The sequence below is a fragment of the Haematobia irritans genome, chromosome 4 (assembly GCF_050003625.1).
Source record: "Haematobia irritans isolate KBUSLIRL chromosome 4, ASM5000362v1, whole genome shotgun sequence".
Lineage (NCBI taxonomy): Eukaryota > Metazoa > Arthropoda > Insecta > Diptera > Muscidae > Haematobia > Haematobia irritans.
The window spans coordinates 4,590,430-4,734,608 of record NC_134400.1 but is presented as its reverse complement, the minus strand read 5'-3'; the positions used below and the strand labels follow the sequence as shown (position 1 = coordinate 4,734,608).

The window sequence follows — 144,179 nt, the reverse complement described above, 5'->3', positions numbered from 1 at the left end:
AAAAAATGAAACGTGCTGATAAGAGCATTCAATGATGGAGAGTTCATTTTGTATGTATGTATGTATTAGTGAGTCATAGACGTACAAAGGCCTCGAGGGATAGATTTAGCCCTCCACGCAAAAACAAAATCAAAATATTAAACAAATGCTCGAGAAATGAAAATGGGAGTTCGGTAATGAACGAAAATTTTCTTCTAAATATTAATTTCTATATTTATGGGATATATTGTCCAAATTAGTGATGATGAAATGGGGGAACAATTTAGACACCGAGTCCTCACAATCGTAGAAAATTTGTCTAGCTGAGTAACGTTATAAATTAGCTCTTGGGCCTCTAAAATAAAATTCCTGTGTCCTGCGTTTTTAGTCCGAATGCTCCATTTGCATGCCGTGGAATAAACAGGACCAACGTTTTCTTTTGTAAGTCTTGATGATTCGTTGGGTTTCTTTTTTAAAAAAAATTAAAATTGTTATATTGTTATACTGAATCAATTTCGAGAAAATCCTCAAAAAAAAAAAACGCCCCAGCCCCAGGTTCAACCCCTGATAAAAATTAGATAATTAAAATATAAAAGTGTAATAAAAAATATTGATACAAATAAAAAGTTTATTTGGTGAAATGTGTTTTCTTTGTAAATTTCTTTAATAAAATGAACTTCCACACTGAAACAAATATTGTCGTGAGGTCAAAGATTGCATATCTTTAAAGTACGAATGCAAATTTAGCTTAGCATAGAAGACACATTTCTCCAATATAAAGTTTTTTTTCCTTGTCCAAAAGTCGATAAACTTTTCAATGAAATCGTATTGTCCTTATAATTAAGAGATTTCACTTAAAAATGGGTATCATAACATGAAAGAAAAAATATTTGGGCTAAGGTCAAATTGACTTTAATAATTTAGAAAAATTCTTTAAATTTAATGAAATTGTTTTAAATTTGTTGTCTTTTGCATCTTGATTACAAAGCAAAATATCGTTCAAATATATGACATGGTTTTCAACACTTAATTTTAAAGACATTTTTTACTTGAAACATAGCATAATTTCTACTGGAAGTCGAGTCTTAATTTGGAAAATAAAGAAAAATAAAGTCGCACATGAAGAAAAAAGCTGAAAAGCGAAAAATTAAAATTTGCTTCCTACACTCAAAAAAAGTGAACTCTCTATTTCACTAAAGCCAATTTAACTTTATTTTAGTTCATGGAGTTGTTATGTTTGGGGAAAGTTTCCTTTACTCTAATAATTTTTTGTGTACGTTAGTTAAATTAACTAAAACCGAGGAAAAAAATATACTCAAATGAAGCATAAAGATTAACTATATTCGTGCCTTCCACAAAATAGTTCAGAATTTCTTTAAATTTGTAAATTTTACCAAAAACGCATCCATCATGAACTTCGTATGTCACTAAAGACATTCTTGCAATTTTGAACTCCAAGTTTTTCCTTCAAACTACAAAATTTTCTTTAATAAGTGAAAAAACTTAGTTATGTCTAATAAATTTTCTTGAATTTGTCGAAAAATATTTACTTATTTTTATGACCTCGGCGCGATGCCAACGTTTGTAATACTGCTTAGGTAAATTTTTCTACAAATATTCAAAATTTTCTGAAATTAACCGAAAGTTTTCTTCCTGGTGGGTTCACTGTTTTTTCAGTGTAGAGAATTGTGTCTTAAAAGAATCCTTACTTTTATTTTCCGCTTCTTTGGCTCGGAATCAATACCAAAATTTTTAAAGTAAAGTCAAAATCTTTGGAACCGGGCATGCTTTTTTTTCAGTGCAAGGCACAACTTCTAAAGCAAGGCAATAAACCCAAAAAACGGAGTACTTTCGCCCTATGACAAGCCCATGTAAAATTCATTAGAGATGATCCAAGTTTGCATTACTTCCGGATCACAGATTGGGCATCCAAATTACTTTCTTGGAAGCTGTTTTTTTTTGCTGGGAATATAATGGTGTTATAGAAAGTGTTGATAAAAATAAAACATGAACTTGGTGATTTTTTGTTTGTTTTTTCTTCATTCAAATGAACTTCGAAGGCAAAACTTGCAAATAAAGGGTGATACGGTCAAAATTTGGTCAAGGGAAAACGCGTGTAAATCGGTGAAATCGTTTATTTAAAAAATCAAATTAAATTTCTTTTTCAAGTTCAATTAGTATAAAATTCAGGAAAAATATTCAGTTAGGCTTTCGCTTTTCCAAATCCGAATTGCCGGGCCTCACGCTTGACACCTGCCATCAGATTTTGTACAGCCACCTTGTCCACCTTCTTCGCCGCATAAAGCCAGTTTGCCTTGAACTGCTGCTCATCCTTAGCAGTTTTTTGGTCTTCTTTAGGTTCCGCTTGACAATAGCCCAGTATTTCTCAATTGGGCGGAGCTCTGGCGTGTTGAGAGGGTTCGTGTCCTTGGGAACCACCTGCACGTTGTTGGCGGCGTACCACTCCATGGCCTTTTTACCGTAATGGCAAGACGCCAAATCCGGCCAAAACAGTACGGAACAACCGTGTTTCTTCAGGAAAGGCAGCAGACGTTTATTCAAACACTCTTTCACGTAAATTTCTTGGTTGACAGTCCCGGAAGCTATGAAAATGCTGCTTTTCAAGCCACAGGTACAGATGGCTTGCCAAACCAGATATTTCTTTGCGAACTTTGACAGTTTTATGTGCTTGAAAATATCTGCTACTTTTCCCCTTCCTTTTGCCGTATAAAACTCCTGTCTCGGAAGCTGCTTGTAGTCGGCTTTGACGTAGGTTTCGTCGTCCATTACCACGCAGTCAAACTTCGTCAGCATCGTCGGGGATCGCGCTTTAGCCGTCGTATTTTGTTTATCATCGCGATTTGGAGTCACTACCTTCTTGTAAGTCGATGGTCCGGCTCGATGCATGGTTGTAGACGATACACCCAGCTTTTTTGCGGCATCTCGGAGAGAGAGAGATGTTAGGGTTTCGCTTGAAACTACCGGCAACTCTCTTTGTCGTCTCAGCGGCTTCCGGTTTTCGATTTCCCCCCGATCCAGACTTCCTGGCTGTCGACAAACGTTCCCCAAACACTTTACTTACATTTGTAACGGTTGATTTGGCAACTTTTAGCGATTTTGCCAGCTTTGCGTGTAAGTAGCTCGGATTTTCGCGATGCGCGAGCAAAATTTTGATACGCTGCTCTTCTTACTTGGACGGCATTTTGACAACTGAAGAGTGAATTCCAAAATCAAAATAGGAGCAACATTCTACACACACACACCTTCAAAATGAGAGGTGTTCAGGTTTTTTAAATGCAAAATTGAAAGAAATACGTCAAGTTTATATTGACCAAATTTTGACCGTATCACCCTTTATTCGAAAACGAAGTACTTCCGTTCTATGAGTGAGTCCATGTAAAATTCATTGGAGATGATTCACGTTTGCACTACTTGCGGATCACAAGCTCTTTTGGAAGCCCGTTTTTTAATGGGTACCTTCGATAGCTAGCTAGAGATTTCAACAGATGGACGGACATCGTAAACTACCCTGCTTTAAGTAATTTGGAATTAAGCACAACTTTAATAACGAAAATAATGTAAAAAATAAATCCTTAGAGTAAATTGATATTAAATATGAAAAACACAACAATTTGATTATTTCCTATTATGGATGAATAAAATAAACGTCCGTTTTATTCCTAACCCAAATTCAACTTCACTATACTTAAGACTTTACTTAAAGTTACATAAATCTTAAATTTTCATATTACAAAATTTCGATGTTTCTATTTCTATTTCTATAAGTCTCTAAGTATCGAGAATATCCCATCATCCATCTGTTACAATAGGCCTCCAACAGCGGACTATTACATCCATCAAAATATGATTTTATGGAAGAAATTTTTTGTTTTGCCACCCATCAAATAACATGGACCAACATGCAACATGTTGTAAACGAACTTAATCTGCATACAACCAATGTTAACTGGCACCAAAGAGAACTTATTTAACAGCTTAAGAGAATATTTTGCAGAAACAAATAATTTTAATTGTATTTTTTTTTGTTTGATGTTTGTTTTCATTTGTTTTTGCAGACAAGGTATATGGAGATAGCAATAGTTTTTATGTTTGAGTGATTCTGTTTTTTTTTGTTTGTTTTTGACTTTGTTTTCGTTTCCGTAATATTACCAAATATATTATAAAAGAATTTCCTTTTGATGTTCTATACAGCGCGTATGGTTTGTCTTTCTTCTCACACCTTGCCATTATGGGTATAGCGAAAATCTACATCCATGTATACGAGATATTAATGAGAGAGTTCGACAGCTGGATATAATGTTCTGCTTCATATTTTGTATTGAATTCATAAATCGTCAAATTAATTATGTGGCAAAATAACAAAACACCAAAAACAAAAACACTCACAATTTTTGCTATCGCACTAGCATTCGGTATGCTTTGATTTTGAAAGATTATATGAACATCAGTAATGTGATTTGTGATTATTATAAACAGATTTGTTTATCCAGAGGATGAAATGAATTTGTCTCTCTAGCACACCATAAAAATGTGTAATTGACGTAGTTAGTTTTAATGGTTCACAGGTTTGGTGGAAAATTTTCGATTCGATTTCAAATCACACCCAAATCGAAATTTCACCAAAATATTTCCAATTAAAAGTTTAAAATGTACTCAATAAAAAAATTTAACTGATACTATTACGTTTTTACAGTAATCCCTTGATATACGTCGTCTCGGTTTACGTTGTTTCGATTTACGTCGTAAAATTGTTTGTTCCATCAAACTTCTATTTACGTCGCCATTCGATTTACGTTGTCGATTTTTTGCCCACTTTATCAGAAAATCCTTCTATAAGTAAAATAAGTATCAAAGATGATGACATCGATTTTTTTCTGAAATTCTTACCGAAATTACTGAATTATCATTATTTGTTATGGTTTATATTATGTACATGCACATAAAACATAAAAGGACTACGGAGTAAAGGTAGAATTACATACAATGCGTTCAATGCGTCCGATGATTGAAGAGTAGAAATTTCTCTTTGAAATCAAAAGATCGAATATTCTGCCGCAAACAGAAAAAAATCAACCCTTCCATCAACGCACGGATTGACGCATGGTGTGTAATTCAACCTTAAGTATGAGTAATTTTTAATTCGGTTTACGTCGTTTCGATTAACGTCGTCAAATTCCGGAACCAATAACGACGTAAATCGAGGGATTACTGTATTCTAATTCAAAAAATAAAATAAGTTTAGAAAATGATATAAAATATTTATGTTTACAATTAGAATATTAATTATAAATATTTTTTCTAAATTTGACTCAAATCCATAGAAAAATCTAACTATACGATTATAGTTAAAGTTTTATTGGTAAAAATGACGACACACAATGGACTGAGCTTTAACCGATTACTGGCTACCAAGGTTATAAAGAAGACTCAGGAAATGTGGATCGTTATCACTGGTAGTTCTTTGTAACCATGTTTCACTGTATGGCATCAACACTAATTGAAATTTGGAAGATTTTAGGCTGATGTTCCCATAAATTGCCCTCACAAATTCTTATATTTCTTGACGCTTCTTCTATGGAAATTCAACTTAGTTTTACCCCAGCTATCTATGAACCCTTCTACGCGATTGTCCATCATAAGTATAAAGTTGATGTCATATTTATTTACTCACATTTTTGGTATTTACCTGGTACGTTTGCCATGTAAATATATTTTGCGACAAATGCAGAGAGTGACCATAGTTTATTTCCGGCATAGTTTTTGCTCCATTTTATTTTTCAGGTGCAGTATTTAAATAAACCTTTAATTGACGAGGACACAAAACAAATATAGCCTACATTGGTCGGCTAACATAACTAAAGAGTTGTGGTTTATTGATTCTTACTATGATGAGAAGTAGTAACGTAGGACTTGTCTATGGAGGCCTTTTATGATATGTGGAATTATTTTGCATGGGTCAAGCTATAGCAAAAATATTGTGGTTACACTGAAAGAAGAGTTTTATTTTCTAAGGAATGAAATTTTAGACAAGCAAAGGTTTCTTTTGGCGCTAAAAAAACCTTCTTTAACAGCAAACAGCAAAAAAGATAATCGTTGAATTGCTTATTATAAATTCGGTTTTATTTGCAATTAAAGAAAATAGAAAGGGGGAAATTCGTTTGTCTAAAATTTCGTTTTGGAGGAAAGTATTTTTTCTGTGGATGTATATCTCAAATTATAATCTCTCTAGGAATCATCAACTAGGAATCATCTTATGAGTCAATTAATCTCTGGTTGTCCATCCATCTATCTGATCATCAATTTGTTGTTTGAAAAATAGGGCCCAACTATTGCAAGTTTTCCAATAAATGGTGTTATTTTAGTATGCAAGGGAAATTTTTTTTGAGATAAATGATCGGAAATTTATTTTATAATAAAGAAGAAAGTATTGCCTTATTTATGATAGGCAATACCAGACAAAAGTCCACCAAACTCATATTTAAACGACCACATGTTGTTCCTGAAACTTTGATAGCTTTGTAAATCGCAACGTGGCTACACTATGGTCTCGATAGCATCAGGAATTCCTTTTTTAAGTCTTGAAAATGCGGTGGATTCTTTGAATGTGGCTCCAAAGGTAGTAGTCGCTAGATATTAAATTAAAAATATCGGTGGCTAATTGTTACATGACACGTTGTGGAAACTTTTCCCATAAAAAAAGAGTAGTAAACGTTATCCAGATCAATACCATCCAACTTCAATTATAAAAAAAAAATATTATTTAGATGGATAGTGTAGTCCATTCACTGCAATTGTTGATACAACCTTCTTTTTGGAAGACTATATCCCAATGACCACGTCGGGCCATAAACCGCACCAAACATGACAAGAACAGAGAAACTTCCCATCAATAATTCTAGGGGAAGTCCCAGATTCGTTAACCCTCTAATTTGCCAATTTTTTTGCCATAAACCGCACCAAACATGACAAGAACAGAGAAACTTCCCATCAATAATTCTAGGGGAATCCCAGATTCGTTAACCCTCTAATGTGCCAATTTTTTTGCCAGCTGATTAAAGTTTCAATGTTAACGACACAAAAGCAAGAGAACTAAGCAAGAAAAATTATACGGTAAAATTCAGCATATGCTGCAAAGCCTTTTGAATAGTTTCAAATAAGTTTTCTTTTTATTTTGTCCATTTTTGTCGTCTTAAGGTGTGTTCTACTAAAAGCTTCCTTATCAAATGAAATATTAAATGGGCATTAGAGGGTAAACTTTGCTCGTTAACACTGCCGCTTATTTCATCATCTTAACTGATGAGGCCATTTCCACCTTCATCCGTTAAGATGACAAAATTTCAGACCATTTGCATTAATTTCAAGAACCTAATCGGGAAAAACTAATGGTGTTGATGATCGATCGAGTTGAGTTCCTGTTTTAACCGAAATGTGGAAGCCTTAAGACCACGATTGCCACTCGTGCCAGAAAAAAATCTTATCTTGAAGTTTTTGAAATTTATTATTATGAAAAGAATGTTTTTTTCTTCCTATTCTATTTTAGAAGTTTATTTCAGAATTGAAATATTATATATTATAATATTATTTCTATACAACATTTTGTCAAAATTTTATTTCTATAGAAAATTTTATCAAAATTTTATTTTTATAGAAAATTATGATTTTATTTCTATTTCTATATATTGTCAAAATTTTATTTCTAAAGAAAATTTTATCAAAATTTTATTTCTAAAGAAATTTTTGTCAAAATTTTATTTCTATAGAAAATATTGTCCACATTTCCTTTTCCTATTTTCATAAAAAAATTTTGTCAAAATTTTATTTCTATAGAAAATGTTGTCAATATTTTATTTCTATAGAAAATTGAGTACCTCTTAGTTGGAGAGACATATTTTGAAAAATCTACCAAAATGAATTCTAACAATCTACCAACCGTACAAAATCTTCAATTTTTGCTAGAATTCTATCAACCGTGCTTAAGACCCAAGATTCCCACTGTTGTGCAATGGTTAGTATGCCCGACTTGTATGCAAACAGTTTTGAAGCTGTGGTTATTCTTGAGTTACGTGTATGGGATTAATTCGTAAATCTGTAACTTGTCCGGATAGTAAGGGATTGAACGAATCGAAGATTTCCACAAATTTTTCCTGCTTGAGAATGTTCAAATGTTTCACCATTTGCTAGTGAAATTTTAATTCGCATGTACATATGTTGTATTTATGAAAATCATAGAATGAAGACATAAAAGCGACAGCAACCAAAATTTATGGAGATGCAAAATAACAACTTTTGATGAGGAAATATTTTTATTGCTTCTTTATATCGTATATCAAACGATTTTCATTTGGTTGGTCTATATTGCTCAAGATTTGGATGAGATAATCCCCACACATACACTGAAAAAAATATTGTCGTGAGGCCAAAGATTTCGTGTCCTTAAAATACGAATGCAAATTTTGCTTAGCGTAGATGACGCATTTCTCCAATATAAAGTTTTTTTCCTTGTCCAAAAGTCGATAAACTTTACAATGAAGTCGTGTTGTCCTTATAATTAAGTGATTGGATTTAAAAATGGGTATCATAACATGAAAGAAAATTTTTTTGGGCTAAAGTCAACTTGAATTTAATTATTCTGAAAAATTCTTTAAAATTAATGAAATTGTCTTTAAATTTGTTGTCTTTTTGTATCTTGAGTACATAGCAAAAAATCGTTCAAAAATAGGACATGTTTTTCAACACTTTATTTTAAAGACGTTTTTTACTTGAAACATTGCATAATTTCTACTGGAAGTCGTGTCTGAATTTGGAAAATAAAGTTATCGTTAACTTGTTTTTAAAGGACTTTGAAAGCATACGAAGAAAAAAAACTGAAAAATCGAAAACCTAAATTTAAAAGCGAATTGTGTCTTAATAGTATCCTTACTTGAATTCTCCGCTTCTTTGGCTCGGAATCAATACCAAAATTGTTAAAGTAAAGACATAATCTTTGGTACCGGACATGCTTTTTTTTCAGTGTATGTGTTACCTCTTTAATATGGCTTTTTCATAGTTCAATATTGATTGAATTAATTTGTGATCGATTAAATAAATTTAAGTTTTATGTTCTATATAAAATAATAGAAAATAAAATTTTAAATTATTTGTTCAGCTCTTTCTATAAAGGCCTTTTTTTAACTCGTTCCTATTTCTACGCCTGGCTAAGTCGTTGAAAGCACCAAGTCGAACAACTGCATTGACAGAAAACATTGCATCTAAAATCGTATCAAAAATTTTATTGCGGCTGTGCTACAATGGCCAGGTTGTCGGCTAGTCGTCCATTATAGCTAACCATTGGCCAAATAACAAAGTTAGTTTTCTTGAATATCCACAAATAGTTGGCATATGGCAACGTTTATGCGGAGGTCCCATTTTCGACTTAGGTGTTTATGATATCATAAACCTAAGTAAATGACTATGCTAACAAAGGCGAGCACTTCTTCTAGTCCTTCTTGTCATGAATTCAAATGAAGATTTAAGGCACGCATAAACTGGAAATGTTTACGGGCGCTACCAGTGACAGTTAAGTCAACAAGGAGGGCAATTATTTGGGGTTGGTTGGGATTTTTCTTCCTGTTTTTTCTTAGAATCGTTACGTTGCCACTAAAAATGTTTCCTATGTAATAAAAAAACAATGTTGTGACCTAATAATAAAATAGTATGTCCATCCAGAGAATGAATTTGGACGACAAAAATGTTACATGTTTCCCGTGAAAAAGTATGATGGTGCTCCTGAAACATGTTTGGGGTAATCATATTCCTTCTCTGCGTGTGTGTTAAAATAAAACACCTGATCTTACCCATACACACTTAGGCCGATAGCCTCTAGTTGCTAGTGCCCGTATAAATAAGTTTGTTGTAATTATAATAAATTAAATAATAAATAAATAAATAAATACCCATCCACAAATTTTTTACTTTGTTTTCACCCCACTTTGCCTTAGTGATGTGGGATACAATACTCTCAGCTTCCGAAGAGCTTTTAAATACTTGTATTTATTCTCCTTTTTATTATGGGTCTCTTAGCAATGCATTTATATAATAATCGCAATTATTTCCTTACTAACAAATACCAAAATTTATAGGATATCAATTTCAAATATCTTCTCGTTTTGTTTTTGTTATTTAGCCTAGGCTTCTTGCTAGCCCAACAAATAAAATTTTAATCTATTCCTTTTACGAATTGAAGAAATTATTTTTTGGTCTCCCTTTTTAGGTTTCTTTTCATCCTCTACAAGGAAATGAGGAAGAAAGAAAGGATGTAGGTCGTCATAGAACTGATTGAAATCTATTTCATTTTAAATGAAACCATAAAACGTTTAACATTTGAATATAGCAGACAAATATTTCCCCATTGTTCTTGAAATCTAAGGCAGCAGATGCTATAAAACACATTCGTATAAATTACGCCATAACCAACTATGTTTAAAGGCATCCAAAAGGAGTTAAACATTGCCCCAAACACCCACATACAATATCTTGCCGCCACTATAGTGATAGATGATTGCGAACAATTGTTTGATTGAGCAATAAAATACAGGCATAAATGAAAAAGCCTCTCTAGAAAAAACACGAAAAATGAAATCAACCAATATGTTGCCATACTAACAGACATTTCACAGACCACCATATAGGCTGCTGCTTGTTGCTATGCCTTGTAGCAACTTTGTGATGGACGTTTATTAAAGTCTTACAAAAAATTTCTGGTTTCTAATATACATATAAAAAAATAGGGATCAGGCTAAACTCACGATTTTCTGTTCAAAGACCCAAGCGAAAAAAGGACAAATTCTAGGATCTCAATTATTTCCTTGTATTTTTACTTTTTTCGCTTTGGTCTTGAAACAGAGAGTAGGACGACAAGAATCACCAACGGACACCAAGAATTGAATGCTCAATAGGAGCAGCAGAAACTATGTATGTAGGCCGTGTTTTAAGGACGATCAAACCTGTGGGAAGTAACTATATCAGTGTCCTGTTTTTATGGAATCTAGAGCCCGCTATATGGGAAAAGAGGTAATTCAGTACCTGACCAGCTTGGGAACAGAGACTGCAAATAAAGTGGAGAATTCTTTCAAAACGACAGGAGTTCCTGGAATTCGGAAAAGAAATCTGGATATCTTTGTATCGGTTCATAATTTTGCCTTCTAAAGTCCCCTTGAAGAGCATCTCATGTCAGTATATGCTCTTTAGTACTCATGCAAAAATTGCTCCGATTCTACCAAAAATTTTAGATTTTTTACTGTTTGGTAAATTGGGAGAATTTATGATGGTTTGGTAGATTTTACAAAACATTTCTCTCCAACTACACACAAAAAAAATTTTTTCTGATTCAATCACCAAATTAATTGATCCAATTAATTGTTTAATTGAAATGTCTTCAATCACGAAAATGATAGTATCAATCACAGTTTTAATTGGGCATAGAAAAAATTCTTGATTAAAAAATTAATTGATATTTTCAGCAAATTTCAATTAATTTTTTAATTGATTCACGTAAAAATGTTGATTGCAAAACTCAATTAATTTATTAATTAAAAAAGATAACTATTTTTAATTACTTTCTGAATTGGCTTAGAGTTTTTATTTGGATTAACAAATGATTGTTTGAAATACATTTTTAATTAAAAATTTAAAAAAAATCAGTACTTTTTTAACTGAATTAGTCTTCCGAATTTGATTAAAAAGTTAATTGTATCAATTAATTTATTAATTGAAAAAAATTCCAACTTCAATTAACTTTTTAATTGGAAATATTTTGGTGATATTTTTTTCTGTGTAAGAGGTTATACTATATAAATAAGATTTTCTACAAAAATAAAATTTTTGATAAAATTTTCTATAAAAATAAAATGTTGACAAAATATTTTATAGGAATAAAATTTGAAAAAAAAAGAATTCTATGGATATAAAATTTTGAGAATATCTTCTATAGAAATAAATTTTTGAGAAAAATTTCTATAGAAATAAAATTTTGCTATAGAAATAAATTTCTGAGAAAAATTTGCTATAGAAATAAATTTCTGAGAAAAATTTGCTATAGAAATAAATTTTTGAGAAAAAATTCTATAGAAATAAAATTTTGAGAAAATTTAATATAGAAATAAAATTTTGAGAAAATTTAATATAAAAATAAAATTTTGAGAAAATATTCGACAGAAAAAAAATTTGCTATAGAAATAAATTTTTGAGAATATCTTCTGCAGAAATAAAAATTTGAGAAAATTTTCTATAGAAATAAAATTTTGAGAAAATTTTGCTATAGAAATAAATTTCTGAGAAAAATTTGCTATAGAAATAAATTTTTGAGAAAAAATTCAATAGAAATAAAATTTTGAGAAAAATTTGCTATAGAAATAAATTTTTGAGAAAAAATTCTATGGAAATAAAATTTTGAGAAAATTTAATATAGAAATAAAATTTTGAGAAAATGTTCGACAGAAGAAAAAATTTCGAGAAAATTTTATATAGAAATAAAAATTTGAAACAATTTTCTATAAAAAGTAAAATTTTGGCAACATTTTCTATAGAAATAACATTTTGACAAATTTTTTTATATTATTTTTCGTGTTTTTTCATACTATCAAAGTTCATTGTGAATAAGTTCTCCATTTTTGTAGAAGTGGTAAATTTCTCTTGTTGGTGCAAGCTAAAATAATTAAAATATTTGAAATTCGAGACATTTACAATTCAAGGGATATTTATACACCCAAAAAAATAATCGCTAATAGTAGGGCTCATTAATTCAATCGAAGCAAAAACATTTCTTCTATACTAACCACAAAAATTTGATCAAAAACTTTAAAATAATTATTTTTTAATTTGGTAGATTGTGGTAAAATTCATTTAAAATTTTGGTAGATTATTTTTGTCATGAGGGGCAATCGTGATAGCTCCACAATTATATATAGGTCCAATATAAAGCAGATTTGATTTATGAAGTCTGCTCAAGGATCTGATCCGCCTAGTCCTGGCCGAACTTGACGCTGTATATACTTGTTACTTATCTCCTTGTCTGCTGCAAAATTATCACAAAGAAACTGTTTCTTCAAAATCTTATACTGATTGAACTTATAGTTTTGTTTTCAACGCATGTGTAAGAGAAACATCAGTCGGTGATTCGATCCTGTTTTAAAAAGAATTTTGACTCCGTGAATGGAATGACGATGACTACATTCAATATGTCTACCAGAAGGATAAAATGAGAATAGTCCACTATATCGTAGTGCAGGACTGCCGACCACAGATAATGGAGATATCAAAGACAGTATGCATTTCATAAGATCGCGTCGATATTACGAAATTTCGGTCATAGAAAGGTTTAGTTTTAATACACTTTGCACAAAAACTAAACTTTGACTCTATTTCAGTGTTTTTCGTAAGTGCAATACAAGAGAGATTCTGTATCGTTGCGTGGAAATGCATCGATGAAGGCAAACACTGACTCATTGGCCAGAAACGTAATGACCATCGTTTTCTGATATTTAATAATATATTTAATAATACATCGACTACCTCTATAATGTATTGGGTCAATAAACAAAATGTATATATGGCGAAAAGTTCGGCCAGGCCGAGTCTTATTCACCTTCTACCGGATTGTTGTGGTATGAGACCAATATATCGGACCGTTTCCAACGAAATGACAAAGTTAATACCACCCATCTACGGTGGATGGAATAAAAACAATCCCACATTGATGAAATAAAACAATCCAAAATTCCGTTCAAAGAGGGAATTTTTCAGTCCTAGCATATGGACTTGGAGTGAAAAATATATCGCCAATTTGCCAAAATGTGTGTTCGTTTTGCTTGTACTTAAGTACTTATTGGACCAATGTAGTTTATTCAAATATATAAATTAAAGTTGGCATTGGAAGTCTACTATTTTACACTTAATTTTTTAATTTTGTATACATACACCTGAAACGAATTAATATGCTCTCTTAATATACTGGAAATTCCTAGACGAGCAAATTAAGTTAATTCAAAGAAATCATATCAACAATAACTGCTTAATTATATTCTTGAGTTGAGATATTTAATATGTTCTAGAAATTAGGTGTCTGTCGGTATACCACATTATTGGCCTCTGCAATAATTTTGCCAATAATATTGTCAAGCAACCCAATGAAGCTGTCATTATCAATGGAAGCAGTAATATGCCAAAGTATGAAACAGACAGATACTTGCAAGTGGCAACAATCAGCCAATTGTGGAAAATAAACCCCAATAAAAATGCTAATTTAGCAATGCAATTAGAAAGATTGAAGAAGAAGAGAAGGAGAGAGAGAGTGAGAACACTACAATCACATCTTCAAGTACAGCCAGTCTTTTGTTGCCTTCATGAATTTTCCAATTCGAAAATAATTACATTTTGTTTTGCAGTAATTTCAATTTTAATTCCATTTATATTTGTGTGAGTGTGTGTGCATGTGTTTCTGATTGTTGTTTTCTTTTTACAGGGATCTCCCAGAAAAACAGAAATAAACATTTCGAAATTATGATGTAGACAACTAGAGAAGATTTTATTTTATTATTTTCTTAAGGATATCATTTTTAAAGGGTCCAAATGAAGTCTATGTTAGACAAAAAGGCAGATTAAATACTTATAAAAGCCGCTTTAGTTCTTGGTCGATTTATATAGAGGGATCTATAAATAATTATGAGTCGATATTAACCAATTTTCGCCTGGATATTAGAGAGACAAATTTCAAATGGATCGTATGAAATTTGTTCTTCCATGAGGCTTCAGAAGTCAAATCTTGTGGAGTTGGTTAATATAGGGGCTATATATATTTACCGATATCGATTAATTTTTACAAGGTTGTAAGGAAGCATATGTTGATATCACGTAACAAATTATATCGGGATCGGATGTAAGTTGCTCATCCACGTAGGCTTGCCAGATTTCCGGGATTCGCCTGGATTGTCATGGAATTTCGTCTCCAGGAAGTGTCCCTGATTTTTTTTCCAAAATTTGCCAAAAATCCCGGAATTTCAATTATATGTTTTAATTTTTTCCATTTCTTAGAAAAGAAAACAATTTGAAATTAAATCGCTTTCAAAAATATTTTTGGATTTGCATAGTTTTTAGTTCGATTTTATCCCTATCACTACCATATACTCTTTAGTGACACTTTAACAATTCCCAACTCTGATGCGAAATATACCCAAACCATGTCCATGGCGGTATCTAAATTCCCAGTATCGAAAGGCACTACAAAAGAAGCAGCGATTGTCATTTCAGACCTTAAGTTTGTTTGCCAAAACCGAAAGTAATATGCAAGTAAATATAAGTTTAGGTTTCCGTTTTAAAAAAACCAATTTTCCCAAAAATATTTACGATTGATATAAAATCATCGCAGCCATATTTGGAGAAAGATTCAGAGGCATATTTGGACATTTCAATGGCGTTTATGCAAATTTACCAAGTGATAATATATGGGCACCTATTTTCGAAAAATGCGACTATTTTTTACTTGTCCCTCCCGACAAATCCCGGAATGTACGGTGCAATGTCCCGGATTTCGGCAACCATCATCTGGTAACCAAGAGGCCCCGGAAGTCATACTTGAGGGATTCGGTACCCAAAAGTGAAATACCGTCCGACGTAGTTTCCCAGAGCTATCATGGTGCAATGGTTAGCATGCCTTCCTTGCATACATAAGGTCATGGGTTCAACTGCAGTTTCGACCGAACACCAAAAAGTTTTTCAGCGGTGAATTATCCCATCTCAGTAATGCTGGTGAAATTTCTCAGAGTTTCAAAGCTTCTCAAAGTGGTTTCAGCGCAATATGGGACGCTGTTCGGACTCGGCTATAAAATGGTTGTCCCTTATCGTTGAGCTAAACATAGAGTGGGGAAGTACTCAGTGATAAGAGACTAGGGTATCACAATGGGCTGAAAAGTCTTAGTGAGCCTGAACTATCAGGCTGCAACTATACCTAACCTAACCTTCCTTGAATAGACGGACGGAAGGACGGACATGGCTAGATCGTCTCATAATTTGACCACGATCTAGAATATACAAACTTTATGGGGTCTGAAAGAAATATTTGTAAACGGAATGGGGAATCCTATTGTGGAGGGTATAGGAAAACTGTGTGAAATACCATGTGTTTAAACGAACGTTTAAAATAGAAGACAACAATGGAAATCTGAGCAATGGTTTTATGAAACGACAATGATAAATTTTGAATTCCACGAGATTTGGTTGATAAATTTGCACGTTTCTGGGTTATCACATATGGTTGATATTGAAAAGCATATCGGCCATCTTCTTATGCCAAACTATCAAGATTCAACAGGATGAAGGCTGTGTGTTATGTGATCCATACTAACTCAGAATAGCGCATTGTACAGTATTGCCCAAAATAACTGGCTGGCACTACATCAAACCCATCCAAAATGGAGACTTTTGTCAGAAATATGGGGGAAATTTCTGAAGTAAAAATAACAGGTTGGCTGATAAGTCCCCGGTCTAACAAGGAAAAACACATTTTTTTTGTCAAAATTCGTTTTTATTATTCAACATAGTTCCCTTCAAGAGCGATACAATGATTATAACGACCTTCTAATATTTTGGTACCATTTTTGTAGTACTTCTTCGGTTTTGCCTCAAAATAGGCCTCAGTTTCAGCGATCACCTCTTCATTGAAACCAATTTTTTTCCCTGCGAGCATCCTTTTGAGGTCTGAGAACAAGAAAACGTCACTGGGGGCCAGATCTGGAGAATATGGAGGGTGGGGAAGCAATTCGAAGCCCAATTCATGAATTTTTGCCATCGTTCTCAATGACTTGTGGCACGGTGCGTTGTTTTGGTGGAACAACACTTTTTCTTCTTCATATGGGGCCGTTTTGCCGCGATTTCGACCTTCAAACGCTCCAATAACGCCATATAATAGTCGCTGTTGATGGTTTTTCCCTTCTCAAGATAATCGATAAAAATTATTCCATGCGCATCCCAAAAAACAGAGGCCATTACTTTGCTGGCGGACTTTTGAGTCTTTCCACGCTTCGGAGACGGTTCATCGGTCGGTGTCCACTCAGCCGATAGTCGATTGGACTCAGGAGTGTAGTAATGGAGCCATGTTTCATCCATTGTCACATATCGACGGAAAAACTCGGGTGTATTATGAGTTAACAGCTGCAAACACCGCTCAGAACCATCAACACGTTGTTGTTTTTGGTCAAATGTGAGCTCGCGCACCCACCCATTTTGCACAGAGCTTCCGCATATCCAAATGTTGATGAATTATATGACCAATACGTTCCTTTGATATCTTTAAGGTCTCTGCTATCTCGATCAACTTCATTTTACGGCCATTCAAAATCATTTTGTGGATTTTTTTGATATTTTCGTCGTTAACCACCTCTTTCGGGCATCCACTGCGTTCACCGTCCTCATTTCACCACGCTTGAATTTTGCATACCAATCAATTATTGTTGATTTCCTTGGGGCAGCGTCCGGAAACTCATTATCAAGCCAAGTTTTTGCTTCTATCGTATTTTTTCCCTTTAGAAAACAGTATTTTATCAAAACACGAAATTCCTTTTTTTCCATTTTTTTTACTTACAGACGTCAAATTTTGACACGAATCATTTGAAGGTTGGTACGATATAAAAATAATATGCATTTAATGCTAGCGACGCCATCTGTGTGTCAGACCAACCTGTTATACGATATAGTTTTGAACAATTGAAATTGAAAATTATTTTGAAGAAATACCAATTTACATTTGCAAACTAGCCTTCTTTTAAATCGTAGCGAAGCTTCAACTTTGTTACCTATTGGAAAAATAAGTCTTCTCCGTATTCAATACGAAAAACTCTAAGTATTTATTTATCTTTCTACTATTTATTACCGACCCGATATTAATCATATTTTCAGCATTCTGTAGCCGAGCAATAGTCATCGTATTATCTATGGTAGATGCGTGCGCGTGATTGAAATTTCACTCACACTCTCGCACATTCACGAAGCAAAACGTTTATTCATGCACGCTCACGCACGATTCGTTTGGTAGCCAATCCCACTCACTCACATTCACGAAATGAAAACCAGTACTCACGCACGAACTACTTTTAAAGACTCACGCTCACGCATGATTCACGCATGATTCACGACAATTCACGTGATTCACGACAAATTCACGAGACTCACGACATTTTCCAAACGGAAATCAGCAAAAGTAACAAAATTCAGAAATAGAATATAGTTCGAGAGCTAAATTAATTTCAGTTAACATATGAGTATGAATTCAATCTTGATTTTGTTCGTGAGCGTGATTTAGCAGAAATTGTACTCGCGCACATTCACGACCCGATTTTATTTCTCACGCACGACATATTCACGAGAATTGCTTTGGATTTAGTTCACGCGTGTCACGAGAATTCCGTGTCACACGCACACCTCTAATCTATGTGCTATACATGATAATCCATTAGGAGTAGACGTTTTCATAGAAAATTCTTTTATATGTTCTATGGTGGAGACATTTCTATACTTTTTCAATTCTATATTTTTGATATAAAATTTTGCTGAATTTCATCAAAAACTATTTGATATAAACATGTCAAAGAAAAATAATTATAAGAGTTTTACTCTTACTGAGAGAATGTGATTTGCCCTAAAGGCGACTGATACCGATTGAAATTTGTACTGTTTTAGACATCATTCAAAAGTAATAAACTTGTTTCTTTTTCAGTTGGATTAAAAATTCAATTTAGTCACAGCATGTATTTCTTAAAAGAAAAAATGGAAAAAAAACAAAGAACAAAAAACTAATTTTCTATACATTGAAAGATACTAACATAACGTTGTTGAACATTGAAGAAATAGCCAAAAGGAAATGTATCAGGAAGTTTAAATTTCCCATGCATCTCAAAGAGAACTTAAAAAACAAAAACGAATGAAAAAGAATTGTGTGAGTGTAGTGGGTGCTACAATGTTCCCCAACCGTAAATATATTTAATCCATATCATTTTTTTTTTCTAAAGTGATGACTATACAATGAATCATTATATTCAATTTTACCCCACTTTTCCAATTTGTCCATTGTTTAATTTAATTTTCGTTATACAAAAACTAAAAAAACCGTACTATGACGTTCTAGAACTATAGTTTCATATCACAATGAGAAATATATGAGAGTAAATGTTTAATGCCATCCATGTGTCACAAGCAGTTATTTTTTTTTTGCGTATCCTTTCATGTGTTGACAATGTTTTGTGAAATATTAGTGAAACTAAACAGAAAATATTATTCAACTTAGTTGATACAGAAGAAGGGTCATTTTGTGGATTGTGTCTGCTTTTACATAAAGGCAAATTGCAGTCATATTCATTTTGGAATAAAATACAAATAAACAGGGTGGTTCTAATCATTTTTTTATATAAAAATTAAATAAAATATAAACCCATAAAAGAAAACAGCATTCAATGAGAGTTTTTTTTGTGTTATTTTATTACAATCCTACGATGTTTGTCCTTCTGTCTGAACATATATACATTTTTCGTTTTCGTAGTGAAATATTTGATAATCAATCCCCTTGCTTAGTATATTCACGCCACGTCTCTGTTGAAAAACATAAGTCCTTATATACATACATATGTAACAGTGTAAATGTATTGACCAAGTGCCTTTGAAGAGTTCATTGAAATAAATACAATATGTTGCCATAAGGGGTTAATTACAATTGCAAACCACTGATAGTTATTGAGAATTCTACATAAAATATCTATAAGGATATGGAAATTTCAGTGAATTATCTGTATACTACTCTAGAATATTGGTGTATGTCAACATAATCAAATAAAACAAGGACAGAGGGTAGTAAGATTTGTATACCCATTTATTGCTTAATTTAAAAAAATAGTAAATCAAATAAAGTAAAAAAAAATTATTAAAAAGAGAAGAATAAATACACTTTAGTTTCCTTGAACCAGAACAATATTATATCAATACAATGCGTGTAGTTCTTAAGTTTTATATCAATGGCAAGTAAGCCTATTCAATTAGGCCAGTTAAAAACAGGATGCCAGGAAGTGTGCTTCGCCATTTACACAAAAGATTTGTGCAAGGTTCAAATAATCTTCTGATTATTGTCATATTCTATGGACAACACCAACAAAGTAATAATTATAGGTCGAATATTGTCTTTTCGATTAATTGTTCTCGAAACTTGAAAAGTTCGAAGTCAACTTTTACTAATAACCGAAAACGACGAATCGATTTTTTTGTAGTCGAAGCAATTGAACTATCGACTTGTTAAAATCAATTTTTATAAAGACCAAAATCGACTAATTGATTGACCTGATTGACGTTGCGTCATACAATGTCGATATTTATACCCTTCACCATAGGAAGGGAGTATATTAACTTTGTCATTCCGTTTGTAACACATCGAAATATTGCTCTAAGACCCCATAAAGTAAATATATTCTGGGTCGCGTTGAAATTCTGAGTCGATCTAAGCATGTCGATATTTATACCCTTCACCATAGGAAGGGGGTATATTAACTTTGTTATTCCGTTTGTAACACATCGAAATATTGCTCTAAGTCCTCATAAAGTAAATATATTCTGGGTCGGACCCTAAAATTTGGCTTGCGGAGCCTCTAAGAGAAGCATATTTCATCCGATACGGCTGAAATTTGGTACATGATGTTGGTATATATGTTAGTCTCTAACAACCACGCAAAAATTGTTAAAATTTCAAGGGCCGATGTTGATTTTGAATAAAACACAAACTATTTAGGAAATTATTGTAATTTTATTTTATTATGATATATTGGTATTACTCAATTATGTATGGAACAAAATATCGGCCAAATGGACGACGCGACCTCGGTGGCACACCTCCATCCGATGGTCCAAATTTTCGATGACGCTGAGGCATAATGGAGTTTCTATGCCGTTAATGTGCCGAATTATCTCATCCTTTAGCTCTTGAATTGTTGCTGGCTTATCGACGTACACCTTTTCTTTCAAATAACCCCAAAGAAAAAAGTCCAACGGTGTCAAATCACATGATCTTGGCGGCCAATTGACATCGCCATTACGTGAGATAACACGGCCATTGAATTTGTTGCGCCAAAGAGCCATTGTTTCGTTAGCTGTGTAGCAAGTGGCACCGTCCTGCTGAAACCACATATCGTCCACATCCATATCTTCCAATTCGGGCCATAAAAAGTTCGTTATCATCTCACGATAGCGAACACCATTCACAGTAACTGCCTGACCGGCCTCATTTTGGAAAAAAATACGGCCCGATGATGCCGCCAGCCCATAAACCACACCAAACAGTCACTCTTTGTGGGTGCATTGGTTTTTCGACAATCACTCTTGGATTCTCATTCGCCCAAATGCGGCACTTCTGTTTATTGACGAATGAGGTGAAAATGTGCTTCATCATTGAAAATGATTTTCTTCAAAAATTGATCATCCACATCATAATAAGTCTGCATAACTTTAACACGTTGTTGGATTGTGTATCTCTCCATGGTTCAAATTGAGTAAGTCTGAAATAGAGAAATGTCAAATAAAATTCGGAAGAAAACTTGGCGTTTAGGTGTGGTTCACATTCAACATCGGCCCTTACAATTTAACCACCCTTTATATATCCCCCATATTAACCGATTGCCAGATTTGGCTTGCGGTGCCTCAAAGACAAGAGAATTTCATCCGATCCGGCTAAAATTTGGTACATCGTGTTGGTATATGGTCTCTAACAACCATGCTAAAATTGGTCCACATCGGTCCATAATTATATATAGCCACCATATAAACCGATCCCAAGATTTGGCTTGCGGAGGGTCAAAGAGAAACAAATTTCTTCCGATCCGGCTGAAATTTGGTGCATGATTTTGGTATATGTTCTCTAACAACCATGCAAAAATTGGTCCACATCGGTTCATAATTATATATAGCCCCATTTAAACCGATCCCCAGATTTGGTTTGCGGAGCCCCTAATAGAAGCAAATTTCATCCGATCCGGTTGAAATTTAGAACATGGTGTTAGTATATGGTCTCTAACAACCGTGCTAGAATTGGTCCATATCGGTCCATAATTATATATAGTCCCCCATATAAAACGTTCTCTCAGATTTGACCTCCGGAGCCTCTTGGAGGAGCAAACTTCATCCGATCCGGTTCAAATGTAGAACGTGGTGTTAGTATATGGTCTCTAACATCCATGCCAAAATTGGTCCACATAGGTTCGTAATTATATGTAGCCCCATATAAACCGTTCTCCAGATTTGACTTCCGCAGCCTCTTGGAGGAGCAAAATTCATCCGATCCGGTTCAAATTTGGAACGTGGTGTTAGTATGTGGCCGCTAACAACCATACCACAATTGGTCCATATCGGTCTATAGTTATATATAGCCGATCCCCAATCACACAAAAATTGGTCCATATCGGTTCATAATCATGGTTGCCACTTGAGCCATAAATAATATACCAACATTTTGTTTCTAACTATAGAACATTTGGTCAAAATGTTATTTCTATAGAAAATTTTGTCAAAATTTTATTTCTATAGAAAATTTTGTTAAAATTTTATTTCTATAGAAAATTTTGTCAAACTAAATTATATACGTATTTAATCGGTCTCTTTTAATTTAATATATACCACGTATGGACTTACTTACAATTTAGAAGACGGCGTTAGGAGGTTTAAAGATACCTTACCATCGGCAAGCGTTACCGCAACCCAAGTAATTCGATTGTGGATGGCAGTGTTTAGGAGTTTATACGCAATCCATGGTGGAGGGTACATAAGCTTCGGCCTGGCCGAACTTACGGCCATATATACTTGTTTTATTATATAATTTTGGCAATACGACCATAGATTTGAGCGTATACTTCGTTTTTCCATGGATAGAAAAATTTACCTTTTCCATATGCAACGATTATTACAGGAATTGCAATGGAAGTAACCCCTCAAACATGTGCGGTGACATTAACATAGTATACCAAAATGTGTTATGTTATTTCCCCGAAGCTTTTGTTGTTTGTTAAATATCTGATTATTATTTTGCACTGAAGAAGGTAACAATCATATCCCACATCTTTTATATTATGTGGCATTGTGACCTTATCATAAAATTTCCCCAAAAAATAAGGGATCTTAAATTGAAAATCTTTTTGCATACCTGCAGGCGCTAAGGCTTTTCCCACAGCTTCAACCAACTTATTCAACATGGACAATGTATAAGTTTCATGGTTTACCTTAGGAAAACAATTCGAAGAAAAAAGAAAATTTTCATCTCAGATTTCGGAACGAGTCAACAACAGAATGCAGTAGTTTTTCTATCGCACAGCAAGGATGTAGGCCGGATTAGCCTAAGGTTAGGTTGTGCATTACAACAGCATTTGTGCTATGCATTTTTCAGATTCAACTTAATTATAAAAAATCCTTGAAATTGTTATTATATGTATGATTTTTCTGGATTTTTTCCTAAGGAGAAGAAATTGTGCTATGGTTTGTGCTGTTTGTTTGTATCAACATAATCTTCAAAATTATATGGAACAGTGGAAATAAATTTTCATGAATTTAATTCTGCTACACGCAAAGAAAAAACCATTTGGAATACGTGTACCGAAAACGTTTTTCTTTTGTTAGAGTTTTTTGAATTGCTTCGAAAATTTTAAACTTTTATCACCAAAAAATTCTTTTGTTACAAAATTTTTATTTTTTCAATCAAAGAAACTATTTTTGAACCAACAACACAGTCCATTTTGTTTATATCAAGCACTGTTTATTTCTGACTTTAAGTCTTTAATAAGACACGTTTTACAGTTCATAGTAAAAATTTTATATAGTACTATGTAATGTTGGACATTTTATATAGTACTATGTAATTTTGGACATGGATCGAACCCACGACCCTTGGCATGCACGGCAGACGTAGCTACCACTGCTCCACGGTGCCCAACTAAATGTTTCTGTTAAATAAAGTTTGTTTAATCTGCACGTGGGCGCCGCAAGCTATGCTATATAAATATAACTTATATGGATAATTATCTATTGATGACAATAACAGCAACATAGCTCAGTGGATAATGTGTTGGCTTACAAATTGCATGGTCCGCGGTTCGCTTCTCCGTCCAGGCGAATGGTAAAATTTAAAAAATTTATAATATCCAATAATTTCTTCTACATTGTTTGTATTACAGAAAAAGGTGCTAAGAAAAAAAAAAACTCGTGGAAGTGAGAAAGATGTGAGGGAATATGCAATTAGCAAGAAAAGATTGTTTGATTTGATTTTTGAGTTAGTCTTTATGAAATTATTTTTACACGTGGAAAAGAATAAACGTTTATCACAAAAAGAATATAAAGGGTGGTTAAATTGTAAGGGCCGATGTTGAATGTGAACCACACCTAAACGCCAAGTTTTTTTTCCGAATTTTATTTGACATTTCTCTATTTCAGACTTACTCAATTTGAACCATGGAGAGATACACAATCCAACAACGTGTTAAAGTTATCCAGACTTATTATGAAAATGGGCGTTCATTTTCGAAGAAAATCATCTTCAGTGATGAGGTACATTTTCACCTCAGTGGTTTCGTCAATAAACAGAATTGCCGCATTTGGGCGAATGAGAATCCAAGAGTGATTGTCGAAAAATCAATGCACCCACAAAGAGTGACTGTTTGGTTTATGGGCTGGTGGCATCATCGGGCCGCATTTTTTCCAAAATGAGGCCGGTCAGGTAGTTACTGTGAATGGTGTTCGCTATCGTGAGATGATAACGAACTTTTTATGGCCCGAATTGGAAGATATGGATGTGAACGATATGTGGTTTCAGCAGGACGGTGCCACTTGCTACACAGCTAACGAAACAATGGCTCTTTTGCGTAACAAATTCAATGGCCGTGTTATCTCACGTAATGGCGATGTCAATTGGCCGCCAAGATCATGTGATTTGACACCGTTGGACTTTTTTCTTTGGGGTTATTTGAAAGAAAAGGTGTACGTCGATAAGCCAGCAACAATCCAAGAGTTAAAGGATGAGATAATTCGGCACATTAACGGCATAGAACCTCCATTATGCCTCAGCGTCATCGAAAATTTGGACCATCGGATGGAGGTGTGCCACCGAGGTCGCGGCGCCCATTTGGCCGATATTTTGTTCCACACATAATTGAGTATTACCAATATATCATAATAAAATAAAATTGCAATAATTTCCTAAATAGTTTGTGTTTTATTCAAAATCAACATCGGCCCTTGAAATTTTAACCACCCTTTACTTTTCTTCCAAATAAACTTCCTTACAGTGAAAAGCAAATGAGATACGAACTTTGTTTGTCTAAAATTTCGTTTCGGAGGAAAGAATTATTATTTTGCGTGTACTATATGTACTTCAAATTGCTTTGGGATATTTTGATGCATTTGCCATTTGAATTATAGACAGGCAGCTGTTTCATATAAATCCTGAAATATTATAAAAATGCTGAAAAATATCAAATCTGGGAAGGGATCATTTAGATGGCAGATATTCCAAGGGGCACATTAGCGGCTTCTACGGGGTTTCAACGAAATTGGATAAGATGTCAATTATTGATTTATATAAGCTAAAGAAGTGAAAAACTGCACTAAGAATATATTTAAGACGCAATTCACTTTAAATTTCACTTTTAGACTTAAGTTTGGCGTACTTTATCCTAGGACAAAAAAATTAGAAGTAAAAAGTCTCATCTCTCACGTTAAACTTTACAGTCAAGTTGAAAAAATATGGGATTTTAAGACTTTTTTATAATATTAAAGATTTCCAAATTTTAAGGCCAAATTTATCCCAGTTCTATAGAATTTTATTTTAAGTAAGGCTACCCATTTTTAAGTCCAATCTCTTAACTCTAACACAAAAAAATGGCCTCATTTTGGTGAAGGAAAAAACAAATTTCTATGGCAAATAAAACACGGACCAATTGATCTCAGTTTTATAGAAATTTATTTTAAGTAAGGATGTCAATTTTTAAGTCAAATTTCTTAACTCTAAGAACAAAATGGTCTCATTGAAAAATGTATCGATTTTTGGTAAAAAAAAAATCTGTACCAAATGAAACACGCATTCGTAGTTTCAGGAGAAGGACAATATTTTTTGCAGTGTACTTATATTAGATCATGGAACTACACACTCTTGGCCCCAAAAATTTTGTACCATAAATATAAGATTTTTCGACGTAAAAGTTATCTTTTGTTATTAAAAATATGACTATCGGGCTGAACAAAGTTCGTAGGTAACGGATACCAAAGATTTATTTGCCTTTAAAGGGTCAAGTTTACCAATAGCCTGGTCCAAAATTCTCCAAAATTCTCCCAAATTGTCCAAAATTGGTAACGGGAGACGGAGTTAGTTTTGTGTGTTTAGCTTGTGGCAAATGTTTATGTTTGCTTCTACTTTTGCCCTCCACTGTGCATATGGAATGCCGACATTTTTAGGCTTTTTTCATTTAGAAGCGAATGTGTATAAGTAGGTGAACTTAAAAAGGATATCAACATTGGTCCTCTCATTTAGTCATATTTCAGATCTATTTTACTTCAGTTTCGCCAACTTCGTCCTTGTTGTGGTCGACAAAACTATTCTTCTTCGTTTTCTTTTGTTGAGGATTTTTTTGTCATTGGTAATTCGGATGCAGCCTTAGGTGGTTGAGGTGTGTGATGGTGCTTGTTGATGGTAATGTAACAAAATCGTTTCCAAAGGACTTTATAAATGTCAAATGAATATGTAGGAGTTTTTGAGTTTGCAACGTGGAAGCAGTTGCTTAGAAAGTTTGAATTGCTAGTTGGTGAGTTTGTGTTGCCACAGCTTTTGTTGTCTTTCATCATGGCATAGGAGGCACATTCTCCAGAAATTTGAAATAAATTCTCAAACATTTTGCCATTTCTTATTTTTATGGATGTTTTTTCCACCTCCCAGCAAGAGTATGGTTTTAAGATTTCGAATAGAACTGAAAAAGACATTCACTCGTTAGTTCTTCACAAAAAGTTTTTTGGACACTAATTTCTAAGCAAAAAATGACAAACTGGAATTTTCTTTGAAGAATTTCAAGTTTTCCACATTCTTTTCATATTCACTTTGTCTATTCGAATAAATTAGAAAAGAAAATCTTTAGAAAATGGCTGGCATGGTTCTCTGAAAGCGATCAATAGCATACTTTCTTGGGTCTTTGTTTTGTGTTGGTGTTCTTAGGATTTAAATCCTCTTGCAGGGCCTTTCCAAATTACCAGATTTTATTTAGGTGCAAAAATGTGTTTTTAGTTTTGTTTTAAAAAGGATTTTCTCATAATAATTTGTGAAAATAAAAAGAATCCAATTAGGATAGGTGTTAACAAAAGGATTCTGCAGAGCGAAACAATATTTGGTCAAATTGATGTATTGTGGTGGGCAATGGAAGGAAGTTGAGGAATTTAAAGTGAAAATTGTTCACAAAAGGATACTTCGAGTTCAAGTCCAGGCCGTGAAAAAAAAACTATCAACGATATTGTTTCTGGCTCACAAGGTTCAAATATTAAAGCATTAATTTGCACACAGAAATGAAATAGAAAAATATAAAAAGTATAAAAATTATCTTGAATTATATTTGTGATATTCTTTTCTTTAGGTTCAACCTTAGACATGGATGTAACAGCAGAAGCATAGTGGCTGCTGGGGCTCATACACATTTTTCTGAGCCTTTAATCTTATATTGATTGGGCCAAGTTAAATGGATTAATTTCTCGATTTTGTGTCCAAATGGATTTGGGGCCAAAATAGAAAAGCCATTGGTATTTATTATTAAAAGCATCTAAATGGATGATTATTGCAATTTGATTTTTTGTATAATTTTATAAAAAAAAGATTTTCGCTTTTTTTGGTGTCCACAATTGGGACAGACTAACCAAAGGAACTAACCAAAATAATAAACAAAACAATTGCTATAAAGACATTTTAACTGAATTATCCAACTTTTTGTTTTGCTAGAATATGGCTAAGCATCCATGCAAAAAGTTTGTCTACATAGCAAACAACAAAATATTAGGGTCGCTTCTTGTTTGTTATGAAGTAGAAAAGCAAAAGTGATATTTTTTCTCCTTATTACCCAAATTACCTTAGAAAAGTTTCTCGTTTATTTGCTCCTTTTTGGTAAGGTCTTTTTGATATAGAAGAGTGATATACGTAAACAGAAAAGGGTTAATAATACGAAGAGTTAGAGCTTAGAATAGGCATTGGAAACCCCCTAAGGATTGCACAAAAATAAAAAACCTAAACTTTCAACGTTTTCTGATATCTTCCAAAATTTTGGTGGGGGGAAAAAATGTCGACTCTATTATTTAGAGACTACTGGCTTTTCTCATTGTTTGTTTATTACAGTAAATGAGAAAAAAGAACTAGAAGCCAATAGGATACTCTACACCAACGATAAATACATTAACTTGAATTGGCAAATAAACATAAATTTTATCCAAACTTAGGTAATAACATTGTAATCATTTAAGTAATGACTTACAATCATTTTCTCATTTAGAAAAAAAATAGTTGTTAGTTTGGAAGACCTCAAATAGATTTACTAAATTTGGGTAATGTCTCTTAGATATAAACAAGAAAATGGGAAGTGCTGCTGTCCAGCAAGAAAAAATGGTACCAAAAAAGCAATTTAAATTATTATTATACCCTGCGCCACACTGTGCAACAGGGTATTATAAGTTAGTGCATATGTTTGCAACACCCAGAAGGAGACGAGATAGACACATGGTGTCTTTTGCAAAAATGCTCAGGGTGGGCTCCTGAGTCGATATAGTCTGTCCGTGAACACATTTTTGTAATCAAAGTCTAGGTCGCAGTTTTAGTCCAATCGACTTCAAATTTGGCACAAGTATGTGTTTTGGCTCAGAATAGAACCCTATTGATTTTGGAAGAAATCGGTTCAGATTTAGATATAGCTTCCATATATATATATATATATATATATATATATATATATATATATATATATATATATATATATATATATATATATATATATATATATATATATATATATATATATATATATATATATATATATATATATATATATATATATATATATATATATATATATATATATATATATATATATATATATATATATATATATATATATATATATATATATATATATATATATATATATATATATATATATATATATATATATATATATATATATTTCGCCCGATATGGACTTATATGGCCCCAGAAGCCAGAGTTTTACCCTAGTTTGCTTCAAATTTTGCACAAGAAGAACAATTAATACTATAGTCAAGTGTGCCAAATTTTATTGAAATCGGTTCAGATTTAGATATAGCTCCCATATATATCGTTCGCCCGATTTATACTCATATGACCACAGTGGCCAATATTTTACTCCGATTTAATTGAAATTTTGCACAGGGAGTAGAATTAGCATTGTAGCTATGCGTGCCAAATTTGGTTGAAATCAGTTCAGATTTAGATATAGCTCCCATATATATGTTTTTCTGGTTTCGACAAAAATGGTCAAACCAACATTTTCCTTGTAAAATCGCCACTGCTTAGTCGAAAAGTTGTAAAAAAGACTCTAATTTTCCTAAACTTCTAATACATGTATATCGAGCGATAAATCAGAAATAAACTTTTGCGAAGTTTCCTTAAAATTGCTTCAGATTTAAAAATTTTCCATATTTTTTACTAACATTGTGTTCCACCCTAGTGCATTAGCCGACTTAAATTTTGAGTCTAAAGATTTTGTAGAAGTCTATGAAATTCTGTCCAGATCGAGTGATATTTAAATGTATGTATTTGGGACAAACCTTTATATATAGCCCCCAACACATTTGACGGATGTGATATGGTATCGAAAAATTAGGTATACAAAGTGGTGCAGGGTATAATATAGTCGGCCCCGCCCGACTTTAGACTTTCCTTACATGTTTTTTTTGTTAAGCCCAATACTAGATCGGATCATAAGGAATTAATTTTATGTATGTTATTTGAGGCGAAGTCACGGCCAACATACGTATGCGAGAAATATTCTTCAAACATTAAATTATTATTATTATTATTATTAATAAATTATCAATTTAAATAAAGACTTCATGAATTTTTCTGAATTTTATGTTTTTTTTTATTTTTGCAAAATGTTCCTATAGCTCTTAAAAAATCACTCTTTCCCGGCAAAAAGAATTGGAAGTTGTTCACAAACATCCCGGAATCCCCCATCAATTTTTTCACTTACGATGCAGTCCTCTTGGACAAATCTTAGAAAGTACGGAGTTAGGCAGTTTCAAGTGAATATTTAAGTTTCGAAAAAAAAGAATAGCAAATCAATAAAAACGCAAAAAATAATAAAAAAATCATCGCCGCTGGGATTTGAACCTATGCCGTTTGACTTTTTCACTTCCATGGTAGTTCTTTTGAGAACGCTTTGCAAACTGCTATAATTTTTACTTTTTTGTTGATTTTATATTTATACAAAAATATATGCCGAAAAAAAAATAAAAACGATGTAAAACATAAAAAAATTAGAAAAATATTTAATAATAAAATAGCCGCTGGTGAGATTTGAACTAGCGTTCTTGTTTTTTCATTCATAATAATAAAGAACATCTCAGGAAGTAGTTAGGATGTCATGACGTGGTGTCATATTAGGTTCATATCACACACATTTCAATTTTTGTTTTGATGCGTTTGTGGCCGAGTGTGCTGAGACGTTCTGATATGGTACCAACAGACCCATGTTCAACTCCCGGTGGAAGCGAAGAAGATTATCAATTTGTAAAAATTAGATAATACGAAAATAAAATTGAACCAAAAAATACTGATAAAAATCAAAAGTGAAATTGAAAAAAAAAAAATGTTTTTAGTTTTTAAAATTTCTTCATCCAAATTAACTTCCAAGACACAATTTCTAAAGCAACGCAAAGGACCCAAAAATGGAGTATTTCCGTCCTATGACAAGCCCATGTAAAATTCATTGGAGATGATCCAAGTTTGCACTACTTTCGAATCGCAAATTGGGGATCCAAACTACTTTTTTGGAAAGCTCTTTTTTTCTGGGTTATTACTGGGATCACACATTGACAACAGATGATGGCGTTGTTCGAGATAAAAAACACTGACACTATATTCATATCCTCATTCCATAACTTTCATGGTCAGTATATGTCATTTGCCCGGATTGTAAACATCGTAGTTTTTTTTGGCTCTCAATAGCTGAGGTTAGTTTAGGTATCACAGAAAAAAATATCACCAAAATATTTCCAATTAAAAAGTTAATTGAAGTTGAAAATTTTTTCAATTAATAAATTAATTGATACAATTAACTTTTTAATCATGATAGAAACATTAAGTTAATTAAGTCAATGATTGAAATTTTTAAAATGTTTAATTAAAAAATTAATTGATACAATTAACTTTTTAATCAAATTCGGAAGACTAATTCAGTTAAAAAAAGTGCTGATTTTTTTTTACTTTTTTAATTAAAAATGTATTTCAAACAATCATTTGTTAATCCAAATAAAAACTCTAAGCCAATCTAAGTAATTAAAAATAGTTACCTTTTTTAATCAATAAATTAATTGCGTTTTGCAATCAACATCAATTAAATTTTTAATTGAATCAATTAAAAATTTAATTGAATTTTGCTGAAAAAATCAATTAATTTTTTAATCAAGAATTTTTTCTATGCCCAATTAAAACTGTGATTGATACTATCATTTTCGTGATTGAAGACATTTCAATTAAAAAATTAATTGGATCAATTAATTTGGTGATTGAATCAGAGAAAAAATTTTTTGTGTGATAGTGGGCAGCCCGTTCACTTAGACTATTTAGTCCATTGTGATGCCACAGTTTTGAACTTCTCTCTTATCACTGAGTGCTGTCCGATTCCATGTTAAGCTCAATGACAAGGGACCTCCTTTTTATAGCCGAGTCCGAACGGCGTTCCACATTGCAGTGAAACCACTTAGAGAAGCTTTGAAACCCTCAGAAATGTCACCAGCATTACTGAGGTGGGATAATCCACCGCTGAAAAACTTTTTGGTGTTCGGTCGAAGCAGGAATCGAACCCACGACCTTGTGTATGCAAGGCGGGCATGCTAACCATTGCCCCACGGTGGCTCCCATCAGAAGTATTGGTTTTAGGTCCTTCCTGAGACAGTGTAGCCCTTGGTGTCCGCCAGTCTGTCCATGTATTTGTTGTTCGCATTATTCCGATCGCTATCATTAACTGATTTCGACGGAATTTGGTGCAAGATAGATGGAAGCATGGGGGAATGTAAGTACAGATAACATAAAACAAATAGTGAATTCAACGTCTAGATTGCTTGATGCTGTTATCAGACAAAAAGGAATGCCCACCAAGTACTAAATGTACCACAAAACTATTTTATAAGTACCTGTGCCAATTATTTTGTTCATCAAAAAATTTGCCTTTTTCAATTTTTTATAATTTTAAAAATTTAAAGAACAAAAAATTTTTGAAATTTATTATATAGACGCTTAATGCAGTTGTAATACGAGTTAAAATAGTTTTTATTTACAAAAGCTTCATATCACTTTTAACATGTGGTTATTATCAAAATTATTTGGTGTGCCAATACTTAACAGGTTGGCTGATAAGTCCCCGGTCTGACACATAGATGGCGTCGCTAGTATTAAATGCATATTATTTTTATATAGTACCAACCTTCAAATGATTCGTGTCAAAATTTGACGTCTGTAAGTCAATTAGTTTGTGAGATAGAGCGTCTTTTGTGAAGCAACTTTTGTTATTGTGAAAAAAATGGAAAAACGGGAATTTCGTGTTTTGATAAAATACTGTTTTCTGAAGAGAAAAAATACGGTGGAAGCAAAAACTTGGCGTGATAATGAGTTTCCGGACTCTGCCCCAGGGAAATCAACAATAATTGATTGGTATGCAAATTTCAAGCGTGGTGAAATGAGCACGGAGTACGGTGAACGCAGTGGACGCCCGAAAGTGGTGGTTACCGACGAAAACATCAAAAAAATCCACAAAATGATTTTTAAGGACCGTAAAATGAAGTTGATCGAGATAGCAGAGGCCTTAAAGATATCAAAGGAACGTGTTGGTCATATCATTCATCAATATTTGGATATGCGGAAGCTCTGTGCAAAATGGGTGCTGCGCGAGCTCACATTTGACCAAAAGCAACAACGTGTTGATGATTCTGAGCGGTGTTTGCAGCTGTTAACGAGTTTTTCCATCGATATGTGACAGTGGATGAAACATGGCTCCATTACTACACTCCTGAGTCCAATCGACAATCGGCTGAGTGGACACCGACCGATGAACCGTCTCCGAAGCGTGGAAAGACTCAAAAGTCCGCCAGCATGGAATAATTTTTATCGATTATCTTGAGAAGGGAAAAACCATCAACAGCGACTATTATATGGCGTTATTGGACGTTTGAAGGTCGAAATCGCGGCAAAACGGCCCCATATGAAGAAGAAAAAAGTGTTGTTCCACCAAACCAACGCACCGTGCCACAAGTCATTGAGAACGATGGCAAAAATTCATGAATTGGGCTTCGAATTGCTTCCCCACCCACCATATTCTCCAGATCTGGCCCCCAGCGACTTTTTCTAATTCTCAGACCTCAAAAGGATGCTCGCAGGGAAAAAAATTGGCTGCAATGAAGAGGTGATCGCTGAAACTGAGGCCTATTTTGAGGCAAAACCGAAGGAGTACTACCAAAATGGTATCAAAAGATTGGAAGGTCGTTATAATCGTTGTATCGCTCTTGAAGGGAACTATGTTGAATAATAAAAACGAATTTTGACAAAAAAAAATGTGTTTTTCTTTGTTAAACCGGGGACTTATCAGTCAACCTGTTATGTTTGTCTCTGTATGTGGTAGGTGGAGAATTTACTATTAACCCATTATGAAATGTACAGTCCATCGGCCAACCATTTAGACAATACAAGTTACAAGATTTACTGGCCTTACTAAAATTTCAAATAGCTTTCAAATTTTTAAAATCTCCTATAGAATTGAGCTATAGCTCCCATCTATACGTTTTACATGAATTTTCTAAATTTGGCCATATGACCCTCAATTCTTAACAAAGTGTATGTAAATTTGTCACAAGGTTATTCCTTACAGTGCATAGAGTTTACATTTTTTATAACGCTTCGTATGTATGCTTTCATTAGGGTATTATATATTCGTCTCCACCAGACTTTCCTATCTATCTGAGTTTTTTGTTTTTATTTTCTGGTAGCTTAGGATTTTAAACGTCCGTTATATTCACGCTTAAAAAAAAAAGCAAACAACCAAATTTTCCCATGTAAAGAGTTAATCAGTTGGGATTTCAAATATTTTGTAAAGCATCTCAAAGTAGCATGTAACCTTTATATTCTATGGGGTTATAAAATTTTGTTGTAACTTAATTCTTAACAAATTCACGTGTTGAATTTTAAATATTTAACAAATTCACATCTCCTTCTCTAACTTCAAACCTCATTAAAAACAATTTCGTAATTTCCATAATGATTTCCATGTCAAAAAAAAAAAACAAAATTTTTGAATAAACGAATAAACAAGACTTTGAAAATGGGTCCTTTGTTTCCCTGTTGGCATGGTATTGGCCATTGTGTGGTGGATGGGGGGCAATAAATACTCACTTCCTCTGTATAAGAGCAGACGAAGCGAAACGTGGCGCTTTTGTATATTTAATAAAGTTATCATGGAAATGATAAAAAGGCATAATTTTAATTATGTTCAGTAAACAATTCATATCCATACGAAGGCTTATGTACTATGTATGTGTACATGAGGAGGCGTATGTCGATGTAGATGTGTCATAATGGCGCCTTTATGGTGCGTTTTCATCGCCGTTAGGTAGCAGGTTTTGACTACCACAATTTATCACCTACCCATGAATTGGTTTGTGTATTCCACCTGTGTACACAGTCCTTGATTCTATTTATTTATTAAACTCGTAAAAAAAAAATAAAAATGATACAAAAGTTGATATAATTTAAATATGTCGTTGTATGATCCTTGAAATTGAATTTTGTTTTACCAGCGATATGGTATCCATATGGAAAATTTATAGCGAAATGTTTTGTGTTAATACCTTTGTATAGCCTATGGCATTGGGGGGTTTTAAGCAAATACTAATATGTACATTCCGAAATTCATATTCAGTTGCCTTTAGTATTGGCTTTAATGGAGAGTTCCTAGAAAACAAACAAGCTTAGATATCAATAAAACTTTCCTATAATTAAAAAAAAACCTCAAATGCATATCTTACGACATATGAGTGTCAGTGAGTAAATTTTTTATTGATTTTCTATTTTTTCTTTTGCCACATTTAATTGTCCAAAATTTAAAATTTCACTTAAAACGGTTAAAAAAGGGCATTTTTTGAAAACCTGTCCAGAACAACTTTATCGGAATGAAACATCGCAAAAAAGGGCATTTTTTAAAACCTGTTCAAAACAACAGCTTAAAAAGAAATGTTTGTGAAAGAATTTCCACCTTTTTGCTGGGCGATTTAGCTGTGAATGTATATGAAAGAAAGGCGTAAGAGGCTTATTTGCTATTTTTCTTCTATATTTTGTTTCACTAGATAATTAAACTTTAGACAAATCTGTTAGATTCCACCCCCACACTTTCAAAGATGAATTACAAAAGTTTTAAAAGGAATTGAACGAAACAAAATGAAGGCATCAACTAAGATACTTACAAGGATCTAAATTTGAAGGTTAATAGGATATGTAAGTGTCACATGTCATACTAACATAGTTGGTTAAATAAAGCCAATGAATTTCAATACACACATTTGCCATTAATCAATTTTTCTTTTGGAACATATTCATGTTCAACAAACTTGTGCACCTAATTCATGGCATTTGTGGTGTCGTTACAAATACAAAGGCAAAGTGAAATGGTGACACGAGCAGAATTACAGTGACAGTGTGGTGCGTCTGTGGCAAAGCCACAATTTGTCTTAAAAAAGCGAACTTAAGTCAAGTAATTCCCTGGGGGTTATAAAAAGTTAATGGGTTTACGGAGATAATAGTAGGTAACATATAAGGATTTTAACTTTATTGAAATGGATTTTTTAAGCCTAGCACAGAGTTTTCCCAACATAAATTCCTTTGCCATTTAAGTAGAATTACGAATGGCTTTATCTCTGAATTGGAGCAATTTTCAGACAAATTGAGGCAAATGCCTACATTGTGATTTGATTAAATGTAACCATAGTTATTAAGTGGGACATATGGGATTTGGTAATGGAAAAATATTAGAAATAAAACAAGTATATACGGCCGTAAGTTCGGCCAGGCCGAAGCTTATGTACCCTCCATCATGGACTGCGTAGAAACTTCTTCTAAACACTGCCATCCACAATCGAATTACTTAAGTTGCGGTAACGCTTGCCGATGGCAAGGTATCTTAAAACCTCCTAACACCATCTTCTAAATTGTATGTAAGTCCATACGTGGTATATATTAAATCAAAAAAGAGCGATCCAATACGTATATAATTCAGTTTGACAAAGTAGACATACAATTTTGACAAAATTTTCTACAGAAATAAAATTTTAACAAAATTTTCTATAGAAATAAAATTTTCACAAAATTTTCTATAGAAATAAAAATTTTGACAAAATATTCTGTAGAAAGAAAATTTTGACAAAAATTTCTACAGAAATAAAATTTTAACAAAATTTTCTATATAAATAAACTTTTGACAAAATTTTCTATAGAAATAAAGTTTTGAAAATGATGAAAATTTGATTATGAACCGAATAAAATGTTAACAAAATTTTCTCTACAAATAAAATTTTGACAAAATTGTCTATAGAAATAAAATTTTGACAAAATTTTCTATAGAAATAAAATTTAGGTAGATTATTTTTGGCTCTAGTGGCAACCATGATTATGAACCGATTGTGTGATTGGACCAATTTTGGTATGGTTGTTAGCGACCATATACCACGTTCCTAATTTGAACAGGATCGGATGAATTTTGCTCCTCCAAGAGGCTCCGGAGGTCAAATCTGGATAACGTTTTATATGGGGGCTATATATAATTATGGACCGATATTGACCAATTCTGGCACGCTTGTTAAAGATCATATACTAACACCACGTTCCAAATTACAACCGGATTGGATGAAATTTGCTTCTCTTGGAGACTTCGCAAGCCAAATCTGGGGATCGGTTTATATGGGGGCTATATATAATTATGAACCGATGTGGACCAATTTTTGCATGGTTGTTAGAGACCATATACCAACGCCATGTACCAAATTTCAGGCGGATCGGATGAAATTTGCTTCTCTTTGAGGCTCCGGAACCCAAATCTGTGGATCGGTTTATATGGGGTCTATATATAATTATGGACTGATGTGGACCAATTTTTGCATGGTTGTTACAGACCATATACCAACATCATGTACTGAATTTCAGCCGGATCGGATGAAATTTGCTTCTCTTTGAGGCTCCGCAAGCCAAATCTGGGGATCGGTTTATATGGGGGCTATATATAATTATGGACCGATGTGGTCCAATTTTTGCATGATTGTTAGAGATTATATACCAACACCATGTACCAAATTTCAGCCGGATCGGATGAAATATGCTTCTCTTAGAGGCTCCACAAGCCAAATATGGGGATCGGTTTATATGGGGGCTATATATAATAATGGACCGATGTGGTCCAATTTTTGCATGATTGTTAGAGGTTATATACCAACACCATGTACCAAATTTCAGCCGGATCGGATGAAATATGCTTCTTTTAGAGGCTCCACAAGCCAAATCTGGGGATCGGTTTATATGGGGGCTATATATAATTAAGGACCGATATGGACCAATTTTTGCATGGTTGTTAGAGATTATATACCAACACCATGTACCAAATTTCAGCCGGATCGGATGAAATATGCTTCTCTTAGAGGCTCCACAAGCCAAATCTGGGGATCGGTTTATATGGGGGCTATATATAATTAAGGACCGATATGGACCAATTTTTGCATTGTTGTTAGAGACCATATACCGACATCATGTACCAAATTTCAGCCGGATCGGATGAAATTTGTTTCTCTTTTAGGCTCCGCAAGCCAAATCTGGGGATCGGTTTATATGGGGGCTATATATAATTATGGACCGATGTGGACCAATTTTTGCATGGTTGTTAGAGACCATATACCAAATTTCAGCAGGATCGGATGAAATATGCTTCTGTTAGAGGCTCCACAAGCCAAATCTGAGGGTCCCTTTATATGGGGGCTATACGTAAAAGTGGGCCGATATGGCCCATTTTCAATATCATCCGACCTACATCGATAACAACTACTTGTGCCAAGTTTCAAGACGATAGCTTGTTTCGTTCGGAAGTTAGCGTGATTTCAACAGACGGACGGACGGACGGACGGACGGACATGCTTAGATCGACTCAGAATTTCACCACGACCCAGAATATATATACTTTATGGGGTCTTAGAGCAATATTTCGATGTGTTACAAACGGAATGACAAAGTTAATATACCCCCATCCTATGATGGAGGGTATAAAAACAAACGTGTAAAAATAGAAGGGGCCATCTCCAAAGGGTTACTTAAAATAATGAATAAATTTAATCACAGTTATTAAGTAACATAGTGACATATTTAGGATCCAGTAATGAATAATTTGAAACAGATTAAAAAAAAAATAAAAACTTCTAAAAAACCAAAGTCTAATAAAGCTATCTTTTACATGTCATTTAAGAAAATCTCTGTTTCATTCATAGATTGTTTCACCAAAATGAAATCTATCTATCTAACTTGAGTAAGGAACGTTTTTTTTATCACCAATATTTTATCAATAAACACATTAAACAATTTTTTTTTAATTTTTTTATTTTTATTTTGAAAATATTAATTGATTTTAAATTTTAAATCAAAATAAAAATCAATGAAAAAAATATTTGCACCAATTAAGATTTTTGTTGGAACAATTGATTTTTTGATTGGCGTTGGTGATTGGTATTATCTTTTCCGTGATTGAAGAAAATTTGAAAGTTCGACAAGGCCGAATCTCATGTACCCTCCATGTCATCCACAATCTAATTACTTGGATAGTGGAGTGATAAGAGTTACCAATGGAAAGGTACATTAAACCTTCTTAAGATTGTCTTCTAAATTGTATGTTAGTCCATATGGAGTCCATGGTAGATAAGTTATTTTAATGAAATTAACCTTTTAGAATTGGTACTATGTATCTATCATTCTCCTTTCCAGTCATAATAAAATGTTGCTTTGAATTTGAAATTCATTTTTTTTTCATCGGCTAAACTCGAACTAAGTATCTTTACTATCTTCGGTCGCGGGTTCAACTTCCAAAAAGTACCTTGCCAACTTTTGGATAGTTTCTCTTTGAACTGTTCACACATTATATATAAAGGGTGGTTACATTGTAAGGGCCGATGTTGAATGTGAACCACACCTAAACGCCAAGTTTTTTTTTCCGATTTTTATTTGACATTTCTCTATTTCAGACTTACTCAATTTGAACCATGGAGAGATACGCAATCCAACAACGTGTTAAATGGTTCCCAGAAATGGCAACAGTGGATGATCAATTTTCGAAGAAAATCATCTTCAGTGATGAGGCACATTTTCACCTCAGTGGATTCGTCAATAAACAGAATTGCCGCATTTGGGCGAATGAGAATCCAAGAGTGATTGTCGAAAAAGCAATGAACCCACAAAGAGTGACTGTTTGGTGTGGTTTATAGGCTGGCGGCATCCTCGGGCCGTATTTTTGCCAAAATGAGGCCGGTCAGGCAGTTACTGTGAATGGTGTTCGCTATCGTGAGATGATAACGATCTTTTTATGGCCCGAATTGGAAGATATGGCAGCTCACGAAACAATGGCGCTCACGAAACAATGGCTCTTTTGCGCAACAAATTCAATGGCCGTGTTATCTCACGTAATGGCGATGTTAATTGGCCGCCAAGATCATGTGATTTGACACCGTTGGACTTTGTTCTTTGGGGTTATTTGAAAGAAAAGGTGTACGTCGATAAGCCAGCAACAATTCAAGAGCTGAAGGATGAGATAATTCGGCACATTAACGACATAGAACCTCCATTATGCCTCAGCGTCATCGAAAATTTGGACCATCGGATGAAGGTGTGCCACCGAGGTCGCGGCGCCCATTCGGCCGATATTTTGTTCCATACATAATTGAGTAATACCAGTATATCATAATAAAATAAAATTCCTAAATAGTTTGTGTTTTATTCAAAATCAACATCGACCCTTGATATTTTAACCACCCTTAATATTTTTTTGCAAAAAATTTATTTTGTTCTAAATTTAATTTGTTCCAACGATTTTTTCTTTATTTCAAGTATGTTTCAAAAATTTTATGAATTAAATGACAGCAAAATGTCAATGACATACAAATTAGTTCAATTATAACTAAAACAGAAGAAGTATACGAAAAGTATACTTCTCAAAAATAGTAATAAAGGACTTACAGCGTGGTTAAAATGGGAATGACCTGGCGCCTAAGATTTTTTTTATTTACTTTTAGATCATTTTTTTCTCGAGAATGATGCATTTCGTAAATGGTAATTGAAATCCAAAAATGCCTGAAAATTTTCGTTAATTTAATGAATCTCAAAATTTGTAATACAATTTAGTTCAATTTTCGGACGAGATAGTTCATTTTTCCCATAATGTAGTTTACTTTTTTTTCTGTGTAATATAAAAATTTTCTGGGGCGCAAGGTGACATATACTAACATCACGTACCAAATTTCAAACGGATCACATGAAATTTGCTCTTCCCAGAGGCACCTCACACCTAAAACTGTCTACACCTAAAACTGTTCCGATATGGCCCAAATTTAAAACACTTTTTGAATTTTCAAGTTTTTGATTAAGTTTTTGTCTAAATTTTACGTCCATAGAAAATTTTGTCAAAATAGTGATTGCAGTAGGGCGGGTGGCCGAAGGTCATAGGACGACCTTCCATACAAAATGGAATATGTATGTTGTGTTGGTTTTTTTTTTTGTTAGTGATGTTAGGATTTGTTTTGTTGTCAGCGGGTCTGGACTGGGATATTGGGGTATCCCCTAGTCGCACAAGGGCATCCGTAACAATTGTTACGGAAAGTTTTCTATATTAATATAGAAAACTTTGACAACATTTTATATCTATAGAAAATTTTTGACAAAATTTAATTTTTGTATAAAATTTTTCAACATTTTTATACCCTGCGCCACAATGTGGAACAGGGTATTATAAGTTAGTGCATATGTTTGTAACACCCAGAAGGAGACGAGATAGACACATGGTGTCTTTGGCAATAATGCTCAGGGTGGGTCCCTGAGTCGATATAACCATGTCCGTCTGTCCGTCCGTCTGTCTGTGAACACATTTTTGTGATCAAAGTCTAGGTCGCAATTTAAGTCCAGTCGCCTTCAAATTTGGCACATGTTCCTAATTTGGGTCAGAATAGAACCCTATTGATTTTGGAAGAAATCGGTTCAGATTTAGATATAGCTCCCATATATATCTTTCGCCCGATATGCACTAATATGGGCCCAGCAGCCAGAGTTTTATACCGATTTGCTTGAAATTTTGTACAAACATAACACTTAGTCGTATAGTCAAGTGTGCAAAATTTGATTGAAATCGGTTCACATTTAGATATAGCTCCCATATATATCTTTCGCCCGATATGGACTTATATGGCCCCAGAAGCCAAATTTTTGGCCGAATTTGGTTGAAATTTTGCAATAGGAGTACAATTGGTAGTATAGTCATGTGTGCAAAATTTGATTGAAATCGGTTCAGATTTAGATATAGCTCCCATATATATCTTTCGCCCAATATGTACTAATATGGTCCTAAAAGCCAGAGTTTTGGCCCAATTTGGTTGACATTTTGCACAGGGAGTAGATTTAGCTTGTAGCTATGCGTGCCAAAGTTGGTTGAAATCGATTCAGATTTAGATATAGCTCCCATATATATCTTTCGCCCGATATGCACTTATATGAACCCAGAAGGGAGAGTTTTATCCCGATTAGCTTGAAATTTTGCACAAGGAGTACAATTGGTAGTATAGTCATGTGTGCCAAATTTGATTGAAATCGGTTCAGATTTAGATATAGCTACCATATATATTTTTCGCCCGATATGGACTTATATGGCCCCAGAAGCCAGAGTTTTGGCCCAATTTGGTTGAAATTTTGCACAGGGTGTAAATTTAGCATTGTAGCTATGCGTGCCAAATTTGGTTGAAATCGATTCAGATTTAGATATAGCTCCCATATATATCTTTCGCACTTATATGGACCCAGAAGCCAGAGTTTTATCCCGATTAGCTTGAAATTTTGCACAAGGAGTACAATTGGTAGTACAGTCATGTGAGCTAAATTTGATTGAAATCGGTTCAGATTTAGATATAGCTTCCATATATATTTTTCGCCCGATATGGACTTATATGGCCCCAGAAGCAACGTTTTGGCCCAATTTGGTTGAAATTTTGCACTAGGAGTACAATTAGTAATGTAGTCATGTGTGCCAAATTTGATTTGAAATCGGTTCAGATTTAGATATAGCTCCCATATATATGTTTTTCTGATTTCGACAAAAATGGTCAAAATACCAACATTTTCCTTGTAAAATCGCCACTGCTTAGTCGAAAAGTTGTAAAAATTACTCTAATTTTCCTATACTTTTAATACGTATAAATAAACTTTTGCGAAGTTTCCTTAAAATTGCTTCAGATTTAAATGTTTCCCATATTTTTTTACTAACATTGTGTTCCACCCTAGTGCATTAGCCGACTTAAAATTTGAGTCTATAGATTTTGTAGAAGTCTATCAAATTCTGTCCAGATCGTGTGATATTTAAATGTATGCATTTGGGACAAACCTTTACATATAGCCCCAACACATTTGACGGATGTGATATGGTATCGAAAATTTAGATCTACAAAGTGGTGCAGTGTATAATATAGTCGGCCACGCCCGACTTTAGACTTTCCTTACTTGTTTCTATATAAAATTAAAACAAAAAATTTACATAGAATTTTATAAAATTTTATTTTTATATTTATTTCATTCGTAGTTGGAGAAGAATATTTTGCAAAAACTATCAAAATATCAAGAAGTCTACCAATCTACCAAACAGTAAAAATTCTACTATTCTTGGTAGAATTCTACAAACTGTGGCAACCGTGTTCGTAAATTCTATCATTTTTGGTAGAATTCTACCAACGTGGCAACTGTGTTTGTAATATCATCTGACCTATATCAATAATAACTATTTGTGCGAAGTCGATAGCTTGCTTCGTTCGATTGTTAGTGTGATTTAAACAGACGGACGGACGGACAGCCGGATGGACGGACGGACTTCACTAGATCGACTCAACTTAAAATATATATACCTTATGGGGTCTAAAACCAATATTTCGGTATAATTAATTGGATCAATTGGATTCGTGATTGAAACTAAAAATATTTTTTTGACCATTGACGATATTTGTATGGCCATTAAATTTTATACTCAAGTAATAAAGACATTTTCATTGGCCTGGGGAAATATTTTCTTAATTTAATTTTTTTGTAATAAAAATAACTTAATTTTAGTATAAGTTAAACGACGGACTTTTCCTGTATATGTTTACCCTTGATTAACAAATGAATAGATTCCTGAAAACCATATTTACTTGGGAAAAACAAATCTTTTGTTGTAAATAAAATAATCCCTACATGAAGAAAAAATTAATTTTTTAATGTATAGTTGTATTCTATCCTTATATACCACAAACCTTTTGTTTAAACTTTTCATTTTGCTAGTGGGTACAAGGAATGCTAACATTTGCCTTCTCCAGTAAAACATCCTTTTCATGGTTGCTACACAGCAAACTTTCCATGTATGTACATGTTTTTGGCTTTTCCCTAAGGCCGGTCAATCCCAAGTCAGCGGTCTATTTGTTACATTTTTTTAAGAAGGGTAGGAGGTCAACGTTTTTCAAAAAATCAACATAAACTTTTGACCCCAGAAAGAGAGTATCCTTGTAAAATACCCAAAAAAAAACATCTGCGAAAAATGGAATACCTTTTCTATTTGTATACTGTGTGTTATTTTTATTATCAAGAATTAATAATTGTTGATATGTTTGCTTTTTCAATCATTCGAAAACAAATTAACAAAGCAAAAAATCAAATTTATATCTCCATGTTAGCTGCCTTGTCCATACAGTATTTCCCCCTGAGCAGCAAATCTGTTTAAATGCAAATAAATCTAATGGCCAGCGGCTTTTGTTTGATTTCGGTTTTTTTCACTTTCGTTGGGGAATACTAGGTGCGTTTTGTTGGCCATTCGCAGACAGCTTTGGGTGGGAGGGGTATCGCTAACAAAAAAAAAAAAATGGGAAAATCCGAAAAGTGCTAAGTGATTGGAAAAATTGCTTTTGCTTACAAATAATCTTCAATTGACGTGTATAACGCTGTGGCTACAGTACACACAGAATATGAGTTTATTTATTTTTCACTCTAAAACGAAATCAAAACAAAATGTTTATAAATATATCATTGGTATTATTACTGTTCGTATGCCATTAATGGCAGGATGGTATTCTGCTATAAAGTTTTTGCAGCATTTCTAATTAGGTGATGTTTGCATCAAAATTTTGCATTGGGAATATTTACATCCGTGTAATGATTAACCGTACAATTATTTATAGGACAATGTAGCAGAAGATAATAAATGTAATAATTTTTCATAGGTTAAAATGCCAAATTGGAATTTATATACACCAAGAGAAAATAAAATTAAATATAAAAGATGTTATAGTTGATAGAGTCAAATGCAAACAAAAATTCTCACCACCTAATAATCAGGCAAATTGGAAATTAAATTTGTAGTTATATGAAGAGATGATGCACAGTGGATGATGATTCAATTTACCGGGGCATATGTATTCTCGATTAAAAGTTAGCATGTTCGGCGGCCCATATTGAGTTATCTATCCCAGACTATGGAAGGGTTCATTCGCCCGAACGGAAATATCTACACTCAGGCTCGAAAATAGATTTACCTTCCACTAGGAAGGTAAATCTTGGGTAATTGTCACAAAACTAAATACAGATGTCACAAAACTAAATACTTTTTGTCATAAAACTGTATTAGACATTATTATTTTTGTTAAAGAAATTTTCGTAGTTTGAAGGAAAAAAATTGGATTTCAAAATTGCAAAGTTCATGAAGGGAGCATTGGTGGTAAAATATACAAATTTTAAGAAATTTTCATCTATTTTGTGGTAGATCCAAATTTAGTAAATCCTGATGCTTCATTTGTGTATAATTTTTTCCTTTTTTTGTTCATTTAACTAACGTAGTTAAGAAATTATTAATGCCAGACAAACATTCTTAAAAAAATAATCCATGAACTAAAATAGAGATAAATTGGCTTTATACACAGAAAGAATAGTTTTTCTTTTGACGATAAAAAAAAATCTTTCACACCAAATGAAAAATATCAGAAACAATAGTTAAATCGCTTATCACAAATTCGGGTTTATTTACCCTAAAATAAATACTCTTTCGTCCAAAACTTCGTGCCAGAAATAAAATAAAATTTTTAAATCAGTTTAAATTTGGTGGCATAGATTACGTTTGTCACTAATTATGACCTGCAATCGTCCAACAAAGTAGTCATCATACGACGCACGAAAGTGGCTCTGCGGTATTGCGGTCTATTATCGACGAATCACCGCCTTGAGATGACCGACACTTTGGTATTTTTTATACCAAGCTCTTTAAAATGTCCCTGGCGCAAAAGTCCAATGGACTGAGATCCGAAGATTTTGGTGGCCATTCTGTGATAGAAATGATGTCTTTCTTGATGTTGGCGCTGGCTGAGTCTTGTGGAAATTTCATTTTCTGCAGCCGAAATGTTTTGGAAGCCATGTTTTTACTGTATTTAGCGTACATCTTCAGCGGATGATCCTTTCGTTTTTCACAAACTGTTTAGTTTGAAATGGCTTCTCATGAGAGAAAACCGAATTCTTTAATTGGCCACATTCGTACAGGCGAAGGAGGTTTCCTATGTCTAATTCATTTTTGTGCCTAGGTGAGTTCTTTCACTTTTTAGACTTTTCAATGACATTAGACCAAAATTTAAAAAAAAAATTACCACAAATCTACCAAATTTAAAAAATATCTTTCTTTGAAGTTTTCGATCATATTTTTCTAGTTCTTTCAAAAATGTTTTTGCCAAAATTTTATTTCTATACAAAATGTTGTCAAAGTTTTATTTCTATAGAAATTTTCGTCAAAATATTATTTCTATAGAAAATGTTGTCACAATTTTATTTCTATAGAAAATTTTGTTAAAACTTTATTTCTATAGAAAATTTTGTTAAAATTGTATTTCTATAGAAAATGCTGTCAAAATTTTATTTCTTTAGAAAATTTTCTCAAAATTTTTATACCCTTCACCACTACTGTGGTACAGGGTATAATAAGTTTGTGCATTTGTATATAACGCCAAGAAGGAAAAGTCTGAGACCCATCGTTTAGTATACCGATCGTCTTAGAATTAAATTCTGAGTCGATTTAGCGATGTCCGTCTGTCTGTTGGTGTATTTTTGTGTGCAAAGTACAGCTCGCAGTTTTAGTTCGATTGTCCTAAAATTTGGTATAGGGTCCTGTTTCGGCTCAAAGATGATCCCTATCGGTTCAGATTTAGATATAGCTGTCATATATATTTTTCACCGATCTGGTCATAATTGGCGTGTATATGAACCGATCTTCCTCAAATTCCGTACATCCGAATATTTTATGAGTCTCGAAAAACTTGCAAAATATCAGCCAAATCGGTTCAGATTTGGATATATCTCCCATATATAGCTTTCGCCCGATTTCCACTCATATGACCACAGAGGCCAATTTTTAACTCCGATTTAGTTGAAGTTTTGCACAGGGAGTAGAATTAGCATTGTAGCTATGCGTGCCAAATTTGGTTGACATCGGTTCAGATTTAGATATAGCTAGATATATTGTCGTGAGGTCAAAGATTTCATGTCTTTAAAATACGAATACAAATTTTGCTTAGCATAGAAGATGCATTTCTCTAAAATAAAGTTATTTTCCTTGTCCAAAAGTCGATAAACTTTTCAATGAAGTCGTATTGTCCTTATAATTAAGTGATTTGACTTAAAAATGGGTATCTTAACATGAAAGAAAAAATGTATAGTCTAAGGTCAACTTGACTTTAATAATTCAGAAAAATTCTTTAAATTTAATGAAATTGTCTTTAAATTTGTTGTCTTTTTGCATCTTGACTACAAAGCAAAAAATCGTTCAAATATAGGACATGTTTTTCAAAACTTTATTTTAAAGAAGTTTTTTACTTCAAACATAGCATAATTTCTACTGAAAGTCGAGTCCTAATTTGGAAAATAAAGTTGACGTTAACTCGTTTTTAAAGGACTTTGATAGCATATGAAGAAAAAAAGCTGAGAAAGCGAAAAATTAAAATTTTCTTCCTAGAAGCAAGTACACAAAACCTAAATTTAAAAGAGAATTGTGTCTTAAAAGTATCCTTACTTATATTCTCCGCTTCTTTGGCTCGGAATCAATACCAAATTTTTTAAAGCAAAGACAAAATCTTTGGAACCGAGTATTCTTTTTTTTCTGATTTCGACAAAAATGGTCAAAATACCAACATTTTCTTGTTAAATCGCCACTGCTTAGTCGAAAAGTTGTAAAAATTACTTTAATTTTCCTAAACTTCTAATACATATATATCGAACGATAAATCATAAATAAACTTTTGCGAAGTTTCCTTACAATTGCTTCAGATTTAAATGTTTCCCATATTTTTTTACTAAAATTGTGTTCCACCCTAGTGCATTAGCAAACTTAAATTTTGAGTCTATAGATTTTGTAAAAGTCTATCAAATTCTGTCCAAATCGAGTGATATTTAAATGTATGTATTTGGGACAAACCTTTATATATAGCCCCCAACACATTTGACGGATGTGATATGGTATCGAAAATTTAGATCTACAAAGTGGTGCAGGGTATAATATAGTCGGCCCCGCCCGACTTTAGACTTTCCTTACTTGTTTTTCTATAGAAAATTGTCTCAAAAATTTATTACTTTAGACAATTTTGTCAAAATTTTATTTCTATAGAAAAATTGTGAAGTACTTTTTTTTGAAGAGGAATATTTTGCAAAACCTACCAAACCATCAAGAATTCTACCAATCTACCAAACAGTAAAAAATCTAACATTATTGGTAGAATTCTACTATGTTAACTGTGGCAACCGTGATATCAACTCGGGAGATCATGAAAAAAAGTCGTCGCCCAACCATTAGTTTTCGCTCTGGAGACGGCTTATGTATTATTTTGTATACTAATAAAGGGTGATTTGTTAAGAGCTTGATAACTTTTTTAAAAAAAAAAACGCATAAAATTTGCAAAATCTCATCGGTTCTTTATTTGAAACGTTAGATTGATCCATGCCATTTACTTTTTGAAGATAATTTCATTTAAATGTTGACCGCGGCTGCGTCTTAGGTGGTCCATTCGGAAAGTCCAATTTTGGGCAACTTTTTCGAGCATTTCGGCCGGAATAGCCCGAATTTCTTCGGAAATGCTGTCTTCCAAAGCTGGAATAGTTGCTGGCTTATTTCTGTAGACTTTAGACTTGACGTAGCCCCACAACAAATACTCTAAAGGCGTCAAATCGCATGATCTTGGTGGCCAACTTACCGGTCCATTTCTTGAGATGAATTGTTCTCCGAAGTTTTCCCTCAAAATAGCCATAGAATCGCGAGCTGTGTGGCATGTAGCGCCATCTTGTTGAAACCACATGTCAACCAAGTTCAGTTCTTCCATTTTTGGCAACAAAAAGTTTGTTAGCATCGAACGATAGCGATCGCCATTCACCGTAACGTTGCGTCCAACAGCATCTTTGAAAAAATACGGTCCAATGATTCCACCAGCGTACAAACCACACCAAACAGTGCATTTTTCGGGATGCATGGGCAGTTCTTGAACGGCTTCTGGTTGCTCTTCACTCCAAATGCGGCAATTTTGCTTATTTACGTAGCCATTCAACCAGAAATGAGCCTCATCGCTGAACAAAATTTGTCGATAAAAAAGCGGATTTTCTGCCAACTTTTCTAGGGCCCATTCACTGAAAATTCGACGTTGTGGCAGATCGTAAGTCTATTCATGATGAAATGTCAAAGCATACTGAGCATCTTTCTCTTTGACACCATGTCTGAAATCCCACGTGATCTGTCAAATACTAATGCATGAAAATCCTAACCTCAAAAGAATCACCCTTTATAATGTGGAGTCAATACCTCCGATTAGGTTATGTTATATACACCGAAAAAAATTTTAACTTATTTTTATTGCAAAAAAATATTTTTTTTTCTAGCTTAAGACCCTAGAAGTCAAAGCTTAAATTTTTTTTATAATTTTATTGTAAATGTAATTAATCGATAAATAAATGGTTTTAGTTAAGTTTTATTATTATTATTTTTGTTTTTCAAAATATTCCACAGCCTAATGAAATTTTACTTTTTTTAGGTATGTCTCAAACATTTTATGCACTCAACGTGAGTATAAAGTTCAATGAACGTACACATAAGTTCAATATGAAAATTTTCGTAAGTTCTTCAAAAATAGTAAAATTGAACTATTGTATAGTTAAAATAGTCATGATTTGGTGCCAATGATTTTTTTTCTTTACTTTTAGATCATTTTTTTATGAGAGGGTTTAATTTCGTGAACTGCAGTTAAAAAGTACAACAGGGAACTACATTTTCCTGGTTTTAACAATCCCATAGTGTGGAGCGCAATTTAGTTCAATTTTCGCACGAGTTAGTTCATTCTTCATATAAAAGAGTCTATTTTTTTTGTGTAACTAGGTATACAATTCGTCAAATTGTTGTTTACATATTGCCTTAGAAATTTTCTAAAATTACCATAACATTCTCTTAAAACCACTCCCAGGCACGAAGGTATGCCAAGACGTTGTCAAATATCCCTTAAATTTTTTTGAACTATAGTATGAGAAACTTGTCTTCACGGTGCATACGGCCAATATTTCATGACATTCAACAATTTTATTTGTTTGCATTATTAAGCCAGACTGGCAAGAACAACAAAGAGTCCAACGGAAGTATGCAACAACACCGAAAAACTTTTGTAGCCGCAGTGAACTTCATTTCCTGGAAAATGGGATGAAGTTCGGCGCAATAACAAAAAAAAAGTGAAAGTGATTTATGACAATTTAAAGCAAGGCGAAGAGTAAATTCTCTCACAAGTGTAAAACCGGCAAAAACAATTGTACACATACACTAACACACATTTAGACTAACATCTGTTTAATGGTATTACACACACATACACATAAACTTTGCAATCTGTCTTTTCTCTACATAAAAATATGTCCCCCTAACAATGGCTACTATATAGCATCAGTCCTTGCAACATGTTCGATGTTGCAAATGATACCGGATTCAACATCTGCACAATATCAGCTGTTCTAACAGTGGCATTCAGACAATCGTATGGCTTAGACGAAGAGTTTGTCGTTTGGTAATAACAGACGTTGGATGGGTGGGGGGTTGTGTGTGTGTTTACATGCAAAATATGTGGTCGATGCTTATCAAAGCCATATGAGATACAACACAAAACAGTCTTTAACTAACAACAGAACGGTATACAAGTATAAACGGATAGATTGAAGTTAAAGCGCAATCCAACGAATTTAAATGTGTTACTATAACAAAAAAAAAAAAAAACAAAAAAAATATTTAAAATAAATATAAAAAAATTATGAAAATAAAATAAATTAAGAAATATAGACGTAGTATGTGTACTTGTTTAAATAATATTTACATTCGAAAAAAATCTCTAAAGTCTATGAATTAATTTTTTTTTGTATACTCCTCTGAAAGGAAGTGAATGAAATGATAAATATCCACAAACGATATGCTAAAAAGTTTTTAATTGATTCACATGTAATCTAATACATTATGGCCAATGGCTTATTCCCACAATGCTAGTAGTGCTTATCTCTATTCCTCCGGAAATAAAAGTGAATATGAAAACTTTCTTCTAAACTCAAAAGAGTATCAAATTCGTAAAATGTGACATGGGTAAACCCCAATGAGGTTTACACAATACCCAAGCGAACCTTTTTGGGGATTTACAAGACAACATCACAAAAAGTATTTAACAAAAAAAAATGAAAGAATTCATTGTAATCATTAAACTACCCTTGAAGAAATAACGATCCCTAGAAAGCAAGACAAAAATTTCAAAATAGAATATACAAGAAAAAAAAAAAACGTTGATAACATCATCGAAATCCCAGTTCAAAAAGTGTAACATTTTTGCAGGTCTTTTCTAGCAAATACAATAGCATCTATTGGGGGCCTAAAACCATTTGTGATAAGGAAACTTTGGGTGTGCTGTCAATAACACCCATTTGCCAAATAACCCAACAATAAAAGGTGATTAAATTGATGTTTCTATGTTTGTGCTTTTACCTTCGTTTTATTGTTTTCTACAGAAAAGAAAAACATAAAGTGAGCCTACGGAAATGCTTAACTTTTCATTTTATTTTTAATTTTGTATATATGTGAGTGTTGGTGTCTTTTTCTAATCACTTGCTTGTTATGGAAAATATTGGGATGCATAATCGTGTTTTCTTTATTTTGTTTACATAAGAACTTAAGCCAGCCGTTTGAAGATAATATCACACTTATAACAATTGGAGGGAATCCTTGGGAATAATTTATACAATTTGTGTGCTTAGCAAAGGACAGAAATTATAGATAAGCCCCAATCACAACAAATGTTAACAATTTAGTTAACTCTGGTATAATTCGAAGGTTTGTTTATTACTTGTGTTATTGCCACACCGAATAAGTTATGTGATAAATATTAGGGTGAGATTACTAGATTTTGGTCACATTATGTAATACCAAGAAGGCCCTAATTCAATCGATTTAATATTGCGTCCTAATTTGCTAGAAATGAATTCGATTTGTGTTTTATCAAAGTACAAGTCCCAAATTCTAATCTACAGATCTTTATAGACTAGACTAGACTACAGAAAAATATATTTTTTCGAAACTAATTGATCCAATTAATTTTTAACTGAAATTTCTTCAATCACAGAAATGATAGTATCAATCACCAAATCGAAAAAATTAATTGATCCAATTAAAAATTTAATTGATACTAATAATTTCTGTGACCAATTTATTTTTTTAAATTATTACTAAAATTTTGGAAAAATGGGGAAAAAATGTTGGTGATATTTTTTTTGGCGTATAAGGTTGATACTTAAACGTTTTTATCCAGCCTGTAAACGTACACTTTCTAGAGGTTTGCAAACTAGACATCCGTGGCATTTATGTTATTTTGATTCTATTGATGTTTGTGTTCAGTGAGTTTCTTTTTCAAGTTTGGAAACAAATATTAGTGTCAAAAAGCCAAATATGGGGTATTAGGTAAGTGGAGCAGCAGGCTTGATGAAACAGAACATATTTCTTCGTCATATTGGGCTTTTATTTTTAAATTCAGCATGGAGAAATTTGGTATTGTCCAGCCAACCACAAGAGAATTTTTTTACGAAAAATTTTCCAGTTAAAGTCTTAATTGAGTTTTAAAAAATATTCAATTAAAATTTTAATTGATTCAACAAATTTTTTAATTGAAACAAAAATCAATCGCAAAAATTATCAATTAATTTTTTAATTGGGTTAACTAATTTTTTAATTGATACAACAATGGTAAATATAGCAGCAATTCGAAGCCTTGATGAAATAGCACATTTTTCTTCGCCATCTTGGGCTCTTATTTTTTAATTCAGCATGACGAAATTCGGTATTAGCCAGCACTGTGATGGCTATACCTTTCTCTATACAGAAAAAAATTTCACGAAAAATTTTCCAATTAAAATTTTAATAGAGTTTTCAAAAATATTCAATTAAACATTTAATTGAATCAACAAATTTTTTAATTGAAACAATTAATTTTTTAATTGACCTTCAATTAATTTTTTAATTGATACTATCATTTCTGTGATTGAAGACATTTCAATTAAAAATTAATTGGATCAATTAATTTCGTGATTGAATCAGAAAAAAAAATTTTTGTGTGTAGGAAGTCGCTTTAGAATTCATCTTATAAATTCTAGAAAATGGTAGTCTTTACGATTTTGGCCGGTGGGACAGTTCAGGACATCTTTGGAGCACGTTGGCCGTTGTTGTGTTCTTGTAGGTCCTCATCGATTTTCCAATGTTGGCCAAAATACAAACACTATGACATTAGATAATAGTTAAATAGGTCCATATTTAATTAAATATTGTTTATAATAACGCCAAAATGTTCACTTATTGTGGCTTTATATTAGCAGATTTATGTCTTGAGACCGTTGAATTTTATTGGTCCACAAAAAGTAATTTCTTCATGCTTTCTTGTGTGAATTAAAGTACACACAAATTTTTTTTTTCTGGTTCAATCACGAAAAAAATGATAGTATCAATCACAGTTTTAATTGGGCATAAAAAAATGTTTGATTAAAAAATTTCATGAGCAAATTTCAATTAAGTTTTTAATTGGTTCAATTAAAAATATAACTGATGTTGATTGCAAAACTCAATTAAATTCTTGAATTAAAAACGTGACTATTTTCAATTACATTCTTATCTGTCTTTGTGTTTTTCGTTGGTTAAAAAAATTGATTGTTTGAAATAAATTTCTATTTAAAAATAAAAAATAAAAATTTAACCGACTTAGTATTCCGAGTTTAAATAAAAAGTTAGTTGTCTCAATTTCAAATATTCATTCATTGACTTAATTAACAAAATGCTTTTATCTTGATTGAAAAGTTAATTGTATCAATTAATTTATTAATTGAAAAAAATTTCCAACTTCAATCAACTTTTTAATTGGAAATATTTTTATGATATTTTTTTTAGACAACATTTAGACTAGAGACTAGAAATGTCAAGCGTCTATATCCAGTCCAAGCAAGCGAGCAGAGTGAAGTTCCTATCAGGTCCGTTGGGTTCACAGGATATTAATTGAAAAAATTTCCAACTTCAATCAACTTTTTAATTGGAAATATTTTGATGATATTTTTTTCTGCGTAATAGACAACATTTAGACTAAAGACTAGAAATGTCAAGCGTCTATATCCAGTCCAAACAAGCGAGCAGAGTGAAGTTCCTATCAGGTCCGTTGGGTTCACAGGATATATTTCAGGCATACTTCTTGAGTTGCCGAGTATAGAAATGAGAGGTAACGGTTTAAATACCAGGGAAATCTAGATTTTAGCTGGGATAGCACAGATCTGGAGTTTTTAGGCAGCCGTCTAGCTTACCAGTTGATAGGTGGAGTACTGCACTTTTACGAAGATATATCCTTCTGGACCGCAACTATGTGTTTATCATAAAAAGTCTTTACATTTCTTCCAAACTTTACGAAATGGTGAACGATAGTTGTTTGTCTAAAAATATATTTAAGGCGCAAATATTTTTTCGAGTGTATACCCGAAATTTGACATTATGCTTCAATTCTATTTTATCTTTTCGCAATAACAATAAAGACCAAAACTCAATGAAAAAGGCAGGTAGAGACTTTAGCTTTTGCTTTGCATTAAAGCGGCCGGCCTTCATAGACACACATAGAAAATTAGAAATCTTGCTTCATAAACAAAATTATATTTAACGTCCAAAACAAAGCAGTTGAAAAAGTTTAAATTTATTTAAATTTTTTTATGCTTCGGCGCCAAGTTCACATTTATTGTGCGCACACTCATATAAATATGTGCGTTTAAGCTTGTTTCGAATTAAAGTAACAAGCGTAGAATTAAGCAACGTGTTCATTTTGTGTGTCGGCCTTAAATGCGATACTAAAACTTGTAAGCCCATATGGCGTATACGTTATTTTAAATTTCCCATGTATGTATACACCGTATAACGTATACGCATTGGTGAACGCAAAACACATTCAATGTTTTCACAAAAACGCTACATTTTTATACCCTCCACCATAGGATGGGGGTATATTAACTTTGTCATTCCGTTTGTAACACATCGAAATATTGCTCTAAGACCCCATAAAGTATATATATTTTGGGTCGTGGGGAAATTCTGAGTCGATCTGAGCATGTCCGTCCGTCTGTTGAAACCACGCTAACTTCCGAACGAAACAAGCTATCGACTTGAAATTTGGCACAAGTAGTTGTTATTGATGTAGGTCGGATGGTATTGCAAATGGGCCATATCGGTCCACTTTTACGTATAGCCCCCATATAAACGGACCGCCAAATTTGGCTTGCGAATCCTATAAGGGAAGCAAATTCCATCCGATTCGGCTGAAATTTGGTACATGGTGTCAGCATATGATCTCTAACAACCATGCAAAAATTGGTCCACATCGGTTCATAATTTTATATAGCACCCATATAAACCGATCCCCCGATTTGGCTTGCGGAGCCTCTAAGAGAAGTAATTTTCATCCGATCCGGCCGGAAATTGGTACATGGTGTTAGTATATGGTCTCTAATGACCATGCAAAAATTGGTCCACATCGGTTCATAATTATATATAGCCCCCATATAAACCGATCACCAGATTTTAACTCCGGAGCCTCTTGGAAGACCAAAATTCATCTGATTCAGTTGAAATTTGGTACGTGGTGTTAATATATGCCCTCAAACACCCATGCAAAAAGTGGTCGAAATCGGTCCATAATTATGTATAGCCCCCATATAAACCGATCCCCAGATTTGACCTCCAGAGTCCCTTGAAAGAGCAAAATTCATCCGATTCGGTTGAAATTTGGTACGTGGTGTTAGTATATGGTATCCAACAACCATGCAGGAATTGGTTCATATCAGTCCATAATTATATATAGCCCCCATATAAACCGATCCCCAGATTTGAACTCCGTTGCCTTTTGGAGAAGCAAAATTCATCCGATCTGGTTGAAATTTGGTACGTGGAGGTAGTATATGATATTTAACAACTATGCCTAAAGTGGTCCATATCAGTCCATAATCATATATAGCCCCCATATAAACCGATCCCGAGATTTAGTTTTGGAGCCTCTTGGAGGAGCAAATTTCATACGAGTCAGTTGAACTTTGGTACATTGCCTAGTATAGGACCGTTAACAATCATGCCTAACTAGGTCCATATCGGTCTATAGTTATATATAGCCCTCAGATAAATCGATCCCCAATCACACAAAAATTGGTCCATATCAAGTTCATAATTGTAGCCCCAATATAAGCGACCCCCATATTTAAATTCTGGCAAAAGTCCATATTAATTCGTAATTATTTGTAGACTTACCTATACATAACTTTTTTGTCTAATATATACCACGTATGGACTAACTCACAATTTAGAAAACGATGTTAAGAAATTTTAAGATACCTTGCCATCGGTAAGTATTACCACAACGCAAGTAATTCGATTGTGGATGACAGTCTTTCGCAGAAGTTTCTACGCAATCCATGGTGGAGGGTACATAAGATTCGGCCTGGCCGAATTTACGGCCGTATATACTTGTTTTAATTGCAATCATTATCAAATTCCATTTCCGTCTTTGAAATATTACTGTATAAGTTCTGGCTGAAAGTGTAAGGCTGTAGTGACAACACTAAGCAAATATTTGACCAAAATGAGTGTCAAACCTTTCAAGGGCCATTTTCAAAATATATGGATACTGTGTTTAGCAAATACTTTTCTCGCACACAAAAAAATTTTTTTCTGATTCAATCACGAAATTAATTGATCCAATTAATTTTTAATTGAAATGTCTTCAATCACAGAAATGATAGTATCAATGAAAAAATTAATTGATGGTCAATTAAAAAGTTAATTGATCCAAATAAAAAATTAATTGATACTATTGTTTTTTTTTTGTGATTGGTTTTTGTTTCAATTAAAAAATATGTTGAATCAATTAAATTTTTAATTGAATATTTTTTAAAACTCAATTAAAATTTTAATTGGAAAATTTTTCGTGAAATTTTTTTATGTGCGTGATGTTATGTACCGAAAATGAGCTAAAATTGTTTTTTGGTTTGACTGTGGTGAGGAATTCTTTTTTGATTTTTGTCAAATATTTACCTAATGTGACCATACCCTAAGACAGTAGACAGCATTTTTTGTTTACCCCCTCATGGCATAATCGTGAAAAACTAAGACGGTAAGATTTTATAACTTCTTTACGTATTGTGTAAAACATATTGAGATTAAACCTTTTTGTATATGTGTAACATAAGGCATTTTTTTCCCACCCCCATAGGGTAATCGTGAAAAATTAAATCAGTAAAATTTTATAACTTCTTTATTTGCTATACCAAAAAAAAAAAAAAAAAATAGAGAGATTATCCGTTTCCCAAAAAATATTTTTTGTTTTTCATTTATTTCTTGCCAAATCCTTCCAACAATTTTTGGTACATTCATTTTATAAGGATATCCCGTAATTTTTGAGTTTTTTCTTGGAACTCTATGTTTTTCATTTTCCCATTATTCAATCTCTATTTAATGGATATTTATTTTATTACTGCTCGCATATTTGCTAAAACATTCCAAATAGCAGAGAAAAAATACCAAATTTCATTATATTAATCGCTTCTTTTTTTCTAGTGTCAGATTTTATTAAATTGCCCACAAACATTTTTTGGGTCTTGTATTTCGTCTGGTTTTTTTGGGAGTTTCCTAGATTTTCTACCATTGGCCTTGTATGCCATGGCTATTCGCATTTTTTTGTACTAAACGAATTCCTCAGATCTCTTTTGTTGGTTCGTTTTATGGTTTGTTTTTGTTTTATTTTGTTTACATTTTGGAGAGGGGTTTTGGATCATGGTATTTAATACTATATTACACTGGCATGCCATGGCTAGGATATTATCATCAATCAAATAACCAGACAGTGGTTGGAGACTCTGGATGGGATTAGAAAATTGAGCAAATGAAGATATTACAAAAAAACATATCAGGTTAAGAAAATAACAAAATCGAGGAAAATAAAATATTCTTTCGATTTTGATATTTCCAGAAATAACCTAGAAGGGCTATTCGAAATTTAATTCAATTTATTCATAACCGATAAACGAACGGGCACCTCAAGGTAAACATTGGAGATAATTTGATAACGTTAATAAATAAATAATTCATATAATGGTTAACACCACCAAAAAATTAATTTAAGGCTAATGATTTCCTATATAAAATAGTCCATAAAGGCATAGAAAGAAAAAATATAATACAGAATTGGAAAATGTAATACAGAATTTGATACAGATTTTGATTTAGTTCAATTTATTCATAACCGATAAACGAACGGGGACCTCAAGGTAAACATTGGAGATAAATAATTCATATAATTGTTAACACCACCAAAAAATTAATTTAAGACAGATGCTTTTCTTTTCTATATAATAGTCCATGAAGGTTTTGCAAATATGAGCTTAACCAATTCACAAAATACCAGCTAGAGAACGCATAGCCTCACAAGTTTTAGCATCGTGGCCATATATTATAAAAGGCATAGAAAGAAAAAATATAATACAGAATTTTATTTTTACTCTTCTTAATTAAAATATTCCATTTCTTTCAATTTTATTTTGAACATTCGACTTATCAGAATTTAATTTAATACAATATTAAGACACCCTCTAAACCACTGTCCCTGAGCATGCTTAGCTCATACCATCTCATGGCATTAAAGTGCGTGCCTTTGGCGTATATTTTTGGCATTAACTGTATTTATAGCTGCATTGCTAAGACCACTCTTCATTCTTACACCCAACCCCCTCCATTTCAGGAAAATTTATTTTTTATATCTTTTAGGAGTGCTGGATTGGGTACGATTACCAAGAGAACTTCCGCATTTCACAGACAAAAGCGTGTAAAGACTATGACCTAGGAATGTGAAATACTTTCTAAGTTTGTAAGAGGTTATGTATCTGTATATGTGCGTGTATGTATGTGTAATAGTTTCATTTGACCAAACAAAACATCAGAAAAAAAGTAGCGTAAAAACACCAGGCTTTATTTCAATATGCCAATATGGGCTACTTATCTATTAGATAAGCAATTAAGATTGTATCTTGTCACTGGTTAGTTGGACAAACGTGACGCTGAACACATGTGAAGGACGTAGAATTACAATTAAAAAAAAAAATACTAAACAACTAACTACAATCGGTAAAGTGAATTTGCGTATATCCTCTGCCATGGATCGTTATAAAGTCAATATTTCACAACAGTGTTAGTAATTCGATTTTTTTTTTCATTGCACTGGATGTCGAAGGCCTAGGGTATTTCGATGGATCTCCTGTGCTTCACCATTTCTAAGTATACGCAATACCTAATAGAAAGTTCTACTGAATGGCTCATTCGGTAAAACGAGGTAAAATAATTCATTTTGTTCGAAATTATTTGGTATGATAGTGACCACAGTATCTCCACCTTACTAGGGATTTTATAACCTCCACCGTAGGATGGGCTTATACTTACATTGTCATTTTATTTGTAACGTACCGAAATAAGGGTCTCAAACCCCATCATGTATGTTTATATTCTTGATCGTTATGCATTTTTGGGTCAATCTAGCGATGTCCGTCCGACTGTCCCTGTGTGGAATCACATAAATTTCCGAACGAATCACGATATGGGCTTGAAACTGTGCACTAGTTGTAATTGATGTGGATCTGGGGGCATTCCAAATATGCCATATCGGTCCATGATTTTTATATATAATGATTCCTAGATTTGAGTTCTACAGGCTCCTGCAACCCTATTTTTCAGTTGAAATTTACTACCCGATGTGACTATATGTTCACTAAGTTTATATAGCCGTTCCACAATTCTATATAGCCTCTATATAAACTGATCCACAGATAGAACTTCTTGAGACGGCTGGGATGTCACTCGAGCCAAAAATGATCTAGCAAAATTTTAAGAAATTTTTATAAAAAAAAAAAACTATTTTTATTTTTATGGTAAGTTTTGTCAAAATTTTATTTCTATAGAAAATTTTCTCAAAATTTTATTTCTATAGAAAATTTTGTCAAAATTTTATTTCTATGGAAAATTTTGTCAAAATTTTATTTCTATAGAAAAGTTTATCAAAATTCTGTTTCTATAGAAAAGTTTGTCAAAATTCTGTTTCTATAGAAAATTTTGTTAAAATTTTATTTCTATTGAAAATGTTGTCAAAATTTTATTTCTATAAAAAATTTTGTCAACATTTTATTTCTATAGAAAATTTTGTCAAAATTTTATTTTTATAGAAAATTTTGTCAAAATTTTATTTCTATAGAAAAATTTGTCAAAATTTTATTTCTATAGAAAAGTTTGTCAAAATTCTGTTCTATAGAAAAGTTTGTCAAAATTCTGTTTCTATGGAAAATTTTGTTAAAATTTTATTTCTATAGAAAATTTTGTCAAATTTCATTTCCCTGAAATAGGGCTCATGGTATTAGAAAACTTTTTCTTATTATCTCACAATTTATAGCGGTTCATGAGGTTCATGAGGTCTTATCCATAATACACGCAAAGAAAAAAACGTTTGGAAAACGTGTACCGAAAACGTTTTTCTTTTGTTAGAGTTTTTTGAATTGCTTCGAAAATTTTAAACTTTTATCACCAAAAAAATTAGTTTGTTACAAAATTTTTATTTTTTCAATAAAAAAATTATTTTTGAAACAACAAAATAGACCATTTCGTTTATATCAAACACTGTTCTTTTCTGACTTTAGGTCTTTAATAAGACACATTTCACAGTTCAAAATTTAATATACTACAATGTAATGTTGAACATTTTTTCGGAATCTTCCGAACATTTCTGGAATATATGTAAAAAAAAACAAAAAAAAAAAAACTTTGGTCGAAGCAGGGATCGAACCCACGACCCTTGGCATGCAAGTCGGACGTAGCCACCACTGCTTCACGGTGCCAAACTAAATGTTGTTTCTGTTAAATAAACTTTGTTTATTCGGTTCGTGGGCGCAGCTATGCAGCTATGCTATATAAATATAACTTATATGGATAATTATCTATTGATGACCATAACAGGTACATAGCTCAGTGGTTAGTGTGTTGGCTTACAAAGTGCATGGTCCGCGGTTCGATTCTCCGTCCAGACGAAAGGTAAAAAAAAAATTTTAAATTTATAAAATCGTATAATTTCTTCTACATTGTTGGTATTACAGTGTTAAGAACTAAAAACCTCGTCGATTGGAGAAAGATGTGAGGGAAAATGCAATTAGACAGAAAACAATGTTTTTTTTTTAGTTAGTCTTTATGAAATTGTTTTTTACATCCTGGAAAAGAATAAACGTTTATCGCAAAAATTATATACTTTTCTTCCAAATACACTTCCTTACAGCGAAAAGCAAATGAGAAACGAACTTTGTTTGTCTAAAATTTCGTTTGGGAGGAAAGAATTATTTTTTTGCGTGTAGGGATACAAAAGTTGACTTTTCGATTAAGCGACTTTTTGTCAAACGTAATTCACAAAATCAAAATCGACTTTCTCCCAAAATCGACTAATCGAAGTTTGCATTTTGTGAAAACTGAGTAAATCGGTTTGATCGATATTGATAAAAATCGACTGATCGAGGTTTCATAGTCTAAATTGTATTGCAAGGAGATGTGACATAACTCATTGTAAGCTGAAAAGTAGCAAAAAAGAAGAGAAAAGCGACGTCAACAGTCGATCAAATTTCAAATTTTTAATATATGGAAAAATCGAATTTTCAAAATGGTGAAAAGTCGACTTATCGGACTTATCCAAGAGGTGAATAATCAACTTTTCTAAATTATAAAAAAAGATGAAAAGACTACATTTTGATTCGCATTAGGCGCCATAATTGATGTAGGTCCTATGAACCTACTTCTACTTAAGAAAATAATCTTGAGAAGTCATTAACACAACACAATTAGTTCAATTGTGTACAACTCTATTTAGCTAAATTTTGTACGCCACTTATGGTGGAGGGTACTTAAGATTCGGCAGGGAAAATTTTCGGTCGTACATAAATAAATTTTGTCTGGTCTTCCGACGGAAACTGCACTCAGAGATGGAATATGATTACCTTCTAGAGCAAAATTTGGAACTTGTTTCCGCAAAAATTTTGTTTTCTCGCCAAATATCCAAATATCCGAGAAAATAACATAAATGCGACAAACATAATACACGTTCAACGTAAACAAAACAATATTGTGCTCTATGAGGAGATCATATTCCTTTTCTGGGTGGTCGGTCTTAAGTTTTTTAAGACATTTTAAGAAATTTGTGGAAAAAATCAATTTACATCTCAGGCTAACTTTGAACATTTTCTGAGTGTATTAATACAAAATATTTATGCAGCAAAAGGAGGCAAAAAGTAACCTAAAACAAGCAACATTTTCTGGAGGATACAAGGGCCATATGTTGGTCTAAATCACTTCGGCATTTGAAAAAGTATCCGGTTTTGCGATTTTCTCAGTGTATCTCTTAAACAGTTTTCATATTCCCTGAAGACATTAAAAGCTAAAAATGTTAATTTATTTATATTTTTGTCAGAAAATATTAAAATGTAGGCTTATTGCTCTACGTAAATGCCTGTTCTCTTGCCCATTTCACTTTGCCATTAAACTTTGTAAAAAGTTTAGGTTGTTGGGCTAATTACATTTTCCCCTAACTACACAGAAATGCAGCAAAGACTGACTTTTACCATCGAGCTAATGTTTACTTTTGTTAAAATACGTAACTATTCCAAAAAAAAAGAAAAAAACAGAAAAAATCAACTCGCATTTCAAATTATCTTTAAACAAAAGTTTGCTGTGAAGGACGTTGAGAAAAGCATCAACACCACCATTACCACCACTTCCACCGATAAATGCATCAAACGTAACCACTGTTTGGCTTGAAATAAGGCCAACAGCCTTCCAATTTCATTGCAATTGGAAGCGAAGGGAAATGGTTAGCTGCTGGTCTACATTCTATATTCGAGTTCCAAACAGTTCCAAGGGTACCACTTCAAGGGATGAGGAATTTAATTAACTTTCTACGTACTTATATTTGTTACACTTCAACTTGCTTTTATAAGTGGTGAATGTTCTCTTTTTGCTCTGTCACTTTTTTTGTTGCTCATCTTCTTTCTCCTTTTTCTTCGTCTACGCTCTACTATCAAATATTTTTGCAGCCAACTTTTTCGTTTGTTCCTGAGAGATGTTTGCTTTGGGTGTAAATATGATGGATTTAAAATACATATTGTTTTCAGAAGATAAAGCAAGCTTCTTCTGGTTTTATGGAGGGGAAAAAAACTGTATTTGAAAAATCACATCCTACGCCATGGCTCAGAGAAGTTCACCACCATATGCACACATACTCATAGAAGAAGGAGTCCGTAATCATATATGAATGTTTGTTTTACGGCTATGGTTAAATGTGCAATTAAATTGGTAGTGACCACAGACACAAAATAGGTTTGCATTAAAATTCATTTCAACTTGAATCGATTGTAGAATATTTTTAAAACTGACCGTCCGTCTTTTGCTTTAAACTGCCGTAAATATATATATTTCCCACAACTTTGAATCAGATGATTGATACAAGTTTTAAAACGAAAAGTCTCAACAAAGAACATGAAATCAAAATGAAAATAAGCTTAATTAGGCTGATAAAGCAGTGGACCTCAGTTGGAAGTAAGTACATTACAAGAATATTCCTGCGGGTAAGTGGCATAATAAACCATGTCTACAAGGGCATTCCAGGCAGACATACAGTGGTACAGGTGAAAATTGAGACGCCCATGTTAGTGAAGAAATTATCAAAATTGGCGGAAAAGAATAACACGAAGTTGAAATACAAAAATTTTAAATGGAATTTTTATCAAAAACAGTAAAAAACGAAGCCAACATGTTCTTCAAATTTGGCTAATTTAATTTTTATGTACTAATTTATCGAAATTGAAGTAAATCCTAAATTAGTTTGAAAGGGTAATGTGATGTAAACAGGAATATGTGCGATATCCACCCTGCAGCACTGGTTAGCATACTCGCCATGCACACACACAAGGTCGTGGGTTCAAACCCAATATCTGGCGAAGACCAAAAATCTATGGTAAATCTCCTCTCCAAACTGTTGTTGAAATTTCTGAGCGTTTAAAAGCTTTTCTACGAGTTTCAGGCATTGTGTAACATTCCTTTTGGACTCGGCTATACACGAGAGAGCCCTGATCATTGTGCTATACAAAAAAGAAAAGTGCCAAATTTGTCGCAAAATATAAACGATTTTAAGAAATTTTCCACAAAATATTTAAAAAGATTCATATCTGGAAAGAAAAATGGTTATTCGTGATGGAATTCACGCTAATAATGTGATTTCTTCATATTTGGCTGGAAAGCCACAAATGGCTATCGTTACACTAATAGAGAAAATTATGTTCCAAAATCGTGAATGGTCGGTAACAAAATGATACGGAAACGTCCACGAAAAATCAAAACGGAATGGTTATACACGCAAAAAAATAATTCTTTACTCCCAAACGAAATTTTAGATAAGCAAAGTTCGTTTCTCATTTGCTTTTCGCTGTAAGGAAGTGTATTTGGAAGAAAAGTATATAATTTTTGTGATAAACGTTTATTCTTTTCCAGGATGTAAAAACAATTTCATAAAGACAAACTCAAAAAAAAAAAACATTGTTTTCTTGCTAATTGCATTTTCCCTCACATCTTTCTCACATGGTTTTTTAGTTCTTAACACCTTTTTCTTGTAATACAAACAATGTAGAAGAAATTATACGATTTTATAAATTTTTAAATTTTTTTTACCTTTCGCCTGGACGGAGAATCGAACCGCGGACCATGCATTTTGTAAGCCAACACACTAACCACTGAGCTATGTACATGTTATTGTCATCAATAGATCCATATAAGTTATAAAGGGTGATTTGTTAAGAGCTTGATAACTTTTTTTAAAAAAAAAAACGCATAAAATTTGCAAAATCTCATCGGTTCTTTATTTGAAACGTTAGATTGGTCCATGACATTTACTTTTTGAAGATAATTTCATTTAAATGTTGACCGCGGCTGCGTCTTAGGTGGTCCATTCGGAAAGTCCAATTTTGGGCAACTTTTTCGAGCATTTCGGCCGGAATAGCCCGAATTTCTTCGGAAATGTTGTCTTCCAAAGCTGGAATAGTTGCTGGCTTATTTCTGTAGACTTTAGACTTGACGTAGCCCCACAAAAAATAGTCTAAAGGCGTCAAATCGCATGATCTTGGTGGCCAACTTACCGGTCCATTTCTTGAGATGAATTGTTCTCCGAAGTTTTCCCTCAAAATGGCCATAGAATCGCGAGCTGTGTGGCATGTAGCGCCATCTTGTTGAAACCACATGTCAACCAAGTTCAGTTCTTCCATTTTTGGCAACAAAAAGTTTGTTAGCATCGAACGATAGCGATCGCCATTCACCGTAACGTTGCGTCCAACAGCATCTTTGAAAAAATACGGTCCAATGATTCCACCAGCGTACAAACCACACCAAACAGTGCATTTTTCGGGATGCATGGGCAGTTCTTGAACGGCTTCTGGTTGCTCTTCACTCCAAATGCGGCAATTTTGCTTATTTACGTAGCCATTCAACCAGAAATGAGCCTCATTGCTGAACAAAATTTGTCGAAAAAAAAGCGGATTTTCTGCCAACTTTTCTAGGGCCCATTCACTGAAAATTCGACGTTGTGGCTCGTTAGTAAGTCTATTCATGATGAAATGTCAAAGCATACTGAGCATCTTTCTCTTTGACACCATGTCTGAAATCCCACGTGATCTGTCAAATACTAATGCATGAAAATCCTAACCTCAAAAGAATCACCCTTTATTTATATAGCATAGCTTGCGGCGCCCACGAACCGAATAAACAAAGTTTATTTAACAGAAACAAACATTTAGTTTGGGACCGTGGAGCAGTGGTTGCTACGTCCGACTTGCATGCCAAGGGTCGTGGGTTCGATCCCTGCTTCGGCCAAAGTTTTTTTTTGTTTTTTTTTACATATATTCCAGATATGTTCGGAATATTCCGAAAAAATGTTCAACATTACATTGTAGTATATTAAATTTTGAACTGTAAAATGTGTCTTATTAAAGACCTAAAGTCAGAAAAGAACAGTGTTTGATATAAACGAAATGGACTGTGTTGTTGTTTCAAAAATAACATTTTTTATTGAAAAAAAAATTTTGTAACAAACGAATATTTTTGGTGATAAAAGTTTAAAATTTTCGAAGCAATTCAAAAAACTCTAACAAAAGAAAAACGTTTTCGGTACACGTTTTCCAAACGTTTTTTTTCTTTGCGTGTAGTTTCGTCCACGTGTGTTTACGATTTCATGAACGGCTTTCGTCTTTCTATGGCCATGAAAAGTCTTAAATAATTCTTTAGACGTTCTTATGGCAACTCCGTCGGTGGTGCAATGTGCTAAGGCGATTGTTTGCGCGTATGATGCAAGCAATCCATTACGTTTTCAGATCATGAATGCTGGTTGTTGTTTTGACAACGCATGGTGTCATTTTAACGTTTTCAGGTTGACACCGTCTGTTTTCCGTTTGACACCACATGTGTGCTGATTCACTTTCATGAACGGATCGTTTTGAAATGACCACGCCGTTCATCATTTTTTTATGGGTGTAGAGCCCCCCATTTCACATTTTAAGAAATGTGAATGAATCTTTTACCTTTCTTACCAATGCTCGTGTTGCATCATGTTCAAAAAGTGGGGACAACAACTGAAATTATCCAAAAAATGAAGACCAGTTTTGATCGACATCCTGGCCCCACATTTCGCTAGAACACATGCAACCCGTATTGAAAAATGAGCTCAGACGAAAGCGATTGAACTTCCAAAAAGTGCAAGACCTCACCGATGCAGACTGCGAAGAGCACAAAAATGACCACTTACCGAATTTATTGATATCCGATAAGAAGCCATTCCAAATTGAGCAGTTTAAGAACAAACAAAATGATCAGATTTACTTGGCAAAAAGGTCAGCGGAATTTGCACACCTTCGATTGACCACCAGAACTCAATGGTGTGCGTTGCCGGCTGATGGTCGCTTCCTGCTTGTATTCATCGACCGTGGGGTCTTAGCAAATTACGAATATTATCGGGAAAATGTCCTAAAGACAGCACTGAAATACTGGGCAGACAAACATTTCTGTCACGGACCATGAATATTACAACAGGACTCAGAACCATCGAACTCAGCACGCGTAAACAAAAAATGACTTCTAATTCACAATGGGCACCAAAATATCCGGAACTCAATCCGTTGGACTTCATCGCCTGGGGCATTTTACAAAGCAAGGTTAGTACTAAAATATACCAAAGTGTAGATTATCTCAAGACGTTGCTTCGCCGGGAAAGGATCCGCATACCAATCACTGTTGCCAAAGTTGGTAAAGAGGTACTTCACAATTTTCCTTTAGAAATATAAATATAGACAAACATTTTCTATAGAAAACATTTTTCAGTAGAACATTTTCTGTAGAAAATAAAATTTTCTATAGAAATAAATTTTTAATAAATTTTTCTATATAAATAAAGTTTTAACAAAATCTTCTATAAAAATAAAATTTTGAATAAAGTTAATATTAAGTCAATATCTTTAAAAATTTTAATTTTCGTTTTAGGTCATACTATCAAAGTCTGACTTTTTCTTCTTTTTTAGAAGTGGCACTTTTTTCTTTTCTCTATAAAAACATAAAACTTCGACCAGTTTACAATTCAAATAAATTGTCGCAATTAGGAGTAATCATAAAATAATAAATAAACTTCTAAAATCATCAAAAATTAAAAAATGATCATAAAATAATAAGTAAACTTCTAAAATAAAAAAATAAAATATTTCTATTGAAGAAACTTTTTTCATAATAACAACACAAAAATTTTTGATCAAATGCTGCAAAAAAAATTTATTCGGTAGTTTTTTTGGTAACATTTTCCTAAAGTTTTGGTAGATTATTTTCGGCTTGAATGGCAACCGTGGGAGCCAATCCGATCTAAACTGATTTTAAATTGGATGTTGTTTTATTATATTTATTGCTTTTTATTGACAATACAAAATGGAATAGTATTGCATATCAACCAAAAATATTACATATCAGAAACCAAAAAAGTAAAGAAAACGTTTATTTTTTATATTTTAAAATAGAATTCTAAATACTGAAATATCACAGTTTAAGAACAAAATCAATGCAGCGGATGCTTACAAAGGTTACTTCCGTCCTATGACAAGCCCATGTAGAATTCATTGCTTTTGATGCGATTGTACACTACTTCCGAATCCCCAAAAAAAACAAATGTTCTCATCTTTTTTCTGCTGGGTATTTAAGGATTTAATGACAATATAATCCAGGGACTTGACCACTTGTCAACATTACAATTCAATTTGTGCCATCTACTACATATTTCACTATTTTGAGGCATACAAACTGTGACTATTACCCTGGAATACCATGCCATGGAATATTAATAAACATTCCCAATGGACGCATTACCAAATACATTTCATTCGATTGAAATGATTGCCTGTTGACAGTCAAGAGAGATATGGCGAATTACCAAAAACGATTATCAATGATTCAACGAACAATAATCAACTGCAACAATTGTATTTAATGGAATTATCTTTACATTTCATATGAAATAATAACATGAAATCATTATGACTGCCAACAGATGGGATTCCGAGTAATAGACATATATTTAATTTTACGTTTAGTTGGATAACATTGGGTCGTTTTTCCATTCCATGTCTATAATGATGGAATTATGTAAAAATTGAAATATTGTTGCAAAAGGGTTGGTATATATGGGCATTGTTTAAAAATTTCAATTTTTTTTAAAGAATTCTATTTATGTGTCCATCTTTCTGTGAAAAGCTGAGGGCGATTTCGTTTCTGCGAAAAAATTTTGCCCTAGTGTTACACTATTTATTCTTTTATCCTCTTTCCACGTAAATGATGGAGCGATTGAAAAGTTGTTGCTAATTTATAATATTGTGAGGTATCGTAAACCCAAAAGCTTGGTAAAAGTCGTTTAACACCAGATAAATCGGTTTAGATTTTAATCAAGCTACTATATATATACATATATGTATGAATAGCTAAAAGTATTAATATATATTTTGTGGTCTCCATGTCGACAGCTTTCATAAAACACTGCTTTACTTTTATCTACCATTTTTATTAGTTTATCTCTCTATAGTTATACTTCTAACCTTTTATTATTTAATATCAAATCGATTTGAAATTTTCTTATCAACTTAGCCTAATGTCCATATTTATATTTATAATAAAAGGTGTACAATGTATAACCAGATTATTACATATTGCAGCGTTCATACATGTCATGTGGTTTCATCATTTTGATATGGGTATTATGTACATAATCCCAGTGTTGTTATCACACAACAGAGAAGCTCATACCTTTATAACCATATGAAATTCTAGCAAAAGACATATTCTAAATGGCAAAGGAAATATTACCACAAAAATATTGTAATCATAAATAGATCATGTAGCCGATGGAGATGGAGAGAGAGGAAAAAATTGAAAGAATTTCTATATTAGGGGTTATATAGATGGAACAATTCCTGAACTACTACATTCACTCGATATCAATCGAAAAGTCCCTAGGTCGACAAGTTTACTTGTCACAAATTTTAAAATAACCCTACTGATAAAAAAAAACTTGACTTATCCAATGTTTGAAATGGATGAAGATTGAAAAATCGATTCTGGTTTGAATCCCAACAATCTACTGCAATGAGAAGTATTTTTATACCCTCCACCATAGGATGGGGGTATATTAACTTTGTCATTCCGTTTGTAACATATCGAAATACTGCTCTAAGACCCCATACTCTGGGTCGTGGTGAAATTCAGAGTCGATCTGAGCATGTCCGTCCGTCCGTTCGTCCGTCTGTTGAAATCACGCTAACTTCCGAACGAAACAAGCTATCGACTTGAAACTTGGCACAAGTAGTTGTTATTGATGTAGGTCGGATGGTATTGCAAATGGGCCATATCGGTCCACTTTTACCTATAGCCCCCATATAAAAGGACTGCCAAATTTGGCTTGCGGATCCTCTAAGAGAAGCAAATTTCATCCGATCCGGCTGAAATTTGGTACATGGTGTTAGTATATGGTCTCTAACAACCATGCAAAAATTGGTCCACATCGGTCCATAATAATATATAGCCCCCATATAAACCGATCCCCCGATTTGGCTTGCGGAGCCTCTAAGAGAAGCAAATTTCATCCGATCCGGCAGAAATTTGGTACATGGCGTTGGTATATGGTCTCTAATGACCATATGCAAAAATGCAAAAATTGGTCCACATCGGTCCATAATTATATATAACCCCAATATAAATCGATCCCCCGATCCGGCTGAAATTTGGTACATGGTGTCAACATATGATCTCTAATAACCATGCAAAAATTGGTCCACATCGATCCATAATTATATGTAGCCCCCATATAAATCGATCACCAGATGTGACCTCCGGAGCGTCTTGGAAGAGTAAAATTCATCCGATTCGGTTGAAATTTGGTACGTGGTCGTAGTATATGATCTCTAACAACCATGCAAAAACTGATCCACATCGTCTAATAATTATATATAGCCCCCATATAAACCGATCCCCAGATTAGACCTCCGGAGCCCCTTGGAAGAGAAAAATTCATCCAAATTGGTTGAAATTTGGTACGTGATGTTAGTATATGGTATCCAACAACCATGCAGGAATTGGTTCATATCAGTTCATAATTATATATATATAGCCCCCATATAAACCGATCCCGAGATTTGGTTTTGGAGCCTCTTGGAGGAGTAAATTTCATCCGAGTCAGTTGAAATTTGGTACATTGTGCTAGTATATGGCCGTTAACAACCATGCCTAACTAGGTCCATATCGGTCTGTAGTTATATATAGTCCTCAGATAAATCGATCCCCAATCACACAAAAATTGGTCCATATCAAGTTCATAATTGTATATAGACCCCATATAAGCGACCACCATATTTCAATTCTGGCTCTCTACGTACCGTGCAAAAGTCCATATCGATTCGTAATTATTTGTAGACTTACCTCTACATACCTTTTTTGTCTAATATATACCACGTATGGACTAACTCACAATTTAAGAAGTTTTAAGATACCACAACCCAAGTAATTCGATTGTGGATGTCGAACGCAGTTTGGTCTTCATGCAACTTTATTGAACTTATTGAATTGTACTGAATTGAAACGTATTGAATTGTAATGAATTAAAATTTATTGAAGTGAAATGTATTGAATTGAATCGTATAGTTCTATAAAAATCACTTCTAGTTTGTAAAGCAATGAATTAAGAACAATACAACACTGAATTAAGATTTTTGTAATGACCATTGGCAACTCTTTTATCATTTTTATCCGCTCTTATTTTATAAGAGGGTTCCTGTCATGTAAAACAGGAAATCTCCTTCTTCTTGCCGTTTGACTGTCAACCAGAAAACATCGTTGCCTCTCGTCGCCCATAGGAATCTCTCTCGTCTCTCAACCATAATAAATGTAAGTGACACGAAATCCCACCTGTTTCAATTTGTGTTGCCGGGAGTATTTCGTCGGAACAACTTGGGGTATTTTCTAGAGTTCCCAACTTTAACTTATTTTATCTGTTGGAACCTAAGTTCCACTCACCAACCAAGCACTGGTGTTTTCATGAACCTAAGTTCTTTGTTATTGCAAAACATTCGGTGTCTTGACGAACCTTAGTTCACCTCTAAATCTCGCCAATAGGCATATTACACAAAGATAAGTATAGTCTTCAGTGGATGACAGTCTTTCGTAGAAGTTTCTACGCAATCGATGGTGCAGGGTACATAAGATTCGGCCTGGCCGAACTTACGGCCGTATATGCTTGTTTTTTTTTTTTTTTTTTTTTGAATAATTCAATCGATATATTTTCGAAACGCTAACTTTCATACGAAACAAACAATGTGCATGAACCTTGCAAGTATTTATTATTGACATATGTCTATGAGGTACGAGGTTGTGCAAATGGGCCATAGGTATGGCGACATAGCCTTATATAAACCGATGCCCACATTTGATTTCTTGAGTCTCACGGAGGAGCAAAATTCCTTCGAAATTGAGTTTGTGATGTCAAAACAGACACAAATTGGTCCATATATAGCCATCATATAAATCGATCCCCTGATTTGACTTCTTAAGCTTCATCCGATCGGATTGTTTCAAGAGACCTTGCCATTTGCCTATTATTAGCACAACCCATGTAGATTGAGTGTAGAATATTGTACGCCATCTATAGTTAAGGGTATATAAGATGCGATTTGACCGAAATTGCAGCCCAGAGAATGAAGCCGCCGAGTCGGGCCGCCGATTTTAGCCGCCGCCGACTAGTTTTTGCCAGTCAAAGCCGCCGCCGAATATATCGACTCATCCCGACTCAAAATTAGCCGCTGATTAATCAAAAATATTGGTTTAATTTGAAAAATGTATTAATAATTGTTGTATTTTTTGTCAAAATGTTTAACATTCCACCCAAAATCCGTTAGTAACTATAATAATTTGGCAAAAATTTGAATGAAATGTAAATGTGATTGCAAGATTGATTGTACAACTAATCTCATTACCTCTCGGATAACAATTTGATTTTATAATGGCTAATTGACCGCCGCAGAATAGACAAATTTATATTGGCTTAGCCGTCAAGCCGCCGCCGCCGCCGGAGTCAAAAAATTAGTGTCAGCCGCCGCCGACAAAAATAGGTCGGCTTCATTCTCTGTTGCAGCCTGTATTCTTATTTCATGTTACAAAAAGAAAAAAAACACAGTTATATTTTTCTTTTTCCATATAATTCCAATCCAATTTTATTTTCTTATAATTGTTCACTTCTTATTATCCTGTTTCACGTCGTCATGATATGGAGAACACCATATTTCTTCTTAAATTCTTGCTTGTTGCTGTGCTACTAAATCACATATACTCTTATAATTGCCTTAAGTGAAATGATGACAATTACAAAGAAATTACTTACTTCTCACACTCAGACATAAATAGCAATATAATCACATATAGGGGGCATGGTGATGGTGGTTAAGGCTTTTCAGTGTCAGGCGAGTATCATGCATGAATCCATAAATCCATGACATACACACACACAGGTCAGGTTTGACTATAAATGATCAAAAGACATTTGCAATCTCTTGATGAGGTGATATCTTTATTAAGATTTAAATATAATTTATTATAATTAGCAATTAATTGTACAAACGAATCAAAATATGAATACCTAAAATTCTTTCATTGTTAGATGGTCATATTTCAAGCATAAAACCATATTTATTTATTTAAAATATTTAATTTATATATGAGAATAAAACGTTTTTGATTTAGGTTAACTCATAAATTTAAATTTATTTTTGTTAGTTATATACTTCGTATTTTTATCCGTATAGCACAACAAGATTATAAATCTTCTAATTCTCTATAGTAGGGTTAAGTTTAAATATAATTCATAATATAGTTTGAATTATTAGTTTGCGTAGAAATGTATGCTGAAGACTGTCGTTCACAACCAACGACACTTAGACTATTCAGTCCATTGTGATACCACATTGGTGAACTTCTCTCTTATCACTGAGTGCTGCCCGATTCCATGTTATGCTCAATGACAAGGGACCTCCTTTTTATAGCCGAGTCCGAACGGCTTTTAAAACCCTCAGAAATGTTACCAGCATTACTGAGGTGGGATAATCCACCGCTGAAAAACTTTTTGGTGTTCGGTCGAAGCAGGAATCGAACCCACGGGCATTCTAACCATTGCATCACGCTTGACTTGAAACAAGTAACAAGTCAAGCGGGGCCGACTATAATATACCATACACCACTTTGTAGATATAAATGTTCGATACCATCTAAAGTCCTTCACATTTTTTGGATGCAAATATAAAGGTTTGCGCTCCTAAATACATATATTTAAATTTGAAACGATTTACCCAAAGCTTCTTCTACAAAATGTATGGACTAATACTAAAGTCGACTAATGGAGTACAAAATATGGGAAAAATTTTAAATCTAAATCCATTGTATAAAAGATATAGAAATAAAATTATGGCCATATTTGCCCAAATCGGAAGAACATATATATGGAGGTTTTGTCTAAATCTGAGCCGATTTTAAATAAATTTGTCATACATTGTACCCTTTGTGCAAAATTCCAAAATTGTCGGAATGAAACCTTGGTGACATGAATCTATATCGGGCGAAACATATATATGGGAGGTGCATTTAAATTTGAACCAATTTTTATCAAATATGACATGCACAGCTAGCTAGCTGGCAATTCTAGTCTTTCAAGCAAATCGGAGTGAAATTTTGATATAAAGTGGACATGTGAATCTAAATCGGGCGAAACATATATATGGGAGCTAAATCTAAATCAGAAAAGATTTTCATTAAACTTGGTATGCATACACAGAAAAAAAATTTCACTAAAATTTTTTCAGTTAAAGTCTTAATTGAGTATGCAATTAATATGCAATTAAAAATTTTATTGATTCAATAAATTTTTTAATTGAAACAAAAATCAATCACAAAAATTAATATGCAATTAATATGCAATTAAAAATTTTATTGATTCAATAAATTTTTTAATTGAAACAAAAATCAATCACAAAAATTAATAGCATCAATTAATTTTTTAATTGATACTATTATTTCTGTGACTGAAGACATTTCAATTAAAAAATTAATTGGATCAATTAATATCGTGATTGAATGCAAACAAGTTTTTTTGTGTGTAGCAAGAATGTTAATTCTTACTACACACACGTAAATCGGAGTAAAACCTTGGCTTCTGTGGTCATATGAGTGTATATCAGGCGAAAGATATATATGGAAGATATATCTAAATCTAAACCGATTTCTTCCAAAATAAAAACGCTTCTATTCTAATCCGAAAAACATAATTGTGCCAAATCTGAAGTCCTTTGGACTAAAACTACTCCGTAAACTGGAGTAAAACCTTGGCTTCTGTGATCATATGAGTGTATATAAGGCGAAATATATATATGGGAGCTATACCTAAATCTAAACCGATTTCTTCCAAAATTCTATTCTATTCTATTCTGATCCATAAAACATACTTCTGCCAAATTTGAAGTCGTTTGGACTAAAACTGCGACCTAGACTTGGATTACAAAAATTTGTTCACAGACAGACACTTGGATCCAAATATTTTGACCTTTCCTTAAGGATTTTGGTATTGATTCCGAGCCAAAGATGCGGCTTCTTTAAAATAAAGACCTATCTGGCTTTAAATGTAGGACCAATAAAATTAAAATTAGGATACAGATCCCATTAATTAAATTGTCATTCTCTTTTCGTGGTTTATTAATAAAGGTACTCACGTGCAAACAAGTGCCAGTTTAAAAATCAAAATTAGAACGTATACTTGAAAGTGAAAAATGTTTTCTTAATTAAAAAAAAAATTAATCCAAAGACGATAAATCCTCAAAATAAGTCTCGACCTATATTTGAAGCGTTTTTATCTTAAATCTAAAGTTTCAATATTTCAGTTAATTTAAGGACAATTTTTTTAAATCAAAATATATATATATATATATATATATATATATATATATATATATATATATATATATATATATATATATATATATATATATATATATATATATATATATATATATATATATATATATATATATATATATATATATATATATATATATATATATATATATATATATATATATATATATATATATATATATATATATATATATTTGCTAGGTTTACGTAGGGGCCTATATATAATTATGGACGTATATGAACAAAATTTGCATATTTGTTAGAGGGCATATATTAACACTACGTACAAATTTTCAAGCAGACAGGGTGAAATTCACTCTTCCAGGAGTCCCCAGAAATGAGGGGTGTTCAGGTTTTTTAAATGCAAAACTGAAAGAAATACGTCAAGTTTATATTGACCAAATTTTGACCGTATCACCCTTTATCGGACCATTTTTAGATTTTGCCTCCATATAAAGCGACCCCCACATTTGATTTCTGGGGACTCCTGGAAGAGTGAATTTCACCCTGTCTGCTTGAAAATTTGTACGTAGTGTTAATATATGCCCTCTAACAAATATGCAAATTTTGTTCATATACGTCCATAATTATATATAGGCCCCTACGTAAACCTAGCAAATATATATATATATATATATATATATATATATGTATATATATATATATATATATATATATATATATATATATATATATATATATATATATATATATATATATATATATATATATATATATATATATATATATATATATATATATATATATATATATATATATATATATATATATATACATATATATATATATATATATATATTTGCTAGGTTTACGTAGGGGCCTATATATAATTATGGACGTATATGAACAAAATTTGCATATTTGTTAGAGGGCATATATTAACACTACGTACAAATTTTCAAGCAGACAGGGTGAAATTCACTCTTCCAGGAGTCCCCAGAAATCAAATGTGGGGGTCGCTTTATATGGAGGCAAAATCTAAAAATGGTCCGATAAAGGGTGATACGGTCAAAATTTGGTCAATATAAACTTGACGTATTTCTTTCAGTTTTGCATTTAAAAAACCTGAACACCCCTCATTTTGAAGGTATGTATGTGTAGAATGTTGCTCCTATTTTGATTTTGGAATTCACTCTTCAGTTGTCAAAATGCCGTCCAAGCAAGAAGAGCAGCGTATCAAAATTTTGCTCGCGCATCGCGAAAATCCGAGCTACTCGCACGCAAAGCTGGCAAAATCGTTAAAAGTTGCCAAATCAACCGTTACAAATATAATTAAAGTGTTTGGGGAACGTTTGTCGACAGCCAGGAAGTCTGGATCGGGGGGAAATCGAAAACCGGAAGCCGCTGAGACGACAAAAAGAGTTGCCCGTATTTTCAAGCGAAACCCTAACCTCTCTCTCCGATATGCCGCAAATAAGCTGGGTGTATCGTCTACAACCGTGCATCGAGCCAAAAAACGAGCCGGACTATCGACTTACAAGAAGGTAGTGACTCCAAATCGCGATGATAAACAAAATACGACGGCCAAAGCGCGATCCCGGAGGCTGTACACGACTATGCTGACGAAGATTGACTGCGTGGTAATGGACGACGAAACCTACGTCAAAGCCGACTACAAGCAGCTTCCGGGACAGGAGTTTTATACGGCAAAAGGAAGGGGAAAGGTAGCAGATATCTTCAAGCACATAAAACTGTCAAAGTTCGCAAAGAAATGTCTGGTCTGGCAAGCCATCTGTACCTATGGCTTGAAAAGCAGCATTTTCATAGCTTCCGGGACTGTCAACCAAGAAATTTACGTGAAAGAGTGTTTGAATAAACGTCTGCTGCCCTTCCTGAAGAAACACGGTTGTTCCGTACTGTTTTGGCCGGATTTGGCATCTTGCCATTACGGTAAAAAGGCCATGGAGTGGTACGCCGCCAACAACGTGCAGGTGGTTCCCAAGGACAAGAACCCTCCCAACACGCCAGAGCTCCGCCCAAATACTGGGCTATTGTCAAGCGGAACCTAAAGAACACCAAAAAAACTGCTAAGGACGAGCAGCAGTTCAAGGCAAACTGGCTTTCTGCGGCGAAGAAGGTGGACAAGGTGGATGTACAAAATCTGATGGCAGGTGCCAAGCGTGAGGCCCGGCAATTCGGATTTGGAAAAGCGAAAGCCTAACTGAATATTTTTCCTGAATTTTATACTAATTGAACTTGAAAAAGAAATTTAATTTGATTTTTGAAATAAACGATTTCACCAATTTACACGCGTTTTCCCTTGACCAAATTTTGACCGTATCACCCTTTATGGCCCACTTTGTACTAAGTCGATAACTTGTTTCATTTCAACGGATAGAGGGACGGACCATGAGAATTTTACTACGACCCTGAATATATATAATTTATAGGGACTGAGATCAATATTTTGCTGTGGGACAAATTGAATAACAAAGTTAGTATACTCCCCATAAGACCTCCAGATTTTTGTTTTAAACGTCCTTCAGTTCTACCTTTCATGGCATTTCCTATGATAATATGTGACATTTGCTGTATACGTAACCTAATAACTTGACTTTATTCAATTCCACCATAACTTCTCATCATACATGCAAGTATGTGGAAAGACTTTTGGTAGTTTTTTTTGTCGTTTGTCATTTTATGAAAAATGAAATGATTAAGTTTTCGTTTACGAAGATGTTGTGTGTGTGTTTTTTTTTTTTGATAGTTCAAAGTTCTTTTATGTTGTAGTAATAAGTTTATATTTCTTTCCTTAGATTTAAATGGGAATATCCTTGTGAAAGAAAAATCTATACAAAAAGTATAACAAAAGAATTTTTCCTTTTTTGCTTTTCAGAAACAGTTCTGCCCAAGAGTTTCAATAGTTGCTAAAAGTAAGTGAATTTATTCAATCCTGCTGGCAGGATAAATTTCAATGTAATCATTAGAGTATAAAGCAATAGCTTTTAAGATTAAAGACATAATACGCAGAAAGAAAATTTTTGGTATTTTTTTGTGAATGTTTAATGAAGAAAATATGTCAAGTTAAATAAAACTATTTCCTTGAAATTTAATTTTCTCAAAATATCGGGTCAATAATATGGTGAAATTATCTCTACGAATTTGAGAGTAAACGTAATTCTTTCAATGCTGCATTCCATATTCGAGCCAAACCAAAAAAGAGCGTTCATAGAATATAAAGGACATCGCTTCGTTGGCTTGGAATTGCTATCAAAATAATTAAAGACCAAATCTTTATAACTGTTCAAGCTTTTGTTTTTTCTCCGTGTAGTATAATCAAGCCACCCTCCATCTTTCAAAATGTTATAGAATATGAATTTTTGATTATAATCAAGCAATCATCGTTTATAGTTGATTTCCTTTCATTTCCTTAATCTATTTTTAGCTTTTCAGTTCATTGAATTGTATTGAAAGACTGTAACTAACAGTTTTTCGATATTGTGAATACTTGAGTGAATGTCTCTGAAATTTGTTTCACAAAGTTATTTGATGTAATTCTTTGCTATTTTACATCATATCTCCATGGATAAATTTCAAAATATTTGTTAAGTGTTATAAATAGACACTAATAATTATAAAAATAATATTATGTTTAAAGCACCATAGATCATTGTCAACTACAGTAAATATTTAACTCAATATGGGAACTCACAAAATTACTAGCTTCTATAAAAGGCCATAGATTTGATTGAGACAAGTTTTTGGAAATTTTCAATCAAGAACTTTCAATATAGTCAAGGTTTTATTTTAATTTTTTTACTTTTTTTAACAAACAAAAACTAAACACCTGCTTGCATTCTATGGCATATTTATCTACATAAAATTTCCAGTAAATATGAAAAAAAAACCTAGGTAAATGAAATTAATTTACCCCAAAGCAATTTGAAATTAAATTTTCTTTACTTCGTATTGGGGGTGGTTGGTACCTACGTATTGTTCCTATAAATCCCAAGGCCATATATAAAAGCTTCTAAAATGAATGCGAAAAACATCAAGGACTAAATATGTATATATTTTGAAAAGAGTACTATTACGTTCGTTCGTTGTGTTTTGTTGTTCAATGTATTTAAATGTGAAACTATAGATATCAGGATTAGAGGAAAGGGAAGATCTTTGTTTGTATTTTTTACGTTCATGCTGTGATGAATTTTTTTGGTTTATAAAAAAAAATATTGTTCAATATTAAAAGTCATCGTACACTGTGCAACAAATAAGCAACATAGTTATATATAAAATCCCGGTGGATCAAACTCACTCTCTATCTCACCATCTAATGAAAATTTGTTTTTTTTTTCTAATATTTCTTTTATACTCCGATGTTGGATTCACAAGACCTATATCAAATGCCAAGAACACATACATGAGTTATGACAATTACCTATCACACTGAAAAACAAAATTGCTGTGAGCATATAGACTATAGAAGGTGAATTTCTCTGATATTAAGTTTTTGAGTTCTTTAAATGATAAAAAGTTTCAAATATAGACAACTATTAATTTGGAAGATATTGCATATTCGATTTTCAGATTTTTGTTATCTAATAAAACATTGTTCAAATTTTTGTTATAATTTGGATTTTTTAAATGGACAGTTACCTGTTCGTTTTACTAGTTTTATCCCTAGAACAAAGAAAAATTGAACATTTGACGAATGACGGAAAATTTTGACTTAAGGTGGGTATTAAGTTCGAACGCCAAATCGCCATTTCTTCATGACCACTTTACTCTAATAATTCATTATAAATAATATAAATTTTGTGAAAGGTTGCTTTAAAGTATTCCTCATCATGTTTTAATCAAATTTACATCAAGAAGATATAATTTTATACTGTTTTTACTGATTTATTTTCGATTTTGGAGGATAAAGTCGAACTTAATACCACCTACGAGTATAGAGATGACCACTTCTCACTCACTGGCGGTATATCACTTACCTACTGATTTAGGATTTGCATTTTAAATTTCGATTTTAATCCCATCTCTACCATGGCATTCTGTAATGGGAAATATACAAAAAAAAAATTTAGAAAATCCATATATCAAATATTGTAAAATACTAAGAGTAAGTAACTTCTTAAAAATTAATTGTTATTACTTTTAAGATTGAATGGTATATTGGTGACAAATTGTTGAAATTTCAAATGGAAGAAAGTGCTACATTTTCAGATATGTTTCCAAATATACTGCCTCGATCAAGGATAAAAACACAAACTTGGAAAACGAAAATTGCTGTTGTGGATAGGGGCATTCAAAGTGATTTTTGGCATGCGATTTTTTTTAAATATATTAGATACTATAAAATATACAGACCAATATATTTTAATGAATTAGCTGATGGCTTCAGTGGCCAATGCTTTTTATACCCTCCACCATAGGATGGGGGTATATTAACTTTGTCATTCCGTTTGTAACACATCGAAATATTGCTCTAAGACCCCATAAAGTATATATATTCTGGGTCGTGGTGAAATTCTGAGTCGATCTGAGCATGTCCGTCCGTCTGTTGAAATCATGCTAACATCCGAACGAAACAAGCTATCGATTTGAAACTTGGCACAAGTAGTTGTTATTGATGTATGTCGGATGGTATTGCAAATGATCCATATCGGTCCACTTTTACGTATAGCCCCCATATAAACGGACCCCCAAATTTGGCTTACGAATCCTCTAAGAGAAGCAAATTTCATCCGATCCGGCTGAAATTTGGGACATGGTGTTAGTATATGGTCTCTAACAACCATGCCAAAATTGGTCCACATCGGTCCATAATTATATATAGCCCCCATATAAACCGATCCCCCGATTTGGCTTGCGGAGCCTCTAAGAGAAGCAAATTTCTTCCGATCCGGCTGAAATTTGGTACATGGTGTTAATATATGGTCTCTAATGACTATGCAAAAATTGGTCCACATCGGTCCATAATTATATATAGCCCCCATATAAACCGATCACCAGATTTGACATCCGGAGCTTCTTGGAAGACCAAAATTCATCTGATTCAGTTGAAATTTGGTAAGTGGTGTTAATATATGGCCTCAAACACCCATGCAAAAATTGGTCGAAATCGGTCCATAATTATATATAGCCCCTATATAAACCAATCCCCAGATTTGACCTCTGGAGCCCCTTGGAAGAGCAAAATCCATCCGATTCGGTTGAAATTTGGTACGTGATGTTAGTATATGGTATCCAACAACCATGCAGGAATTGGTTCATATCAGTCCATAATTATATATAGCCTCCATATAAACCGATCCCCAGATTTGAACTCCGGTGCCTTTTGGAGAAGCAAAATTCATCCGATCTGGTTGAAATTTGGTACGTGGAGGTAGTATATGATATTTAACAACTATGCCTGAAGTGGTCCATATCAGTCCATAATCATATATAGCCCCCATATAAACCGATCCCGAGATTTAGTTTTGGAGCCTCTTGGAGGAGCAAATTTCATACGAGTCAGTTGAAATTTGGTACATTGTGCTAGTATATGACCGTTAACAATCATGCCTAACTAGGTCCATCTCGGTCTATAGTTATATATAGCCCTCAGATAAATCGATCCCCAATCACACACAAATTGGTCCAAGTTCAAGTTCATAATTGTATATAGCCCCCATATAAGCGACCCCCATATTTCAATTCTGGCTCTCTACGTATTGTCTAATACATACCACGTACGGACTAACTCACAATTTAGAAAACAATGTTAAGAAGTTTTAAGATACCACAACCCAAGTAATTCGGTTGTGGATGACAGTCTTTCGTAGAAGTTCCTACGAATCTATTCCAATCTATGGTGGAGGGTACATAAGATTCGGCCTGGCCGAACTTACGGCCGTATATACTTGTTCTATTTGTTATATATATTATAAAATAATATATATTTTTATGAAGTCTTATTGGATACGGTGAATTATTTTAAAGTAGACGCATATTAAAAATACTCTAAAATACATATTAAAAATACTTTAATGTAGTAACTTGACATCAATAATACCGTTGTGCCACCTTGGTGGCAAATTTGCCACTTTTTTTCAAGCGGTGATACTTTTCTCGCACTGTTTTCTTTGTGCCATCTTTTCGTCATACTGTGCCACTTTTAAGTTACGTTTATTGCGTAGACCGATAGCCTCTAGTTGCTAGTGCCAGTATAAATACGTTTATTGTAATTTGTAATTATAATAAATTAAGTAATACATAAATAAATAAAATATCTAATAAACATTTTGATCCCAAACACAGTTAATCTTACGAATATGATCGGTGTCCTAACAAATAATCGAGATTTTTAGTCGTATACTAAATATGTTAACAATTTCCCCCTTTGTGTCATAATATTTACAGCGGACAATTGTTTCGCCTAAAAGTAGACAAAGAAAATGTTTTATTGCAGGAAAAACGTATTAATATTCCTTACATTAATTTTCAAGGTTTGATTTTATATATAAAGGAGATAAAATGAATGATGCGTTTGTGAGGATCAAAATAAATAAGTTACTTCGCAATGCTATATAACACACTGATATAATTGTTAAATGTAACAATTATATCAAAAAAAAAAAAGTCTGTCATTTTTTTTTTTTTAATGAATGTGCCACCTTTTATTGCGAATGCCACTTTTTGTGCCACTATTCAAAATTTCTCAACGATAACTCTGCTTGGCCTGGAATAACTCCTCAATAGTGACCATACTTTTCCAATAAGATTTACATATCGTAGATGATTGTTTGCGAATTGCCAAGAATTGCCGTGAATTTTATAATATTATAATTATTATGTTTTATTTATATCCTTTTTGACAACTCTGATCCATTTTTTTTTGTTCCATAGTGTCATAGAATATTCTCTGTCACCAATAGTTAAGTAATGGCAATTCTTTGTTTTATTTTCCCATCTCGTCTGCCTACAAAACCCCCTGGGGGCAAAAGACTGTACACAAAAAGTGTATAGAAAAATTATGTATTGTTTTTTTTTTTTTTGGTAGTTCGATGAATGAAACGAAAGGGAAAAAAGATTAATCATACCAAAAAGAATTCCAAATTAATATTGGGTCCCATTGCAGTAAATATTTATTTTGATTACTTTTCTTCAACATAAAAAAAAAAAAAACACAAAACAAACACATTTTGTAAGGACCATTAACTTGTCGGACGAAAAATTTATATGGGTGCTATAGGCAAATATAAATCGAAATGTTGAAACAGTTGTGGAAACGAAAAAATAAATTGAGAGAAATTTTAAAAAATGTGCTAACAAGTTAGGTTATGATATGGAGATGGATCCGCAGAAACGAATTTAGTGTCCATTTTGACCCTATTGGTCCATTGCGGTTTCTCAAACACCTTTTCACTTCTTCTTCGTAACATTTCGACCGGATTAATCCCTCCTCCAATCATCCACTCAGAGGTCTTAATAGGTTAGGTTAGGTTATGTGGCAGCCCGATGTTTCAGGCTCACTTAGACTATTCAGTCCATTGTGATACCACAGTGGTGAACTTCTCTCTTATCACTGAGTGTTGCCCGATTCCTCAAGCTCAATGACAAGGGACCTCCTTTTTATAGCCGAGTCCGAACGGCGTTCCACATTGCGGTGAAACCACTTAGAAAAGCTTTGAAACCCTCAGAAATGTCACCAGCATTACTGAGGTGGAATAATCCACCGCTGAAAAACTTTTTGGTGTTCGGTCGTAGCAGCAATCGAACCCACGACCTTGTGTATGCCAGGCGGGCATGCTAACCATTGCTCCACGGTGGCTCCCAGGTCTTAATATAATAAGTGAGAAGTATGTAAATATGGGACTCATATGTAATTTTAACAGATATTTATCAATATCAGAATATTTCGTCTTTGTACTAAAATTTTTTTTCTACTAAATTTTATTAAGATAAGAAGTATTATATTCTATATTAGGACTATATGTTATATTAAGACTTTTCTCTCATACGAAAAAACTTGGATACATATGCAGACGTATAATCGAATCGGGAATATTGTGAGTGGATCAGAATAACTTGCAGGTTGCTAGTGCCCATGTACATAGGATTTTTTTTAATAATTTGTAAAATCTTTGTCCTTTAACCGTTTCCCAGTCTTGAGGTTTTAATCCTTATCAATTTGACAAACATAATTCGTCTCTTGGTTAAGCTATTCTTGTAAATTAGTCAACATAAGCTTTTAAACTGAAATCAGAAAAGTAATACAAATTATATAATATTCACTGATAGAAGAGTTCTCCAAATTTTTTCTGCAACATTAAATGCGTGTTGACAAATTTTTAAGTACATCCAAAAATCTTTGGATTCGAATAAAATAATTTTCAGTGCACTCAAATACACATCCCGCATAATATTTTTTCTAGCACTACAATATTGTTAGCTACATTGTAAACTGTATCACATTCATTTCAGTTTTGTTTTTGATTGTTTAAATTTAATAAATAAATGTATTTCAGTCCTCTTTTTTTATAAATATCACTCACAGGAGAAGTAACTATATAACCTCCACCTTAATGGCATATACACAAAGTAATTCAAAAGTTGCGGGAATTCTTTTCAATGAGATTTAGCGCCATAAGGAAAACAAAAAAAAACAACCATGTTTTGATATTCTGGTAATGGTTATTAGGGTGGGTTGGTTATTTTTATTTTGAGATTAAAAATAAATGAAGTATTCTGTGAGGAACTCAACGTGAGGAAAACGGTGCAAAGTTGACTGAAATCAGATCACTCGATCTATGGTGTTGGATGGGGTTTTACTATAATTTTTATATCGACTTGAAATGACCTGCTAAATCAATCTTGCTCTGACTGTCGTTCAATCCTCATATGAGTATTCGTGGCTCACATATAAAGGCACAATTTTTTTATTCCATAATCATAAAATTTGACATCTGAGAGCTCAATTCATCAAATGTAAATTTAGCGCACCTTGATGGTTGAGTGAGTAGTGTCCGAAAACTTGTCATCAAACCAAGATTTTGCAACAACTGCAAATTTGCCTTTCAAACACACAAATTCAAAGAGCGAAAATCTTTTTTATCCATATATTCGCAATAATAAAGATGGCTTTATTAAATATTCTACACGCAAAAAAAAAATAATTCTTTTCTCCCAAACGAAATTTTAGACAAACAAAATTCGTTTCTCATTTGATTTTCGCTGTAAGGAAGTTTATTTGGAAGAAAGAAAAGAATATGCGTTTTGTGATAAACGTTTATGCTTTTCCAGGATGTAAAAACAATTTCATAAAGACTAACTCAAAAAACAATCTTTTCTGGCTAATTGCATTTTCCCTCACATCATTCTCACTTCCACGAGAGTTTTTAGTTCATAGCACTTTTTTTCTGTAATACAAACTATATAGAAGAAATTATTCGATTTTATAATTTTTTTACATTTTACCTTTCGCCTGGATGGAGAATCTAACCGCGGACCATACAATTTGTAAGCCAATACACTATCCATTGAGCTATGTAGCTGTTATTGTCATCAATAGACAATTATCCATATAAGTTACATTTGTATAGCATAGCTTGCGGCGCTCACGAGCCGATTAAACGAACTTTATTTAACAGAAACATATATTTACATTCGGGCACTGTGGAGCAGTGGTAGCTACGTCCGCCTTGAATGCCAAGGGTCGTGGGTACGATCCCTGCTTCGACCGAACACCAAAAAGTTTTGTTTTTTGCATATATTCCAGATATGTTCGGAAGATTCCGAAAATATGTTCAACCTTACTACTACTTCATTAAATTGTTACTATGAACTGTAAAATGTGTCTTATTAAAGTCAGAAAAGAACAGTGCTTGATATAAACGAAATGGGCTGTGTTGTTGGTCCAAAATTAATTTTTTATTGAAAAAATAAAAACTTTGTAACAAGCGATTTTTTTTGGTGATAAAAGTTTAAAGTTTTCGAAGCAATTCAAAAAAATCTAACAAAAGAAAAAAACGATACGTTTTCAAACCGTTTTTTGGTTTCTTTGCGTGTATTATTCATGAACTAATGAGTCTCAAATGTCAAATTTATTCAGGTATCATTTGAAGACTGAGGTTAACTAAAACTCGTATGTAATTTTTAATTCGGAGACATTTCAATTTTATTGTAGTATTTAATGCTTGATTTTGATAAATTATCCTGGCATATTTAAAGATCATCTGTTGATTTTTTCCTCATAATTCTATAGACAAAATTAAAATTTCTATAACTGGTTCAAAATGATCCCACTAAAAATTATTGGGTTGCTGTTCATAAAAAGTCGACTTTTGCTCCTCTTTTGTTTTTTATTTTCTATAGATAAAAAAAAATCCTCCATTGTTAACCACCACCCTAATTAATGCACCATACCAAGTGCGAGAAACATTACTAAGCCCCTATGGCGTTAGTGTGTTACTATCTTCATTTCGGTTACAGAAGCAATGCCTTTCATTTTAGGATTACAGAAGGAAAGACGTAAATTTGATTTTTTCGCATGATGCTTTTAGATGTCATAACTTTGAGATTGTCATAATAACAAATGTGAACACATTTGTGATAGTTTACTGTGATGTGATTTTAATCTATTTTAGATGGCATCATAAAATACAAAGATCCCAAGAATAAATAAAGCTAATTTATATTCAATTGCAAAGGAGTAGTAGAAATGATGATATGTCACATAATGATATTATTTTCTTGTATCTAAAATTAAATCAAATTATTTATGTTATGGATTAGGATTTAGAAACTATTGATAGATTTGACATTTATGACATTTTGAGAGAATGTTTACTATAGTCTTCAATAATGGATATATCATCCTGATATAAACCACCGAGGAAAAACTTTTTGGTCTTTAATCAAAATTGGTTGAGAATCCGTAAGCCTTTATGTGGATTCATAAGCGAAAGATTTCTTTATTTTTTATTCTTAAGTTTTATTGACCAAGATCGTAATCGGAAATAACACTTTTTTGGAATCAGTTTAATTTTTTTTTTTTGAATTGGCAAAGCCATTACACGCTTCTCGAAACTGGCTCTGAGGTCTTTTGCCCCATTCCAGGCAAAGAGTCCTTCTGAATTTACACATTGGATTTTTTTGTGTGTCCAACTTACTCTCCAAAAGTGTAACGGACCCAGATCAGAAAATTTTGATGGCAACTGTGGTAGAAATTAAGTGAGGAATCTCTTTTCTAAGCCATTCTCGGTTGGAAGGTGTTGACTGCATGGTGTTGAGTTTTGTTGGAATGTCCGTGCTTGTCGTCAGAACACTTTCCCGATAATGTTCAGCATTTATTTTGACCCCACAGTCGATGACATACCAGGACTTCTGCTGGTCAATCGAAGGTGTACTTTTTCAGCTAAGCTCTTTCGAAAGTAAACCCGAACAAATTGTTTGTTCACAAACTGCTCCATTTGGAATGACCTCATCAGCTCATCGAAGACAATCAAATCTGGTATCTCTTCTTCCGTCCGAAATTTTTTTGCACATGCATGAGCTCTTGCACTCCTATGGCTTCTTTTTCTTATAAGTTTTGCATTAGTTCATATGCAGCTCACGAGCAGGTTTTCCACCACTGCATCGTGGATTTCGATCAAAACTGGCCTTCGCTTTTCGGTTTAATTCTGGTGATGGTACCGTGTTTTATTTTCGTCTACTTCTTAGACGCGTTGCCTGGCTGATAGTGTCATGGTAACGAGCAAAGGAGCGAGATACAAAAAAACTTCAAATGGTGGAGGGCTTTTCAGCCAAATATAAAGTAATACGATTATCACGCCTGAATTTCATTACGAATAATTTTATTTCTGAATGCTAAAAATCAAAATGCTTTTGTAAGCAATAAAATGATCTGTCACTCGACTAAATCTGCCAGCTTCCAGACGAATGGATTAGAAATGGTAGTAACCTTTTCTTAGATTTTTTTCCGAAATTTTTAGTAGACTTTTTGTTGCAGACCGCATATCCCTATGAGCGTACTCCTCGGGCATCTCAACGACGCACTGGTTATCTGGTATGTCTGAAAGTTGATGTCTGTAAAATTTTAGACCCATTAAAAATGTGCCAAATATGGTTTTCATGAACCGATTATCTTAAATAGGATAGATGTAGTGGCAGCCCGATATTTCGGGCTCACTTAGACTAATCAGTCCATTGAACTCCTTTGCAGCCCGATTCTATGTTAAGATCAGTGACAAGCGACCTCCTTTTTATAGCCGAGTCCGAACGGCATTCCACATTGCAGTGAAACCACTTAGAGATTTTTTTAAATACTCAGATATGTCACCAGCATTACTGAGAGGGGATAATCCACCGCTGAAAACCTTTTTGGTATTTGGTCGAAACTGGGTTTGGAACCACGACTCTGTGTATCCAAGGCAAATAATGAAAATCCATACTAAATTTTCATTTTTCTTTCAAATTTGCTTACTTCTGAAATTAAATTGCTTTAATACGTATTATGGTTTGCAAAAAAAAAAACATACTAGCATAATTCCATGTACTTTTATTTACTTATATATAAAGGGTGTTAAAAATTTATCCCCAAGAGCTCGCCACTATATATACACAGAAAAAAATTTCCGTAGTTAAACTAACGCTAAATTTAAATTATTTTTATTGGAAAAAATTTATTTGCTAGTAGTTAATTTTTTTTATTTTTATCGAAATTTTCCACAGCTTAATGAAATCTTACTGTTTTTAAGTATGTCTCAAAAATTTTATGAACTAAACGTGGTTATAAAATTCAATGACCGTACATATAAGTTCAATATGAACTAAAGCAAAAGTAAATTTTCGTACGATTCCCAAAACTAGTAAGAATGAACTACTGTATGGTTAAAATGGTCATGATTTGGCGCCAATGATTTTCTTCTTTACTTTTAGTTTATTTTTTCTTCTATGAGAGGATGTAATTTCGTGAACTGCAGTTAAAAAGTACAACAGGGAATTAAAATTTCCTGGTTTTAACAAATCTTTGGGGAAATCTCAAAATGTGGAGTAAAATTTAGTTCAATTTTCGTGCGAGGTAGCTCATTCTTCCTATAAAACAGTTCACTTTTTTTCGGTGTATGTTTTTCCTAAGTTAAAAACAAAAACTCATTTACATCTACATCGTTTTCGACTACAATAGAATCAAGATCAGCAACAAGTGTTACTTAAACTTTCTTAATTTATTATGGCTCAAGTTCATTTCTTCAAACGTTCGCTTCTCCGAATGGGCTAGACTAAAAAGTTTTCGGTAATTACCTTCATCTGTTTCTGTTCTGTAGCATAAAGTTTGTTAGAGCTATACTGGCCATTTAATCGCATAGTTTACGATAATATAAATTTTCCCGTTCGATAGCAGCAGTTTTAGTGGCCCAAGGCAACAGAAAGCAGATTTGTTGAAACTTTTTCTGGGCAGCTACATCTGTTCGACAAAGGGAATCAACACGAAAATGCTTTACGTAGAAGAAGAACAAAAACTGAATTTAATCTGCTTCACCCGATAAGCTTACATCGAGCAAAAAAAGTTGTAAACTACAAATTTTGCGTAAAAATGCAAATTTCTCTTTTCAAAATCAACACCAGTACCACCGAAGATAATCAAACAACCAGGGAGTTGAGAAAATTAATTAGTTTTTATAAAACAAAGTTCTGGTCGACAATAGAAAAAAAAAATAAAAACTTCACTTCCGGCAAAACTTTGTCCTTTCTCTTGGACGCTTTTTGTTTGCTGCATTACAAAAAAACTTTTCAGAGAGCAACAGTTGCCTCTTAACAAAACAACAATTATGGAATATCGTCCATGAATGATGGTGTTACTGTCTCTTGAGTCGCAATGGATTGTTGCATGAATGATTCTATCAGGATATTAGTAAAGGTCAGCACTGTGCATAGAAACAATCAACTTGATGCCCACTGCATTTTTTTATACCCTCCACCATAGGATGGGGGTATATTAACTTTGTCATTCCATTTGTAACACATCGAAATATTGCTCTAAGACCCCATACAGTATATATTAGAGGTCTGCACAATTCCATTTGTAAATGAAGAGTACACGTGTACTTGCTACATGAGTACATCTATTTGAGAGAGTCGCAAAACAATTGGTACACATTTTGATGAACACCAAAAGCCACGAGTAACTTCTTGTTGCTACTCTGATGTCTTCACTACCAACATACACATATTCCTCTTTCTCTCTTATTGAAGTGTACCCACAGTGATTACGTCGAGTATGTTGCGAGAACAAAACTTCATAAAGTACTCCATGTACCACGTGCAGTTTCAGAAATACAAAAAACAGTTACTCTCCATAATATATGTTTTCGGTTTGTTATAAAGAACGGCAAACGTTAAGGTAAGTGTGTGACATACATAAATATGTGAAATATGTGACATACATACATATCTATGATTAATAATAATAGCTTCGCACATAACTGAGAAATACTTGTGGTACCACGTGAAGTGAAGAGAATCCATGTTGTACTTTTTCTCAAGTACTTGCATTTTTATTGTTCCTTTTTTTCGGAACACATATTTTTTCGGATAAGTACTTGGTGGTATTTGACAAGCAAGTGTTCTCTTCACTTCACTACTTGCGCTCTGAGAGACAGACAGTGTATGTACTATATTCGACAGCGAATTGCATACATGTAGTGAAAAGTTATTCGATGCAGACCTCTAGTATATATTCTTAGTCGTGGTGAAATTCTGAGTCGATCTGATCATGTCCGTCCGTCCGTCCGTCTGTTGAAATCACGCTAACTTCCGAACGAAACAAGCTATCGACTTGAAACTTGGCACAAGTAGTTGTTATTGATGTAGGTCGGATGGTATTGCAAATGGGCCACATCGGTCCACTTTTACGTATAACCCCCATATAAACGGACCTACAGATTTGCCGTGCGGAGCCTATAAGGGAAGCGTATTTCATCCGATTTGGCTGAAATTTGGTACATGGTGTTACTATATGGTCTCCAACAACCATGCAAAAATTGGTTCATATCGGTCTATAATTATATATAGCCCCCATATAAACGGACCCCCAAATTTGGCTTGGGATTGCTCTAAGAGAAGCAAATTTCATCCAATACGGCTGAAATTTGGTACATGGTGTTAGTATATGGTCTCTAACAACCATGCAAAAATTGGTCCATATCGGTCGATAATTACATATAGCACCCATATAAACCGATCCCCCGATTTGGCTTGCGGAGCCTCTAAGAGAACCAAATTTCATCCGATCCGGCTGAAATTTGGTACATGGTCTCTAACAACCATGCAAAAATTGGTCCATATCGGTCCATAATTACATATAGCCCCCATATAAACCGATCCCCCGATTTGGCTTACGGAGCCTCTAAGAGAACCAAATTTCATCCGATCCGGCTGAAATTTGGTACATGGAGTTAGTATATGGTCTCTAACAACCATGCAAAAACTGGTCCATATCGGTCCATAATTATATATAGCCCCCAAATAAACCGATCCCCCGATTTGGCTTGGGGAGCCTCTAAGAGAAGCAAATTTCATCATATCCGGCTGAAATTTGGTACATGGTGTAAGTATATGGTCTCAAACAACTATGCAAAAATTGGACCACATCGGTCAATAATTATATATAGCGCCCTTATAAACCTATCCCCCGATTTGACTTGCGGAGCCTCTAAGAGAAGAAAATTTCATCCGATCTGGCTGAAATTTGGTACATGGTGTAAGTAAAGGGTGATTTGTTAAGAGCTTGATAACTTTTTTTAAAAAAAAAACGCATAAAATTTGCAAAATCTCATCGGTTCTTTATTTGAAACGTTAGATTGGTCCATGACATTTACTTTTTGAAGATAATTTCATTTAAATGTTGACCGCGGCTGCGTCTTAGGTGGTCCATTCGGAAAGTCCAATTTTGGGCAACTTTTTCGAGCATTTCGGCCGGAATAGCCCGAATTTCTTCGGAAATGTTGTCTTCCAAAGCTGGAATAGTTGCTGGCTTATTTCTGTAGACTTTAGACTTGACGTAGCCCCACAAAAAATAGTCTAAAGGCGTCAAATCGCATGATCTTGGTGGCCAACTTACCGGTCCATTTCTTGAGATGAATTGTTCTCCGAAGTTTTCCCTCAAAATGGCCATAGAATCGCGAGCTGTGTGGCATGTAGCGCCATCTTGTTGAAACCACATGTCAACCAAGTTCAGTTCTTCCATTTTTGGCAACAAAAAGTTTGTTAGCATCGAACGATAGCGATCGCCATTCACCGTAACGTTGCGTCCAACAGCATCTTTGAAAAAATACGGTCCAATGATTCCACCAGCGTACAAACCACACCAAACAGTGCATTTTTCGGGATGCATGGGCAGTTCTTGAACGGCTTCTGGTTGCTCTTCACTCCAAATGCGGCAATTTTGCTTATTTACGTAGCCATTCAACCAGAAATGAGCCTCATCGCTGAACAAAATTTGTCGATAAAAAAGCGGATTTTCTGCCAACTTTTCTAGGGCCCATTTACTGAAAATTCGACGTTGTGGCTCGTTAGTAAGTCTATTCATGATGAAATGTCAAAGCATACTGAGCATCTTTCTCTTTGACACCATGTCTGAAATCCCACGTGATCTGTCAAATACTAATGCATGAAAATCCTAACCTCAAAAGAATCACCCTTTATATGGTCTCCAACAACCATGCCCCCATATAAACGGACCCCCAAATTTGGCTTGGGATTGCTCTAAGAGAAGCAAATTTCATCCAATACGGCTGAAATTTGGTACATGGTATTAGTATATGGTCTCTAATGACCATACAGAAATTGGTCCATATCGGTCTATAATTATATATAACCCCCATATAAACCGATCACCAGATTTGATCTCCGGAGCCTCTTGGAAGACCAAAATTCATCTGATTCAGTTGAAATTTGGTATGTGGTGTTAATATATGGCCCCAAACTCCCATGCAAAAATTGGTCGAAATCGGTCCATAATTATATATAGCCCCCCATATAAACCGATCCCCAGATTTTACCTCCGGAGCCCCTTGGAGAAGCAAAATTCATCCGATTCGGTAGAAATTTGGTACGTAGTGGTAGTCTATGATATTTAACAACTATGCCAAAAGTGGTCCATATCAGTCCATAATCATATATAGCCCCCATATAAACCGATCCCGAGATTTGGTTTTGGAGCCTCTTGGAGGAGCAAATTTCATCCGAGTCAGTTGAAATTTGGTACATTGTGCTAGTATATGGCCGTTAACAACCATGCCTAACTAGGTCCATATCGGTCTATAGTTATATATAGCCCTCAGATAAATCGATCCCCAATCACAAAAAATTGGTCCACATCAAGTTCATAATTGTACATAGCCCCCATATAAGCGACCCCCATTTTTCAATTCTGGCTCTCTACGTGCCGTGCAAAAGTCCATATCGATTCGTAATTATTTGTAGACTTACCTATACATACCTTTTTTGTCTAATATATACCACGTATGGACTAACTCACAATTTAGAAAACGATGTTAAGAAGTTTTAAGATACCACAACGCAAGTAATTCGCTTGTGGATGACAGTCTTTCGTAGAAGTTTCTACGCAATCCATGGTGGAGGGTACATAAGGATGACAGTCTTTCGTAGAAGTTTCTACGCAATCCATGGTGGAGGGTACATAAGATTCGGCCTGGCCGAACTTACGACCATATATACTTGTTATATTCATTTTAATAACTTGGGATTGCATGAAATTGTGTCTATCAGAAAGCGGTGGTAATATAATCTTTTTAATTTGCTTTAAAAAAATTTGAGTGTCGCACAAAAAAGAGAAGTCTTTTTTTACACAGAAAAAATTCCTTAGTTAAACTAACGCTAGATTTAATTTGTTTTTGTTGCAAAAAAAAAAATTGTTCTTTGTAGTTAAATTTAAAAAAAAGTAAAATGGGCTGTTTGGATAACCAACCAAACTAGATGAGTGTTATTTTCATACTGATTTATGTACAAAAATATTCTTTCTTATATACGAGTACACTTACAAACTAAACTGCCAGTGCATTAGACCAACTGATTGTAGCACACAACTATCACTTATCTACTTTGTCACTTTAAGATCCCAAGTACACTCACATCACACATGCGCTTTTATCAGTTATTATTAATATGATTTTATTGCGATCCTAAGCAAACAAATGCGTCCCTAATCTCCATCTAATGATCACGCAGAGAAGAAATATGATCACCTCAAACATGTTTCAAGAGCAAAATGTTACTTTTTTATGGTGACCATGTAACATGTTTGTCACTAAAATGTTATTTTCTCGTCAAATATAACCTGCTTGCCGAAATCAGATACATGATTTCCGAGAAAATAACATGGTTGCGAAAACCATGTTACATGGTCACAACCCCCCAAAATATAACATTTTGCTCTTAATACATGTTTGAGGTGATCATATTCCTTCTCTGGATGATAGGGACCAATCCTAAGATATTTTTATTGTCGCCTTAATGTTCAAAAGATATTTACAGTAGAATTCATTTATAGCGACCTCGGTTATAACGACCATCCGTTTATAACGACGGATTTTCAAAGCAAGTTTGGTTCTTAATAGTTTGTACATGCGCAAGCATTCGCTTAGAACGACTCAGGTTTTAGCGACCATCTGCTTTTAACGACCAATTTGCATGTCTGCTTTGGAATGGACATTCGGTTATAACGACGATGAAAGTTCTGTGTACTAATTTTTATTTTTTTTCATTCCATTTTTTGTCGTCAGCCAATACTAAATAAATAAACATATACTGCGGGGAATCACCGAATTTGTTTTCGACTATCCCAAACAGAGGTGCAAATGACAAAGAAGAAATATTCAAACCAGTTTGGGATGAGTTTGAGTTCAAACCAGGACTGGGATGAGTTCGTAAATGTCGATGACACCGTCGTGACATCAGAAGAGCCTTCATTGAGAGAAATATTGGAGAACACAAAAGAAAATGATGAAACTCACAGCGATAATGAACCAGATGACGAAGATGAGCCAATCAAAATTCCAACTAGGACAGAAACCTTGAGTGCGGTGCACACATTAAAACAGTATTTACAATTTGGGGGTTCTGATATATAAGAGATTTTATATAGTTCAGTTGAAATTATTGAAAGTACATTATTAAAAGAAATTCTTGTAAATAGAAAACAAACCACAATTCTAAACTATTTCCAATCTCAATAAATATGAATATACATGATAAAAACAAAAAACTCAAAAATATTGTGTACACTTATTTGGATACAACGACGTTCGGTTATAACGACGTATAATTTCGGTCCCTTGGCGGTCGCTATAACCGAATTCTACTGTATTTTTAACTCGGGTCAATAAATTTTCCTCGTTTTAACAACGCTTTGTGAAAATCTCAAAATGTGGAGTACAATTTAGTTCAATTTTCGCACGAGTTAGTTCATTCTTCCTATAAAACAATTTTCTTTTTTCGATGTAGTGTAGCCGTGACTATTTTTCTAATAATCTCCAACCTATCAACATATATTTCTTTGTTTACACAGAAAAAAAATTCGCGTACATTTTTCCAATTAAAATTGTAAATGAGTTTTAAAAAATATTCAATTAAAAATTTTGATTCAAAAAATTTTTTAATTGATACTATCATTTCTGTGATTGAAGACATTTCAATTAAATAATTAATTGGATCAAATAATTTCATTTCTACGATAATGACTTTATTAAATAAAAAAATAAAAAGTTGTTACCGAAACAAAAAATCCACCGAAAACTTAGAACTTCTCAAAATTGTTTGATGGCTTTTTGAAGTAAACGAACGACTTACCCCAAAAAAATTATTAAAATTATCAAAAATTATTGGGTACGCGAACGGATTTTACTCAAAACGTTACACTAGTCTCATAAAAGTACAATTAAAATAAATATAATTTAATTAATATGCATTTTACGAGGAATACAATTTTTATTCTAACATATTCTATTTTTTAAATATCAAAAAACAAAAAAATATTTGGTACCAAACATATTAAGCTTTTTTCTGTCTCGCGATGTTTGGTGAAACAATTATGGCAACGCTGATAATTATGTACATGTAGAGTATTCGATCTTTCATTCCTCTTCGTATGCCTATTCCCATCAATCAGTTCCTTTTCTCCTTGACTGTCACATACATCCACTTTGAAATTACCTTAGAAGGCTAACTTTTACCATTCACACTGATGGGACACTTGATTGAGATTGAGTCACACACTACAAATATTTCAAATGTCTACTGCATGGTCTTTAAATTGCTAACCCTTAACTTTGAACAGTCAAATAGAGAGTCATTGGTACATCAGTCTTGATAGATGTCACCGTACTAATCTATGTCAGCTAACAAGGGTCACCCAACTTGCAATACAAAATAGGGTGGGTCGATAACATTTTTGCTACATATGGGAAGACAAAAAAATGGGAGATTATATAGAATCCGATATAGAAGGAATCTTCCAAAAATGTTGGGTTAGTACCACCACCGATGCTCCAGTTTATCTCAATGACAAAATGACTTCATTGAAAAATTTATCGACTTCTGGACAAAGAAGAAAACTCTATATCAGATAAATACATCTTCTATGCTAAGCAAAATTTGCATTCATATGTTTAGGACACGAAATCTTTGGATTCACGACAATATTTTCTTGAGTATATAGATTTTAGTTTATATCAGTCCATATTTTGACCGATAGCCGCATTTTAAATTGAGCGAATTGGTCCATTTCGTATAACTCTACAGAATTTAGGCCCGGAATCAAATGAAAGGCTTAGACAGAAATTTAAGATTCTCTTTAGAAATTAAATGAAGAACTTTCCTACAAATCTAAAATCGATTTACAATTTTAACCATTTACTACAAACCCAATTTCCACTATTTTTATCCGCAGTAAGTCATCACTTCATATATTTTTTGAAAGGATATAATTGTATGGATATAATCGTATCTGTGGTGGTGGGTATTTAAGATTTGACCCCATCGAGTTTTGGCCTTGTAAAACTTGCTTTTCATATTTCTATCTGATATATAACATGCTCCTTTCTCCACCGCCCTCGTTTCATTTCAAATCATAAAGGATGCAGTATGCGGATGTAGACTATATCAGCTTTGCTGCATTTTTTGCTTTTCCATACAAACTGACCCCTCTTAATATATACATGGACACTCGGCACACTAACAAACAAAGATTCAAACCCCTTGTTGAAGTTTTTCTTGAACTACAATTGTCACGAAGAATGTAATTCAAGATTATGGGTCAAATCGTGCTGGGTAACAGCAGCAAAGCATCCTCGTCATCATCATCATCATAAGGCATTATAGCCATTCAACAAAAGTTCCTTAGTTTTTTCTGCGTTTCCCATGACATTCGTAACTAGCACGAAATCCACTTCAAAGAAAAACCCCACTTATTAGGTCAAAAGTACCCCAAACTCGACTTGGATATGCGAGAGGGTGTATGTGTGTTGGTGTGTGTTTGTATTCATACAACTGGACTAGTTATATCCTTGACTATTCATTCTCTTGGAAAACTGTAGTAATACAGCATTTGGATTTTTTTTTTGTCGAATGTATATTTTATGAAACGCCAATTTGTCTCTGCTGTATAATTTTCCCATGAATATTAGAATTTTCCGTTGTTAGCTATTAGAATACTGTGTGGGTATAATAGGCTGGGAATAAGGTTTTTGGAATACGAGTACATAAAAAGGAATCTTCAAAGAAGTCATAGTCCAAAATGTATTTCCAAAGATGTGTGGGCTAAAAAGTACTTTGATTACATTCTGATATAAATGCCGGTATTATAGATTACAGTTCATAGGAAAGTATTGTAACGAGACTATTGTAACCTTTTTTTTTTCAAATATTCATAATAAGACTTATGCTATGGTCACACTGGGCAAATATTTGACAGAAATCAAAAAAGAATCCGTCGCCACAGCCAAAACAGCTAACATTTTAAGCTCATATTGGATATATAACATCATGGTAGGAGCATTTTCCAAAACCGGTATTCAGATATTTCGAAAATGGTCCTGGAAAAATGTTGGACACTCATTTTGTTCAAATATTTGCCTAGTGTGACCATAGCCTTAGCCTATGTTTAACGATTTTTTTTGCTCTTTAATCCAAAGTTTAAATACCCAACCAGCAAAAAAATTTGGAAGTTCTTCTAAAGACACAACTTTAAAAGCACTTCCAAAAATTTTTTTCTCGAAGATGTTCTTTATTTTAGCTACACAGGAAGTTCTTTTAATTCAATTTTTTATAACTCGACTTTTTAATATTTTTAATGGGTATTTTTAACTTTTTTTTTTTGTTTCAAATAAGTTAAAACCTGAGTAAGAAGTAATAGAATGGTACGAATTATTAAAATTTTGTCGAAAAAAATGCTAAATTCAATTTAGAAAAAATTTTAATTTTTGTAAATTTTTGAAGTCAAACGTTTCAGACAAGCGTTAGAATGCATAAAAAATCATAAAAAATTAAATAAATTATTTATGTAGCAAAATATCACACATTTTTTTAATTCACATCCAAAACACTGAATTTGAATCACAGAGTAAGAAGTGATGCAAATTCAGTGCAACGGCTGTTAAAATGGTGGACATCCATCCTACGACAAGCTCATGTTAAATTCATCGCTTCTGAGCCAATTTTGCACCACTTCCGGATCCAAAAAGAAAATTTTAACTGCTTTTTTTGGCGACGCTGTTTTGCTGGGCAGTAAAAAAGAAAAACTTTTTGCTGGGTGTAGAAGTTCATTTAAAGATTATTTTATCAAATTCCAATTTAGTTTAAGACAAATTTCTTTTACTTCATAGATATACGACTGAAACGTAGGTAAGCAAATTTCTGTCCTCTATTGAAGGCAACAAGTTTTAAAATCAAGGATTATGAACTTTAGTTTAATATAACTTTTTTTTATTTTGAAGAACTTTGTCCCTAATAATATTTCATATTAAGCCAAAAAATGTTTCCCAGTAAAAAATTAAATGAAAACAAAAACTTTTTAATTAAAAAAACTTTTAAAATTAAGAAATAAAGTCAGTTAAGCAAATCTTTACATTTAAATTAGAAAATATTTCCAAACAAAAATATATATGAAAAATTTGGAATGGAAATAATTATTTTCTACACTGAAAAAAAAAAAAAATATTTACCTAATATAAAAATGTTGGAAATTCGAATTTTAGGACACGCAATTTACACAATATTAAGGACAAATTTTTTAATTAAAAGGAGGTTTATCATCTTTGTTTTAAAAATTTTCTGATTTCAACATAGGGCACGAATCTTTGAAATTTGAGATTTTTCGTTAAAGGTAAGGCAAATTTTATATGCTAACAAACATTTTTTTAATATTCTTTAAATTAACTGAGATATTGAATCTTTGGATTTTTTCGAAAAAAATTACTCAACCTAAATTTTAGGATGCGAAATTTACACAATACTAAGGACAAATTTCTTTAAAATAAAGAGATTTTAATTAAAAGAAAGCTTATAATAAAAATTTTAAAGCATTTTTCGACTGTTCGCCAATCAAGTGAATTCAGCAATGACTTCTAAAAATAGATTTCGTGATAAAATAAATATAAGATTAAGGATTTTTGTAGTTATGTGAAGAGATTATGTACAGCAGGGTTGGTCTGTCACAAACTGTGACTTTTGCGACATACGTTTGCGACGGTATAATACGTATGTCGCAAAAGTCGTAAACCTACTGTAGAAAACCAAATTTTGAATAGAAGAAATCCTGAACATTTTTTGAATTTAGTTTGACAGCATTTGCTGTGAGTTTCTGCAGAAATTTGTGAAAGTTTTCCCACGGTTAAGCCTATTTTCTTAGGTGGTATCGAAATTCCCGTTAGTGAGTGTGTACAATACCTTGGAGTTATATTGGACAGGAGACTGAACTTAAAGCTAAGAAAGGACGAGAAAATCCACGGTTACCCTGTACTCGTGCAAAAGGCAATAGGGAAAATGTGGGGACTAAAACCGAAAATTGGGAACATTCCTAAGAATTGAAACTTCTTCGCACCTACCATCGTCTTGGATATCATCGAATTCGCTGCCTAGCCGACGCGACTAAAGTATTTTCAGTTTGCGACTTTTGTTACTTTTTCTACATTTACGACGCGTATGTGACGTTTACAACGTTTACAACTTTGCGACAGTCGCAAACCTAAAAAAGTTTGATACAGACCATCTCTGATGCACAGTGGGATTAAAGATGATTTTGATTTAAAGGGGATTAATTCGCATATGATTTCTCCATTAAGAGTTAGTATAAGGACCCAAATTGTGTTGTCTATCCCAGCCTGATATATACTAAAGACTGGGGAAAAGTTCATTCGCCCGTATGGAAACATGTACAGTCAGGCGTGTATAGATTTATATCTGGCGTTTTCTTTTCAATGGCTATGTTGATCAAGTTCCTTAATCTTCTTTGCCCCTAAAGCTCGAATAATAATTAATTTCTAAATTAAAATCATGCATTTGAACGTTATTCGCCTGTTTCGGTGTCAGGCTGACATGAAAAGTTTCAAAAAAAAATATTAAATTTAGGACACAAATTTTGGAAATGTGTGTTCCTCCGTTAAAGTCGTATGTCTTTAAACTAAGGCAAATTTTCCTTAAATAAAGACAAACATTTTTAATTTAAAGAAATTGTCCTTAAATTACATGAAATATTGAATCTTTAGATTTAAGATAAAAACGCCTCAAATATAGGCTAATTATAATTATTTTAAGGATTTGCACCTTTGGTTTAATGTTTTTTTTTCGGAATAAAGAAAACTCTCTTCAAAGTATCTGTTATATGGATTTTTTTTTGGATTTTGAGTTTTAAAGTGGCATTTGTTTGTGCATTACAAAAAAAATAGAAAATTCGATAAATGAGATCTGTATCTCAATTTAAATTTTATTAGTCCTAGACTTAATGCCAGAGAGGCTTGGTCTACTCGAATTCTGCCATGAATCCAATACTCTCCGCTTTCCTTAGTGACAATTTCAAGAAGTCCTTCTTGAAGGCCTGCACCTGTGCCGCTCGCAAAGATGTCAATGCCCAATTGCAAATGGAGAATAGTATGTTTGAAGAAGCCGCATCTTTGGCTCGGAATCATTACGAAAATCCTAAAGGCAAGGTCAAAATCTTTGAGTCCAAGTATTTTATTTTTGAGTGTCTATACATACTATTAATTGATTTAATAAATTTTAACTAAAGTCCAAAGAAAAATCTAAACTAAAATTAATTATTAATTGGAAAATTCATAAGAAAGTGTTAAATCGTATGATTTTTCAATCAATTCAAATCAGAAATAAGTTTTTTTTTCTGTGTAACAATTAATTCAGTAGAATTGATGTAGGGCATCACATAGTCCGCTCATTTCGTTTGCTTTTGTTATTTTATTCACTTGAAAATTCTTCTACATAATTTATTTAAAATTATTAAAACTCTATCGCCTGAGAGCATGATAATTCTCATCCATGGTGATGATGTCGCCAAATATACATAATAGTATTCTTCCTTGTTATTATAGCTTATGCCATATTATTACAACTTTTCTAATTTGCGATTTTTTTGTTTCTTCTTCTTCTGCTCTTACCATTACAGTCACTCAACGCCACAACGATGAATTGAAGAAAATGAGATTATTACCACAGACCATGGACTACAACTGGCCAAAATATGTGCTAAGTAATACTTAAGAATGACACTTCATTCATGAAAAACCTCCTTCACCTTTCTCTTTCCTTCTCCCTCTCTCTCTCTCTATTCTCGTTTCTTACATTTTGGGTCATTTGGTTAGGATAGACCAAAGAACAAGGGAAAACCACAATATCTCCAATGCTGATTTATATCCTTGGAATACGCTTAACACATAATAGCCATAGTCATAGTCACAGTCGCCACAGTGCAACGCAACAATGAATTTATATTTAAGTATATTACTAATGAGCTTACTGCCCTCCTGGAGCCAGCAACATCGAATTGTCGTGGCCGCAGCATCAACCGGCAATGAAGATGACCACAAAACTATGACTGAGAAAAGCGCCAATGCTAATGATGATGGCGAGGAGCTGACGGCCACAAGGCCTGTGACAATGGCAGATTCTGAGGACCACTTAAAGCCTACGCTGGAACTGTATGAAATGGATGCCAACGAATTTTATCGCCAAATCAATGCCACTCTATTTGCGGTTAGGAATGGCCTGAACTTCACATATGCTAATGGCTCATATGATTTCGGGGAAGAGGCATTTTGTCCTTCTACGCAGAACCAAGTTATGATATTATTTACAATGTTTCTCTATGCTTTGGTTTGTATTGTCGGCCTATTCGGTAACACTTTGGTGATTTATGTGGTATTGAGGTTTTCCAAAATGCAGACCGTCACCAATATTTACATTCTGAACTTGGCCATTGCGGACGAGTGCTTCCTCATAGGCATTCCTTTGCTGCTCTATACCATGAAGAATGGTTTTCAATTTGGGGAGTACGCCTGCAAGGCGTACATGGTGAGTACATCCATTACGCAGTTTACCTCTTCCATTTTCTTGCTGATCATGTCGGCCGACCGTTACATTGCCGTTTGTCATCCGATTTCATCGCCACGATATAGGACACCCACTGTCTCTAAGGTGGTCTCAGGCATTGCTTGGCTGACATCGGCCTTGCTAATGTTGCCCGTGATATTGTTCGCCAGTACTGTGAACGCTGGCGAACACTCATCATGCAACATTAAGTGGCCAGAGGACCAGAATACACAATCGGGTAACACATTTATACTGTACTCATTGACCTTGGGTTTCGCCACCCCGCTTACCTTCATTTTGGGCTTCTACTGCTTGGTCATACGAAAATTGCACACAGTGGGTCCCAAGCACAAGTCCAAAGAGAAGAAGCGGTCCCATCGCAAGGTGACGAAATTGGTACTAACAGTGATTACCGTATACATCATGTGTTGGTTACCCTATTGGATATGTCAGGTGGCTTTGATATTTACGTCGCCAGACAAATGCGTATCCCGCCTTGAGCTAACCATCTTCCTGCTGTCGGGTTGCTTGGTCTACTCGAATTCTGCCATGAATCCAATACTCTACGCGTTCCTTAGTGACAATTTCAAGAAGTCCTTCTTGAAGGCCTGCACCTGTGCCGCTCGCAAAGATGTCAATGCCCAATTGCAAATGGAGAATAGTATGTTTCCGCGCTTTAATAAGTCCCGAACGGCCGAAAAGCTCCTCACACCCCAAAAGGCCAAACAGGGCGGAGGCTCATTTTTGGGGAAAAATGCCCGTCAACGGACGACCACTACATCAACCACGGCCACAACTACAACTACAACAGGTAATACAAATGTCAATGTATTGGAGACCAATAGTTCGGTGGCTCTCAGCATACCTCAGCATAATAATCACTTCCTAGGACCATCGACCACCACCACCGCTCCCAAGGCATCCTCTTACAATTCGAATCTGCTAATGCCACCGGCCAGCAGTGTTTGCACAGAGAATTCCAATGTGGACAATATCTCAGAATGTTCCGATGCAGAGTCTACAGTTTCGGCAAGACCACCCGTATTACATACCGACTTATAAGAAAGGAGACATCGTAAACGGGTAGGCGAGTGTATAGTCCTGTTGCAATCGAACAAGACTCATCATAAACTCGCATATGGTCAAGGCTTAGATAGTGTCATGGAGATAGAGGAATTAATTTAGTTGCTAATTGTGGGAGGGCATTGAGGGAAGAGATGAACAATTTTCTATATTATCTGAGAATTTCATCGCTGTGTAAAAATAAAATATAGACATTGATATTATTTAGATATTCAAACACACACACATATTTATGTAGAATAAGGAAACTGTTTTTTTTCTATTAGGCTACTATTAGGACAAATTCTTTTGTATGCTGTAAATTTGATATATTTATAGGATTTTAGATTTTGTGGAAATTTATAAATAAGTGAGATACTTTAATAGAAGGGACACTGGTATAAATGCTAATTATCTATGTAGGTCTCGTTGGGATCGAATGGGGCCAAATGAATTTGAAATATAAGCCAAGAAAACAAGTCTGTCTGTTATTTTTAATCGGAAGTCAAGGTTAATGTAATAGTAAATGTTTGTGTGAGTCTGTTCATCATCTTTAGGGTGGCTAAAAAAAGACTGAAGGATTAAAAATAACTGTAATTTTTTTGTTTTTATTTGTATGCGCAGTTGCTCCATCTTGCTGGAACCATATGTTTTGATTATTCTCAACATGTGGACGCAAAAAATTGTCTATCATATTTAGTCCTGTACAGAGCCCCGTTAACCGTTTCGGGGTGACCCTCCACATCTTCAAATAAAATATGGACCGATAATTTTATCAGCCATAACACCGCACCAAACAGTACATCTGGCGGGGTGTAATTCACGCTGATGTAATGCCCTAGGATTGTGAGTGCCCCAAAATCTACAATTTTGTTTGTTTACATAGCCATTTAAGTGGAAATGAGCTTCATCGCTCATTATAAGATTGTTTAAAAAGTTATCATTTTCTCTGGCTTCCAGAAGAATAAAAAAATTGAATGATTTTGACGCGTTGCTACACATCATATGTAGCCATGATTTATCTTCAAAAACCAGTAAATAACTTGCAAAAGACAAAAAAAATATTAAAAACAAAAAAGTTATAGCCACTTTTAATCCTTCAGTCTTTTTTCAGTCTTTTTTGGGCCACCCTGTAGTTTGTTAAAGATTATGGCATAGATTTATTGAATCCTACATTTTGACAAAATTTTCTATAGAAATAAAATTTGGACAAAATTTTCTATAGAAATAAAATTTTGTCAAAATTTTCTATAGAAATAAAATTTAGTCAAAATTTTCTATAGAAATAAAATTTAGTCAAAATTTTCTATAGAAATAAAATTTTGACAAAATTTTCTATAGAAATAAAATTTTGACAAAACTTTCTATAGAAATAAAATTTTGGCAAAATTTTCTATAGAAATAAAATTTTGACAAAATTTTCTATAGAAATAAAATTTTGACAAAATTTTCTATAGAAATAAAATTTTGACAAAATTTTCTATAGAAATAAAATTTTGACAAAATTTTCTACAGAAATAGAATTTAACAAAATTTTCTCCAGAAATAAAAGTTTGACAAAAATTTCTATATAAATACAATTTTGTCAAAATTGTATATAGAAATAAAGTTTTGACAAAATTTTCTATTGAAATAAAATTTTGACAAAATAAAGGGTGATACGGTCAAAATTTGGTCAAGGGAAAACGCGTGTAAATCGGTGAAATCGTTTATTTAAAAAATCAACTTAAATTTCTTTTTCAAGTTCAATTAGTATAAAATTCAGGAAAAATATTCAGTTAGGCTTTCACTTTTCCAAATCCGAATTGCCGGGCCTCACGCTTGACACCTGCCATCAGATTTTGTACAGCCACCTTGTCCACCTTCTTCGCCGCAGAAAGCCAGTTTGCCTTGAACTGCTGTTCGTCCTTAGCAGTTGTTTGGTCTTCTTAAGGTTCCGCCTGATAATAGCCCAGTATTTCTCAATTGGGCGGAGCTCTGGCATGTTGCGAGGGTTCTTGTCCTTGGGAACCACCTGCACGTTGTTGGCGGCGTACCACTCCATGGCCTTTTTACAGTAATGGCGAGATGCCAAATCCGGACAAAACAGTACGGAACAACCGTGTTTCTTCAGGAAAGGCAGCAGACGTTAACTCAAACACTCCTTCACGTAAATTTCTTGGTTGACAGTCCCGGAAGCTATGAAATTGCTGCTTTTCAAGCCACAGGTACAGATGGCTTGCCAAACTAGATATTTCTTTGCGAACTTCGACAGTTTTATGTGCTTGAAAATATCTGCTACCTTTCCCCTTCCTTTTGCCGTATAAAACTCCTATCCCGGAAGCTGCTTGTAGTCGGCTTTGACGTAGGTTTCGTCGTCCATTACCACGCAGTCAAACTTCGTCAGCATCGTCGTGTACAGCCTCCGGGATCACGCTTTGGCCGTCGTATTTTGTTTATCATCGCGATTTGGAGTCACTACCTTCTTGTAAGTCGATAGTCCGGCTCGTTTTTTGGCTAGATGCACGGTTGTAGACGATACACCCAGCTTATTTGCGGCATCTCGGAGAGAGAGGTTAGGGTTTCGCTTGAAACTACCGGCAACTCTCTTTGTCGTCTCAGCGGCTTCCGGTTTTCGATTTCCCCCCGATCCCGACTTCCTGGCTGTCGACAAACGTTCCCCAAACACTTTAATTACATTTGTAACGGTTGATTTGGCAACTTTTAGCGATTTTGCCAGCTTTGCGTGCGAGTAGCTCGGATTTTCGCGATGCGCGAGCAAAATTTTGATACGCTGCTCTTCTTGCTTGGACGGCATTTTGACAACTGAAGAGTGAATTCCAAAATCAAAATAGGAGCAACATTCTACACACACACACCTTCAAAATGAGGGGTGTTAGGGTTTTTAAATGCAAAATTGAAAGAAATACGTCAAGTTTATATTGACCAAATTTTGACCGTATCACCCTTTATTCTAGGTTATAGAAATAAAATTTGACAAAATTTTCTATAGAAATAAAATTTTGGGTAAAATTTTCTATAGAAATAAAATGTTGACAAAATTTCCTATAGAAATAGAATTTTGACAAAATTTTCTCCAGAAATAAAAGTTTGACAATATTTCTCCAGAAATAAAATTTTGACAAAATTTTCTATATAAATACAATTTTCTATAGAAATAAAATTTTGACAAAACTATAGAAATAAAATTTTGACAAAATTTTCTATAGAAATAAAATTTTGACAAAATTTTCTATAGAAATAAAATTTTGACAAAATTTTCTATAGAAATAAAATTTTGCCAAATTTTTCTGTAGAAATAAAATTTTGACAAAATTTTCTATAGAAATAAAATTTTGACAAAATTTTCTATAGAAATAAAATTTTGACAAAATTTGCTATAGAAATACAATTTTGACAAAATTTTCTATAGAAATAAAATTTTGACAAAATTTTCTATAGAAATAAAATTTTGACAAAATTTTCTATAGAAATAAAAATTTGACAAAATTTTCTATAGAAATAAAATTTGACAAAATTTTCTATAGAAATAAAAATTTGACAAAATTTTCTATAGAAATAAAATTTTGACAAAATTTTCTATAGAAATAAAATTTTGACAAAATTTTCTATAGAAATAAAATTTTGACAAAATTTTCTATAGAAATAAAATTTTGACAAAATTTTCTATCGAAATAAAATTTTGACAAAATTTTCTATAGAAATAAAAATTTGACAAAATTTTCTATAGAAATACAATTTTGACAAAATTTTCTATAGAAATAAAATTTTGACAAAATTTTCTATAGAAATAAAAATTTGACAAAATTTTCTATAGAAATAAAAATTTGACAAAATTTTCTATAGAAATAAAATTTTGACAAAATTTTCTATAGAAATAAAATTTTGACAACATTTTCTATATAAATACAATTTTGTCAAAATTGTCTATAGAAATAAAATTTTGACAAAATTGTCTATAGAAATAGAATTTTGACAAAATTTTTTCCAGAAATAAAAGTTTGACAATATTTCTCCAGAAATAAAATTTTGACAAAATTTTCTAAAGAAATAAAATTTTGACAACATTTTCTATATAAATACAATTTTGTCAAAATTGTCTATAGAAATAAAATTTTGACAAAATTGTCTATAGAAATAAAATTTTGACAAAATTTTCTATAGAAATAAAATTTTGACAAAATTTTCTATAGAAATAAAATTTTGACAAAATTTTCTATAGAAATAAAATTTTGGACAAAATTTTCTATAGAAATAAAATTTTGACAACATTTTCTATAAAATGATATGTTGACAAAATTTCCTATCGAAATAAAATTTTGTTACTGCACTAATGTGGCAACAGATCGAGATATATTTTTTCGGGGATATTGCTGAATTTATCCCATTGATGTAGGATCGAAAATGCCATCTTTGTTAGTCATGGTCTTGCTTTTTTCCGATATGAATTTTTGAATTAGCGGTAAAACATCATTTGAGTACGTTTTGCTTAGAGAATAATAGATAATGTAGTAGCAAACTATATCTTCAATTTGTGTAATCGACTTTATTTCTATGGGTTAAGTACTGATCAGCTATCCCATCGAGAGTAGAATACAGGCACAGAATAAGAGATATCTATATATTTCAATTATTAGAAAATTGATTGAAAATTGATTCTTAGCTACGTCTTTGAGAGTACATAAAATATGTATTGGCAGAAATACGAATTTAATAACAAAAAATAATCAAAAGGAACAAATATTGTCCCATTGAAGGACAAAGCTATAAAACAAAAATTCTATAATGAAGTAAAAAAATGCAAAATAACACAAATTTTAGGATATAATAGTTAAGGAATTTAAAAAATGTACATTAGCTAAACAATTTTTGATTTAGGTACCATGAGTCCCTTATTGATCCCAAACAGAGTTCTATTGTTTAACATCCACTTAGTTGTTAAAATTAATGTTTAAGTAGTCATTATTTAGATAAGTAACTATGAGAGAATGTAAATATGAAAAGTAGTCATTTTAATTAAATTAATCTAAAGTGTTTGATTAAACTGAAAAGCCAACTGGTTTGTTACCACACATCTAATTTGTCAATATACATTAAGAATTTATTAAATGAATATTTATAAAGTATGCAAAACTCGATACACACAAATGCTATAGAAGAAATAATAATAACAGATCATCAAGAAGATTTCCAATACAAATTCATAAACGTATGGGCTAAGAGTAAACTTAGACAAACTTATATAAATGCATCAGCAAAATTGGAAAGAGCCCAACTGATAGAGTTTGCCAATTATAGAAATATCAAAGTATACTTTTAGGCGCTAGGTGGTAGTGCTACAAATCTCATTTGTTTTGAAAACTCAAGTGTGACCAACGTTTTAAACGTTTTGCAAAAAAAAAACAATACAAAAAAAGAAACCAAAACCTAATTTGTACAACAATATACGATTTTTCATGTAGATATTATAAAAAACAAATAACACAATGTTCATTGCAAAATTTATGTTAAGTTTGTTTCTTTTTTTACTATACATGTGTATTACAAATACGTTTACATATATTTATAAATGTTAAATGTTTTTTAAATCTTTTATTTTTTATGTTAGTCTTTAGGAAAAAAAAAACAAACTCAAAAATAAATTAAATACAAACATCTCCATTAAATAAGTAAAGAAAAATCTATGCAAATAAATTTTTAAATTACAGGAAATTCTTTTTCAATATTTTGGATCCCCAAAAGAGTATCAAGAATAACTAAATAAAACTCAATCTATAGGCATCTTAAATAAAATGAAATTATGAAATAATAAAACAAACGATATATACAATTATCAAAGTCAAAAACCCCATAATGGTATAAATAAAGGCCACGAAGAAGGTAAGTAGGGACAAAATACAATATGAACCCTGTAGACAAACTTATAGCATAAAAATAATAAAGTCATTGGGGAGAAATACATTTGCTTATTGTATACTAAATGGATTATGGATTAACAGGTCTTTCGGAAAAAAAATCCATGCTACATAAATAATAGTTGTAAAATTATAGAAAACTTATGGGCTGCCCTCACAAAAAAATTTTTTTTCTGATTCAGTCACAAAATTAATTGATCCAATTAACTTTTTAATTGAATTATCTTCAATCACAGAAATCGTAGTATCAATTAAAAAATAAATTGAAGGTCAATTAAAAAATTTATTGAAGGTCAATTAAATTAAAAAATTTATTGATCCAATTAAAAAATTAATTGATACTATTACTTTTTGTGATTGATTTTTGTTTCAATTAAAAATTTGTTGAATCAATTAAATTTTTAATTGAATATTTTTTAAACCCCAATTAAAATTTTAATTGGAAAATTTTTCGTAAAATTTGTTTTCTGTGTTTGTGCGTATAATGGCATACAAATCATTGCCAGTTCCATTTAAAATGAAACTCCAACCATTTTTACCTCGGGCGATACGTAACGTTATATTCTACAATATTAGGAAATAATTAGTCTATTATCTAATTACAATTAGATAATTAAAATAAAATAAATAAGTAATTAAAAATAAATATGCGCAATATAAAATAAGTATTAATATTGTTTATAGGAAAATTGGAGTAAGTTTCACAAGTTTTTCGACCTAGCAGTGGCGATTTTATAAGAAAGATGTGGGTATTTTTGTTATATTTGCCCAAATTGGGAAAACATATATATGGGAGCTATATCTATATTTCAATCAAATTTTGCATGCATAGTAAGAATGATAATTATACACCCTGTGCAAAGTTTCACGTAAATCGGAATAAAAATTTGGTCACTGTGGTCATATATGTTAAGTGTAAATCCGATGAAAGATATATATGGGAGCTGTATCTAAATCAGAACGATTGCTGCCAAATTTGGCTCAATTTATGACACTACAAATTGTACTCCTTGTGCAAAATTTTAAGCAAATCAGGGTAAAAATCTTGATTCTGGAGCCATAAAAGTACATATCGGCAGAAAAATCTATACGGAAGCTATATATGTAAATCTGAAGCTATATCCAAAATAGATACTTGTGCTGAATTTGAAATTTATTGGACCAAAACTACGACGTAGTGTTTGATTACAAAAATGTGTTCACAGACAGACTGACGGACGGACAGACGGACAGGGCTAGCTCGACCCAAGGGTCGACCCTGAGTATTATTGTCTCCTGAGCATTATTGCGTCTCCTTCTGGGTGTTGCAAAAACATATGCACTAACTTATAATACCCCGTTCCACAGTGTGGCGCAGGGTATGAATATCGGCCTGCCACCATACCTAACCTAAACTTCATTCGAGCATATTCGTTGAGCATATTCCATGGTGTACCAGAACGTGTATGCAGTTTTTTCTACTCTCAACTCTGTGTTCACAGACAGACTGACGGACGGACAGACGGACAGGGCTAGCTCGACCCAAGGGTCGACCCTGAGTATTATTGCCTCCTGAGCATTATTGCGTCTCCTTCTGGGTGTTGCAAAAACATATGCACTAACTTATAATACACCGTTGCACAGTGTGGCGCAGGGTATGAATATCGGGTTGCCACCATACCTAACCTAAACTTCATTGGAGCATATTCGTTGAGCATATTCCATGGTGTACCAGAACGTGTATGCAGTCTACTCTCAAGCAAAGATACAGGAACTCCCTCAGCAGCAAGCATTGATCGAATATTGTCTCACGGTTAGCAAATCACGACACTTTCTTATAAGAATTATCCACGAGATCTTAAGTCTTAACTATTTTGCGCAACTCAAATCATTTTTTTTTTTTTTTGGTTCGCGAATAACTTTTATTTTCGTGTCTACTTTTGTATGTATCGCCCGATATGAGCTGTATCGCTAAAGCCACTCTTTCCTGTACTAATTTTATGAAGATCAGTACGAAATTTGTGGGTTGTTGCCAAGCGAACGGACTGGACTAATCAGCATCCAATATACACTAAAATAAGTGTTTTTTCTTTCTGAGGAACGAAATTTTAGACAAACGAAGATTTCTTTTTATGCTAAACAATGTTCTTTAGAAGCAAATAAAACAAATTAGAAACCATTGTTACAACGCTTGTCATGAATTCGGATTTAATTGCTCTCAATGAATATACTTTATGTCAAAGGGAAATTTCGTTTGTCTAAAATTTCGTTCCATAGGAAAGTATTTTTTCTTTGGATGTACGCTGAAAAAAATGTTTGTCCGATTGAAAAGACTTTTAATGATTTTATTTAGTGTTACTTCCGAACCAAAGAAAAGAGAATGAAAGTAAGGATATCTTAACTCCCGATTTTTACTACAGGAGACACATGAAAAAACAATACTAATCTCTAAATTTCCACTTTCAATTTATTTATTTAAATGAACTATAAATATTAACGCTTTTTTGCCCTTGCAATTGAGTTACAACAATTTAAAGACGACACAATAAATTTTGAAGAATTTTTCAGAACAATTAAAAAAAAATATTGTTGGACCTTAACCCTATAAAATTGTCCTCTATATAATGTTGTCCATTTTTAAATCGAATCACTATAAGGAAAAACCAACTTCACTGAAAAAATTTTCGACTTTTGGACAAGCAAAAAAAAAAACGTTAGAACGGAAAATGCATCCACTATGCTAAGAAAACTAGCATTCGTATTTTCAGAACTAAAAATATTTGATCTCGCGACAACAATTTTTTCAGTGTAATTCTTATTCAATCAATTTATCAATTTTAGGATCTATAGCCAAAATTAATTTATTCAGGAATAGATGATAGTGCCCACTCGTCACTTAATTATACTTTTGGATTTGCATTATTGTACGGATATGGACTAAACAAAGACTAAATTTAACTTTGAAAATAAGTTAATTGTTGTTGTTTTATTGTTTGGTTTAGAATGTAACAGCTGCTATTCTATTTTCAACACCTAACAAAAATAAAAGATATATCACCTATTTCATGGCACCCGGCAAAATTTGAACAATCGAATAATGGTTCAAATACATAAACATTTTTTCAAATAAACAAAGACATATTTATTACTAATCACTGCAATGGGATCAAATGAATTTTCAAATGTTGCTCCTAATTAAATGGAAAGTGTTAATTATTATGAAAATCATTATATATCATTATACGGGTTAGGCAAATGACATTGTAAGAAACACAATGGGAATTTGTCTAGGATGTTATTTGGTAGGGATTGTAATGGAAATCGAAAAGATATTTTTTTTTTCAAAATTTGGAAAATTCGTTGTTTACATTTTTTCAAAAGTGGAAAAAGTCTACAATCTAGGTGATGTAGGTTACGTTAGGTTAGGTTAGGTGGCTGTCGGATGTATCAGGCTCACTTAGTCCATTGTGATACCACATTGGTGAACTTCTCTTATCACTGAGTGCTGCCCGATTCCTTGTTAAGCTCAATGACAAGGGACCCCCTTTTTATAGCCGAGTCCGAACGGCGTTCCACATTGCAGTAAAACCACTTAGAGAAGCTTTGAAACCCTCAAAAATGTCACCAGCATTACTGAGGTGGGATAATCCACCGCTGAAAAACTTTTTGGTGTTCGGTCGAAGCAGGAATCGACCGAACACCTTGTGTATGCAAGGCGGGCATGCTAACTATTGCACCACGGTGGCTCCTATGTGATGTAACTTCGAGTTTTTAAAAAGTTGATTTTTGTAGAATTTTTAAAAATTCGAATTTCGAAATCTGCGATTATTGAAAAGAAGACTTTTGATGTAGCAACTTTCAATATCTTCAAAATGTTATAAAACCGAATTTCAGCAATTCTACTTTTGCACTAGTCGACTCTTCAACGTTTTACAATTTTGTAAATCTTGAGTTTTAGTTTTTGCAATTATTGAAAAGATTTCTTTTGATGTTGAGACTTTGGTGAATTGTCAGCATTAAATTCAATTTTTACATTTTGGCTAACTTAACAGGTTGGCTGATAAGTCCCCGGTCTAACAAAGAAAAACACATTTTTTTTTCAAAATTCGTTTTTATTATTCAACATAGTTCCCTTCAAGAGCGATACAACGATTATAACGACCTTCCAATTTTTTGATACCGTTTTGGTAGTACTCCTTCGGTTTTTCCTCAAAATAGGCCTCAGTTTCGGCGATCACCTCTCCATTGCAGCCAAATTTTTGTCCCTGCGAGCATCCTTTTGAGGTCTGAGAACAAGAAAAAGTCGCTGGGAGCCAGATCGGGAGAATACGGTGGTTGGGGAAGCAATTCGAAGCCCAATTCATGAATTTTTGCCATCGTTCTCAATGACTTGTGGCACGGTGCGTTGTCTTGGTGGAACAACACTTTTTTCTTCTTCATATGGGGCCGTTTTGCCGCGATTTCGACCTTCAAACGCTCCAATAACGCCATATAATAGTCACTGTTGATGGTTTTTTCCCTTCTCAAGATAATCGATAAAAATTATTCCATGTGCATCCCAAAAAACACATGCCATTACTTTGCCAGCGGAGTTTTGAGTCTTTCCACGCTTCGGAGACGGTTCACCGGTCGCTGTCCTCTCAGCCGACAGTCGATTGGACTCAGGAGTGTAGTGATGGAGCCATGTTTCATCCATTATCACATATGGACGGAAAAACTCGGGTGTATTACGAGTTAACAGCTGCAAACACTGCTGTGAGCTCGCGCGGCACCCATTTTGCACAGAGCTTCCGCATATCCAAATATTGATGAATGATATAACCAACACGTTCCGTTGATATCTTTAAGGCCTCTGCTATCTCGATCAACTTCATTTTACGGTCATTCAAAATCATTTTGTGGATTTTTTTTAATGTTTTCGTCGGTAACCACCTCTTTCGGGCGTCCACTGCGTTTACCGTCCTCCGTGCTTATTTCACCACGCTTGAATTTTGCATACCAATCAATTATTGTTGATTTCCCTGGGACAGAGCCCGGAAACTCATTATCAAGCCAAGTTTTTGCTTCCACCGTATTTTTTCCCTTCAGAAAACAGTATTTTATCAAAACACGAAATTCTTTTTTTTTTCATTTTTTTCACAATAATAAAAGTTGCTTCACAAAAGACGCTCCATCTCACAAACTAATTGACTTACAGACGTCAAATTTTGACACGAATCACTTGAAGGTTGGTACTATATAAAAATAATATGCATTTAATACTAGCGACGCCATCTATGTGTCAATTTCCTATGCGTCAATTTCCGAAAAAGTAAAAAAGTCGATTTTTCTTATTTGAAGATTACAAAAAGTCTGATGCGACATTTTTTGGAGAAACAGTCGACACTTTTGCATCCCTATTATATAATTGCTCTAAGTTTGATGATTGTACTTCTGAGTAAGATGCAAGTAGTTAACATAAAACGGCATAAAGTTTTCCGTAGGCCTAACCGTCAGTGGCGTTTTCCTTTAGCTTCAAACCTATAAGAGATATCAATTTATAATTTTGCAAAAATACTTCTAAATACTGTAGGTCATGGTGGACTAATAAAAATCCAATAAAAATATATTTCCTACACGGAAAATAAAATTATCAAAATGGTATAGGATTTGAAGTTTTTTTTTGAAAAAGAGTTACTTGGACATTTACTTTTACTTTTAGATATTTCTTTATTCTAAAACTATGAACTAAACGTGGATCTAAATCAATCAAAATATTTTTGATTTAAAGAAAATATTAGTGTCGAAGAACAAACTTGTTGTCTAAAACTCATTCGTCATGATTTTTATTTATTTATTTATTATGTTAGTTATAATATGTCCCACGGTGTAATAATTAATCTCAAAAATTGAACGGCATCCCTGCCACCGGATGTGAGTATTCTCATTTAAGCCAACTATGTGTAGGCACTTTATATAATAAAAAGATATTTTAAATACTAATTTTGGAAAAACAAGCCAAGAGAATTATTTTACAATTTATGAATGATTGTGACAAATAATAAATTCATTATCTTACTGTCATTTCAATTAAACGGAAGTTTTATTAAGAGAATCCTTATACTAAGCAAACCCAAGGGCAGACGGACATGTTGTAATAAAATTAGAAAATCATGAAACAAATTTCGTCCAAACATAGTTGGGGGTCTGAGAAAAACACTTGTTGGTACCAAATGAAGTTTACCCTCCCTCTCCCTCCGACCAAAATTCCCTTTTAATTTTCGTTTATGAAAGCATTGTGCGCTAATAGCCATTTCTCATAACTTTTGTGTTTATCACAAAAAATAAATTCATTATAATTATTTTGTAATTGTTCCCATTTTAAAAGCTTATTAATTGACTTATATAGCTGAAGTAAAAATAATCCAAAAATAAAATAAATACCCCTCTTCAATACCTGTGCGGCTTATGGTTGTTAAAGAACAAACAGACAATCACTCCATGGACTTTTTGGCCATTGTCTAATGATGATCAAATGGTATTTTCCGTTTTTTTCTATTGTGTTTTCATTTCGTTTGTTCTTTTGTTAATTTTCGGTTTATAAATATATCCACACAGACATTATAATTAAATTTTATTGCTTTGTAATTTCAATTTGTTGAATATTTATTTTGTCTATTTGAGTTGGTTCTTTTCGGTGTTTTTTTGTTTTTCCTCAATATGTGCAAATTTTAAACATTCATGCAAATACCAATTAAAATTCACCATCGAAAATTCAAACAAACTCATGTTTGAATTCCAATTTGAATTTTGATGATTGATTGGATTCGTTTTTTTTCCTGTTCAATTTGATTGTTATATATATCGGTGTTTTAGGCTATTTTTTATTTTGCAATAAATTCTTGTCTAAGTGGATTTTTAAACAAATAAAAATTGGAATTTTATAGCTAGAACAGCAGAATGTTTTGCTTAGGATATGTGTGGAAAAGTTTTGTCTAAATATTTTTGGAGGATATTTAAAAAATGTCAACATTTTGAAGCGGAAAAATGAACTTCCAAATGAGAATGGCCACCATTGAGGTTTTAGATACAATCCATATATATGTAGCCTTTACACTTCACAAGAATCCTTTTTTAAGCCAAATTAAATATTTTTCACAATAAATAAATCCTTTTTCAAATCAAATACAAACTTTTGCAATTCAAATGAACATTTTTCAATTCAAATGCAACCGTGCAGAATTTTTTAACACAATAGGAGAATAAAAATTCAATAAATTAAATTTGTATACTAATTTTAAGCTACATATGTCCTCAAAAATGCTTTTATTTTAAACAGCCCACATCATTTGATCGGAATTAATACCAAAATACTTTAAGGAAGCTCCAAATCTTCTAAAATCCAAGTAAACTTTTTTTAAGTATAGGTAGAATTTGTGAAAAAATTGTAAACATAAACTAAAAAAACAATAGATATATTTTTTTAATAGACTACAATTAAGCATAAATTAAAGGATGGAGTGTTTTTTTTTTTCTGTGTATACTACTATACCATGACAATAATAAATCTATATATGAATCGGATTTTCCTTTTACTTTAGCAATTCATTTCCAGTTGACCAAATTACTTCTCATTAATTCGATTGAAAATTGTTTCATAGAATTCTCAGTGGGGTCCACACAGGTTTTCATTTTTAGAAAAACATAGTCAAGTGCATGCATAGTAACAGAGGAAGTTCACTCAATCTCGAAAGTATTGTGTGGGTATGACAAATGCTAAGAGATTAAGTATGAAGGCAAATTTTTAAAGCATACCTTAAGGATCGTAATAGAAAACACCTTGAAGGCTAATTGGAAACAGAAAATATTGTCATGGAGATAATAAGGAAAATTACATAGAAATTAAAAGACTTGTGATTAGATATTTTTATCATATATCGAAAACATAACAAAATGTAAATTAAAAAAAAAATTGGCATTATGAGATTCCCAAGTTATTGTTTAGAAAAAAAATGACTTTCACTTTAGTATCAAATATAGGAAGTGGAAAAATATACGGTTTTGATGTCCACAGCTCGTTAAAGACGTAGCAATGAGTGATAACATTTTCCAAGCTTACTCCTTGATTGAAAGCCATGGGCTCATAATTTAAAATGCAAATATTTAATGAATATTAACAAAATTGCTGTGCCATATACACCATTTCGGAGGAGTTAAGCTACTTATCAGAAAATGAAGGAATCTTTTCAAAGCTTTGCCATTAAGTGAAGGCAACTGTAAGTGAAGAGCATGAAAAAGAAATTGTAATAAGACGGAGACGGTCACCGTATACTCGTACTACTATTTTGGCCCATGCTTATTTTTTCGTTTGTAAGAAATTGCGCAATATTTTGAAAAATGGTTACACAATTTCCATGTAATTTTTCGCCATTAAAGATATGAAATTCCATCTTAATTTTAGGACCTTGACAATACCATTGGAAGTGGTAACATACACATCTTGATGCCCTTCTATTGCATTCGCCTGTTACATTCATAGCTTACGATTAAGTGCACTGAAAAAAAAGCATACTCGGTTCCAAAGATTTTGTTTTTACTTTAAAAAATTTGGTATTGATTCCGAGCCAAAGAAGCGGAGAATACAAGTAAGGATACTTTTAAGACACAATTCTCTTTTAAATTTAGGTTTTGTGTACTTGGAAGCAAATTTTAATTTTTCGCTTTCTCAGCTTTTTTTCTTTATATGCTATCAAAGTCCTTTAAAAAAGAGTTAACGGCAACTTTATTTTCCAAATTAGGACTTGACTTCCAGTAGAAATTATGCTATGTTTGAAGTAAAAACTTCTTTAAAATAATGTTTTGAAAAACATGTCCTATATTTGAACGATTTTTTGCTTTGTAGTCAAGATGCAAAAAGACTACAAATTTAAAGACAATTTCATTAAATTTAAAGAATTTTTCTGAATTATTAAAGTCAAGTTGACCTTAGCCTATAAATTTTTTCTTTCATGTTAAGATACCCATTTTTAAGTCAAATCACCTAATTATATAGACAATACGACTTCATTGAAAAGTTTATCGACTTTTGGACAAGGAAAATAACTTTATTTTAGAGAAATACGTCTTCTATGCTAAGCAAAATTTGTATTCGTATTTTAAAGACATGAAATCTTTGACCTCACGACAATATTTTTTTCAGTGTGTTTGCAAGGTAAAAAATCTATATTGGGACTATTGACCTGGCAAACAACTCAGCTTTTGTTACTGTCGTTGGACATTATCTTCATCAACACTTTTCTCCGCATTCGGTTCTGTTTCCGCATCTGTCTTTTTCAAGTTCGCATTTTCGGAAAGAGTTGTTTCGGGTATGGAAATTTTCGCATTATCAAGGAAATATGTTTCATCCATAATAATTGTTTTTTTACTACAACGTATATTTTCTTCCTCACCATTACTCCGCTCTAGCACAATATTTCACTTGTATACTGGACGTTTGTTAGTGGGTAGAAATGAAAGCAAAAGATGATTTTCCAAAAAAATCGCGCGATTTCATGAAAATGGGGCCCAATTTTTCACTTACATAATTGGGGCCCCATGTTCATGGGGTTTGTATTCATAACGACAAAGGACCCCAAATTTGGGGTCATACTTCATTTCCAATTTGGAGTCTATTTTCCTGGGGCCGTAGTTCATAGCGCCACTTAAAGCGCCTTGAAATAAGCCATAGTCAAAACGACTAAGGATAACGTTAATGTACAAAAAATAAGGATGACTTTTCAAAGTTAAAAGAGAATAGTGTCTTTAATGTATCCTTACCTTAATTCTCCGTTTCAATACCAAATCGGAATCAATACCAAAATCATTAGTGTAAAGCCATCTCAGTGTGAATATCAAAGACCAGTATTTAAGAAAAAACCAGTAAGGAAAGTCTAAAGTCGGGCGGGGCCGACTATATTATACCCTGCACCACTTTGTAGATCTAAATTTTCGATACCATATCACATCCGTCAAATGTGTTGGGGCTATATATAAAGGTTTGTCCCAAATACATACATTTATATATCACTCGATCTGGACAGAATTTGATAGACTTCTACAAAATCTATAGACTCAAAATTTAAGTCGGCTAATGCACTAGGGTGGAACACAATGTTAGTAAAAAACAAGTTTTTCGAGACTCATAAAATATTCGGATGTACGGAATTTGAGGAAGATCGGTTGATATACACGCCAATTATGACCAGATCGGTGAAAAATATATATGGCAGCTATATCTAAATCTGAACCGATTTTTTCCAAAATCAATAGGGATCGTCTTTGAGCCGAAACAGGATCCTATACCAAATTTTAGGACAATCGGACTAAAACTGCGAGCTGTACTTTGCACACAAAAATACATCAACAGACAGACAGACAGACGGACAGACAGACAGACAGACAGACGGACATCGCTAAATCGACTCAGAATTTAATTCTAAGACGATCGGTATACTAAACGATGGGTCTCAGACTTTTCCTTCTTGGCGTTACATACAAATGCACAAACTTATTATACCCTGTACCACAGTAGTGGTGAAGGGTATAAAAAAGCAAACATACATTTCGAATTATGATTTAATACCATAATTCTAGGACACATCAAAGTGTGCTTTTCCTATTTAGCATAAAATTCCTAAGATTTTTGTATCAAAATTTATAAACTCATAACTGGCATAAATTTCATATATTTTCTAAAACACTATAGGAAAATAAAATTCTGGGAATTTTTATTTTTATAGAAATAACACAATTAGTTTGAGTGTAAAACGAAAATATTCTCCATTCTTAAATCTATTGTCAAAGCCAAAGTCATGACCTCCTCGAGAAGCGTTTCATTCCCCCCAACCAACCATAATACTTAACAATTCTTGGTGGAGATAGGTCTCTTTGTGTTGCCAAATTTCTATGACAAAATTCTATACAAATAAGACAAATACAAATTTTCACTTGAAATACTTTTGGGCAATTAACTTAGAATTTATAATTTGTTTGTGTTCAAATATTTCACAGGAAAAGCAGATGATAAGGAAAGCCTAGTATACACCAAACAAGAAGAGAGAAAATTCGAAATTGTCAAAACAGCATTAGTCATTATTGACATTATTTTCCTGTGGCAAAAGGCATATGAAAAACCATAGATTGTCCCGGGAATCAGAAAATGCAGTTAATGGACAAACGATGATAGTGGCTATCTAATGACAGACTAACATTTATCTTTGTAATTGTATTTTTTTAATTTATTTATATATTTGTTTGTACTTTGTTACATTCCTCTGGTATTTGGTTCTTTTCTTATCTACACTCGCCCCAAAGTATGCAGCATTTTGGTTTTATTGTGTCTTTTTTCATGTTATACAAACAAGTTGGTCTTTAATCTTTTTCTGCAGTTTGCTATTTTGTCCCTTTGCTATTTACACTCGAGTGGTTTTTAGTTTAGTATTAATATGTTGTATTTTTCTATTTAGATTTTTTCGTTTATCTTCCTTCTTATAGGAAATCCTTTTGTCGTTTCCTTATTTGATTGCGGCCTCTGATGTTTGTTGTTTGCTTTAATATTGATACCTTGATTGCATTTAAAGCTAAGTTGATACATTTGGTTTTGAATTTTAGTTTGCATTTGAAATACGTTTTTAATACGATCTATAAAAATTTGCTTATTGAAGGATTTACAAACAATAAATAAATTATAAAAATATAGGGGATAAATAGGAAATAGTTTTTATACCTTGCCAGTATACAAAATATTCAATAGAAATGCGAAAAAAGTTACTAAGTTAAATTGAATTTTTCGAAATGAATATATCTGTTACACACCCAAAAAAAAGTGAACCCACCGTAGAAGAAAATGTAGGTTTATTTTAGAAAATTTTAACTAAAATAGTTTTGTAATTGCAACATGTTACAAATAAGTCTATACTTTTTGTCAAATTGAAGAAAATTTAAAAAAAAAATTAATTTTTTCTGTTCTTTAAGAAAATTTCATATGTTGAAAGAAAAAATTGGATTTAAAAATTTTTAAAATGTCTTTAGCGTACGAAGTTCGAGACAGGTACAATTTTAGTACAATTTACTCATTTGGGAGAGTTATGAACTCAATTTAAGAAATTTTCTACCATTTTAAGAAAATATGAACTATTTTTTTTTTTAGTAAAATTGTGCACTATATTTGTATACAACTTTTTTTTTTCTTATTTTTAGTTCACGTCATTAAAGTTAGCAAAAGATTACTCAAATAAGGAACATTTACTCATATTGTACAAAATTTAACTAAAATCAAGTAATCTTCATGAACTAAAAGTTCAGTTGAAATTAGAGCCCTTTTTTTTGGGTGTAGGGTTTTGTTTTAGATTTACCAATTGAAGTGGAATCATTGACCAAGTTGTAGGTTCGTCTGTCCGTTTACCTCCTATAAATTAACTAAATTTTCTTTTGAGCATTTTGGACTTAGATGGACTTACTCAAGAGATACCTAAATAATGTTTATCAAAACCTTCAAATAAATCAAGCGAATTATGTTGCTAAAACAAATTGAAAGCGTTGTTATCTATTAATTTACTCAGAATTATTCTTTTTAATGCAATCCTCTGTCTGTCATTGGTGGTAGCCATATGAGCAGGTGTCCATGTCAAATTTATTTCTTCTTCGTTTTCTTTTCTCATTTTCGACATAACCCATTATCAAGGGAAAGTGTCCGAATGTCCTTTAATTCCATTTATTTATGGCGAAAAGATTCTCCCGCATTCGATATTTGCTATGTTGACCTTTTATTTAAACAAACATGACAAATGTCCCAACACATGTTGCCAATTTGCTGTGGCTGTCTTGGCGTCGTATTCCGTAGAGCTCTTATCTTTGGTTTCCACGGCATTTTGGGTAGCTGAGGTATCCTCGTATGCTGTCACTCTTGCAAAAAAAAAAAAAATCCACCAAATTCGTTTGGATATTCTGTCAATGGGGTATTCTCTGTTGGAATTTTTATTTATTTTGGTGGCATGTGATTTAAATCAAATGGTCTGGCAATAAGTATCCTTCAAGGATTGTGAGTTGTGGGAGTTCTTTAGGTCCTTAACTAATCTGGAAGTCATTGATAAAATACATTGAGAAATACAAGACTAACCAAAGTAAAGACCAACTTAATGATAATCATTTCAATCTCTTTGATTTCCACAATCATTTAATTTAATTGCTCTCAATTATATGTGTTAGCCTAATGTTGTTTGTTTTTTTCGACCAGAGGCCACAAGGGTCATGGTGCAAAAATAGTTTTGAGAGCATATCCACTGACCCCTGTGACTTGTACTTTAATTTCCTATGACCTGTGAGTAATCTTAGCAACGACACGAGATAAATAAATTTCTGATTTTTTATAGAGAAAGATTCAAAAAAATCTGATTAAAGTATTACGATGGAAGATTTATAAAATAGCAAAAAAAAAACAAGTGGATTGGATTGTTAAGAATGTAAGAATTTAGATTAAGCAAAATGGCTGAGCATTTCATTAAACTGATTGAAGATACCCCATATCCAGAAAGAATACTCTTAACTAAAACATAAAGAAGAAGATTTTTAAATCAAATTTTATCAATTTTCTTTTAATCAAAATTTCTTTATTTTGAATAAATTCGTGCTTAATATTGTGTAAATTGCGTGACCTAAAATAATATTTCATAGTAGGCCAATATTTTTTTTCAGAGTATAAATAAAAATTTCAGTTGTAGTACCGATTAATTTATTTATATTTATTTATACTTTGGACTAAATCTGGCATTTGTATTTAAGTATTGCTTTCGAGCCAAAGATGTAGCTTCTTTAAAATAATGGCATTTTTTTGGGAGCTATCTGCCCTTAAATCTAGGCTCCAAAAATTAAAATAAATATATTAAAAAATCTATTCATGTACAAATAACTGCCACTTAAAAAACTCAAATGTTATTGTTCTACATTATATATCTATCAACATATGGCCCATGGAGGCTCAGTTTGATTAATAAATAAATAAAATAAAATAAATAAATAAAATATGTATTCGTAATTTAAAAAAAAAATCCGATATATAAATCGTTTAAATCTTTAATCAAAAGATTCAATAATTCAGTTAATTTAAAGATTAAATTTTTTTTATCAAAAATGCTTATCAGGGAGATGCAAACTCATAAGAATCGTGTTTAAGAAAACAATTTTTATAGCAAAGTTTATGAACTTTCTTTAATTTTATTAATTTAGTACTAAATAAGCATCACGGTTCCAACAGTTGGCAGAATTCCACCAAAAATGCTAGATTTTTACTGATTGTTACAGTTCTTAGTATTTTGGTAGATTTTTCAAAATATTCTTCTCTCTAAAAATTTTCTGTACAAATAAAATTTTGATAAAATTTTCTTTAGAAATACAATTTTGACAAAATTTTCTATAGAAATATGATTTTGACAAACTTCTCCATAGAAAAAATTTGGACAAAATTGTCTATAGAAATTAAATTTTGACAGGATCTCATTTATCGAAGTTTATCTTTTTATTATTTTTTTATTCATCTATAAAATTGAATCTATGTTTGTTTATTTGATTGTTTGTTTGTTTGTTTGTTTGTATGTTCCGAGTTGGCTCCGAAACGGCTGAACCGATTTACTTGAAACTTTCAGAGATCGTAGGAGGCGTTCATGTGGTGAAAATAGAGTACCTCATTTGTCGGATTTTTTGAAAGTTGGACCAATGTTGACCGCTTTGCTTGAAATTTTCATTGAAGGTTGGGGTTGGCATCTAGACAAAGATCCGCTACTTTTTATTTCGATATTTGGTGGCTGATGGGGACCACCCTTTGTTCGACAGTGAAAAAACTAAAATTCTCTAAATTATCTGAGATTTACAGAGAACATGCGGTGAGTTTATGGAATTAATATGGGTACCTGATGATTTCATATGTAGACGGGGAGGAAGAAAATTATGCGATTTGCTTGAAATTTTCATTGAATGTTGGGGTTGGTATCTAGACAAAAATCCGCTACATTACCTACTACTACCCTTTTGCCCAATTTTTTTTTTGAAGTACAGTGAAAACAAAACTAAACTCCCCCGACAGAAATTTTACGGAAAAAATGGGTGAGGTTATGAAATTTATATCAGGTTCCTGATTTTTTAATAAAAATAAAAGGGCATAGGGAGACATCTGCTTCTCTTAAGAACATACAGAGAAACAATTTCACTTTACCGAGTTACTTGAAATTTACAGAGGACTGGGGAGAGGTTACGATATTAATAGTTGATACCTGATTTTGTGATATTTGGACGGAAGAGAGGCCGCCCCTTTAGGCTTATAATTTGCTTGACATTTTCTGGGACGTTTACAAAGGACACGCTACATCACTTGTCCATGTTTGGTCGTGGAGGAGGTCCTCCTCTAAAACTGCAAAAACAAAAATGCTTACGTTTTCTTGAAATTTACAAAGGCAGTGGGGGAAGGTTATGAACGAAGAGGCAACCTTCCTTGCCCCACACTTGAAGGAAAGTTTCAAGAATTTTCAGGGAAGGTTAGGGGTGCTATTCACTACGGTGTTTGTCGATATTGTGCCGGGGAAAGTGACGTCCCTTTAGAACAATGGAGCAAAATATAAACATCTCCGATCTACTTGAAATTTACAGGGAACGTGGGAGGTGATTTTTAAATTAGTATATGATTTTTCGATATCAGGTTGGGGAAGGGGAAAATTGAAATAAACTTTGTCGATTTACTTCGATAGAATTTGAGTAGTTGTTAAATTAATATAGGGTACGTGATAGTCCGATATCAGGTCGGAGTGGAGCGAAGGTGGGGAGAGGGTTTCCTTTTGTCCGTTTTTTTTTTTTTCTTAAATTGAAAGTAGAGGGTTGTTCGTAAATGGAAACTCGGTACATAATTTTATGATTTTTGCATAGGCTTCTGCCAGACTTCTTTTTAGTAAAGAATTTAAATTTACATGAAAATGGCAGCCAACGTAGAGGGTGCATCATTTTCCAACATTTTACCAAATGTCAATGTGGTAAAATTTTTTACTACTTTTGCTTTTTCCGATTTATTGGATCGGTAACAGTAATTCTTTGTATATTATTATAATATAGTGCTTAATTTTCAGATATGTTGAGGAGAAGGATACCTTTCCTTGACAAACCACACTTAAAATTCACAAGAAATATAGAATATTGTCCAACTACTTGAATACAGAACAATATTTAAAAAATTTGGAGGAACCATTTTACATATGCATATCCGCCGTATTTGTACCTATAAACGAAAAAGCAAGTAGTCCGATTTGTTTGAAAGAATTGAAATCTTTTCAAATTTGTTTTCAGCACGAAGGATATGGTTGACTAAGTTAACGCAAAATGTTCCTACAAAAACGCCTCGGAAGGCGCAGCGAAGCGGGCCGGGTTACGCTAGTATACAAATAAATGTCAGTTAAAAAAATCCAAATCTTATCTAAAAATGTAAAAAAATGTATTTGTAATTTCAAAAAAATCCTGAAAATGAGATTTAGCCGATATTTAAATCGTTTTAATCTTTAATCCAATTATTCAATATCAAACATAATTTAAAGATTGTTTCTTTAAATCAAAAATGCTAAAAAAATTTCCCAAATATCTAAGAATGGTGTCCTAAGTTTAAAGAAAACAATTTTTAAAGTAAAATTTATGAACATTTTTTAATTAAAATTTATTTATTGCAAAGCAATTTGGTCTTAATATTGAGTAAATTATTATTATTAGTTCATTATAATTTTGTTTTTGTGTAAAAGATATCCTTACAGAAACTAAAACTGTTATTATTTAAGCTTTGTTTTTATTTTTTCTTTCACAGTTCAACGCTCTTTTTATGCCATAAAGCATTTGCCAACAGGAAATAAATTTGTCACAATATTTTAATATTTGTTTTCTAGAGAATCTCACTTAACTTTCAAGTGTTCAAGGAATTCCAAATACTCCATAATATTTTCAATAATTTGGAGAGAAATTAAACTGTGATCTCTTTAGAGATTATGCTGGAATTATATTCCACTAAGTTATTCATTGTAAAAAATAAACAGAATAATATTTTTACCCAGTATATATTTTTTTTATCCTATAGATTAAATTCTTCTGCTTCTACCTCAAGGCTTAAAATTCTGTGCTCTTGTATGCTTTTTCACTTAATATGTTCATGTATGTGGACTATGTTCATGTGTTTTAGTGTATGGGGAATTTCTAATCTCACCACCTACACACACACAATAGTAGAATACGGTTTTAAGACCGCCCACTTGTTTGTGAGTGGGATGTACCTTTATTCGGTTTGAGAGATTTGTTTTTTTTTTCCTCTCATCGAGTATAACAATGCTTGAGGGTGCTCTTCCTGGGTTAAAAGTTGTTAAAAACTTGTTTATACATCATCATTCAAATATTTACCTAACAATGTATGAAATATTCATGCCATAAATAATGCCAGCATTCATGTGTATATTAAGCATTAACACACCGATATATTGTTAAAAAAAAAAAAAAAACAGGGTAATTCAAAATACTTCTGATGGTTAATCTGAGATCGTGTACTATGGGTTATCCAAGGATATTCAAGAAGTAAAATTTCAAAGATCGAAAACGGCTGCACTACTGACTTATCTGAAATTTTCAGAGAAATTTTAATTTTTTGACATAAGGTTGGGGAGGGGGCCTCACTCTTGTCCGACTTTTCGGAAATTGAACCTGAACTTATTATAGAGTATTTGATTTTTTTTATCCGGCCCGAATTTTTGAGGAAGGTAGGTGGTTGGCCCTAAATGGAAACTCATAGTACGGTTGCCACAGTTGGTAGAATTCTACCAAACATGATAGTTTTTTTTTTACTGTTTGCTTGATTTGTAGAATTCTTAATATTTTGGCAGATTTTGCAAAATATTCCTTTATCCACAAATTTTCTATAGAAATAAAATATTTTACAAAATTTTCTATAGAAATTAAATTTTGACAAAATTTTCTAAGAAATAAAATATTTGACAAAATTTTCTATAGAAATAAAATTTTGACAAAATTTTCTATAGAAATAAAATTTTGACAAAATTTTCTATAGAAATAAAATTTTGAGAAAATTTTCTATAGAAATAAAATTTTCTATAGAAATAAAATTTGGACAAATTTGGCTATGGAAATAAAACTTTGACAAAATTTTCCATAGAAATAACATTTTGTAGAATGAACATTTTGACAAAATTTTCTATAGAATAAAATTTTGACAACATTTTCTATAGAAATAAAATTTTGACAAAATTTTCTATAGAAATAAAATTTTTACAAAATTTTCTATAGAAATAAAATTTTGACAAAATTTTCTATAGAAATAAAATTTTGACAAAATTTTCTATAGAAATAAAATTTTGACAAAATTTTCTATAGAAATAGAATTTTGACAAAATTTTCTATAGAAATAAAATTTTGACAAAATTATATATAGAAATAAAATTTTGACAAAATTTTCTATATAAATAAAATTTTGACAAAATTTTCTATAGAAATAACATTTTGACAACATTTTCTATAGAAATAAAATTTTGACAAAATTTTCTATAGAAAAAAAATTTTGAGAAAATTTTCTATAGAAATAAAATTTGGACAAATTTGGCTATGGAAATAAAATTTTGACAAAATTTTCCATAGAAATAAAATTTTGACATTTTCTATAGAAAAAAAATTTTTACAAAAATTTCTATAGAAATAAAATTTTGACAAAATTTTCTATAGAAATAAAATTTTGACAAAATTTTCTGTAGGAATAAAATTTTGACAAAACTTTCTATAGGAAATAAATATTTGACAAAATTTTCTGTAGAAACAAAATTTCGACAAAATTTTCTGTAGAAAAAAAAAATTTGGACAAATTTGGCTATGGAAATAAAATTTTGATAAAATTTTCTATAAAAATAAAATTTTGACAAACTTTTCTATAGAAATAAAATTTTGACAAAATTTTCTATAGAAATAAAATTTGAACAAAATTGGCTATGGAAATAAAATTTTGATAAAATTTTCTATAGAAATAAAATTTTGACAAAATTTTCTATAGAAATAAAATTTTTACAAATTTGGTAATGGAAATAAAATTTTGACAAAATTTTCCACAGAATCAAAATTTTGAAAAAATTTTTAGAAAATTTTCTATAGAAATAAAATTTTGACAAAATTTTCTATCGAAATCAAATATTTGAAAAATTTTCTATAGAAATAAAATTTGGACAAATTTGGCTATGGAAATAAAACTTTGACAAAATTTTCCATAGAAATAAAATTTTGAGAAAATTTTCTATAGAATGTACATTTTGACAAAATTGTCTATAGAATAAAATTTTGACAACATTTTCTATAGAAATAAAATTTTGACAAAATTTTCTATAAAAATAAAATAAAAAAAAATTTCTATATAAATAAAATTTTGACAAAATTTTCTATATAAATAAAATTTTGACAAAATTTTCTATAGAAATAACATTTTGACAACATTTTCTATAGAAATAAAATTTTGACAAAATGTTCAAATTTGACAAAATGTCCAAATTTTATTTCTATAGAAATTTTTGTAAAAATTTTATTTATATAGAAAATGTTGTCAAAATGTTAATTCTACAGAAAATGTTGTCAAAATGTTATTTCTACTACATTTTGACAACATTTTCTGTAGAATTAACATTTTGACATTTTCTATATAAATAAAATTTTTACAAAAATGTCTATATAAATAAAATTTGGACAAATTTTGCTATAGAAATAAAATTTTGATAAAATTTTCTATAGAAATAAAATTGTGACAAAATTTTCTATAGAAATAAAATTTTGACAAAATTTTCTGTAGAAATAAAAATTTGACAACACTTTCTATAGGAATAAAGTTTTGACAAATATTTCTATGAAAATAAAATTTTGACAACATTTTCTTTAGAAATAAAATCTTAGAAATTTTGATTTTACTCAATCTTTCCTTTTTATTAAATGGAAAATAATTAATTAATAATTAAATAGAAAATAAAATCTTGACAAAATTTTCTATAGAAAAAAAATTTTGAACTGCTTTTATGAGGTTTTTGTTTGTTAGTGCTAGCATTTATGGATCACCCTATTCATAAAGTTAAGATTAACACGTGCTAGAGAATATTTTTCAAATTACGTTTGTATATCTTCTTATTTTCTTTCTCTCTATCCGTATATAAACATAGATGATTTGCCTTCAAGAATAATATTGGGAAGCATTAGAAAGGAGAATGGAAACATTCAACAAATAACAACAACAACAAACTTATGTTTTGTTAAGTTCTACAATTACAGGGAAAAGTGAAAAACATGTTGATTTTTGTTTTATTAAAAAGTTTGTTATCAATGAAAATTTTAAAACCATCTTGGTTTGTTTTTCCTAACATGGGTTCTTGTATGGTGCCATGGAAATAATAATACCCACAATATTTTAATAAAACATGGCTTAACATTACATATAATGGTAATGGAAATGAGATAAAATTTTCGCAAACAAGGCAATGATTTCAATTAAACTTTAGTGGTTTCTTTATGGAAATTAAAAGTAAAGAGGTTTCCTATTAGAAAACCTAATAGGTGATTTTTCTCTAAAGGAGTTTTGAATATAAATAAAATGTAAAAAAGAAGATGAAAATCTGAGAGATGTCGTCTATATCACTTTGAAATATTCTTACGTCAGCCCATGTAGCTAAATACTTATCGAACTACCCTAAGTTATGATCTGATGGATAGTTGATGGATGGATCCCATATGGGCATGGAATTAGCAAAAACAATTTGCCTATAGTAAACTCGAAATAGGATTATTCTTCACATCAATCAATATTCCATATGAGCTAAAAATGTTCACTGATTTGACTGTGATGACGATTTTTTTTTTATTTCTGTCAAATATTTGCCCAGTGTGACCATACCGTAAGGGTTTTTGAGGGTCAAATTTTAAACCTCCTACGTTGGAGGGTGTCGTATGAAAACAAAATTCTAAATTTCTGTGTGCTGAAAATTTATTAATTTAAATTAGTTTATTATTATTTTTATTTTAATTCAAAGTCCTCACAGAGACTTTGAATTAAAATTTGTACTTTAAAAATATTTTTGAAGTTCCATCATGAAATTCCTTTAAAATTTCACGTTTTATTTTATAGTCATACAATATTTCCACTCTGTTTTTTGTGGTCTCTTTATAGTCATGTCTCTAAGGCATAATTTTGAAATTTTGTTTAACTAAAAGACCTTGTTTTCTTTCAATTCCACATTCTAGCTTTCAATTCAATGTTTTCCCCCCCAAAACCACGCAGTGTAGTGTAAAATTTAGTTTAATGAAAATTTCCCTAGATTTTCATTTACTTTAATTTCCTTTTCATGATCCAAACACATAGACACAGCATCAACATAAAATTTCCCTTGTGTAAAAAATAAAACAAACTATCATAACATTCAAACGGAATCAGAGCAGACGACAAACGGCTTCTCATCCAGCTGTATCTATGATAGGGGTGGGAGAGTGAGTGAAATTTCACTCACGTATATTCACAAAGAAAATGTTTACTCACCCATGATTTGTGTGGTAGGTAGTCACTCTCAAAAAATCACGAAACTTCCGATGACATTTCAAACCTGGAATGAAAATTATAACAGCTACTTGAAATACTTTAAACCAAGGATGTCAAATTTCTAAAATAAGTATTAGTCTATTTTTGAAGATTTTTTTTAACTTAATCCAACAAATTCGTTATCTCAGTTAATTTAAATATTAATACTTTAAATCAAAAATGTTTTTTATTTACTTTAAGGAAACATTGTTTTGCTTCAAGGACATACTACTTTAACAGAGGGAAGCATATTTCAAAGACCCGTGGCCCAAATTTGAAGAAACAAAATATTATTAACTTTCATGTAATTAAAATTTCCTTACTTGAATAAAAAAAATATTTTTATTGTTATGTAAATTGCGTGTTCTTTAATTTAGGTTTAATTCTCATTTTAGGACAATAGTTTTTTTAGTGCGTCTACTTACGAACTCTTTTTATTTTGCACTTATTTTCATACACGATTCTCACATATTCACGATAGCCGCTTTGAATATTTTTCAAGGCACACTGGCTTCACGTGCACTTCTCTATTTGAAATACTACAATATTAGAAAAAAGGAAACCACATTTGTGGTCATTAACTCGCAAATGTTTGTAATTAAGAATTTAATCAAGAAAAGAGATTTTTGCTTTACAGACAAGGGCTATAGATAATGCAGTGAGTTATACTTACACATCACTGGATGATTGAGACATATTCCGAGACAGGGAATTGAAAGTGACAAAATCTAATACAGAGTTCTTCCATTTGGGCCACTCAGAAAAAATTCCAAGTTATATCTACACTCAAAAAAAAAGTTTACTTGGATTTAAAGATCCTTCCTTTACAGATTTTGGTATTAATTCCGAGCCAAAGATGCGGCTTCTTTAATATAAAAAAAAATTTTAGCGACCTATCTGGCTTTAAATCTAGGACCAATAAAATTAAAATTATGATATAGATCACATTTATCAAATTTTCATTCTCTTTTCGCGGTTTATTAATAAAGGTACTCACGTACAAACAAATGCCAGTTTAAAAATCAAAATTATAACCGATACTTCAAAGTAAAAAATATTTTCTTAATTCAAAAAAAAAAAAACTAAACCAAAGACGCTAAATCCTCAAAATAAGTCTTAGCCTATATTTGAAGCGTTTTTATCTTAAATCTAAAGTTTCAATATTTCAGTTAATTTAAGGACAATTTCTTTACATCAAAAATGTGTTTCTTTACTTTAAGGAAAATTAGCCTTAGTTACAAACTTAAAAATATTGTGTCCCAAATTTAATGAAAAACATTTTTGAAGCAAAGATTATAAATTTTATTTTAATTAAAATTTCATTATTTTAAAGAAATTTGTCATTAATATTTTGTAAATTTCGCATCCTAAAATTTAGGTTGCGTAATCTTTAATATCATGTAAATACTTTTTTGAGTGTACACGGAAAATATTTTAATTCAACTAAAGATTGTCTAAACTAAATAAATAAATACTTGATGTTTGGAAATTTTCTGTGTAAAATTCAAATAAAAACAAGTGGGTAAAGTAGAAAGTCGGGCGGGGCCGACTATATCATACCCTAAGCCACTCCTACTGAATTAGTAAACATAAGCATTTGCGGGGTATCATTGGTATAGGTTTTGGAGATTTCCATATTTAAGAACATAAAGGGGGGTACATGTTTATGGGAGTTTTGTCACAATCTGACCAGAAATGTCTGATATTAGGAGCTATAGTTTATTTTGCACCTAAAGTCCAAATTTGTAAAAATCGGGCAATATTATTATGTAAGAGCTACATGTAAGTCTAAATACGATCAGCTAGTACATCAAAATTTGAAATTTGAATATGTTATTCAGGTTAGGTTAATAAATAAGAGTATTATGGCCAAATATGACAAAATCGAGCGATGCATATATATGGTACCTATATCTAAATCTGAACCAATTTGTATAATATTTTGCAGGTATGATTGATACCACAGAAGGTCACTTTGTGTAAAATTTGAGTACGATCAGTTAATAAATGAGGCCCCTATGGTCAAAACTAAGGTTATTAGGGGCACATTTTTCAAAATCGGCCGATACATATATATGGGAGCTACATCTAAATTTGAACCGATTTCGATGAAATTTTGCACATACAGTTAGCGCTATAGAAGATTACATCTAGCCAACCTTGGTTACGATCGGTTGATAAATAAGGGTTTTACGGGCAAATTTGGCAAAATCGGGCGATACATATATATGGGAGCTATATCTAAATCTGAACCGATTTCGATGATTTTTAGAACATATTGTCAGTACCATAAAAGATTAAAGTAAGCCAAGTTTGAGTAAGATCGCTTAATAAATAAGGGTTTTACGGCCAAATTTGGCAAAATCGGGCGAAACATATATATGGGAGCTATATCTAAATCTGAACCGATTTCGATGATTTTTAGAACATATTGTCAGTACCATAAAAGATTAAAGTAAGTCAAGTTTGAGTAAGATCGCTTAATAAATAAGGGTTTAGTGGCCAAATTTGGGAAAATCGGGCGATATATCTATATGGGAGCTATATCTAAATCTGAACCAATTTCGATGAAATTTTGCACAATTGAAGGTTGATGAAAAAGATTACCTTGTGCCAAATTTGACGATAATCGGTTAGTGAAAAAGCGCAACGTAACCCCCTTTGTCGAAATCGGGCGATACATATATATGGGAGCTATATCCAAATTTGATCCGATTTCTTCCAAATTCAATAGCGTTCGTCCTTGTGCCCAAAAAACTCCATGTACCAAATTTCATTAAAATCGGTTAATAATTGCGGCCGGAATCCTGCGAACAACCAATACATGGACAGACGGACGGACGGACACTAAGCGCTAGATCGACTCAGGAGGTGATTCTGAGTCGATCGGTATATATTTTATGGGGTCTAAAATCAATATTTCTGGTAGGCACATTTTTTGGCAGATCAAACTTATTATACCCTGACCACTATGTGGTTTAGGGTATAAAAACATCGATTTTCTATTTGGTTAAAACTTTTATTTGTTTAATTTCCCCACATAATAATGGAAATTAAATACTACTATTTGGTGGTGTCTAGATTTAAATTTGGCTTGCTTTCTTAAATATTTCTTTAGTTTAAAGAAGCCGCATCTTTAGCTCTGAACCAATACCAAAATTCTTAAACAAAAATGTCCAAGTAACCTTTTTGTTTTTTTGAGTGTATTAAGGTAAACATTTACTTGGTTTTGCTTCCACATTCAATTTTCTAAGAAATACTAGTTCTCTTTAAGGATATTTACTTAAATCATTTCGAAACATTTAGTTTACATTACACATAGATATAGAAGAGAGGGACAGAGAAAATTTCCAGTAATATAAACCATTACCATCATTTGCATATACCATGAAGTGTGGCTTTAAATTTAGTGATAAATGCTAAGGTCCTATGTAGAAAATTTGCTGGTCTGTAATTTCAGAAATTGTAGCAAAATGTTTCACACAGTTCTTTGAAGACTTCAAAGTCGTTTATAATAAAGATTTCACTTAACACTGCAGGATATCAAGTCTCTGAATAATGAGACAACTCAAATTTCCATCAATTTACAGATGTTCCTTGAATGGTGTGATTATCGTTGAGTTTGTTTAAGGTAGAAGTTTGGTGACAGTTAAAACCTCAAAATTTTTAATTAGATCTTGGTTTTTTTTTCTTTGCTTTCCCTAAGCTCTATGCGAAAATTAATGTCAAATGCAAAATCATTCGTAGAAAATTTGCCCACTAACTACATTGGCAAATGTATGGAATGTAACTGGTTAAGAGTGCACTGGGGCGAATACTTTTTTATTTGGGGGATATTGTTAACCATACGTTCCATGGGCTTTTAGCATCATTTAGGTTGTTTTCCGCGGATAGAAGTTAATGACTTTAAAGGTGGAATTACATACTATTAATTTCGTTGATTGAAGAAAACAAAATCAAAAAAAAAATCGGTATATTTTCGATATACACCTTTGAGTGGGGCTGAATGTACAAATCTAAGTTCTAGTGGTCAATACCAAAAGTCGATAACACGGTTTTGCCTGCATCAATTTTTCTAATCTTTGTGAGTCAATTTTTGAAAACTCAAAATTGAATTAATCGAAATTAAAAATGAAAAAAAAAGAATTCTTACTGCTTTTATTGAGAAGTCTTGTTAATAAAAAAATATATATTAGGTTACGAAAGTGGGTTACGTTAGGTATAATTGAAGCTCACTTCGACAAATGAGTCCTTGTTATAAATGAGTCCAAACGGTATTTCACATTACCATGAAACCACTTTGAGAAGCTTTGATACACACATAAATGTCACCGCTGAAAACCTTTCTGGTATTCTGGGGAAACTGAAATTAATTTCTAATTGACATGTTTTCAATCAAGAAAATCATAGTATCAAACATCAATATCCACAAAACAAAAGTGGTCTCATTAAATTTTTTGATTTATTCAATGTGTGATTGATTTTTGGTTTGATTAAAACTTAATTTCATTAAATAATTTTAATTGAAAAGGCGTTGGTGATATTTTTTCTGTGTGTCATATTGTAACACGAAATGTCGAACCATTTTTTCCAAAATCGGGTGAAGTACCCTAAAGGGTTAAAAACCTTAATCTGACTTTATATAAATGAAAAATATTCTTTATATAAGTGAAAAATAATCTCCAAAAGGCAACGGAAGTCAAATCTGGGGATCGGTTTATATGGGGTCTATATATAATTATGGACCGATTTCGCCCAATTTTTGCATGGGTGTTTGAGGCCATATATTAGGTCATATCAGGGGATCGGTTTATATGGGACCTATATATAATTATGAACCGATGTGGACTACTTTTTATTTGAATGTTAGGGACCATATACTAAAACCACGCACCATATATCAACCGGATCGGATGAAATTTTGCCCTTGAAGAGGGTCCACAATTAAAATCTGGGGATCGGTTTATATGGGAGCTATATATAATTACGAAGCGATATGGACCAATTTTGGTATGAATGAGGCCATATAAAGGGTGATTCTTTTGAGGTTAGGATTTTCATGCATTAGTATTTGACAGATCACGTGGGATTTCAGACATGGTGTCAAAGAGAAAGATGCTCAGTATGCTTTGACATTTCATCATGAATAGACTTACGATCTGCCACAACGTCGAATTTTCAGTGAATGGGCCCTAGAAAAGTTGGCAGAAAATCCGCTTTTTTATCGACAAATTTTGTTCAGCGATGAGGCTCATTTCTGGTTGAATGGCTACGTAAATAAGCAAAATTGCCGCATTTGGAGTGAAGAGCAACCAGAAGCCGTTCAAGAACTGCCCATGCATCCCGAAAAATGCACTGTTTGGTGTGGTTTGTACGCTGGTGGAATCATTGGACCGTATTTTTTCAAAGATGCTGTTGGACGCAACGTTACGGTGAATGGCGATCGCTATCGTTCGATGCTAACAAACTTTTTGTTGCCAAAAATGGAAGAACTGAACTTGGTTGACATGTGGTTTCAACAAGATGGCGCTACATGCCACACAGCTCGCGATTCTATGGCCATTTTGAGGGAAAACTTCGGAGAACAATTCATCTCAAGAAATGGACCGGTAAGTTGGCCACCAAGATCATGCGATTTGACGCCTTTAGACTATTTTTTGTGGGGCTACGTCAAGTCTAAAGTCTACAGAAATAAGCCAGCAACTATTCCAGCTTTGGAAGACAACATTTCCGAAGAAATTCGGGCTATTCCGGCCGAAATGCTCGAAAAAGTTGCCCAAAATTGGACTTTCCGAATGGACCACCTAAGACGCAGCCGCGGTCAACATTTAAATGAAATTATCTTCAAAAAGTAAATGTCATGGACCAATCTAACGTTTCAAATAAAGAACCGATGAGATTTTGCAATCTTTATGCGTTTTTTAAAAAAAAAAAGTTATCAAGCTCTTAACAAATCACCCTGTATTAGGTGTTTGAGGCCATATATTAGGTCATATCTGGGGATCGGTTTATATGGGACCTATATATAACTATGAACCGATGTGGACTACTTTTTGCTTGAATGTTAGGGACCATATACTAAAACCACGCAGCATATATCAACCGGATCGGATGAAATTTTGTCCTTGAAGAGGGTCCACAATTTAAATCTGGGGATCGGTTTATATGGGAGCTATATATAATTACGAAGCGATATGGACCAATTTTTGTATGAATGTTAGAGACCATATACGAACACCACGTATCAAATTTCAAGCGGATTGGATAAAATTTGTTTCTGTAAGAGGGTCCGAAAGCCAAATATGGGGCGTCCGTTTATATGGGGGCTATACGTAAAAGTGAACCGATATGACTAATTTGCAATACCATTCGACCAACATCGATAATAACCAAGTTTCAAGTCGATAGCTTGTTTCGTTCAGAAGTTAGCGTGATTTCAACAGACGGACGGACGGACGGACATCGCTAGATCGACTCAGAATTTCACCACGACCACGATGTGTTAAAAACGGAATGACAAAGTTAATATATCTCCCATCCTATGGTGGAGGGTATAAAAAAATCTAGTTCCAAATTTTAAGCGAACTATTAATAAATGATAAGGAAATATGGCATTCACGGATATACATATGAGCTGGACGGACTGCGATGATTTACAGCCTGTTTCTGTATGTCGAACGAGCTCTATCGATCGGCTGAAATGGAGACAAACAGCTGAATTTTAACCCTCTAATGCCCCAATTATTTTGCCAGCTGATTACATTTTCAATGTTAATGACACAAAAGCAAGAGAACTAAGCAAGCAAAATTTATACGGTAAAATTCAGCATATGCTGCAAAGCCTCCTGAATAGTTTCAAATAAGTTTTCCTTTTATTTTGCCCATTTTGTTGTCTTAAGGTGTGTTATACTAAAAGCTTTCTTATTAAACCAAAAATCAGCTGTTTCAGTTGATCGATAGAGCCCGTTCGACATACAGAAACAGGCTGTTAATCTACTAAAGAGGAGATTCATGTGGGTCGGCCTCATTCTCTGTCATGGGCATTGTTTCGGCGGCAGCTGACACTAAATGTTTGCCTCCGGCAGCTGCGGTTTGACATTTAAGCCGATATAAATTTGTCTCTTTGGCGTCGGAAGATTATCCAGTAAAAATTAATTTGTTGTACAACTAATCTTACAATCAAATTTAAATTTCATTAAAATTTTCTGTGCTTATTAAATAGCAAACAATGCTCGGCGGCGGCCCCTTTCTCTGGTCATGGGAAAATTTTTCTTTTTTGGATGCAAAACGACCTATGGACTTTTTATTGTTATATGGTACCGGTAGCCTTGTTATTCATATGGTACAAATGGTACACATTTAGTGATAAATGTGATCATTTTTAAAAATATTTTGTCTCTGCATTTGGAAAAGTTCTATAGTGTTGTAAAAACCTATGGAACAAAATACTATTAAATTTAATTCATGACAAAAGCTAATTTAATCAACTCACATGACAAATAAGAAGATCAAGTCAAATACAAACACACCCAGATAAGTTTCTTCTTAAGCCACAACTTGTCAAGAAGTCAATGAGAATTTCATGTGAAATCAATCATTTGCCTATCGTGTAACTCAAAGTAACCACAAGAACTTTTCCCTTCAAATGGTAGGCGCAACCCTTTTTTTTTTTTTGCAATATATCAAATTAAATTTTTGTTGGTGTTTCTTTTTTTTTTTTTGTTACACTAAAGGAAGGCTTGAGTTCTAAGCAAACAATTCCATGATTTCACGCACATGCACAGTAGCTCTATAGAATGTTCAGTTTTGTGGAAAAATAGGTCTCATGATGCTTCACACAATCAACGTTGTTTAAATATGAACCAAACACACACATCAGAGAATAATGCCTTAGGCTTGAAAAGTACCAAGGTCTTCATCACTACATATAACTGTGGTATACATCAACATCCTCAACATCGTCAATGTTCTCAGCGTCATCGTCATCGCCATCGTCGTCGTCATTATTATTATGGTAGTTATATAAGTTAAACTTTCATTAAAAGGCAAACTATCTTAACAAGTTAATAGTTGCTGATAGTTTTTATGTATGTCAATGGGATGAGAATACAGAATATGAAAAGAACTCAAATATACGGCATGCAAATGGGGATAAATGAAATTGCTGCCTTGCCCAAGTGCTAGAAGTACGCAAAAAGTACTTATCGTTGTAGTGGCAGTTGCCTTTCCAAACTATTGCACACAGGTTTTCACTGAAGAATGCCAGCGTATAATTTACGATTTATTTATTTTTTTTTAATGCATACTTTCAGGATGCAGTTGAAAAGCTCGTTGGCTATGTTGCTTTGATGTTAGATATTTCTCCGACTTGTTGAGTGAATAATATGCAGATAAAAAAAAATAAAAAATAAAAAATAATAAAAGAAAATTTTACGTAACTAAAGAAAAGGGTAATAAGTTATGCGTTACGTTTCACCGAACACGTTTTTGTGTTATTTTCTTCAAATAAGAAAACAAAAGTAAGAAAGAAGAAAGCATACACTTTCTTTGGGAATTTTGGCAAATTACATTTGAAGAATTTGATTTTCCGTATAGACTAATATAAAATGAGCTTTCACAAAAATTTCATATTTCAAAAGACGACAACCAATGCAAAATTTTCATTTCGTGTAAAAAATAATTGGAATACGTACATGAGTGGCAACACGTTGGATCCCTCATGATGATGCAATCCTACTGTTAGATTTGCAATATTTCAGACTTTTAAACTCTTCTGCATAAGTTATGGCTAAAACAATATGACACACTCCGGACACCTACTTTTTACCAGGTATGCAAACGTATGGGCCTAAGGTTTATGGGACCATTCTCGTATAGCCCAAAATCAAATGTTCACATTTTTTGAAGCACAAAACTCCAAGGCTTACCAAAGCCGTATGAATTTCTTATTTTTTATATATTTCAGCCATGGCATAAACGAACAATTCACTGTTGAGTACACAACAAAATACATTGTTCCTATCAGACGAAATGATAGATCAACGAAGTTTTCTTTCATTGGTAAATAAATAATCGTCTTTAGACTTCGTTTTCCAAGTAAGAAATTATACTTTTCCGTGTAGGTTCTATCTAATGTGGTAAAAATTAATCTATTCAATGTCGAAAGGGATAAGTAAAGCTTATCCGACTGATTTTACCTTTTTCTCAAAAGTTTTTTAACTTTATTTTTTTTTTTTTAATAAAAACATACTTAATTTCAATAGTTTATGTCAAATATTTGCTAAGATTCTTCAATTCAATTTGCCATCGTCTAATGTAATTAAATACCTGAAGTTGCAAAAATTATAAAATAATAACCATTAAATTTCGAAAACTACTACCAACTATCCTTGCAATGAATATCAGCTGTTGAACAAACAAGGACGACAGTCGTTTGTGCTTCAAATTTTGGTTTATTCATCTCTGATTAGATACACTAACTGGCGCATATTTGCATATAATATAAATGTGGTCAGGTTCCATGCATGAATATAAATAGGATTTTTGCTAACGAAGCAAGATTGCAGTAAATCACTTTTACCTTGGCAATAAACCAAATATGAACACATGATGAAATAAATTGACACGTTGCACATAATCTAATAGAATAGATGGGGGGGCCAAAGTGAAAAAAAAAAAAACACAGAGGAAACCAAAAGGAATGTGTATTTCAATACAAATAAAGAGAAGAGATTTTTAATTGACACTGAGAGATATACACAAATTAAGCATGGCAGAACATTTTCAAAAGATTGCTGGCCTTTTTGGATTTTTTGAAAAATATTAAAGTCTGGACCAATCATAAAAGTTTTGGGTGGAACAATATTTAAATGTGGTGTGATTAAAAATTGATTAAAAGAAATTTTCCGTAATGATTAGATATTCTCAAAAAAAATTTTTGTTTTGATTATGAGTTTTCGGATACTTCCCCAGGAAAATCAGCAATATATGATTAGCACGTTAAGTTTAGACGTGCTAAAATCATTATAGGGTCTGAAACCAATATTTCGACGTGTTACTAATGGAATGTCAAAGTTATTGTATACTAACTAATGCTATTGTAGAGGGTATAAAAATGTCGTTGCAGTCAGTCCATTGCTACCAATGATATGATGTCATATGCCATTTCAAATCGCTTTCAAGCATACTTTAGTTGAAACTTCATTTAACAAAAAAAGAAACAATGCGAGTATGCTAAATTACGATACCAACCAAGCTACCAATGGAATATGTATTCTTTGTTTATGGTCACGATGCTGTATCAATTCTTTCTCGAAATTTCGATGTGAATGATGCACCTCGATCTGGTCGATGTATCATTATAAAAATTTTACCAAGTCCATAACGTAGGCATCCACAGCATTACCAAGGAAGTAAACATTCATTATCAAAGGGGTTCGAACACGACTGACACTGTTCGTAGAATTCTGGTAAAAATTTTAGATTTTTACTGTTTGCTAGATTGGTAGAATTCTTGATGTTTTGGTAAATTTTACAAAATATTCCTCTCCAAAAGGAACTTCATTTTTTATAGAAATAATATTCTTAAAAATTGTTCTATAGAAATAAAATTTTGCAAAAATATTCTATAGATATAAATATTAGTAAAAATTTTCTATAGAAATAAAATTTTGACAAAATTTTCTATAGAAATAAAAATTTGCAAAAATCTTCTATAGAAATAAAATATTTTGCAAAAATTTTCTATAGAAATAAAATTTTGACCAAATTTTCTATAGAAATGAAATTTTGCAAAAATTTTCTATAGAAATAAAATTTAGCAAAAATTTTCTATAGAAATAAAATTTTGTAAAAATTTTCTATAGAAATACAATTTTGGCAAAATTTTGTATAGAAATACAATTTTGACAAAATTTTCTATAGAAATAAAATTTTGCAAAAATATTCTATAGAAATAAATATTTGTAAAAATTTTCTATAGAAATAAAATTTTGTAAAAATTTTCTATAGAAATACAATTTTGACACAATTTTCTATAGAAATAAAATTTTGACAAAATTTTCTATAGTAATAAAATTTTGCAAAAATTTTCTATAGAAATAAAATTTTGCAAAAATTTTCTATAGAAATAAAATTTTTCAGAAATTTTCTATAGAAATATAATTTTGCAAAAATTTTCTATAGAAATAAAATTTTGACAAAATTTTCTATAGAAATAAAATTTTGCAAAAATTTTCTATAGAAATAAAATTTTTCAGAAATTTTCTATAGAAATATAATTTTGCAAAAATTTTCTATAGAAATAAAATTTTGGCAATATTTTCTATAGAAATAAAATTTTGCAAAAATTTTCTATAGAAAAAAATTTTGCAAAAATTTTCTATAGAAATAAAATTTTGCAAAAATTTTCTATAGAAATAAAATTTTGTAAAAATTTTCTATAGAAATACAATTTTGACAAAATTTTCTATAGAAATAAAATTTTGCAAAAATATTCTATAGAAATAAATATTTGTAAAAATTTTCTATAGAAAAAAAATTTTGTAAAAATTTTCTGTCGTAATAAAATTTTACAAAAATTTTCTATAGAAATAAAATTTTGCAAAAATTTTCTATAGAAATAAAATTTTGCAAAAATTTTATATAGAAAAAAAATTTTGCAAAAATTTTCTATAGAAATACAATTTTGCAAAAATTTTCTATAGAAATAAAATTTTGTAAAAATTTTCTATAGAAATACAATTTTGACAAAATTTTCTATAGAAATAAAATTTTGCAAAAATATTCTATAGAAATAAAATGTTGCAAAAATTTTCTATAGAAATAAAATTTTGCAAAAATTTTCTATAGAAATAAAATTTTGCAAAAATTATCTATAGAAATGAAATGTAGCAAAAATTTTCTTTAGGATTAAAATATTAACAAAAAATTCTATAAATTCAGTATAAAACAATTCATAAAAAGCCATTTTTGATACTAAGCACAAAAGATTTTTCTTATTTTGGAAGACTTTTGGTGAAATTTGCCTAAAACTTTGGTAGATTATTTTTGGCAGCAGTGGCAATCATAGGTTTAAAACATTTACAAACAATAGGCTACAAAGAGAAGTTCGATGATTGGGTACCATATAAACTGTGAGGGAAAAATGTAAGAGACGATTCTTTTATGAAACGAAACGCAATCGAAATATCTCTGATGATGACATTGAAAAAATATTTAAAAAAAGAAACGGCCAAAATTGCTCAAGAGAAAAGG

General features: G+C 32.5%; 1 protein-coding gene across 2 annotated transcripts; it reads left to right on the top strand.

The window, feature by feature from the left end:
* The first annotated feature begins 50,953 nt into the window (after positions 1 to 50,953).
* On the top strand, positions 50,954 to 105,565 carry AstC-R2 (Allatostatin C receptor 2). 2 transcript variants are annotated; one of them, XM_075304035.1, is made up of 4 exons: positions 50,954 to 51,584; positions 78,634 to 78,670; positions 102,415 to 102,498; positions 102,611 to 105,565. In XM_075304035.1, exon 4 carries the CDS (start codon positions 102,729 to 102,731, stop codon positions 104,397 to 104,399), a length of 1,671 nt encoding a protein of 556 aa, XP_075160150.1. In that variant the 5' UTR covers positions 50,954 to 51,584; positions 78,634 to 78,670; positions 102,415 to 102,498; positions 102,611 to 102,728; the 3' UTR covers positions 104,400 to 105,565. The 2 variants fall into 2 exon arrangements, with proteins under 2 accessions (XP_075160150.1, XP_075160151.1); XM_075304036.1 differs by lacking the exon at positions 78,634 to 78,670.
* Positions 105,566 to 144,179: the final 38,614 nt, after the last annotated feature.

What these genes read in the sequence shown, in the direction of transcription:
- AstC-R2 (XM_075304036.1), top strand. Translation starts at nt 102,729, where the DNA reads ATGAATTTATATTTAAGTATATTACTAATGAGCTTACTGCCCTCCTGG.